Genomic DNA, 144,179 nt, shown 5'->3' with positions numbered 1-144,179 from the left:
CACACACACACACACACACACACACACACACACACACACACACACACACAGATCTTTGGTAGTTTTGAAACGATAACAGAAAAGCATTTCTGTAATTTCAGCAATAATATGATTTTAGTGAAAAAGGGGTTTAATTTAATTACTGATGTTTACCTGATAAAAAGCTAACTGTATGTCCATATACACTGTTGCATATATTAGATTCAACACTGGAATCTATCATCATCATCAGGGTCTTTCAGTTAATTAAAGTTAATGCAGACATTTCCATTGGGTTTTCAGTTATACAACATCCATGTCATTCATATAAAAGCACCTCAAACATTAAATTTTTTTTAAAAAAAACACAACAAAGAAATCAGTAAAACTTCTTTGTGTAACTTCCTGTCTCATAATTCTGATTTGTGCACATGAGCATGCAGTTTCCTTAAAACTGTTCTCCTCCTAAAGATAATGTGAATGTGACTCACCTCAGGATGGCTTCCTGTTGAGATAGTTTGTAAAATCAGCAGTCTAACGTTTCGACAGAATCTGAACGGGGAAATTGTGGTACTTTATATACCCCACCCCTCACGCATGGGCACACAAACACACTATAAACAGAATAGTCAGTAGATTTCAGTGGAGCTCTATTTAGTTGTAGTTTTAAAAATGAACAGTTCACTTCTCTGGAAAATTGTCTTTTTATTTTAGAGAATTGTGAAGTGTTGAGTGGGCCTCTGTCTGCTGGACAACACAAACTGCTGTCCTGCTGCTAAAATCTGTCAAATAATATCATAACTCAGTGTTTTTGCATAAGACACTAACATTTTTCCAACACTTCAGGAGATGCTAATGCATAAATGGCTTTCTTTGCCCTCTGAAGAACTTCCCTGTGCAGCTGAGGAGCTTTATGTGGTGAGAGGCAGATAGAAAATCTATCATGTGAAGCTGGGTCTGGTTAACATGTTGAGATTGTGAGCTGAAGAATTTCAAAGTATTAGCACAGCTCAATAAGTACAGCTCAACATTTCACATCATCTGCTGTTCACACATGATCTTTCAGGACTGTGATCAATAGTCATGCTGACAATAAGCAGGTTAACAGTTCACAGGGGCGCAGTCGCAAATGTCAAAGAAACCAGAAGCAGAGTCCAGGTCCTGATAATATATGTGGCCGGGTGCTTAGAACATGCGCTGAGCAATTATGCAATATTTTTTATTACATCTTTCTTTTATCTCTTCAGCAACAGAAGGTTCCAGAGGTATGGAAAAAATCAATTATTTCTCCAGTTGCTAAGACCACAAAACCTACATCATTAAATGATTTTAGGCCTGTCGCTCTAACATCCTTAGTGATGAAGTCCTTTGAAAAACTTGTGAGGAAGGAGATCCTGCAGCAAGTAGAGAAGCTTATCGACCCACTGCATACAGGCCTCGTAGAGGTGTTGATGATGCAGTGGTCACTCTGTTGAACTTCCTCTATCGCCATCTTGATGGCGCCAAAGCTCATGCTCGGCTCTTATTTATTGATTTTTCTTCAGCTTTTAATACTATCCAGCCACATGTTTTAGCTGATAAACTTCTTAACCAGTTTAAACTTGATTTTAATCTCGTTGCTTGGATTTTAGACTTTTTAACTGACAGATCTCAGTGTGTGAGAGTGAACGGCTGTTTCTCCAAACAGCTGAACTCTTCTACTGGCTCACCACAAGGTTGTTTCTTTGCAAATTTGCATCATAAGATTGTTTTTCGTTTTTTCTGCAGTATATAAAAATTGGTGTATCTAAAAAATAAAACTATGAAGACACTCAAAATAAATTTCCTGTTGTTGTAAACTATTTTTTGCAACTTTTTTGTATCTAAAGTTTTGAGGGATAAACCTTTTAAATTTCTCCAAGTAGAAATATGTAAAGAAAAAAAAAAGATTTTCAATTTTTTGTAGTTTATTGCACTTTTTTGCAATTTATGTCGTTACTATGGACTTAATGCATACATATTATTAAAATGTGGGCTATAACGGTTGTATTGATGTATAGCAACTTGAAATGCTCCCTAAAATGGCACTACAGCATGTAAAAATATAAAGTAAGCTCTGGCGGCCTTGGTTCTATGGTACTGTATATCCAGTCATATATAATTTGGTACATTTTGATATATTTTTGTTGGTGCTGATTTCAAATTGTTTTACTCCCTTAAAGTTGCCGTTTTACTGTTTGTAGGAAGTGAGGAGCTCTGTGTGTGTTCTCATGCTCTCATTAATCAGGCATTTCAAACATGAGTTGTAGCTCAAGCTGTGCTGTTCATTGTCTCTGCACCTCCAGATGGTACCAGGTGATTGTAACATATTCAAAATACATTATGAACAAACACAATAATGCATTTGATCGTTTATTGAAACATGTTTGACATTATTATGACATCATGGTGCATCAACTTATTAGGAGGATGAAACAAAACTCTGTTGAATGAACTTGATGTTCTTCTTCATGTAAAATGAATGTGACAAACTGAAAACCAGTTTGTGGATAATGAGTCATAGATAATGAGTGAGAAGTCACAGCAGCTTATCTCAAGTTGTCTTTTATGCTCAGGTTCAACAAAACTCTGTCCTAATGCTGTGCATTCTTCTTTTAAAACGTGCTTCAGCTAAAATGACAACCCAATATTCTCTATTGTTAGCTGGCTGCCCACCTACTATGGAGGTCAAACGTTATTAGAAAGAAAATCTGATCAGGGAGCTGTTAACAAGTCTGAATCATAATCTGCAGCGTTTGCTGTAGTTTTTTTTTTTTTTTTTTAAACTTGGTAAAATAGAAATTTGCATTGAAGTAGCAAATAACCTCATCTTTGTGGTTTCTGTCAGAGCTTATGATACTAAAACAAAACCGTTTCACTTCACACACACACACACACGCATGCACGCACGCATGCACGCACACACACACACACACACACACGCATGCACGCACACACACACACACACACACACACCTTTTCTGGGTCATCAAATTTTGCAGTTTTGTCTGATGCTCCTGACTCCTCCCTGTCATACAGGACGCGTGATTTTCCCTCATAGAAGCACAAACTACTGATGCTGACTGATGATAGATAACCATCTACTTTTAGATATTTATAGGGACTCTCTAACAGGACAGTAGAGTGTACCACTGCCATTGTTCACTTAACCATGACACCACAGTTTGCTCCACATTCTGATGAGCAGCAGCAATGTTGTAGGAGCCAAAGATGATTATGTATAAGATGGTTTCAGTGTCTAATATTACTTTGTTTGAGTCTGCTTCATCTAGTGGCTGTGTGTGAAGTGTAGAAGTAAATTTAGTAAGAGGTACTTACAAGGGTTATGGAGCTAGTTATGTACCCATTTGGTGGTTACATAATTTGATATTTACATGTTTACACATCCAAACCACACATCAAACCATCACGTTATACAGGTGATGCTACCTGAAAGATGTGACTGGAGCAAGAAAGATGATTATGTATAAGAAGGTTTCAGTGTCTTTGACCTCATGGCCTCCAATCTAGGCCTCTATGGGCTCGTGTAGGACAGGTGCAGGAGATTTACACCATAATAAATGTTGTATTTTTTTTATTTACAAATATCAACATTTTTGTTATTAACATGACACATACAAATACAGATTGTTTATAATCAAACACAATTTATTCTGTGCCTATTGATTTATTCAGTACATGTGGGTTTTGGGGGATTTTACATTTCCTGTTTTTCTTTAACTGGTTCATTTATTTTGACTAATCAACTTATTTGTTTGTAACCAAGTTAAAACTGTTATTTATTAAAATGTGTTGAAATATTAAAATGTGTTGAAATCCATGCTAAAATGTAAAACAATAATCCATATTTAGAAAACAAAAGGCATTCCTTTTAAAAGCAGCACAATGTGTTTAATAAGTCTGAAAGAGCACTTGCATTAAATATGGTTCATTTTTACAAGCATCCTGTTTTATTGGGAAGAGAAGTGAATGTGATTGTGATCAGTAGCCAGACTGTAAGCAGTTTTTGTGTATGTTTCTTTCATTTCTGCTCCACCGAGCAGCTGCTCACTTTGTTTTAGCTCAAGAGCCCGCGCCATCTTGGTGATGTCCGCTGATCACTCCGCATTCCTTCACACATTGCTGTTATGATCTAGTCCCATTTCAGAAGATGGCATTTTGTTCAAGATCATTTTAAAATAACTTCATTTGATCGGCTCAGCCACAGATGATAATTAGAGACGCATACTAAGCTGTAAATAAAGCTAAAGAAAATTGTACTTTTGGTATGCAGAAAACATGTCCTGCACCCTCTGGAGTAACACTGTTGTTGACTCTGGTGAGTAAGACTGTTAAATCTCAGGAAACAGAGGTTTCCTCCGAGGACAGTGTATTACAAGCTTCAAGTCGAGCGTCTGACTCTAGATCTTTCTCCGTTTCATCTCCAAGAAAACATGCAGAGGCAGAAAGCAGCCATCATGATCAGTATGGTAAAATATTAATTATGCTGTTCTAGCTACAATCCACAATTTAGGATTTTGTGACATCATATTTGACATCAATTTGTAATTGAAATACTCAAATGTATAAAACTAAAACATCTCTCTGATACAAACTATGCATAACTTCAATAATTTTCAAAACACTTTTCCAAATACAATATGAAACCTACTAATCAAAGTAAGTAAAGTTATTGCAAATACAAAAATTATTAATCATTAATTCACGTGAATTCAGTTTTTCAACTATAAAGTGCAAAACAGACTAAAACTAACTGAGACATACAACATGAGCTCACCAATCTTAGTGCATCACGGCCGAAGACAATGGTATGGCGTCTCTCGGTCGGAACATGCGGGGCTCTAAATAACGTAACGGGGCTTTTTTTTTCCCTCTTTAATGAGAGTAATATGATGTATCAACATGAACAAAAAAAAAACATAAGTTGTGCTTCAAGTGTAACCTTACTTCTGGAAGATAGCTAATAACCAGCAAACTTATGTGCAGCAGCCTCTCGTGAAGTAAATGTAGCAGCACATCACTCTTTTCCTCATGCCAACACACAACTACACACACAGGTAGCAGGAACACAGAGCAGGTAGGTGGGACATACAGCTGCAGGCTGCATTCCCATTAATCAAAACATACTGGAACCTTTGTTTTCTGATTGGTTGGGCTGGCCGTCCATCTTTCCTCATTTCTATGACTTCTTAAAGCTTTTATGTGGATTACAAAAGCAAAAGTGTGAACACACCACCATGAAGGTATACGTTCTATAAATGTGACATTATGGCACTAACTGATGACATGACAATTCACTCCACATGATCTTAATGATGTAAACTGGAACAGAAAATCTTTTTTTTTTTACCTTTTATTGATTTATTACTTTTGTAAAAATGACAAACGAGTCAACACAAACGATATCAAATAATCATAACAAAACGAAACCAAAGCAATAATTTCTCTTGCTGTGAGAACACAAGAAAGCTAAATGAAATTCACATACTGGTAGACTTTTATGCAGTACAATATTACTATTTATGCATAACAATTAAAACCCTTCCTCAGCAGATTAGCAGAAAAGAAAATATTGTGAGGGCACACAAACATGTCCAGAAATAAAAACTGAATATCACTGACAATATTATCTGAATATAAAAGCAAAGTAATATTGATATAAAGAAATTAATATTATAAACAATTTTAAAAACCAGAAGCTAAATCTACTGTCAGCTGACACTTATAACAATTTTCTCTTTTTAATTTATCAGCAATCTCACAAACGATTTTCTCTATTTTCCTCTCTCCAATGAACTCTGACTACATCAGCCCACCTCTCTGTGCTGCCATCAGTCACACTGATGTGGTGCTGACAGCTGCTGCAGTGCTGTCCATCCTGCAGCAGCACAGACATGCCAGCAGCTTGTCAATGCAACCTCTCTGCATGAAAACAGACAGAATCAAGTCCAGAAAAGGATGTAGCAGAAACAAACTAAACACCACAGTTTCTATGAAACAGCAGTGAAAGGGAGGTGTCCTACAGGCGTGAGAAAGGAAACACCAAACAATCCATATTTGAATCACAATCAGACAGTAGTTAAACAGCAACAGAACAAGAGTTCCTACAGTTCTCCGTTTTTCCTCTGTGGGCACTGAGGTGGCAGCACGCAGGGCTTTGATGGTTCCAGCTAAGCAGACGATGAACAGAGGAGCAGGGAGCAGAGCAAAAATAGGGGGGATTATAAACTGCTCAAAGACTGTGGCAGGAACTACAGTGATAATGCAAAAGGCCCAGACCAGAGCAGAGACCAGCAGAGAACGCTTTATTTGTCTGATGCAGGCCAGCAGTGGGCAGCCGATGAGGGAATATCTGCAACAGAAAACAGACGATTTCTCTAAATATCACAGAATATGCAGCCAGATATATGCAAGTACACAAAAACACAGTAATAAACACTGTTACCTTTCAGCAGCAAGGCACATTTGGAAGTAAACATTGGCCATCACACTGATGAAGTAAAAAGCAATGGCGATGTCATAATAGCATATTTTTGGTCTGGGCATCAAATAGACTCTTGCACAGAACTGGATTACGTTGGAGATGAGGAGGTTTGTGTAATAAATGATCTGGGCCCGATCTCTTCGCACCTGCAGAAATATTTATAAAAGTCAGAAAATACAAGAGAAGCATCTCATATTATCTCAAAGAAGTTTTGAACAAATACACAGTGATGTTAATAATAATATATTGGATTTATATAGCGCTTTTCAAGGCACCCAAAGCGCTTTACAATGCCACTATTCATTCACTCTCGCATTCACACACTGGTGGAGGCAGCTACGGTTGTAGCCACAGCTGCCCTGGGGCAGACTGACAGAAGCGAGGCTGCCATATCGCACCATCGGCCCCTCTGGCCAACAACAGTAGACGGTAGTGTAAAGTGTCTTGCCCAAGGACACAACGACCAGAACAGAGAGCCCGGGGATCGAACCGGCGACCTTCCGGTTACAGATACGCTTCCCAACCCCCTGAGCCACGGTCGCCTCATAATATCAAAGGTATCAAAGGTTTTAGTGATTAAGTACATTTGACTTGCTGTTTATTTTCAATTCAATTCAATTCTATTTATATGGCGCCAAATTACAACAGCAGTCGCTTCAACGTGCTTTATATTGTACAGCGACAGTGGGAAGGAAAAGCTCCCTTTTAACAGGAAAGGCTCAGGCTCAGGGAGGGGCGGCCATCTGCTGCGACCGGTTGGGGTGAGAGAAGGAAAACAGGATAAAGACATGCTGTGGAAGAGAGACAGAGGTTAATAACAGATATGGTCCAATGCATCATGGGAATCCCCTGGCAGCCTACGTCTATTGCAGCATAACTAAGGGAGGATTCAGGGTCACCTGGCCCAGCCCTAACTATATGCTTTAGCAAAAAGGAAAGTTTGAGGCCTAATCTTGAAAGTAGAGATAGTGTCTGTCTCCTGAATCCAAACTGGAAGCTGGTTCCACAGAAGAGGGGCCTGAAAACTGAAGGCTCTCCCTCCCATTCTACTTTTAAATACTCTAGGAACAACAAGTAGGCCTGCAGAGCGAGAGCTAAGTGCTCTAATAGGGTGATATGGTACTACAAGGTCATTAAGATAAGATGGGGCCTGATTATTTAAGACCATGTATGTGAGGAGCAGGATTTTGAATTCAATTCTGGATTTAACAGGAAGCCAATGAAGGGAAGCCAAAACAGGAGAAATCTGCTCTCTCTTTCTAGTCCCTGTCAGGACTCTTGCTGCAGCATTTTGGATTAGCTGAAGGCTTTTCAGCGAGTTTTTAGGACTTCCTGATAATAATGAATTACAGTCGTCCAGCCTGGAAGTAATAAATGCATGAACTAGTTTTTCAGCATCACTAAGAGACAGGATATTTCTAACTTTAGAGATGTTGCACAAATGGAAGAAAGCAGTCTTACATATTTGTTTAATATGTGCATTGAAGGACATGACCTGGTCAAAAATTACTCCATATTTCTAAGATTTTCAGGGCCGAGTACAATAACCTCAGTTTGATCTGAATTAAGAAGCAGAAAGTTAGTGGCCATCCAGGTCTTTATGTCTTTAAGACATTCCTGCAGTTTAACTCATTGGTGTGTGTTATCTGGCTTCATGGACAGATAGAGCTGGGTGTCATTTGCATAGCACTGAAAATGTATGCTATGTCTTCTAATGATGCTGCCTAAGGGAAGCATGTATAATGTAAACAGAACTGATCCTAGCACTGAACCCTGTGGAACTCCATAATTAACCTCAGTGTGTGAAGAGGACTCTCCATTTACATGAACAAATTGTAGTCTATTAGATAGATATGATACAAACCACTGCAGTGCAGTACCTGTAATACCTACAGCATGTTCTAGTCCCTCTAATAGGATATTATGGTCGACAGTATTGAACGCTGCACATTCGACAAGGCTAAGCATCAGGTCCTGGGTGAGGGACCAGATAAAGAGCTATTCCCATGACCCCCATGAAAAGACCATCAAGAGAACAGTTCACCCTGCCCTGGATAGGGTTACCGGGGCCCTGCCCTGGAGCCAGGCCCGGGGAGGGTGCCCGAGGGCGAGCATCTGGTGGCTGGGCCTTAGTCCATGGGGCCCGGCCGGGCACAGCCCAAAAAAGGGACATGGGCCCATCTTCCTGCAGGCCCACCACCCACAGGAGCCACCGTAGGGGTCAGGTGCAGTGTGAGTAGGGCCTGGCGGAGCAATTTCCGGCTACCAAGACTGGCAATTGGGATATGGAATTTCTCCTCTCTGGTGGGGAAGGACCCTGAGCTAGTGCGTGAGGTCGATAGGTACCGGCTAGATATAGTCGGGCTCACCTCAACGCATGGCCTGGGCTCTGGAACCAGTCTCCTGGAGAGGGGCTGGACTCTGTCTCAGTCTGGAGTTGCCCCTAGTGAGAGGCATTGGGCTGGGGTAGGTATCTTGGTATCCCCTCGGCTTGCTGCTGGGATGTTGGGGTTTCCCAGTGGACGAGAGAGTTTGTTCCCTTTGCCTTTGGGTCAGTGAACGGGTCCTGACTGTCATCTGTACTTATACACCGAGTGGCAGTTCAGAGTACCCAGCCTTCTTGGAGTCCCTGGGTGGGGCACTGAAGGGTGCTCCCCCTGGGGACTCTGTTGTCCTACTAGGAGACTTCAATGCTCATGTGGGCAACAACAGTGAGACCTGGAAGGGTGTGATTGGGAGGAATGACCACCCGGATCTGATAGGTACCGACAGGCCAAGCGAAATGCGGCACGGGCGGTGGCGGAAGCAAAAACTCGGGTGTGGGAAGAGTTCGGAGAGGCCATGGAAAAAGACTTTTGGACTGCCTCGAAGAGACTGTCAGGCAACTCAGGAGGGGAAAGCGGTGTTCTACCTGAACTGTGTATAGTGCCGGTGGAGTGCTGCTGACTTTGACTGAGAAAATTGTCAGGCGGTGGAAGGAATACTTCGAGGATCTCCTCAATCCCACTGGCACGTCTTGTTGTTGTTGTTGCCTGGAGACCAGCGGCAGTACCCCTGGACTGGCAGACCGGGGTGGTGGTTCCCATTTTTAAGAAAGGGGACCGGATGGTGTGTTCCAACTACAGGGGAATCACACTCCCCAGCCTCCCTGGGAAAGTCTATGCCAGGGTGCTGGAGAGGAGTCAAGTTAGTCAAACCTTGGATACAGGAGGGACAATGCAGTTTTTGTCCTGGTCGTGGAACATTGGACCAGCTCTTTATCCTCTCGAGGATACTCGGGGGTGCATGGGAGTTTGCCCAACCAGGCTACATGTGCTTTGTGGACTTGGAGAAGGCATTCGACTGTGTCCCTCCTGTGGGGGTTGCTCCGGGAGTAAGGGGTGTCTGGCCCATTGCTACGGGCCATTCAGTCTGTCACGGTTCTGGGTCAGTTTGACCCAGTATTTTGAGTTGTCATGTTTTTGCAGGTTTAGTTTAGTTCCATGTGTCATTCTCTCTATGTCGAGTCTGCGTCTTAGTGTGATGGTTTCTTGTTCCTGTTTTATTGTGAAGGTCTGCGTCTCATGTGAGTGTGTTCAGTTTTACCTCTGTCTCGTCTTGTTGATTATTCCCAGCTGTGTCCACCACCTGTGTGTAATTCCCCTGTGTTTCTCTGTGTATTTAAGTCTGGATAGTCATATTTTGGGGGGTTTAATAAATTTTCTAGAAATGAGAGCTGCTCCATCCAAATTGGGATGGATGCCTTCTCCCCTTAACAAGACCAGGTTTCCCTCAGAAGGTTTGCCAATTATCTATGAACACCATATCGTTTATCGCAGGTCGTTGACTCAGTGTTTTTAAGTTTCAAGTCTTTTTACTCTATTTTCCTTTATTTTTCCAGGTCTGGTATCTTAGTTTAATCTTTTCCTGGTTTCATTTTGTTCCTTGAGACCCTTTATTATTCTAACATCCCTTGTGTTTCCCTGTCTGTCATTTAGTCTCATCTGTATTTGGTCTCTCTTTGTTCCCCTATGTGGTTCCTCAGGTCAGTCGTGTCTCCATGTTTTATTTTCCCTTTTGTTCACTGTCTCAGTGTTAATTTCCTGTCTCAGTCTCTCTTTGTCTCATCCCCCCTCATTCCTTCGAGCTGTGCATCCAGTGAGTTCTGTGTTATTTACCAGTGAAAGAGTTTTTAGTTTATGTCCAGCCTACTTTCCTTGTTCTGCACCTTGATTCTCATTAAACCAGCTATTAAGCTGTTTCTGAGTTTACTAGTCCTGCATGTTGGGTCTTAACCTGCCTGCTATACGGCTGCATACTGTGTTTGTTCACCTCTTTATTTATTGTAAGTTATAGAGCAACAGGAATGTCATATCTAAAATCAAAATAATGATCAAAATCATCAAAATAGTCAAAATAATGATTAAATGTCTGCAGCACTCCAAATGTGTTCAGATGACTCTTCATATCATTCACAGTCAGACTGATATAAAAGTGATTAATGATAGTCAAAATTTACATACCACACAACAGATGACAATTATGGTCAAAAGCGGGAAGACGAAGATGTTACTGAAAATCACAAAAGTGAAAAACTCCATCTCTGGTTTCTCTCTGTGTGACGGAGCTGCTGAAATAAATTCGTTCACTTTTTCTGCAGTAAAGAAAAACAGTTGTTGAATATGCAGCATGTTAACATTGCTCTCATATCAGTTTGAAATTAAAGATGAAAACAAGGCTGAAGATAAAACGTTTGCTGAACTGAATTATTTAACAATATTGTGGCATCAGAAATGTAACCTAAAAATGCATCACAGCGCATTTCAAAGCCAACTCGGTAGAACTCAAATACATTTTTTCAGAAAAAGGATGATTTTATTGAAATGCACATGTTCATTTCCATCTCCCAGACAATATAAAATTATTTTTGAATGCAGAATTTGGTACTTAAAACAATCAGCATTGCTGCTACGAAAACCTCTCACTGCGTATCGCCAATACACAAACTGTTTTTGGTGTAAATAAATGATGTAAATAAACACTGATTTTTGCATATAAATATCTTGTATTTTGACTACCTTAAAATTGAAAACATTCAAATGATGGTTGGAGAGCAAAGGACTGCAGTACTTTATTTACAATTTGTCATTGATGTAAATTATATTAACTTTTTGTAAAGTCAACAAGAGTTTGAACAGCAGCACAATCACATGAAATATTGAGTACTGACCTGAATGAAACACACCAGTATCTGGTTCTTATTCTAACATGATATAAGCTAACCAATGTAACCTTTTGTATTTACACACACACACACACACACACACACACACACACACACACACACACACACACACACACACACACACACACACACAGAGAGAGAGAGAGAGAGAGAGATCTTTGGTAGTTTTGAAACGATAACAGAAAAGCATTTCTGTAATTTCAGCAATAATATGATTTTAGTGAAAAAGGGGTTTAATTTAATTACTGATGTTTACCTGATAAAAAGCTAACTGTATGTCCATATACACTGTTGCATATATTAGATTCAACACTGGAATCTATCATCATCATCAGGGTCTTTCAGTTAAAAAAGTTAATACAGACATTTCCATTGGGTTTTCATTTATACAACATCCATGTCATTCATATAAAAGCACCTCAAACATTAAAAAAAAAACCCAAAGAAATCAGTAAAACTTCTTTGTGTAACTTCCTGTCTCATAATTCTGATTTGTGCACATGAGCATGCAGTTTCCTTAAAACTGTTCTCCTCCTAAAGATAATGTGAATGTGACTCACCTCAGGACGGCTTCCTGTTGAGATAGTTTGTAAAATCAGCAGTCTAACGTTTCGACAGAATCTGAACGGGGAAATTGTGGTACTTTATATACCCCACCCCTCACGCATGGGCACACAAACACACTATAAACAGAATAGTCAGTAGATTTCAGTGGAGCTCTATTTAGTTGTAGTTTTAAAAATGAACAGTTCACTTCTCTGGAAAATTGTCTTTTTATTTTAGAGAATTGTGAAGTGTTGAGTGGGCCTCTGTCTGCTGGACAACACAAACTGCTGTCCTGCTGCTAAAATCTGTCAAATAATATCATAACTCAGTGTTTTTGCATAAGACACTAACATTTTTCCAACACTTCAGGAGATGCTAATGCATAAATGACTTTCTTTGCCCTCTGAAGAACTTCCCTGTGCAGCTGAGGAGCTTTATGTGGTGAGAGGCAGATAGAAAATCTATCATGTGAAGCTGGGTCTGGTTAACATGTTGAGATTGTGAGCTGAAGAATTTCAAAGTATTAGCACAGCTCAATAAGTACAGCTCAACATTTCACATCATCTGCTGTTCACACATGATCTTTCAGGACTGTGCTCAATAGTCATGCTGACAATAAGCAGGTTAACAGTTCACAGGGGCGCAGTCGCAAATGTCAAAGAAACCAGAAGCAGGCAGAAATCCACCATTCAAATCAATAACAAGCCTGAAAACCAGTCAGAGAGGCAAACAGAGCTGGTAACAAAATATATAAATAAATAACTGAATGAATGAAGTTTATCAATCTAAAATCTGTTTATTGAGAATGTTATTCAATGTTTATCCCAACTTTAATTAAAAAATACAGAAATCAGACAGTGTGAAAACAATAAGTAGGACTTGAATATAAATACTGTATATCCAGTCATATATAATTTGGTACATTTTGATATATTTTTGTTGGTGCTGATTTCAAATCGTTTTACTCCCCTTAAAGTTGCCGTTTTACTGTTTGTAGGAAGTGAGGAGCTCTGTGTGTGTTCTCATGCTCTCATTAATCAGGCATTTCAAACATGAGTTGTAGCTCAAGCTGTGCTGTTCATTGTCTCTGCACCTCCAGATGGTACCAGGTGATTGTAACATATTAGAAATACATTATGAACAAACACAATAATGCATTTGATGGTTTATTGAAATATGTTTGACATTATTATGACACCATGGTGCATCAACTTATTAGGAGGATGAAACAAAACTCTGTTGAATTAACTTGATGTTCTTCTTCTTCATGTAAAATAAATGTGACAAACTGAAAACCAGTTTGTGGATAATGAATCATAGATAATGAGTGAGAACTAACAGTAACTCATCTCGGTCCAGCAGATCTGCCTGAGAATTATTCTGCTCCAAGTGGGCTTAAGTATTGTTTTTCCCTCCCTCTGTCTCTCTTTCTCTCCCTCTGTCACCTGGGCGGAGTTCATTGTGGGTTCCCGCCTTTGCCAAACACACCTGAGAGATGGTGAACACCTGCGTCTCATTAACCAGCTTCTGCTTAAGGGAAGAAGCAAGACCGCTCTTTGCTGGATTGTTGCTTTAGTCGTGTCAGTGAAATCCTGGCTAGGACACTATAATTTCCTTGGTTTTTGCTTCTTGTGCTAACACGTTGTTTCCCTGTGTACAGACACCCTGGACCTGCTCTTGTTCCTTACGAAAAGTCCAGTGTGAGAGAGGCGTGAGACACTAATGAGACAGAAGAAAAGAGAGTGTTCACCCTCCTTTTCCCTGTGGATTCCCTGGAGACCTGATCCCTGCACCCTTGTTTATAGCACTTTTCCACTGTCACACATTTCACTTGTTGTTTTTGAATAAACCCCCATTCTTTCTTTGAGCGAAAGAGTCCTGCGCTTGAGTCCTCCAGTTACCATAGCAAATTAACTTTATGTTCTTCTTCTTCATGTAAAATAAATGTGACAAACTGAAAACCAGTTTGTGGATAATCATAATCATAAATAATGAATGAGAAGTGACAGCAGCTCATCTCAGGTTTTCTTTTATTACTTTTAAATTACTTTTAAAGACCCAAAACGTGCAAAGTTAACGAGTGCTTGATATACATGTCCAGGGCCAGGACTGTTCGCTCGCCCTTTTTTTCTCTGCACTGACAACACATAGTTTGGAGTAACTATGAATGGCCAAAACAGCTACTGCTATTGCTGTTATAGTTATCGGTGCCTTGCTTTTCTATGTTCACTTGCTTTCCATCATCTTTCAGCTGGATGCTATAAGTGCATGGTAGACATCAAACCTTTGAAGACATCCTCATAATGATGTACAATGGAGTCACCTGCTCCTCGTTGTCCAGTTGCTGCTTCTGCACAGCTGATGTGGTACACTCTTTCTACTAGATTTAATCTTTTGGATGTCACGCCACCCAGCAGCGATTCACGACCCTCTGGTACAACATTAAACAATACATCATAATCTTTGTGTTTTATTGACACTTTAAGTCTGCATTGACCACTGCTTTCAATATTCTTCCCATTGTAGTCTTTTAGAGGTACTCTTTTCTTTATTATTTTGGGCTTTGGTTTCATAGCATTGATCTCTGTCATGCTGATTAGGTTTACATGTATCAATCCTTAGTGTCACCAAAGTTTCTTGTATTGGGAGTGAAATACTCCACATGTCTTCATAATCTGAGCGTCTCTCGCTGTCTTCTGCTTCATTATGCTCAGTTTTTACATCCCCAAGTGACACTATGCCCACAAAGAAAGTCTCACTTAAGTCAGTCACTAAATGCACCGATTTGGGTTTGGTTTCAGACAGACATTGTATGGCAAAATGATTTTTTCCATTGCATTTTAAACATCTTTTGCCATAAGCAGGACACTGTCTAGGTTCATGTCTGGCACCACATCGCTTACAGGAGTACAGTGTATCCTCTTTGCTGGACTTTTGTGACATATTCTTCCTTAATTTCTTTTAACCACAGCTGTTTTTGCACTATCATGTACTGCAGTGACACTTGTCTCATTAAATGTCTTTGCATGCTGCAGGGCTAACTCACTTGCATGACACAGTCTTTCTGCTTCATCCAGAGTTAGTTGGGAATCTCTGAGCAGCCGTTCTCTAGTACCTTTATTATGGATCCCATACACAATTTGATCACAAACCATAGACTCTTTCAGCTCTCCAAACTCACACGACTGTGACTTTAGCTTCAAATCAGTCACAAAGCAATCAAAAGTCTCTTCTGGTTGCTGCATCCGAGATCAGAAAACATACCTTTCATATACTGTGTTCTTCTGTGGTGAACAGTGTGCATCAAACTTTTTAACCACTTTGTCGTACTTATTCCTGTCACCAATTTCCTCAAACTCAAACATGTTGAAGACTTCAATGGCTTGAGGAACAGCTACCGTGAGCAGCAATGCAATTTTCCTGGCATCGGGTTTAGAGTCCAGTCCCATGGCAGCCATATATACATATAAACTGCTGCTTAAAACACCGCCAGTTGCTGGCCACATTCCCCACCAGTTTCAGTCCTTCCGGTGGCTTCAAACTTTCCATCTCAAACAGAATTTTGAACGGCTATCACTTCCACTCTTTCACTTTTACTCCTGATACCATGTGTTGTCTTCGTAGCGCTTGACACAGCATCCACTTATGGTTCCACTTCTTGTGGCCGTGTCTTGATTTTCTCTACATGCATGGTTCCCACAGTAAAGCATAAAGGTGGAGGTGTGATGGTGTGGGGGTGTTTTGCAGGTGACACTGTTGGGGATTTACTCAAAACTGAAGGCACACTGAATCAGCATGACCACCAAAGCATCCTGCAGCGACGTCCCATCCCAACCAGTTTGCATTTAGTTGGACCATCATTTACTTTTCAACAGGACAATGACCCCAAACACACCTCCAGGCTGTGAAAGGGCTAAAGAAGACCAAGAAGGAGAGTGATGATGGAGTGCTGCACAAGGTGGCCTGGCCTCCACAGTCACCTGACCTAAACCCAATGGAGATGGTTTGGGATGAAATGGACCACAGAGTGAAGGCAAAAGAGCTCAGGTGGTAGAGCAGGTCATCTACTGATGGGAAGGTTGGTGATTCAATTCCTGGCTTCCTCTAGTTTGCATGCCAAAGATTGGGAAAGATACTAACCCCAAGTTGCTCTCCAGTGCATCCATCGGAGTATGTGTGTGAATGTTACTTAGAAAACACCTAGAAAAATGTGCATGGGTGAATGCACAAGTTGTGTAAAGTGCTTTGAGTGCTCAGACGAGTAGAAAAGCGCTGTACAAGAACCAGTCCATTTACCAAAAAAAATCAATTAAAATAAAAAAACATGCTGTATTTTAGCCTTACTGATTGATTAATGAATTGATTTTTCAGAGTGAAAACAAGGAACTTGTCTGTGGTACACTACATGCTCCACCCTATTTACACACACACACACACACACACACACATGTTTTTACATCATAGTGAGAACATCTGATTGACACAGTTTTTCCCCGAGCTCCTTAACGTAACTAACTTTAAACCTAAATCTGCATTTTGAGCTGCAAAAGTCCCTTCAGATTTGTGCAGACTATGGTAAATACTTTGGTTGATCTGTTAGCCAGTGCCTATTTTAAAATTCTACTCAATGCTAGTTATTAATGTATTAATTTCACTTCATATCTCTGATAAGTGGCACTTTTATTTTAGGGATTCCTGCAGCCAGTCCTTAGCAGTGCCATGTCTTCCAGCACAACAGGAAACAATGACCCTGCGTAATTGCCATTTTTATTTTAACAGACTTTATTCAATTCAGTTCTGTGTAAAAACTTGATAATAGGGCTTTGGAGCGTGATGTCACGGGGGTGGGCGTGGAAAGGATTTTGGCCCGATCCGCCATTTTGGGGGTCTAAGTAAGGAGCGAAAGCATAGCCATGGTTCGTACTTGCTGTGTGGTCGGCTGCAATCTTACGACCGGCACGGGAATAAGTTTCGATTGTCTTTTTATGCTTTCCCAACCTGGAAGCAACATGAAGGAGCTCATGTATCGGATATTACCAAACGAAGGCGTCTAGCCTGGATAGCAGCCGTGAGACGAGCTGATATCAAGTTCTGTTACGTCTCCAGATATATCAGCTGGTGTGCTCAAGACATTTTCATTCCGGTAAGTTCTAAATATGTTCACATCACACTTTATAGCTGAATAATATCATCGTTGGTGGTCTCGGAAGTTATAGAAATTGCGATCAAACATAGAATGGAGTGACTTGATTGGTTGATGTAAAGACAATAAATGAAATGAGACAGGAAGGACACAAATTGGCGTTAATAATTTACCCGATTATCAATGTGTTAATTTACATGTACTTTACAATTATGGGCATATAATATGATAACGTTATTTTAGCAGTTCAATGATAAATGTGTAACATTAATTATGGTGGGGGGTGGGAAATGGCTATTTCACTCGATGCACTCCAGCTGACTTACTTTGGTATGAATGACGACGTACTCAGAGTTTGGCGGCTTGAAAATAGCCAAATCTTGCACCCAGCCATTTGTAAATTGGATGTGCGCCTCCAGTGACTTGTAATTACGAAACTGGTTCGCTGTGTAAGCGCTTACTCCACAAACAAGATACGTGAAGATATTGGGGTAGGACAGTGGCGGTAAGTCGTCTGGGTCTTTACTCCACTGACGTATTTCATTTGGGTCCATATTTGCGATGCACTCTATGTTTTTTTCAAGTACCGCTGCTTCGCCTCTGGACGCAATCGGTCTCTATACCGTCCGTTTTCTTTTGAGCTGCTTTTAAGCATCTTTCTTGTCGTCGTCGTTCCAACACAGTGTGTTTGTTTTGATTCGTAGACCCCGAAAATGGAGCTGCGCTCCCACAATGCATTGCGGCGTGACGTCAACTCCAAAGCCCTATTACACACAAACCTTGAATAATTTCCTTTACCCTTTTCAGAACTTGTCCCTGTAGTGCAGGTGTTTCAGACAGGAAGTTGGTTTAGTGTGTGAACAAAGATCTCTCATATTAGGTTTATTTACCCTGTGAAAAATTAGATGCAAATGTCAGTACAGACTATAGCTGCAATGTAATGTACATATGATATGTAATCAACATGTTGCATGAGCATTTAATGATTGTGTCTCTCAAGGAAAAATAGTGGGACATGTGTCTGGACAAGTTGATGAAAAGAGTTAAGTTCAAATAGTCACATTTCCTTAGAATGTCCTCACTGACATAGATCATCACAGTACAATAAGTGAAAATAAGTCAGTTTGTCAGTTAACATATTCCATAAACCCATAGTTGAAGTCTCCATGAAAATAATTACTGACCCCTGAATTCTTGTGTAATGGTCATATTTGTTTAGCACACACACAGTAGACTGTGATGGTGAAGGTTTAAATGTAAGTAGTTTACTCTAACAGGTCCTGCATGCTGAGAAACAAGCAGCAGTAACCACACGGGGAAACATCTGTGGCTGAAACAAGAATCAGTATATTAACTGTGGTGACTTTCAGGTTGCACATGGTAAGAAGACATCTTTACCATCATGTACATCCCCAACATTGACATCTGAGTGTAGGTAAGATAGAGGTTTTTTTTTGTTTGTTTTTTGTTTTGTTTTGTTTTGCTTTTTTTGGGGGGGGGGGGGGGTAATCCACAATGGGTTATTACTTTTTTACTTCACCAAGCTGTTCACATTTGCATGAATGCCAAAAAACAACAGAATGAGAAGAACAATGCAAAGTGTCTGAGATCAACTGCTTGTTGCCCATCTTCAGGATAGTGATGCTGCAGACTCATGTCAGCAGCATCAGCTGTCATAGCCGTCTGCATCTCTTTGTCCTTTGAATTTGTAATACTATCTATCAGAATAAAGCCACAATCAAAGTCCAGGATAAGTGTTTGAGGAAAGACAGGTGGGATTTGGGGGGTTATTAAATTAGGATTGATTATCGCACTGCAACAATACAATAATATCTTCTGCTCTGGAGAAAAAACAGTCTGGGATATAATTTATTCATGTTTTTAATCATAATTCATTATGCTTATGTAAAATACTTGCATTTGAACCTTTACCATTGTTTCCCAGTAAAGTGTGTCTTTGCTTGACAACAGTGAGCTTTACCCACAAGCTGAAAGGTGTCACAGTAACCACGGTGACCCATATTTCAACCACAAATGTTTTCCTGTGATGTTACTGTTGATCATTTCTCCTCATACAGGAAATGGTTGAGCAATTTTTCTTTGTCTTCATTTTGGATTTATAAATTCAGTTTCCACACACTGCAGTAGACTGGTGATCCTGTCCAGGGTTTAAAATTGATGTAAAATTTAAACACACACACATTTTGAGGCTAATATAGAAAACGGAAAAATAAGTAATAACTGTGGTTCGTTCTTCATTCACACGATGACCTTCAACCTTCCTGTCATGTTCGGGTCAAATCAGTGGGGCACCATTTGTAAACTGAATCATGCTGAAATTAACGCCAATATTTTTCCACATTTAACTTAAAACCTTACAAAAACATGTTTTTTTGAGTCATTTTTTGCAACATTTAGTAAAATATTTATAACTTTTTATATTTAAAACACAATGTTAAATATTAAACGTTAAATGTTAAATCTAAATATTATATTTAAATCTAAATGTTAAATCCATTTAGCTAAAAACATGAGAAGAGCCGTTTTGTCGGCTAATCAACTGTTCAGCAGTAGAGCACCCTCAGCAGCTGCAGTCTCCACGTCGCAATTCCCGCAGCACAGCTGGCAGGCAAGAAGTGAAGCAGCTCATGGCGGCGGAAGTGACCATCAGGGAAGAGCAGACACAATCTGACCACTATCGGCACACATTAGCACCGGAGGGTTTCGTAAACCTTTTATTTTGGTATTTCTGTTGACCTGTACAATAAAAAATACATTTGCATGTTAGCTACATTTTTATTTTCCTGTAACATTTAGATTTAACATTTAACATTTACATTTAAATATAACATTTAGATTTAACATTTACATTTAAATATAATATTTAGATTTAACATTTAACATTTACATTTAAATATAATATTTAGATTTAACATTTAAAATTGTGTTTTAAATATAAAAAGTTACAAATATTTTACTAAATGTTGTAAAGAATGACTCAAAAAAACATGTTTTTGTAAGGTTTTGAGTTAAATATGGAAAAATGTTGCCGTTAATTTCAGCATGATTCAGTTTACAAATGGCACCCCTTACAAATCTGACCAATTTACAACTTAAAAGAGTCATAAATATTGAGTTTTACATCTGTTTGCTTCAACACCTTATGATATCCTCCACACTATGCACACATATAAAAGTGATGAGCACCACCTTTCACTGAATTTTGAGTGTTTTTATCAACCTTATGTGGTGTTCCTGGTCAGACTGCCATGGGAAATGAATGGGAATCAATATTAATATTAATAATAGTCCATATTAAACAGGTCAGATTAAGACTTCATCTTTAATTTGATGTCATTATGTCATGTTAATAGTTAAAATGTTGAAATTTAATCATTCTTATTAATAAGATGTATAAAGACCTGGAGAATTGTACATCTGTAGAAAGTCTTTAGAAGCAGAACAAGCTTGTTTTGTGCAAACATTGCAACAGTTAAAGTTTTACAGTCAAACTCCAGCATTCATTAATGTGAGATGAGTATCTTCCCGTCCACTTAGGCTTGCAAAAAAATGACTTCAATTTTGAATGATAAAAACTGATAAAGACTTCTTTACGTCAGATATGAGGAAGTCTCTGATTAGTTTTTGACTTCCTATCTTTAAAATGTGTTGCCATTTCAAACCCTATGTCTCCATCTAGTGACCAAAAAACTTTCTTTACATGGTCATACTCAATGAATAAGTGGCTGTAGCTTCACTAACATATCATTTGGATAACATGTGCATTTTAATTTGGTTTTTTAATTAAAAAACTAAATGTATGATATGATGATGGTACTTGGTCTTCGACCCAGCAGTCTGAGTTTGTGTTGACTTTATTGTTTATTTTTTTGGATTTAAGAGAAGATTTATAATCTGTCTCTATTTTTAGTGTCGAGTATATTATTTTTTCATGCATCTGAGTTTATTTTTTCTGAATTCTAATATTGATCCTTTGTTCCTCATGATGTTAGTTTCAATGTCAATGTCCTGTTTCCCAATAATGTCCCTGATCATGTCTGTCTGTGTTCTGTCTCCATGGCTCTCTGCATTTGTAGTGCTATGTGTTTTTCTCAAATTATGTTCCCATGTTTATGTCTCTATGTTTTGCACCTTTGCTTTATCAGGTTGTCATGTCTCAATGTCTGTTTATCCCCAGTCCCAGTGTCAAGCCCTCATGTCTTAGTCTGAGTCTCAGTGAGTGTGTGTTACTTCCTGTTTTATGTTGATAGTCTGCCAAAGCTTTCATTTTTGCTTCCCTTGTCTCGTCAGTCAGATTGTGTTCAGCTGTGTCCCCCAAGTGTGTCCCCTCTCCCCTAATCTCCTGTGTATATATTGTCTGAGTCCCTCTGTGTCACATTGTCCCCACAACCTGTGTGTTCCCATGTAGTTTCTCAGTTTGTAGTTTCATTCTTTCTTAAATATTTGTGTGTTTGTGTCATCATATACAGCAATAAACCTGCCTCCTTTTTTTATTCATCACATCTGCTGCAGCATCATAGCTGCAATGTTGTATCTGCAGCTACCTCTCCTGCAGTCTTCTCCAAACTGCAGCAACACAGAGATAACAGCAGCTTGTCGATGGAGCCTTTCCACATTAGAAATAAAACAGAATCAAATCCATGAAAGGACCGAGATCCAAATTGAAGATTTGAAGGTCAGGAAAATTAATGGGGTAATGAAGTGAAATTGTTACAATATAAAAGAAAATTATGGGAAGGAACATCAACCATTAAAGAACAAGAGAACTAAGGTTTCTAAAATTGTGTTTTTCTTCAGTGGGCACTGAGATGGCAGCAGGTGATATCAAAGTGTGCTCGTAAATCTGCACAAACTGGTGTGTTTAGTCACCAGATGGTGGCATAAAGCTGCAAATGGCACTCTGTATTAAATATATATGCTAGAGGGTGTGTTAAGCAGCTGCGCTGGTTTTAGTCTTCAGTCATGTAATAAGTACATGGCTATGTACCTAAGTATTCACCATCACTGTCTGCGTGACATGTATTCATTAATGGCTTTCACTGATATTGATTTTTATTTTTCACTGATGCTGGAATTCATCTCTTTAGGCTTCAGTCACACAGTCCTAGAAACCGGTCAGTGACCAGAGATGGGCAGTAATGCATTACTGTAATCCGATTACTTTTTTCAACGAGTAAAGTAAGGGATTACTATTGCAAAAACGGTAATTAGATTCCCGTTACTTTCCTGTAGGAACGCTGCATTACTGCGTTACTCAAACCGTGATTTTTTTTGCGAGAATGTCTCATGACAGTGACGTAAGCGAGTGCGACGTTCGTGACAACAGCTGTGTGCAGATCAACAATGGATCATATATCGAGTGCGGGAGAGAGTATGAGCGTGCAGCGTTTAAAGCATGGAAGTACTGACCTTACTTTGAGTTTGATTCCATACAAAGTGACAAAAACATTAGTGTCCGCTGTGCGTGGGAAGAAAACTTGTTTTTACAGCGAAAAAAAACCCTAAACTTCCAAGGAAGCACCGGGTGCGCTACCACATAATGGGAAATTCACAGAGAAACTCGCTGATTCTTCAACTGACCGCTGCGGCACACCTGCACCAGGGTAAACCTCCGCCTGCCCCACTCCTGCTTTACAGGTGAAAATAGAGCAACAGGACCGCTGAGTCTTTGACTTTATTTATTTTCTGCTGTGTTTTACTTGCATCTATTTGAAAGACTGCGTGTAAACACAAAAACTATTTTATTTTATGTGCTGGAATGTGCAGAAAATAGGTTTAAATGTTAAACTAATTTCTTTCAGTCAGAGAATGTTGCATATAATTTAATTTTGCTTGATGTATAAAGTTAAAAGATTAAAACTAATAAAACAAATTTTAAAAAGAGACTTTTCCATTTGATTACATTTTATATGATGGATTATGCAGAAAGTAGAATTGGGCTGAAAAATCTATTTCTTTATCACCTATTCAGGTTGTAAATCATCTTTTTAAAAAGTAACAAAGTAATTAATTACTTTTGAAAATAAGTAATCAGTAAAGTAACGGAATTACTGTTTGGGGGAAGTAATCAGTAATTAGTTACTGATTACTTTTTTCAAGTAACTTGACCAACACTGCTGCTCAGTAGACCATTTTACACTTTTAATTTCTCACAAAATTACTTCTAGAAGGGAGCTGCGTCCTGCATGACACACTGCCGCGAATCTTGAAATGGCGGTATGCGCTAACAGTTTTATCACCTACCCCATTCTAGGCTAAACAATAGTTACACAAGCATTCAGTAGTCGCGCTGCGTAGCGTACTCAGGGGTTATTGTCTATTAGCTGCAACACACCTTTTCTCAGTTCCAGCGAGGCTGCGACCTTGTCTTACTTCTCCTCTGGTCTTTTCCCGTTATCTCGACTTTTTGCAGCCAAGTGTGGGCGAGAGTCTCCTGCAAACTTACTTCTAAGAGAGTGATACGCTGTAAGAGCCTTTATTATTCAGGGCCGAGTCCATTTAATACTGCACTATACAATTAGAGGGCACTTTAGTTAATATAAAGCATATATTTAAATAATTTCATCTCAACAGTTATTCCTTTTTATTTCAACCTGAGTGATGGAGTGATTTTTTTCACCAAGCTGTCCACATTTGCATAAATGCCAAAAAACAACAGAATAAGAAGAACAATGCAAAGTGTCTGAGATCAACTGCTAGTTGCCCATCTTCAGGATAGTGATGCTGCAGACTCATGTCAGCAGCATCAGCTGTCATAGCCGTCTGCATCTATTTATCCTCTGACCTCGTAATACCATCTATCAGAATAAAGTCCAGGATAAGTGAAGACAGGTGTGATTTTTGGGGTTATTAAATTAGGATTGATTATCGCACTGCAACAATACAATAATATCTTCTGCTTTTTCCGTTATGTCTGCCCTTTTCTCCTTCTTCTTTTTTCTGGAGAAAAAACAGTCTGGGATATAATTTATTCATGTTTTTAATCATAATTCATTATGCTTATGTAAAATACTTCCATTTAAACCTTTACCATTGTTTCCCAGTAAAGTGTGTCTTTGCTTGAAAACAGTGAGCTTTAACCACAAGCTGAAAGGTGTCACAGTAACCACGGTGACCCTGTCCAGGGTTTAAAATTAATGTATAATTTAAACACACACATTTTCAGGCTTTTATAGAAAATGAAAAAACGTGTAATAATCGTGGTTCTTTCATTCACATGATGATCTTAAATATTCAACAGGTCAGATTAAGACTTCATCTTTCATTTGATGTCATTATGTCATGTTTATAGTTAACATGTTAAAATGTAATCATTCTTATCAATAAGATGTATAAAGGCCTGGAGAATTGTACATATGTAGAAAGTCTTTAGAAGCAGAACAAGCTTGTTTTGTGCAAACTTACCAACAATTAAGGTATTAGAGTTGAACTCCAGCATTCATTAATGTGACATGTGCATCTACCAGCCTCTGAGGGTGTGTTATAGTTGTCCTGTTGTTATAGTTTAGTAGTTTTTATGTTCCCTTAACATAAACAAACATAAACAAATATAAATCCATCCAAGTAAACACTGACAAAAAATGTCAGTGTTATAAAACAAAGTACAGCTCTGCAATGTCCATCAATGGAACACTTTTTGTGCAACCTGAAAAAGGGAATTTACTCATCTAAATAAAAGTGCTTATGGGATTCAACCAAAATATCAAATCTGAGATTTTACATGTTATCGTGTTTTCTCAGTGTTTATTTTTAACTTCCAAATTTTTGTGCAGGAATACAAACTGGTCGACATGCTCAGCTCTCAGGACACTTCTCTGTGCATTTACTGTCTCCTGCAAAGGAGAAAACTCTCTTTGCAGAGACACTTGTTCCAGGAATGCAAAGGAAACTCCTTGCTACTTTGGATAGCTGTTCATAGTCCTTCCACCAACGTAGAGGATTTCCTGTGAGATGCAAAGGGACCTCATCTCTATACCTCTTGATCTGCAGCAACATCATGTTCTGATTTTGATACAGTATCATCACCAGTAGAGGTAAACGTAGCTCCATCCAAGTCCACCAATGCACATGAGATCCTTGGTCTCCTTAGGGGTGGCTGAGGGATGAAGGCAAAGCTGTCTTTGATATGTGGATGATGAGCCTCCTCTTTGGCATTCTCCTCCTCCACCCGTTTGTCAGTCTTATTCTTTTGCTGCTGAAAAACATTAAATCCAACTAGTATTAATGTCACAAAGTCAAAATTCAAATCCAAGATTTACCCTGTTCTGCACTAATATTTACTACAAATGTCTTCAATACAATTTTTTTTTTACTTTATTCACTTGCTTATAACTTCAATTGAATTTTTCCAATTAAATTAATTCATTTATTTATTTACATTTTTTTTCCTTCTTTATCACAGTCACCACAGTGTCCAACAGTCTGGAATAGGTCTCACTGGTCTCTGCTTCAGACAGGAAGGTCCTTAAACCGAGGATCAACAGTTGACGCCATCAATAGTGTCGCCCTCTCATTGACATATCTCTTTCCCAGATCTTCTGTTATAGCGGTCTTAAGGTCCCTTACTGTTGGGGTATCATCATTTCTTGTGCACCCATTACAAGCACAGCATGATGAGGAGCAATGATGGACAGGGTTGGCATGCTCTCCTCTGACATCACCAGGGTGGCGTCCTTTACAGGCTTCAGCGCAATGACAACTTCTGCACATATGATGTCAGACTCACTTAATGTAAAATTTCTTTTTCACTCTTCCTAACTTCAGCAAAAAGCAGAGCCGCACAGATGGCTGGTTGCTGTTCTAAAAATCGTTCTATCACATCATAGGAGCTGTTCCATCTTGTAATTATGTCCATGATCAATGTGTGAGCTGGTACCTGAAGGAGGCGCTGTTTCTGCTTCAACTGATTGCTGGCTGTGGTGCTGCGCCTGAAAAAGGCTGTTACATGTCGGATCCTCCCGAGAAGTTGCGCCACGGATTGTATTTCCAGTGCTTTCTGTGAGGCAAGATTCAGACTGTCTGCACAACATTGTATGTGCATCATGCCTGCAAGTCTAGCAGCGACAGCCACGTTTGGTGCATTATCGGTAACAACAACAAGGTCCTTTGCGTTTAATTCCCATTCAGCCACGGCGTCAGTTAGTAACGCTGCAATGTGTTCACCTGTGTGACTGCCATGCATGGCTCAGGTTTGTAGTACATGAGACTGAAGGTTCCACTGTTCAGTAATGTGATGTGCTGTAACAGTTACGTACGATTCAGTGGCTCTCGAAGTCCAAGCGTCGCATATCAAAGCAACTGTCTCTGCCGAGCTGAGAGAGTCCGGCACTGTCGCTTTGGCATCTTGGGTCAACTTTGTCAGAGCAATGTCCGTGATGTGTTGTCAGAAGAGAACAGTGTAACGCGGCTCCAGCATTTTAATCCTATTAACAAATGCTTTATTCTCCACAACACTTAAAGGGCGCATGTCATTGCAAATAAAAACAAGTACTGACTGCGTTATTTTTGTTGCACGAGTTGAAGTTGCTCATCGTTTCGAACTTCTTCAATTGGCCATTAAGCGGGATCACCTCGTTTCGCTTTAAAATTAGCATTGGAAGCTACGTTGCTATAGTGTCTAGACACATGTGTTCATACATTTGTTGTGTTACTTGAATATTTGACTCTGGCAGTGCAGATTTTATAGACTGCATTGCTCTTGTCATAGTCTTTACTAACTTCTTTTGTCCTGAATCCAAAATAAGTCCACACATCAGCTTTGTAAGCTGCTCAGTCAGCAGTTAGCTGGCACCATTTGCCACACATCCACTGTTATACTAGTATACACTATATTTTCACAAGTATTCACTCACTCATCCAAATCACTGAATTCAAGAGTTCCAATAACTTACACAGGAACATAAGATCAAGCCCCGGGTCAGGCACACTGCTTCTACAAATATTTCTGAAAGAATAATTACAGTCCTCCAAAACTTCAAGTTGCCATCAGATTAGCTGAAGAACGGTGCGTAGAGAGCTTCATGGAATGAGGCAAAGCAGCTGCACACAAGCGTTACACCAAGTGAAATGTAATGCTTCTGATACATTACTGTGAAACATGACACCACTGAGCAGTGCAGACGCGTTCTCTGGAGAGACAAATTACGCTCCTCCGTCTGGTAATTCATGCTCTCAACTTTGTGGGAACAGTTTGCGGAAGACCCTTTCCTGTTCCAACATGACTGCGCACCAGTGCACAAAGCCAGGTCCATAAAGACATGGATGAGCAAGACTGATGTGGAAGATCTTGACTGGCCTGCACTCCTAAACCTTGTGGAAAGCCTTCTCAGAATAGTTGAAGCTCTTATACCAGCAAAGGGGGTCAGACAGTGTGAATTAAGAATGGGATGTCAATCAAGTTCATTTGAAGTCGAGTGGCTTTATTGACATTTCAACCATGTGTAGTGGTACAGTACACAGTGAAATGAGACAACGTTCCTCCAAGACCATGGTGCTACATATGACATATAACAGACAAGCAACCCAAGACTACATAAAGTTGCAAAACAAAAACAAAACAAAGACAGTGCAACACCAGACAGAACAGACACAACAGTGCAATAGAAAAGTGCAACGTAACAGTGAGTTATGCAATATGTGTGTGAAGACAGACGAATATGTAACCCAACTTACGATTTATTATCAAGAATGACCCACTAGCCAGTATCAGAAAATCTAGGATCGGCAGGAGCCCAAGGTATAAACACCAATAAGGAGGGACCACACCAGAGAGACTGTTAGCTTAGCTGCTAGCGGACTTTCCGCCTCGTTATGTCTGCCCTTTTCTCCTTATCAAATTAGGTTTTCCCCACTTTGCTTACTCACCGATGACATGATGATCAAGGTCAACAGCAAGGGTAGCTGGGAGCTCATTGCTGATTGGTTAGTTCTCTTGTTAATTAATTAACAAGAGAACTAAGGTTCCAACAATTCTTCGTTTTTCTTCTGTGGGCACTGAGGTGGCAGCAGGCAGAGCTTTGAGGGTCCAAACCAAAGTGAGGATGAACAGGAAAGAAGGGACGAGGGCAAAATAAAGGAAAAAATAAGGAAAAATAAAGAAGAATCCAACAAGAAGTAAAGAGATAATAGACAGGATCCAGACCAGAACAGAGAGCGGCACAGGACATTTAGTTTGTCTGATGCAGTTCCATTGTGGATGGGTAATGACCAAACACCTGCAACACAAAACAAACAGACATTCTGATCATTACAGGAGGACATTTATCTTTAGAGGGACGCTTGAGAATTAGATTTAATGCAATACACACAGAGATAAACAGACAGGTACCTTTCAGTAGCAATGCACATCTTGAAGCTAATACTAGCAAACACAGCACAGCAAAAAATTAGAGGAGAATACTGAAAAACGCGAAATAGTTCACTGTTTGGTTGGATGATGAAAGGGACCATCATGCTGCACTGGACTAGATTGGAGAATAATAATAATAATAATAGTAGGTGATGGGGTCCTGCTCCTTTTGTACCTGCAGAAAATATTAATGCAACAAGTCACATTGATGCAGTAATGAACATGCCTTTTTGAATTAAAGAGATTTGTTACAGCAAATGAGTTTATTTATCCTGTCTGTGGTTTATCCTGTGATTTAGACTTACGAAAAACTGAAATATGTGTAAAAGCTGCAAAATGGTTTGATGGAATTAAAAAGAGTGACAGATTGGTGACCAGGGCAGGTTTCACTCCACCTCTCACACTGTGACAAGGATAAGCTTCCACTTCAGAAGCAGAAAATGGATGACGGATGAATTCAGAACTAAACTTAATGAACTTGTAACTCATAAAATGAACTTTTAAAGTGACCAAAGTGAAAAGATTTTATAAAACTAGACTGTTTGTAAAAGTGAATTAGTTCAGCAGGAATGAGACATAGAAAGTATTAAAAGTCTTCATTTACGTACCACAAAACACACCCAACAGCTCACTGCCATGGTCAAAGGAAGGCAGGCATAGATGTTTATCAGGACGATTACATGGATTTCATCAAAGCTCTCCATCTGTAGCAGACTTTCTGTATGATGGAGCTGCTATAGAAAAATCCACCCACTCTCTTCTCTTGGCCAAAAGACTTGCCTGTTTGAAACAGGAGGTGTTAAAATAGTGAGCAGATCAACATTGTTGTTATTTTGATATGAAATTATAGCTAAAGATATTAGAGAAAAAAACAAAGTCTGCTAAAATAAAAACAAAAGTGGAAAAACAAAAGAATGGTTGCTTTTTTATTTTTAATATAGCGCCAAATAACAGCAACTATAATGTAAGGTAAAGACTCCACAATAACAAACCCCTGCAATCATGTGACCCCCTCTGAGCAAGTGTAGCAGCGTTTAAAAAAAGACTTGACACCTTTTGGAGCCACAGCACATATTTCACATTAGAAAATCACACAGCACACGACCAAACAAAAATATCACAAAAAGCATTAATTCTCCGTGCACCAGTTTTGTCAGAATTGGCTCGGTTTGTCTCCACAATACCTTTTTTGCTTTCTTCTGACAAATAATCATGCTGGGCCTTCATCTGGGTCGGCATTTCTCCAGGTTCCAAGTCAGAGCACTGCTTTTCCTTTTCAAATATTTATCTACTGCTATTACGCTCTGCGCCGTCTCACAGCATGACTACTATTCAATTTCTTCTTCGTCTTCTTCTGTTCTACTAGCAGTTGGCGACCCATTTAATTAGAGCAGGTATTTGTACTGCCCTCTAGTGGAAGAGAAGGTAATTGTTCTACCCATTTCTCCGATCGCTTAGAGCAGTGTTTCTCAAAATGTGGTACGCATACCACTAGTGGTACTTTGGCTCACTCTGGTGATACGCAGGAAATCCCCCCAAACATTTTTTAAGATTAGATAATATACCATTTTTGAGGTATGCAAAGACGACACAAGAGTTCCCAAGGCTCTTCTTGGGGCCGGAGTCAACCAGAAAACATCTCCCCAAGCATGAGTCCTTTATGAAGTGCAGCCTTTCCTTATCGCCAGCAGTCTCGGCCACTACGGAGCACTGGCGGACACCGGCATTAAAACTGCAAGGGCGGCAGACAGCGCCGTCTGCACCGCTGTGGCTCATCGCCACAGCAAAAATTAAAATGTACAACTCCGCTATCAATATCGACATAAATGACGACAGAAAACTAAACAGCAGTGGCATGTGTAGGGTTACTGAAGTTGGGCTAGCTGGTATATAATTATGTGCTGTGTGGTGGCAAGTGACACAGCTATGGTTAGCATAAAATAAACACAGTGAAGCTGGAGGATGAACAGTAACTTTTTTTCACTCGATAAATTTAACGTGACGGTTCCCGATAGTTAGGGACAATGCAATTGCATGGCATGATGCTGTAAATGGACCAAACTTCAGTCAGGAGAACAACTGTAATATAAGGTTAGTCATTAATATACTGATGCATGTGCTGGGCTGTAGTTACATCGTGAGGTTTTAAAAACCTCAGCAGGAACACAGGGGAGGCACAGAAACTAGGAAATTTTAAATACAAGTTATAAAGAATATAGCTTAAACTAAAATTACAAACACTACCTCGAACTGTGACCTTAATAATGGAGTGGATTTATATAGCGCCTTTCAAGGCACCCAAAGCACTTTTTACAATGCCACTATTCATTCACTCTCACATTCACACACTGGTGGAGGCAGCTACAGTTGTAGCCACAGCTGCCCTGGGGCAGACTGACAGAAGCGAGGCTGCCATATCGCACCATCGGCCCCTCTGGCCAACACCAGTAGGTGGTAGGGTAAAGTGTCTTGCCCAAGGACACAACGACCAGGACAGAGAGCCCGGGGATCGAACCGGCGACCTTCCGGTTACAGATACGCTTCCCAACCCCCTGAGTCACGATCGCACCTTGTCAATACCTAAGTAGGTGCCTCTGGAGCATGTTATGTTATTGTCCTGGAAGATCATATGGAGCATTGAGCACACAGTGCAGATAGTATGAAGTGTTTAAAGACCATCTAAAGTCTTTGTCGTTCACAGATGAACATCAATATATGAATCATTTTATTCCTATATTGTGTTTTGTTAGGTGTAAGAAACCTTTACATTTTTTTGGTCTTATATAACTTATTATAGTGAAGGAATCCAAAAATAACGCACACATTTTCTTTTTATTTGCAGGCCCTATATAAAATGATATAAAGTGGACTTAAAAAGTCTGCATACATCTAGCACTTCCCAGACACACACACACACACACACACCTCTTTCAGATGAACACACTCCTCCACGCTCAGCACAGCCACAGTGTGTCTGACACACTCTGCTACCTGTGATTGCTAAATGGAGATCTGCAGCAGCTGATGGAAGTTTGTTGCTTTCATTTTTGCTTCTAAGTAATCTAACTTTAGCTCATGCTTTTGTAATTGTTTGAGCTTTTTATATTTATGTTTCAGAGCACTAGCTTTATATTTGCGCTGGATTTGTTATATTACTATGTTTAAATAAACTGTAGTCAAAGGGAGGAAACAGCTGTGACAAACCTGATGGAACCAAGCACAAAACACTTGTGGCTGAAACACGAGTGAGTATTATCTGTACAAACTTCGAACAGCTGGCAAAAAGATCTGCATCATGTATGTTAGTGCAACAGGTTTCTGCTTCACTCTGCTGTAACAGGCCGGCCCAAATAAACTCCTCGACTTTGCCTTGTGTTGTATTTTTACTAATACAAAACTCTGGAGCGGAGGTGTCATCAAGTACACCCCCATTCCAATTGTAGAAGGAACGAGCTGCATTCTCGGGAAGTCCGGACTTCCGTGTGAACTTAAGAAGTCAGGACTAGCGAGAACACGAGTACCCAGGGGCGGTCCAACCCCCCCCAACACGAACACAGACACATATAACATATTAAGGATTGTACATTAACATATTTTATTGTAAACACTGTTGTCATAACCAAACTGAATTTAACCAGAGAAACACATAGATAGAGAGAGGGATACAGTACTGTCAGGGCTGTAGACTTTCTGCCACGGTTGCACTGGTGCTCCTAACTTTTGTGTGTGTGCGCCAAAGAAAAAAATTTAGGCGCACCTACAAAACACAACAAACGTTAGCCCGCAAAGCCACAGTGAACAAAGCAGCATAGCGCAACAAATTCAATTCAAATCAATATAAGACTTATTTGTAACCTACATCAACAATCATGTTATGATAAATTACGTAATTACAACTACAACAGAAGACTCACCTTTGTGGAAATGCTTGGAGCAGACTAACATGTGAGCTGGAGTGTTCTGGAACGTTGTATTCGGTCTCCGTCGGCTCTTTGTTACTTTGGAAACATGGCTTGAACAATTTCTGTCATGCGACCGGCTAATGCAGTTAATAATACAACAGCTTCTTGCCATTTTTTGTGTTTCTTTTTATCGCTGTGTGACTGTTTTCATGTGAAAGCCTGCGTGCGCCAGTACCGCTTGCCACGCGTTCCCAGAATCCTTTGCGGTTTTACCTCGTAATGACGTCACATTATCAATCTCCTTTTGTTCCTGGAGAAAGTATTTAACTGAGAGCCATGTTAGGCTCAGGGAGACTCTCCACCAAGCTTGGTTTTCTGTTCTTTGTTTTTGATTAAACAATGTTAGCTACCGCTCACCACTTGTCTGCAGGTTTTATTTAATGGAAAACTTCCACAACATGAAGATCATACAACCCTCCAAAAATTGAAAACCACCAGACCAAATATTTAGTTATTTACATTGGTCTTGATTATTCAATACAACATAATATCATAGGGGCTTATCCCATCTGTCTATCCCCTCTGGCAGGCGGCAGGGGACACCCTGTCACCAGTTTATCACAGACCCAATATAATAAAGCATTATAATCTGATGAGACTTTAGGTTTTTTGCTATATTTTGTACATAACTTGGAGTATGATAAAATGGCCTTGCATACCGGAGCAGAAGGTGAACAACTTATGAAACAATTTATTTTCATGGTGTTGAAATCTCCCAATTCTTTGAATCTTTGGGCTGAAGGAGGGACAATACTCGGTGTATCAATGCTCAATCAACAATCATTTATTTCCATACAATTCAACAGTCAGAGCATTACAACGTCCGGACGGGAGAGATGCTACCAGAGGGTCAGGCACATGTCTCAAAATGGTGACGGGTTGCTCAGCTTTTTATAGTCTCTAGTGGCCCCCAGCTAGTCGTAAAAGCCAAAACCTCACACTTTTTCTCTGTTACAGCGCCTAAGTTATGACCTCGGCAGTTGTTTCTCTGCTTTCTGTAAGGTGGGGGTGTGGAATGTGGTCTATCTATCTCCCCTGTCTTTAGACACAGAGTCTCCTGCTTACAACCTTCTCTTCATGATTCAACAATTAAGCATGTCAAGAAAACAGTGTAACACATTCCCAGCAGATCAAGGATACAGAGTGATGCACATTTATCTAATGAACTAATATGTGAATATGTTCTGTTAACTCAAAAGTATAATGAGAACTACACTACATACAGCTCACACACTCTATATTAAAGGGTATAATGTGATCTACAGCAGTATTCTAATTCAACTACTTTGATTACATATATAAGGTAACATATAATAACAGAATAATCTAATAATGGCTAAAAATAAAGTTACTTTATTAAACCCCAAATCCTGCTTCACTGTACAGGCCTCTGGCAAATCTAATGAGGCTTTATCAAGCGCAGATAATTCTTAGTCAAACTACTGTTACAGAAGTTTTCCATTTAATAAAGCCTGCAAACAAACGGTGAGCAGTGGCCAACATCCTTTAATCAAAAAAGAACAAACACCCAAGCTTAGTGAGAGAAGCCATTATCGCGGGGCCTCGACCGGCAGGGTTTCACCTGAACCTGGCAGGTTTAAATACCTTCAGGAACACAGCTGTTGGCAAGGGAGGCTTAGCACTCCCTTGCTAACTCTTACAGTCCTTGAAAAGACAAAAGGCTCTTCTCCCCACTCTGGGTTCTTTGTGGGTTCTATGCTTAGCATCTGTTAACAGCATGAATGTGAGAGACATTGAGAGATATTAAAAACCCAGAGGCACCGAGGCATTTTACAATAAAATAATGTAAATAATACATAAATTCCTCTACACTACAGATGCAAATGAGCCTTTGTGCCATCTTCCATTATGTGAAGAAATATATAAATACTTTCCTATTTTTGAGCAACATTTGAGTCTAGTATTCATTATTATTCATTATGCTTTTGTATGTTGCTTGACAAAAGTGAGCTTTTACCCACAAGCTGAAAGGTGTCACAGTAACCACGGTGACTCATATTTCAGCCACAAATGTTTCCCTGTGATGTTGCTGTTGCTCATTTCTCATCTCATTTCATACAGGAAACGGGTGAACAATTCTTTGTCTCCATTTTGTTTTTATATTATCAAAAAATTAGTTTGTGTTATTATTAGGTTAAGTTGTAAGCTTTACCACAACAATTGTGAACACAAGCCACAATTGCTCTTCCTGGTATCTGACTGCAGTTGATGCCTGAATTAGTGAATAACATCAAATGTAAACTCTCATCAGTATCATAGTTCTAGAGAAGATCTAACATATTATCACATTTTGTACACTTTAACATAAATATGATGTGTAAGAGAAATTTAGCTGATTAAGGTAAAGACCCTACAACAATGCAAGAAAACAGAGAAAACGACAACAATCATATAACCCCCATATGAGCAAGCCTGGGAAAACTGTGAGAGCACGTACTCTCCTCTTTGAAATAGACTGAGGGTTTCAAAAGAAACAAAAAAAACTGAATATTAAATAGGAAACCCTTAAATATATAAAATGCACCTAGTAGTATAGACCAGCGGTCCCCAACCCCCGTCCATGAGCCGTTTGGTACCGGGCCGCAAGAGTTAAGGCTCGGGTGTGAAATCAATGGTTTTCAGGGTTTTTATCAGTTTTAATTGTTATCTTTTAATCGTTTTTATCGTTAACTCCGCTTCCCTGGGTCTTTTCCCATGTGCTATGAATAATCTTCTTTTTTTGGTATCGGTACTGGTTTTATTTTGTTGTATTTGTTGTATTTTAACCTTATAGGGCGGTCCGTGATAATACTGTTGGACATAAACCGGTCCGTGGTGCAAAAATGGTTGGGGACCACTGGTATATACTCCTTGTTGTGGGTAGTATTCTAATTTCACATTTTTAGGAAGACACTATAAGGTGACTTCTGCTGTTCAGCCTTGTCTCACATTTCCAGAGAAATCGTCCCAGCCACAAACACCTTAACACTGGCCTAATAGACTTTATTTGTATAGCTGCAAGGCTAAAATAGAGCTCGATAAAACACTGGCCTCTGAGGTTAAGAGGACAGGACTGGAAATGATTTTAAAATAACCCAGCAAACAATAGGCTAAATGAAAAACTGACTTTTCTTAACCTCCAGGTTAAGTTTACAATGAATATAAAATTTAAAAAGTTTTTGTGATATAAGCATATTTGCATCCACAACCAAATCATGCAGATATGATGAAGGAAAACGGAAGCTGTCCAGAAAATAAACATGTGACCTTTAAGGCAAGGAATTGTTTAATAAAAAAGGGCCAAATTTACAAAGGGACATCACATAATGCATATTGAATATAAAAATACTATATTATTTGCAGATAAAAAAACAATGTGGATATGAAGTATCAAACACTATTAACAAGAGCAGAGCTCCCACTGAGAGCACCACCACTAAAACCTAGACCTGAATTTCATTTCATGGATTATTAAAGGATGGTTTTTGTTTGTTTCTTCATCATTTCTAATCTCTCCCACTGTTTCCTGCACGTTTCTCTCCTTTTATGTCAGTCAGATTATCACACTGGTGTTGTCACTGTTGGTGTCACACTGAGATCTCCTGCAATGTTGTCCATACCGCAGAAACACAGACGTGCCAGCAATCTATCAATGGGCCCTTTACGCATGAAAACAAACAGAACCAAGTCCATAAAAGGACTGAGCAGAAATAAGCTGATAACACTATACGGAAAGTCCATGCGATATCTAAATGTTGAAGTACAACAAACGGCCATGGGAAAGATCATGAGAAAGTGGTTAAGCAGCAATACAACTAAAGTTCCTAAAACTCTTCGTTTTTCGTCTGTGGGCACTGAGGTGGCAGAAGGAAGAGCTCTGAGGGTCCAAGCAAAACTGAGGATAAACATAGGTGAGAGGTTGAAGACCAAAATAGTGATGGAAAATTGATGGTTCAAAACTATGCAAAGAGGTGCAGTGATAACACAAAGGATCCAGACCAGAACAGAGACCAGCAAAGAACCTTTAGTTTGTCTGATACAGTTCATCTGTGGGCAGGTGATGAGGAAACACCTGAAACACAAAACAGACAGACATGCATTCATATCACAGGGAACATTTCTCTGTTTAAGGACTCTTTAGAGTATAATGTAATGCTCAGAGACATGTAAATGCACAAAGAGACAGACAGATACCTTTCAGCAGCAATGCACATCTTGAACTCAAGATTAGCCATCAAACCAAAGAGGTAAATACCGATAAAAATAGTTTCAGTGGTGTAATATTCATGGCCTTTGTTTGACTTCCAGAAGATCATTGCACTGAACTGGATTAGATTGGAGAATAAGAGATTTGTGTAGTAGGTGACCAGAACCTGCTCCCTTCGTACCTGTAGGGAAAATTAAATTATTAATTAGTTTATTAGTTAATTAGTTAATAATTTAATTAATTAATTAATAAGTTAATAATTAATTATTAAGTCACTTTAACGCAATGAAACATAGAGTGAGGCACAGAAAGAAAGCAATCCCAATAATGTCTTACATACCACAAAACAAAGCCAAAGGATGAGCAATATAGTCAAAAAAAGGCAGACAGTAATGTCCATCCACATCACCACATCGAAACTCTCCATCTTTATCTAACTTTGTGTGTGGTGGAGTTGCTGTAAAAGAAATATCCGTCCTTTTCTTCAGAAAATAACCTGTTGAATGGAATAGCATGCTTGAAAAGTTGGAAGGTTAAAAATGTTCTTTTGTAGCCATTAAATTCTGGACAGAAGCATTGGAAAAGATGGAAAGTCTATATGCTTGACTGATAAAAACAAAAATAAGTGATAAAAATGTAATGGTCCTTCAAAACTTGTTTACTCAAATTAAACTGAATGGAAAGGCAGGCCTTAAAGAAGAAATTTACTGGCTCACGCGACGTCAAACCTCAATTTTACACCTATTTAAATTCACTGTCCAAAAATACTTCAGTAGTACATTCACAAGCAAAACATATATTATCCAAGTATTTTTTTCTGTAATGTAACTGTAATACTTAATAATGTAACATGAACATTTTATCCATTAGGTGCTAAAAAGTATAAACTTGTAAGTATAAATTTTTATCCTATTGTATATTTTATTCTATTTATTCTACTTTATATAGTATTTTATTCTTATTGTATTCTAATTTTGCTATATAACTTTTGCACTGTCCACTTCCTTTCCTTTCCCACGTGTGGGACTAATAAAGTTTATCTTATCTTATCTTATCTATTCGACTGGTAACTGAATATAGACAAATATATTGGAGTTACCACTATATAAAAAGCGCTTTGTGATAACATTATAAAAACAGAATATAAGGTTTGTATCTACTTACTTGCTTCAGGGCCACTTTCAGCTCAGCTAGTTGGTAAAATGAAGGCTATGAAGATTCGATTCACAGACTTAATTTTCCGAGTGAATCTGAACAAGGAAACTGCCTGGGGTGTATCATATGCTCCACCCCATTGACACCCCTACGCGCGCACACACACACACACACACACACACACACACACACACACACACACACACACACACACACACACACACACACACACTCTCTCTCTCTCTCTCTCTCTCTCTCTCTCTCTATCTCTCTATAATCTGTTACCCAGTGCCTAGTTTGAAGTTTTACTTAATTCTAATTTTAAATATAATAATTCCACTTAATATGTCAAATAAACAACACTTGCACCCACCCCTGAGCAGGCTCCCTTTCTTCCAGCAAAATGGGAAACAAGACATGAATATGAGGACTCACTCAAACAACTAACTTACCATGAAGTTTTTTTTTAATTCAGTTTATTCAGTAGTTCAGCATGAATTCATGATTATATACAGACCTTGTTAGAGTTTGTATTGTTGATTGTCATTTATGCTTACAAATATTCAACCATGTATACTTAGAGGCATATAATTAATTGTGTGTGATCTTTAACAGGCTGCAAAGGCTTGGTGTGTATTCCACACTAGAATGCACACCCACATCCTGGGAGCACGAGAGAGGTCATACCTTCTCTTATTGTTTTATGGTAGGATTAACGTAGTTACGTCTGTTCTAGTCTAAGTGATTTTTGTGTATAAATGAACTGCTGGACTTCCTCACGGTGTTATCTAGGATGAGGGGGGGTCTACCCTCTTCCTGACCAAGGATGTTTGCTTGTGTGCTTTTATGATCCTTTGATCAGCAGTACCCACACACACACACACACACACATCCAACACACACATCCACCACACACACACATCCACCACATACGCCAACACACACACAGGCAAGGTACTCTTTGTTTGTATGTAGACGTCATATGTTAATGAACCTATGCATATTCATGTAACCTCAATAAAAGGGCAGTGGTACGGGAGAACGGACGAGAGCAACTGGGGTCAAGCGAAGGAACGGCGCCTGTCCGGTTCTCTCCCGTGCATGAGAAACATGAAGAACTTTGCCTACTTGTGTCTTGCTTTGCAGTGTAATTATATTGCCTTCAACGTTCCAGCGGATGGGTTCAAGCTACAAACCTATCAGACCTAGATTCATTTCATTTGCTCTTTGAACTTATCCATGTTTCAGTGTGAGGATGTAAATGACAGACAGGAAGTTGGTTTAGTGTTTGAATAAAAACCTCACATATTTATATAATTTATGCTGTTGAACATTAGATGTAAAAGCCAGAATAAATTATAGGTTCAATGTTTAAATCAGTGTCTAATCAAAATGTGAAATGTTCACTCTTGATCAGCACATACACAGTAGACTGGGATGGTAAAGCATTTCATGATTATCGGCGTGACGGCCACGGGGCGGTAATCGTTCAGGCTGGTGACGGGAGACTTCTTCTGCACTGGGAAGATTGTGGCTGATTTTAGACAGGATGGGATCCAGTGAGAGGTTGAAGAGTCTGGTGTAGATGAGATAATAAGAAAAGATGAAAAAAACTATTAATTAACTACTAATAACTTTTTTTGTCAAGTTAAGGCCTGATCCGTCTGAAATCCATAGCCAGTGCTCTGACACGGTGCCATCAATCTTTGAATGCTGAAAAAGCACAGTGTATCCAGAAAACACATTATATGCTGCAATAAATGCACTGCCCAACTGTCCCCTCTAACACTGCCTTTCAGCAGCATGCAACAGCAAACAGGTCGTCAGAGGAGCCGAGATGATGATTAAGTTTAACATTTTCTAAAATATTGACAAAGCACTTTAAGCACAAGAGTGTTAGTTAATAATTTAAAAATGAATATTGTCTGTATGGACTGCAACTCCCCCCCCCCCCAAAAGGTGCACATGTAAAACTGCGGTGTTAAGCGATGCGGTTGAAAAATTTGAGTGCGCCTAACTTTTGTGCGCCCATGGCAAAAAGTTAGTCTAGAGTCCTGGATTGAATGAAGAATTATAAATGTCTCCTGAATCGGGATTTCTCTGTTCTATCATGGGGATCAAAGACTCGGGTTTAATAGTTGGCATTGAAGATGCCAAATCTCTGATAAATTCAACTTTAACTTCTGGTGGTCCTGCAGGCTGAGCAGACGTTTGTCTTCCAGCACAACACAAAACAGTGACTTGACTATGATGATTAACTCTGATGGTGCAAAACACTGCCTGACTACTGAATTTGTAAAATCACTGAAACACTTTGCAGAAACCCCAAAAATAATTACAGATATTTGAAATTATAGTTTATTTAACAGTTTACCGTGATCTGGATCATACAGAAACCTACTTTCACTTCCTTTGCTTTTTGCAGCTCTCTGCAGCTGCTTCAATGTGGGGAGGTGAGGGGCAGGAAGTTGGTGTAGCGTGCGAATAAGACCTGGGAGGGAGGGGGACCTGAAACTGTAATTGGAAGATTAAATGAAACACAATAAAGAGGAAATATCTTTAGTTTTGGTATTTATTAATTTGGCAACATTTGTTATCACAAAGGGCCTGACAGGCTTTTATGGATGTGTTTGTAGGGGCTTTTGGATGTCAGCTGCTTTCAAAATGTTGTGCTTATTTCGTAATATCTCTACTGATTTTGCTCAATGTCAATTTTGACAAAAAAATCAAAGTTACACTCGCATTAGCACAGGAACAGAGCGGGAGGGAGAGACAGAGAAAGAGCCAGGGACAACAACGTCACATTAGAAAGGTATAGTAATCATCCACAACTATTTTCAGTTGCAGATGATAAAGGATTCAGAAAGTTTATTCATGCAGGTCCATATGACAGAGAATATGCATCTTCTTTTCGTTTTCATATTTTAATTTATATTTAATTGTGTTGTGGTTTGCAGTGTTTTGTGTTGTTTCATTTTAAATTTGTTTAAAAGGAAAATCTGAAAATTTAAATAGTTCAAAGTTGAACTGTGACTAGTTGGTTTTTGTATTATATGATTTATTTATTACATTTTATGTGGAGTGAATAAATAAAAGTATATTTACGGTGGTCCCTACAGACAAAACACGTACAAAACACAACAGAAGTGCTCCAGGATGCTGGGCGCAGTGTTGAGCTTTTGTTCATAGAGGCTACACTAGCCAGCAAGTACCAACGACCGATTTGGTGTGTGGTAGTAATAGGTAAACAAAGATTTTTTTAATTATTTGAATATATATGAGTGCTTGTGTATAAATACACAAACAATACACATATGCTTTCATGCTTTCAGTTGTGTAATTTAAGTGATCTAGGTAGCTCTGTTTAGGAAGTTCAGTTAACGCTAGAAATGTGTTTTGGAGTTTGTACGTATTTTGTCTCTAGGGGCCACCACGTGTATTTATATATAAGCATATATAAATAAAACCACTTTTTTTTACATTAATAATTCCTTTTGTGTATAATTTTATATTATTGTTTATAATAAATTAATTAAAGCAACAAAACAACCTGAAGAGCCGGTTCGGAGCCGAAAGAGCCGGAAATCCCATCACTACTATACTAAGTACAGGCCATTGACCATTTTACATTTGAATCCAAGGACTGGAAAGAAAGTCAACATACCTGACAACTGACACAGTTATCATATGTGTATATCTGTACACATATGATAACTGTGGTGAGTACATATTACTGGTTAATACATACATTTTAACTGTCAGGGTCCTGGGTCAGTGACCTAGTGTTTTGAGTTTTGCATTTTGCATTATTTTTGTCAGTATTTATCATTGCTAGTCTTTTGGTTTCAATGTTAGCGTTCGTAGTATTCTGGTTTCTGTCTCTGTGTTCCATGGTTGCTCTGTCTCCCCTGTCAGCCGTATTCCCTTGTCAAGTCCGCGACTATGTGTTATGTTTCCTGTTTTACTTTGTAAGTCTGTGTCTCAGTGTGTCTTTTGCTTCCCCAGGTCTTGTTGCGCTTGATTACTCCCAGGTGTACTCTCCTCCTGTGTCCCATTCTCTCGTTATCCCTCCGTGTATTTTAGCCCTGTGTTTTCCTTGCTCTGTGTCACATCGTGTGTGAAAGGCTCTCCGTGGTCCCTGTCCCAGGTTTCCTTGAGTTTTTAGTTTTAGTTTCTCAGTAATCTTTTGCTAGTTTTCAATTAAAGGATTTTGAGTTCACTTTTTGTGTGTGAGTCCTGCATTTGGGTCCGCCTGCTGCCTACCACGGCCTCACATGACATTAACTAACGTCAAAGTCAAATGCTTAGTGCGAACCACTCATGTACTCCAAGGCCAATCAGTTGTTACGATCCATGAAAAGTTGTTGGTAATATTAAGTTTGGGGGTGGCGTCATATTTGGTGTGAACTTGAGCCAAGCTTGAGCTTCTTTTTTTTTTTTAAACTTGAGCTGTTATTAATATCTACTATGATTCAAAACTTTAAAACTATATCCTCATAACTATGGACAGCTAATAAACAGACAGACAGAACAGATTACATTCTCCCTCTGAACAAAACATAAACATGATTATATAAATACAAAATGGAGGCGATGAGGAATTGAAAAACCATCTCCTGTAGGAGCAAAAGTAACCACACATCACTGTGACAGTGTTCATCTTGTTAATAAAAGTTTGTGTTTGTCCAGCGTAGACACACAGTTGAAACTCGGATTGTGCAGAAATGTTTGATGATGATGATGCCATACATGTGAAAGTACACATTGTCCTCCTGTCTGAAAGTGTTTGTGTCTTTCTGCAAAGCAAAAGGTGTAACTGTGTGCCCCCAGTGTTGTAAAGCAGCGGTCCCCAACCCCCGGGCCTCGGACCGGTACCGGTCCGTGAGTCGTTTGGTACCGGGCCGCGAGAGTTGAGGCTCAGGTGTGAAATGTCTGGTTTTCAGGGTTTTTATCGGTTTTCAGCGTTATTTTGTTATCGTTTTTATCATTAACTCGGTTTTCCTGGGTCTTTTCACGTGTGTTATGAATAAATCTTTTTTTCGGTACCGATACTAGTTTTATTTTGTTGTATTTATCCGCGACACCTTAAAGGCCGGTCCGTGAAAATATTGTCGGGCATAAACTGGTCCGTGGCGCAAAAAGGTTGGAGACCGCTGTTGTAAAGCATCGTAATTCTAAGAGAATGACTTGTTCTACATTTACGGTGTATGTGATGAAAATATCCATACATATTTTGTTTTTAAAAAGCAAATCCAATTTTCAGTATAAGATAACATATGAGGGCTCTTTTTCATTAATGTATTTTCATTGAGGTTTGTCAGTCCTTAAGTAGGCGCCTCTGGAGCATGTCACGTTATTGTCCTGGAAGATCATATGGAACGTTAAGCACACCGTGCACATAGTGTTTAAAGACCATCTAAAGTCTTTGTCTTTTCCTGATGAACATCTATGGAGTCATTTTATTCCTACATTTTGTCTCATTAGGTGTAAGAAACATTAAAATGTTTTGTCTTATATAACGTATTATAGTGAAGGAATCCTAAAATAAGGCACCTCATTTTTTTATTTGATAGTCTTATATACAATGTTTTAAAGTTGACTTTAAAAGTCTGCATTCATTTAGCACTTACTGTAAAATGTCTGTATGCTTAAAGTACTGCCTGATATTTCACTTCCAGATGTGGATAATCTTAGCTGTCTGATTGTAATTCTAGAATTGACATTGATGGCAGCAAAAGTTGGGAAAGAGTCACGTTTACTTTGGTGAACAGAGGAGACGATTTAAAATATACAGTCAAGAAACAAAATAGTAAAAACATTGCAGCTGTTTTAAAAAGATAATTGACAACAGGTGCAAAACATATAAACGTAAGTGACACCTCATTCTTAATAAGTAGTGTTTAATATGATCCCCCGTCCCTGCTACTATAGGAGCTTCAACTCTTCTTGGAAGGCTTTCTACAAGGTTTAGGAGTGTTTATGGAAATTTATGGCCATTCTTCCAGAAGCACATTTTTTTAATACAGTTAATATTTGTGAGGGTTGATTTGCTGGATTTCTCTGTGTTTCTAACAGTGTGCTTGTAATTTGTTTTCCCCCTTTTGTCTGTGTTACATAAGTCATCACATCAACAACCAGCATTTTATCTGCAGCTCTTTCTGCTGCAGTGTTCTCCGCAGCACAGAGATGACAGCAGCTTGTGAATGGAGCCTTTCCACGTGAGAAAAAGAAAATTCATGAAAGGACCAAACAGAAACAAACTCAGGTAGAGTTGATGGAAAGGAAAATAAATGGCATAATCAGGTGAAATTCTTCCAATTGTTACAGTGATGAATATAGCAATATAGCAGAAAGCTGCATATATGCACCTCAGTATATGATTTTATTTGGCGTACCACTTCATGACTAAGCTGTTGTCGTTCCCAATCGCTTCCACTTTGTTATAACACCACTAATAGTCCTTTTCCACTAGTGCCTACTCAGCGCGACTCGGTTTTTTGGTTTCCATTAGCTAGTACTATTAGGTACCAGGTACTTTTTTTAGTACTCGCTCCGTGATATGAAGTAAGCTGAGCCGATCTGAAAACCTGAGCCTGCATGCCACCAAGCATTTAGTCGTGAAGAAGTTTCGTGGCTGGACTTGTTGCATAGGTGGCATCCTATCATGGTACCATGCTGGAATTCATTGAGCACCTCAGAGCGACCTATTCTTTCACAGATGTTTGTAGAAGCGGTCTGCAGGCAGAGGTGTTTGATTTTGCACACCTGCGGCCATGGAGGTAATTGGAACACCTGAATGCAATGATTTGAATGTGTGAGTGAATATGTTTAGAACTGTACTGTACATCGTGTGATGAGAGCTCTTCTACGCATTTTGTTTGGGCTAAGGTGCTTAGCCCACATTAAATTTAGCTGTAGGCCTTTTACAGTGACTCAAGAATTGAGGATTAGTAAGTAAACTTCCAGCAACTCTGGATTTTCAGCATTACAAAGAGGTTCATTTCCTGTTGGGGTACACAATCATGTGAAACTTAGACTGATCAAGCCTAACATTATGACCACTAACAGGTCTCTTAAAACTAGGTCCCTTTTGTGACATAGAGTTTTTGTTTACAGATTACGAACATCGTGAATCCCGTATTTCACTAAGCCCAAGCACAACAGATGGTTAAATTCACTTTTGTCCTCTTATTTTACCATCTACCAAAAATTAACTCTTCATCACGTCATTTAATCCTGAACTAGCGAGATTTTGATGTATTTTGGTTTTAATGACTCTAAATTAAATGTTTTGTTTAGATAAGCTAATTTAACAATTTAATTGTTTACTTTGTATTATAACAACTCATGTGATAACTGGTTGATAACAGCCTGATAACAGACGCTTTGTAGAGATCTCCGCTGGTTTATTTACGAGTTCTAATATCCGCCTGTACGCCTTACATGTGAACGCAACACAAAGCACGCATGTGCAGTTTCTTGTCGAAGCCGATTGGTTCGTTTCAAACTCAGAGCGCCGTCCTGTTATTTTGTTTAGCTCTACGTTGGTTAGCATAGAAAAGAATATTCTTCTGTTTTAGCGCCCGATGTTCCAGATATAACAGCAACGTGAGTATGTTTGTCGAGTAGTATCCCAATGTAACGGTTACTGTCCGACTCCTGTTTCGGAAAAGATACCGGACATTTGTTAAAAAGTGTTGTGATTGTTAACTGACAGGTGCGGCTCCTTGTCAAGTGAAGAGTGGCACTAATCAGAAATTTGTGATACATCAATGAAAAGTGCACGAGTGTCTGGAATAGACGTCGATGATACAGTGATGACGTTTGGCTGTGACTTGGCAAAAACGCTCACAAATCTATTGTTACGGTGTTTTCCCCTGCAGTGCTAACCATTGTTGTTAGCTGGCTAACTTAGCAGTTAAATCGTAGCAATGAGCTAATCAGTCGTTGGCTAACGAAGCTGACTCACTTCTTTTGTTTATTTATTTGTTTGCCGAATTCACAGCGACCCTCTGAAACGCCTGCTTTTTGAAGGGCGGGATTTGCACCAACTTGATGACCATACTAAATTGATAAATGTCATGTTTTTGTACAGCGAGGTGTGTATGTGTGATCATTTAGCCCTGTGGGCTGTTTTGACAGTTAATTTTTAAATCTACAGTTGCTTTCTCATTTTGTTGTTGTTGTTGCAGGATGATGGAATCATGCCCTGACAAGGCTGATAAGCAGGAACAGGTAGCAGCTGACGTTTTGAAAGGGGCGCACTTATCAGAAGTTGGCACCTTACCAGACTCACAGGTAAACCAGGTCTTTTATACAGTGCTGACATAAACGCTTGTGTTGACCATACGGGTGACTGTGTGACAGAAATAACGTGATACGGGGTACCTACTATGTTTAAAACATTATGAAGTGTTTACAGCAGCATGCGCACACTTGGCTGTACACCTGGGGGTTTCGTGCCTAAGAATCGGTCCAAGCACACTCTATTAAACAGAAATGTGTACAGATTCAGCCTATTTTGGGCCATTTTCTAAACATTTCTATCCACAATTCTTCAATAACTGCACCCCAAATGTCTCCATGCAGTCAAAACCTTGTACATAAAAAAACATAAATCACAATCACAGTCAGAAAGACTGTCCCCAAGGGGCAATTAAGATACAACAGAGCAGCATGATGTTGAAGATAAAGACGGGGCATAAACAGGCAATAAGAGTGAGATAATAAATACACAGAATGTACATCATATACACAGTTTTAAAATTAAAGTGACTGAATATAACTGACTGAAAATAGATAATTTATTAAATATGTTACAAATAAAACTAGGATTTCATTGATGTAACTTTTCCTGGACTGATACTGACTTGTTATTAGTAGTAATGAAGGAGCTGATATATATTTGCTGTCAAATAAATAATAATTTAATGTTGGTGTCCAAATTTAGACTAAAACAGTTCACCAGTCATTCAGTGTGTTATTTGTTAACACAGGGAACACTGCTATTCAGAAGCAGTGTTAAATGGGACTAATAACCAAAACAAGTAAGTATGTCAGGGGATTTGAATGGCCAGCTAAAGTTTGCTTGTGAAGCAAAGTGGTGGATTGTTTTCACAGTAACCGAAGCGTATGAGGTAACTGAAGGAAAGTCTGCTCAGAGGTGTGGAAAGTTCAGCAGGAGGACAATGCTGGTGGTGAAGGACTCAACGGGGCAAATACATCAATTAGTTTTTCAGCTATAAATAGATGACTCTAGCACTTTAAAAAAAAAAAAGTATTCGCAGATTTAGTCCCAGCTGTCTCCATTTTTGATTTCACAACAGCAGTGAAAGTTACTGCTGTAGATTATGTTGAAGCCACAGTCTTGGTTGTTAGAGACCCGCAGGGAGTGACGGAGATGTTGAGTAGATGAAGCCGGGTGGAGTTTGAGAATAAAGTTTTCTAAAGTGGACGAGAGCAGCGCTTTTTTACTGTGATTGCAATTAAAAAGCCATCAAGAGTCTTTTATCAAACCACCTGATCAACAAGCATCCTTTCACTGGTCCCATCCCCCGGCTCTTGGTTCCACATGTGCCCGAAGAAAGACAACGTTAAAACCAAAGCTGTCAGAATGCAGACGAACTAGTTTAGTTTAGTTGAGCCATCTTTCAATTTGGCTGAATTCCTTTTAAACTTTGCTGCAGACTGATGGGAGACATCCGCTCTCTCCTCTTTCAGAGGTATTTGTACAGATACCAGAAAAGTGTCTAAAATATTGGTAAAAATGGCAGCGCTGCTGTCACTGTTTCCTAGAAAGCAAGAAATGTTGTCCCAGTGTTGCATTTAATGACATTAAATGCATCATTTGATTGGCAGCATATTTGAGATAAATGGTTTTTATCTGACAGCCAAACAACTTGCATTACATGTGAACAGACTGATATAACTGGACACAAACACTAATAACATGTTTCAGCCTGGTTAGTATTATTTATGTGTAAATAATCTTGTTTGCACTGTCACAGCTCTGCCTTTCTGCTGCTTCCTAATTTCAGTTCATTCTTGTATATGTCGCATAAATTCACAGCAAGTCGCCTCAACATGCTTAATGTGGTTAAGGTAAAGAGCAAATCACATGACCCCATATAAGCCAGCGTTTATCACAACATTGCAGCATTTACCTAGTGGTTTACTTATCTTCATGTGTGCAGTCTGAGGCTGTCATTGTTCTCCAGTTTAGCCATGCAAATGCCCCTTTGTGTGCTTTCTTGTTCTTTTATGTTGTTTTAAGTCTATCTTTCCTGTTTCTATTTATTTATTTATTTATTTATTTATTTTTATATAAAGGCTGTACCTTCCAGGAACAATAAGGGCAAAAAACATGCCACTTTTATATGATGCACTCACATGTACATGTTAAACATTGTTCACTGGCCCTTCTTAAATGAAACAAATAATAGAAATGATGTGTTTTTCTGTCGGCCACAGAGCAGCCAGTGCAGAAAGGGGAAGAAATAATGCTGAATATTGTTAAATAATCGGATGGATTCTAAATCAGATCCAAGAGTTCAAGTTCTTATGGCTTCATACTTTTAGTGTGAAAGGGAGGAAAAAACCACTCGGTGGCAGATGGAACCAATAAAAGACAAAAAAATATTCAATTAAGGATACAAAAAAGTGGAAATTATAATACTAAATGAATAACATAGTAACAGTAAATTATATTAAGACTAAGACATTAAACTGAATGGATTGAAACTTTATAAGTAACATAGTCCACTGTTCCACAGACGATTGTTCAGCGACTGTTGGTGGGAGGCTGGGAGACCTGGAGGCAGAATGTGGTGTTAATATGCAACAAAATTATGTCAGGATTTTTCAAGAAAGTTTACTGAACAGTGATTTGTTGACGTTTGCAGACAGTAGGAAACGTAAATGATGTAAACGTTCTATCCTTACACACTCCCAAATTTGACGTGTCAGTTTACTGAATATGTAACCCCACTTGTTTACTTTTCCTGTCATATGAAGTGTAACTAGTGTGATTTGTTTACATCTGGGTCTCACATCACCAGCTTCTTCAGCGTGTTTGAAGTAGCTCCTTTTTAGGTACAAAATCATCATCCGAGGCTGACATGTGGCTCTCAGACATCCGGGCTTGTCTCATTGCACCAAGGAATATAAATGCATGACGTTTGTAATATAATGTATTGTGGAGCTGATGCATGGAATGCGATGTTTTGGCTTTGTACAAGAGAGCTGGTGTGTTTAAAACAAAAAACAAAAAAAAACAACATTTTAATGTGCAGCCCAGCTCTGCTGCGACATTTGTGTCGGTGCCTCTGACCAGTGTCTGGGAAGGTTTGGGACTGCAGTGCATGTGGAAATGGGATTAGGTGTTTTAGTCTGGCAGGGACCGCTAGAACCTTCAACCTGCCAGGCTGCCACATTTTTGTAATGTTTTTACATTTTAGGTAAGATTAAAACATTAAACTGGAAACAGTGGAGCTTTTTTGCACCCAAGTCAAATTCAAGCTTTCATTTACTCTGTTTCTTCAGTGTGTTGAGTTGGGTAAGATGCATATATTTGACTATTAAGATATTTAGGTACTTGGTTATACATTTTGGGATTTGGCAAGCAGCAAACTCCCGATGTGAAGAATTAAGCCAAAAACTGCAGTTCCTCTAAGAGCCACTAGAGGCTCCAGAAGTGGTCCGGTCCCTGTAGGCTCCCATGTTGAAAACTTTACAGCACAAATGAACATGTTAACCTTTCAGCCTTGGTGTTGGTGCAGGCCTCAGGTTCAGACTTGGAGGTAATGAAACTGTTTTGCTGATGTTAAAAACATGTGCAGGCCCCCAATTTCCCACAGAGGAAACTGATTATGAACCAATAATGAAGTGTTAATGGAACCTTATGTATAAACACCGACATATCCATCCATGGCCTGTTGTGCAAACTGAACGTAACACCAAAAATCTCATCGTTCACTTTGTGATTTTTCACTGAAATCCGATGTTTCCTGCAGGATTCCTGCACTGAGGAGAAAGAACACCTTCAGGTCTACCTCCGAGTCCGACCTTTCACCTCAGCAGAGACAAACAGTGGAGAGTCTCAGGTAAAAAAAGAATGAAGTCATGGACGTGAGAGTAATTAATATGCTGGATATTGATTGGAACTGAATTTGTGTTCAAAGTGCAGACACCGAATTCAAAGGCCATCGAATAAACAGAACAGGCTTTGTTTTGTGGTGGAGAACTTCTTCCACAGTGTCAGAATGATGAGGTTCTGCTGATGCTTCTGCAGATCATGTTAAGTGAATGTAAACTGAACCAGAATAACCCCCGTCTGTGTTCCTCCTGTTACTTATTCATTCACTAACAGGACTGTGTTACCATCAAGCTCCCTGACACAGTTCTGCTCAAGCCTCCCAGTTCGTCCCTCTCAGCAAGACTGAGCACCGACAAAGCTTTTCCACAGACTGGACAGCACTTCCAGTTCTCTCAGGTTGGTGTTTCCTGGTGTCACAAAGTGTTTTTATCATCAACGCCCACAGAAAGATTCTGATGTTCCTTATAAATGATCCATACCCTGTCTTTTTTGCTCAGTCTCAGGCCAGAATGTTGGAGAATTCCTCATATTTAAATATGAGACGATAAGTTTACCGTCAGTACAGATGTGCCTTTTTCCTTCCTTGGACAGGTGTATGGCCCTGAGACAACACAGAGGGAGCTGTTCGCAGGCACGGTGAAGGATTTGGTGAAAGATGTTCTCGAAGGCAGAAACTCTCTGGTTTTCACTTATGGAGTCACAAATGCTGGGAAGACCTTTACATTCCTCGGTATGTGGCAGTCCCTCATGTCCTGAAGTGCATCACTTTTTATGTCAGGCAAAGTTGCTTTGCAGTTTTGTATGAAAACCATCTGACTGATGCCATCTTGTGGTGGATCAGTGTAACAGCAACAAACACTCATGATTGTGAGTCCACTGTCTTCAACACTGGATCTCGTCCAGCTGCTGTCTTGAACCTGTTTTGATGAACTCTATACTCTAACATGGAAAGACATTTAAAAAAAAAGAAATAACAGTTGAGCTGTTTAACTCATCTAAAATTGATGTGCAAGTGTTAAAGCTTACTAGCTTTACCTATCAAGTCGCAATTCAAACTTTAGCTAGCTTCACTTTTATATACGACTGCCAGGACTATTCGACAGAGTCGCTGAGTTTTCCTTTTAAAAAATAATTTCTTTTCTTTTCCTTTGGAGGTATTTGATCTCATTAAACAGCCTGTATGGCTTTCATGCTCAGGCTTGTGGAGCAGCCTGTAGAAGTGAGATCAGAATCAGTGTTTTGAGTTTTTATTGTAAAGGCTAACAAACGTGTGTGGGCTGGCTGGTTGATGATGATGGATTTGACTGTAAGAAATTAATTGTACATTCATTCCCTTGATTAGCGATGAGAATCGATAAGAATTTAGCTGGTTTCTGATTCATTATCGATTTTTGTTTTCACCATGTTAAAAGTCGCCACCGTCTCTCAGCAGGATTTCAAAGACATCGATGCTGTGTGGTCGCCTGTTTGTGCTCTTTGTTGTGATCAGTGTTGGAGTTGTTACTTAAAGTATTGCACAGGATACTTTTTGCTAAAGTGATGCAGCAAGTTACTTAATTACTCCCAGGCGAAAGTCATTCATTATACTACTCCACGAAATCAGCCAATCACAGTGCAAGCAGATCGCCAGTTCCAAGGAATTGAACTACTGGGAACCAGTTCTTGATTCTCATCCCTTGATGTGTTTCTCACGTCACGATTTAACACTTCATACTTTTATGACTTTTATTCTATGTTAATAACTGACTGACTTTGAAAGTTAATAAAACTCGACTGCCTGTCGATGTGTCACAGTCCATCATCATGCTTGTGTCACTCAAGGTCCGGATTCTGACGCTGGCATCCTGCCCAGGTCTCTCGATGTCATCTTCAGCAGCATCAATGAAAAGGTTTTCCCTGGAATGAGCATCAAGCCGCATCGCTGCCGAGAGTTCACAAGGCTCACTGTGGAGCAGCAGACGGAGGAAGCATTGTTCAAGCGAAGCCTCCTCAGACAGCTAAAAGAGGTAATGTGTGTGTGTGTGTGTGTGTGTGTGTGTGTGTGTGAGCAGACACACACACTGTGTTTTCATATCTTTGTGGGGACACCTAAGTAACCTAATACTTTCCCCAACCTTAACCATCAAAAATGAACTAAACCTAACCACAACCTAACTGTGACCCTGACACCAAAACCACATTTTGAGTCCTTCACATGCGGCATGTTCGAGCGGCACAAAGTTCTGCTGTGTGTGTGTGTGTGTGTGTGTGAGACTGCAGTCATAAACATGTTGTAGGAAGTATTTCCTGACAGTGAAGAAAGACTCTGCTGTGGGAACACCCGACACCCACCCTGTGGGGCCAATCAGTGATAGTCTGTTCTGGAAGGTTTTGAACGTTGTTCTGTTGTGTTTTAAAGAATTGAAGCTGTGTTTTACCTTTGTTTGTTTGTTTTTGTTTTTTTGGAGCTTGTCGGCAATATTTTCATACACATATTTGCAGTCAAATATAGAAATGTATCAGCTACGCCTCACACAGCACATGATCATCAGAGGACCATTAAAAACCTTCTATAGAGCAGTGTCTGCTGCACAGTTTCATCACATTAGGGGGAAGTGAGGCCAGAATAACAAACAAACAAGGGACATTTTAAACAGTAGGATGTGAGGAAGAGCCAGGTGCTAGCAGAACCATTCAACATGCACACCAATGAGCCCTGCAGACGGACACTCAAAGATCCTCGTGAGCAGAGAGGGAGAAAACAAACAGGTGCACAAGAACGCAGGATTGCAATTAGACTCAAATATCAGCAGGGCTCTAACAGGGTGTTAATATACGGCTCAAAGAAAGCATTGCACAGCACTGCAAGATTGAATATTTGCTCTGAACCCACAAAGTGGTTTTCAGAATTGCAGGAGTGGTTTTATTTTACTGTTGCATCCTGTAAACCATTTTAAAGCTTGTGATGAGTCTTTGGTGAATCTCAATCATGTGGTGAACTCTTCTCTAAAGGTTTTTGTCTGCTCTTGCTTATCAGCCACACATGGTTTTATGTATTTATAATATTTTATTATTTTTGCTTTAGAGTGCAAAGAGCAACATCAGTCTGAACTCGACCAACAGGACTGTCATTGAAGGCAAGTTTTACATTTTAATGTAGCGCATGCAACACTGAACATGTCTGTGCTGTTAATATTAATGTTGTAGTTATGACAAACATTACAGATCAAGCTCCAAGACACGAATGTATTTTACAAAAGCAGTGGGGATGGTACAGTGTGTGTGTAAATGTGTGTGTCTGCTGCAGGCACCTCCATGCTGTGGACCAATGCAGAGGATGAAATCTCACTGGAGGTGGAAGCTAACACCAAGTTCTCTGTTTGGGTTTCTTTCTGTGAAATTTACAATGAGAACATTCACGACCTCCTGGAAGTGGCGCCTGGTGGGGCCCTGAGGAGGACCGCACTGCGCCTCTCGCAGGATGTCAAGGGAAACGCGTTCGTCAAAGGTCAAATCTAAAATTATAAGTAAAAGCAGAACTAAATGTCAGCTTTATCGTAAGTTTTCTTATGAGAATGTAGGAGAGCCTTCTCAGTGACTCGTACGCTGTGTTTGTGTATTTCCATCTAGATCTGCGCTGGGTTCAGGTCAACAGTGCCGAAGAGGCGTACATGGTGATGAAGTTGGGAAAGAAGAACCAGAGCTTCTCCTCCACTCGACTCAATCACCTGTCCAGCAGGAGGTGAGGACGACAGGCTGCAGCATTTAAACCCAGGCTGAGGCTGCGTCCACATGTACACGGGTGTTTTTTATAAACAGTGGATGTCAACAAATCCCGTCACACGTGCAGTTTTGGAAATATATTAGGGCTGAACGATTATGGAAAATAATCTAATTGCGATTTTTTTGCCCCAATATTGCGATTGCGATGCGATATGCGATTATTTTTTAAGGTCTTTGTCTTCTGTATTATTAAACAAAGACAAGCAATACATCATATAGTATGGCCAATACTATATTACATTAATTTTAAACTGTTCTTTCCTGGAAGACAGACCTCTGTTATGATGACATGAGGTGATGCATGAATTGATGACTGACATTTTTATTTAACTTCTTCAATCACAACAGTATATTTGAACATACACAATAGTTTATTTTTAGCTTACAAACATCTGAGCATAAAGTGCTGACAAGGAACCCTGGTGTAAACATTAAAATGAAAGTCAGTACAATGTGCAGATTGCAGAAATATACATAAAAAAAATCAGTGGCTTTACCACACTCAGTTTTTCGACATCTGTGAACTACTAGACAGTCATTCAATTAAAAAATAATATTAAATAAATAAAACTAATAAATAAAAAATACACACATCTTACTGATCTCTGCAGTCAGTAACATTACACATAAAGTGCAAACATAATAGCAATTGTATAAACACACACACAAACACGCCTTTAAAATTTAAAGGCTGAAATTGGACGGTCTAGTTCTGATTAGCGTCACCGCTGTCTCGGTGGAGTTTAATAAACTCGGCCGTCTGCTTCTTGCTATCTAAAATATAACCAGACACTGGTGTAAATTCTCGACTGTCTCATACTTCTGTTTAATAAGTTTTCTGTTTGACGTTTAGTCAGCTGTGTGAAAACCAAGGAGGAACCCACCCGGGGGATTAATAAAGTTTTATTTTATCTAATCTAATAACTTTAATCTCAGCCAAACCGATTTACTCACGAACAAACAAAACACTGAAAAAAGCCCAACAATAACATTTTTAGGTTGTCTAAGTGACTTATATATTACGTTTAACCCGAGCAGCGAAACTCCGCGGTGATCTGAAAATGATGTGCCGGGAGTTGTGCCGTTCTCGGCCGCATCAGTAACCCTCGAGCTCCCGGCTAGCTGTCGAGCTGGTGGGTAGCAGACGCCTCTGAAAACGTCGAAGCACTTTTGCAAATATGGGATATCTTGATAAACCGAGCAGATATTTGATGTTTACACAACTACTTTCTCGCCTGAAAATATGTTAAAAGTTTATTTTGTGACCCAGAAAGATTAGTATGAGTAATTTTAAAACTTAGTAGCGGCCGCCATTGCTGGAAACTGGAGTTTGGCTGGGCCGCGCTATGAATTCTGGGATATGGTAGTAATTTGGACAGCCTTCGGCGCGTCGCTGTGACGTAATCGGTCTACAAATGCGGCCTCAGGAGGATGCAGCCCATGAATTTGGACATGTCCAGAGTATAATCGCAGCCTTTGCGGTTAGAAAATTGCACTTGATCATGTCGCGATATTATCGCAAATGCGATATATCGTTCAGCCCTAAAATATATCTCCATCTGCTTGTACACGAAGTCAAAGACTGTCAAGAACACGCCAAAGCAGCAGGTGACCAAATAATCCTGACTGTGTAGAAATGTTGGCCAATCAGAAGTGTAGAAGCCTGGGAGGGGAAGCGTAAACAAAGATGGCGCATAGAAGCAGTCTGTCTAAATACAGGCACAGTGACTGTGTGTGAAAACAGCATCATTGTAGAAATTCGTCTCATGTAAACAATAACATGGCGCACAGCTTTGACGTCGGGTGAATAAATCTGTTTTCTACACGTAAACGCAAAAACTACGTTTTAAAAAATCTCAGTTTTCAGTGATTTTAAACGGCGTTTATATGTGGACGAAAGGCCCAAACGCATGGAAAAAGCTGCGTTTTCAAAAACACCCGAGGACGTGTGAAATGAACTGTGGTTCGTTTGTGTGAACGCAGTGATCCCACTCAGGTGTGGACCAACCGCACTGAGACTCTTTGGAGTAGGTGCTCTAAGAATGTGAATGAATGTGTTATGGAGAAAGTCCTGGCAGCCCAGTGCTCAGACTTTGGGTTTAGGTGTGGACGAGGAAACGTCAAAGGTGTGCGTCGTTTTTGATGCCACGCTTTACGCCACATTATTGTTTAAATGACATAAATTTCTACAGTGGCAGAGACAAAATACTGATGCTGTTGATCTGACCATCTGCAGTTTTACACGCTTACATGTCCCTCCATTGAGAAAAGCAGAGGTGTCAGATTCTACGTTCAACACAGACACACTCACGACCCAAATCCCAACATCGGTTTTGAATAAATTAATTTTTTTAAAATTAAATTTATGTGTTTTATTCATTTCTAAGATGTGAGTCTACACCAACCAAAATACTGTCTTTAGTTATTAACATTTGAAATGATGAAGGCACTTGAAAAGTAACAAAGTTATCTGCCTGTTCAGAAAAAGGTTTTGTGAGGGTACAAAACCCTGTTTACTGTTTCCCTCCCAGGCTTCTAGGCTTCTGATTGGCCAGCATTTCGTTTTTAGCGTTTACATGTGGACGGAGATTTTTTTTTTTTTTTTTTCAGAACTGCACGTGTGGACAGGTTTTTTTTTTTTTTTTTTTTTTTTTTTTTAAAGGAAAAATCTTGTTTTCAAAAATACCCGTGCACGTGTGGATGTAGCCTAAAGGTTTCATCAGTGGTGAATAGTTGAGTCATTTAAGGAGGCAGCACTAATACTTTAGTCTGTCTGACATCATTTCAGCCCTTTGACCAACAAGGTTTTTCAAAAGTGACAGAACTGAATGCAAAGTTAAAATGAGGAATGATCAGTTTTGTCCAGTGAACTTGTGTTTGTACAGTGTTTTCCTGCATGCAACATGCAATGAACGTTTCTCGGTGTCATACGTGTTTGCAGCAGTGAATTTCCACAGTTTAAGACTCTGCACACTGAACTCCACGTTTGTTTTACTTCAGACTTTTAAACAGCACGAGATTGATCAGGTTCTGACATCATTAAACATGACAAAGTCAGTCATAGTGGTCAGTATCAGGCAATATATACTAGTGAGAAAGAGAAGAGCTTTTATAGACCTCACTACAATTATGTATTTAATATGAAGCAACGCCTGCTCTGGGCCGTCACCCCATGAACTGCACGAGAGGGCGGATCTGTTACCGAGAAATTGTTCTGCTTTTTTTCTTTTTTCATTGAAATGTGTGCTGTGATTCTTCTTCGTGCAGCCACAGCATTTTCTCCATTCGAATTTTGAGGATTGAGGACGTCGGGACACCGAGGGTCCAAACTGTCAGCGAGTGAGTAAAACCAGTGTTTGAGCACATAAACGAGTGTTTGATGTGTTCTCAGATAGTTAAAAATAACTGTGTGAGGTGGGATTTAAGCTTCTTCGTCAAATCTATATCATATGTATGTTGTAACAACAAATCCTTCTGGGAAGGGTAAGCCGTAAGCTGATATGCACTTTCCTAAAAATGTAACTGCGTGTCAGTACTGTCATTTCCTCCAATGCATTTGTGGTTACTACATATGAAACTGTTTTTTTGCAAAAGGCTGGCATAGAAAGAATCAACTGGAAGACAGAAACCCAGCAGAAATTCCAAAGCAACACAAGCCCACTGTGCACACGTGTAAATGCTGCTGTGGCTGCTAGCATAGACTACCTTATTGGCTTTATCTAGATTCAGCACAAAGTATGCTCTGTGTTGTTTGTGTCTTCAGGTTGTGTCTGTGTGACCTGGCTGGCTCTGAGCGTTGTGCGAAGACTCACAACAAAGGAGAGCGTCTGAAAGAAGCAGGAAACATCAACACGTCGCTGCTCATTCTGGGAAAATGCATCAATGCTCTGAGACACAATCAGCAGGCCAAGTGAGAGTTTTATCCATCCTTCGTTCCCTCTCTGTCTTTGGTTGATATTGAGTTTTATTTATATCATAAATCACAACACTTATCACCACACTTTGTCACGGGCTAAATATCCCTACAATATTAGAGGGGAAACCCCAACAATCATGCGAGGGAGCACTTGGTAACAGTGGGAAAGAAACGCTCCCTCTGAACAGGAAGAAAGCTCGATCCGAACTTTGCTCAGAGAGGAGCAGCTGCTGCTGAGGGTGAAGGGAGGAGCAGAGAGCAGAGTAAACTAATGTTTAAATGCAGATGGTGCATGAACGCTGTACGTAAAAGGTGGACTTTTGTTTTTATCTCAGGAAAGTGAAGCCAGGACACTGGCTGCTTTGGACCTGCATTTTTTTCAAAGTGTGACAAACAAAAGCATCAGATGCCTTTAAAGATCTTTTTCAAATGTTGCAGGATTAATGATCCAGTCTGCTGTACGGTTAAAAATGACAGAATTACTGCAGACATCCGCAACTCGTCTCGTTTTAGCCTGATTTTAAATCTTCTTGCAGTCTGGTTTAATGCTTACTATAGCTTCTCTGGAGAATGCTGGAGGCCACTGCTTAAAGGAGTGTGAACAATGCATTGGTAGTGGACACAAACACAAGTGCTAATGCTGATGCATGTGTTATAAAAATGCATTACTGTTTCACAGTGAAGCTGCTCTATACTCTTTGCCCGTTCCCTCCAGGCTGCTGCAGCACGTTCCCTTCAGAGAAAGCAAGCTGACCCACTACCTGCAGAGCTTCTTCTGTGGTCGGGGTAAAGCCTGCATGATCATCAACATCAACCAGTGCGCCTCCATGTACGACGAGACGCTCAACGTCCTCAAGTTCTCTGCTGTGGCGCAGAAGGTTCATACATGTTTCATTGTGTTTGTTCGTGGGCTCCGGGCTGCATTAAGTCTGCAAGTCATCCCTCTGTTTGGAAACTGTGCCAACACACACCCACCCACCCACCCACCCAGAAGTGGAAAAGTACAGTCCACAGGCTGAACGGTTAAAAATCTTCCACGTGGCAATCTGTGACAATCTGTGCAGCAAGAGAACCATGCAGTCGTTGTATTCCTCTGTGTGTCACTGTAACCTATTCATATTACATTCATATCTAACCTACCATGTCAGATTATGGCACTTGGTAAAATTCCCAAATGTTCTCACATGTATTAAACATCATATATTTAGTTTACCTTTTTCTTCTTGTGTGTTTTCAGGTTGTAGTTCTGTCCTCCAAACCCGTTCCCTTCATGCCACAGAGGTCTGTCGGTGAGGTGTCCTTCATCATGAACAGCACGGAGAGTAAAGCTCTCCGGAGCAGCAGGACGAGCTCCCTGATGGGCTTTGAAAGCAGTCTGGAGGACGTACAGGTAGGACGAAGAGATCACTTCCTCACCGCGGTTTACAAAGTATTTCATGTCGTTTACATCTTTAATTGGCTTGACTTATTGTCAAATAAATCTCCATTAAATGTTTTTATCCAGGAGGATGAGGATGATGAGTGTGAGGAAGAGGAGAGCATGATGATGGACACCACGGATCAGGCCGAAGCCGACGGTGAAGATAAAATTCTCGTCTGTAAGAAGACGCATCAGGTGAGCACATTTTTATTTCATCAATGATCTGGAAGCATTCGCTGCCCTCAAGGTGTAGCTGTGCTGTGTGGGTGGAGCCAAACTGGTGGCAGAGAGTATCACCTTCCCTCACTGTGGAAAAACCCGGGGGGGTGTGTCAAACGTCAAGCCCTGGGGCTAAAGTAGACCACTGAGCTCTGCATAGTTCGAATCACTGTGAGACTGTAGAGTCAGATGTTAGTGGTGTTATAGCAAAGTGGAAGCGACACAGAGCAGAGTCAGCAGTTGCTGAGCTACGTGATTCAATTCCATTTTATTTACACAGCGCCACATCACAGCAACAGTCGCCTCAAGGTGCTTTATACTGTAAGCTAGACCCTACAATAACACATGCAGAGAAAAACCCCCCTATGAGCAGCACTTTGGCGACAGTGGGAAGGAAAAACTCCCTTTTAACAGGAAGAAACCTCCAGCAGAACCAGGCTCAGGGAGGGGCGGGGCTATCTGCTGTGATTGGTTGGTGTGAGAGAAGGAAGACAGGATAAAGACATGCTGTGGAAGTGCGCATCTAGTGCTCAGATGTTGCCACCTTTTCTGCAGTCAGTGACTACAGCCCTCCAAACTTTACGTGGCCTTCAGATTAGCTCAATGCAGGTGCAATGCAGTGCTGTGAAGCACGCCGCCACTGGACAAATCGCCATTCTCCATCTAACAGTCCAGTGGACGAGTCTGTGTTGGTGGTTGCCAGGAGAACAGTACTTGACTACATCGTGCCAAGTGGAAAGTTTGGTGGAGAGGGGATTGCAGTGTGGGGGTGGAAAGAACTCTTAATGCTTCAGCATACACAGACATTCTGGACATTTTCATGCTCCCAACTTTGTGGGAACAGTTTGGGGATGGCTCCTTCCTCTTCCAAAATGACTGCACCGGTGCTCAAAGCCAGAAAAGACATGGATGAGTGAGTTTTGCTGTGAAAGAACTTGACTGACCTGAGCAGAGTCCTGACCCCAACCCAACAGAACACCTTTGGGATGAGTTAGATCGGAGACTGCGAGCCAGGCCTTCTCGTCCAACATCAGTGTCTGACCTCACAAATGTGCTCCTGGGAGAATGCTCAAAACTTCCCATTAAAACTCCTAAACCTTGTGGAAAGGCTTCCCAGAAGAGCTGGAACTCTCATAGTGGCAAAGAGTGAGCCGACATCAAATTAAACGGTGTGGATTAAGAATGAGATGCGTCCCATATGTGTGTGAATGCATTTGATACAGTTTATGTTCACACCCCCTACCTGAGTCCACAGCAGGGATGGACACCAGCCTTTTTTTTTCTCAGGGCCACAGTGATTTGGATGAAACATGTGAACGGGTGCTGAACAGTTGTATGAAGATTTTACACCCATAGCTTTGTAGACATAACCGATAAGAAAAGGTCCTGGAATTACCTGGTAGAAGATACCAACTTGTTTCTGTCAGTATGGATAACTGAGACATAAAACTTGATTTTTACCATCAGAGAAAAGAACAGCAGTGCAGCGCTCTGTTTAAACAGTTACTGTGCAGTGCAGATTTATCGGCCTGTTCTGCTCCTCATGTGGTGACTGAGCTGCAGGTGTTTTTCTAAAATGGAAAGGTAACATCAGAGTCTGTGGTGACACAGGTGTGTGTGTGTGCGCGCGTGTGTGTGTGTGTGTGTGTGTGTGTGTGTGTGTGTGTGTGTGTGTGTGAGAAATTGTGAGAAACATGTGGGTAACAGAATGTTTGAACATTCATAGGATGCTTTATGTGTGTTGACAGATGTGGAAGTATGAGTCAGTGTGAGTGCATGTGTGCGACTGTTTCATGGCAGTTTGGGGTACATGCTGTATGAGAAACGTGCTGACTTCAGTAGCTTTGCTCGTACTTGCTCTCGAACGTGACTCTGCAGCCTCAAATTAATTTGTCTATCACGTGCAGAAGGACACGGAACATTTTTGATATGAACGCTCTGCAAAAATGTTGCTTCATAATTTGACAAAGTTCTCATTTTTAATTTAACTGTGAAACTTGGGCAGTCTGTACCTAAACCTCATCAGACTCCTTTAAATGGTTTGTTGCAGAGGTCTAAAGGCAGAAAGCTCTGATCGCAGCTGTAGCCTTCTTCTGTCTGAGAGGGGCAGCCAATCACACCAAAGGGTGAATGAACGGAAGCCCAGTATGAGAGAAATAAGGGTTTTTTGAACAGTGACTGGGTTATCCTATTACACCTCATGTGCATGTCTGCAGTGGACGACTGAATATAATTATGCTCTTCAGTCAAATGCAATAAGAAGTCATCAGCGTGTGTCCACAGAGGATTATCAAACTGTGTGAAAAGGTTTTGTCTAAAGAAGTAAAAAAGTACAAAAGCTCATGTTATGTTTTGCTGTTTTGTCCCTCAGAGGCAGGCGGTGCTGTTAAACCACCTGCAGGTGCAGCTGAAGAAAGCCAGAGCTGAAAGTCTGCTGATGGAGTCCCGAGTCCGAGAGGACATCGGCAGAGAGTTCTCGGAGCTTTTCTCCGAGATGCAGAACGATTACAAGTGAGACCCTTGTAGAGCTGTCCTAACAATGATCCAGGGGGGGATTTTATTTTGACATCTGAACTCAAAGTCACGCGAATGTGTTTGTGTTCGGCTCAGTGAGCGTCTGGCCAGGGAGAGAGAAATCCTGGAGGAGCGAGCTGAAAGGAGGCTGGAGATTTTCAAGAATCTCATCAACAAAATGGCTGCTGGACCCAGTGGAGAGGCAGAAGCCGTGGTAACACAAACCTTCATTTACGTTCTTCAAAGTCCTTCAGTTATTGTTGTCTTTACCAGTTTGTTCTGTGCCTGCTGATTCACTTTTGATTTAAACATAAATGAGATAAAAAGAAATCGCAGACTACAGGTGGGTAATCCTCTCCGACGTCACATCGTCCTCATGTGAAACACCAATAACAGATACATCGCTGCTGGATAAGATAAGATGACCTTTATTAGTCCCACAAGTGGGAAATTTGTTTTGTTACAGCAAAAGTACAAAGTTATGTAGCAGAAATTAGAAAATACTGAAATGCAATGCAATAAAATAAAATACTATATACAATAGAATAGAATAGAAATACAACTGCTATATACAACTGAGTAAGAAAATACAAAAGTACAACTTCGTCAGAAGAAGGATTGTACAAGAATTGCACATATAGCAGTCTTATTGCACATGTGTGGGTTTGATCAGTTGCAAAAGTCTTTGTTGTGGAGTCTGACAGCAGTGGGGAGGAAAGACCTGCGAAATCTGTCAGCTAAATACCTGAAATAATGCTACACAGTGCCATCTTTGTTTGCTTCCTGCCTGCAGCTGTTTGTTCAGTCTGTTTTCATCACCACGTGTACAGCTCAGTATTGTAATGAAAAACATGCACGCCCTGACGGGGTCGCTCAAAGCCCAAATTCATCACGTTTCAAGCACATTTGTGATGATCATATTTAGAATAAAAGATGAACATAAGGCAAATATAAGCACTGAAGTAGCCTCAGTGGTGGTCTGTTGTAAATGAGTGAAAATCTAACACAACTCGATAGTTTTTGTTTGTTTGTTTTTTCCTCGAGTGTTGAAAACGAGTTTGTGGTTTCCAGCTGCAGGGGGCGGCTTTCTTTCATGTTTTGATAAATGTTGTGCTCAGAGGTCCGACCTCGAGTTTCTTTAAATCTAAATCGTCACAAATTTCTGTGCAGTCGCCTGAAGTGTTTGGAGGATTCTCCCTGTTGGAGTTTAAATCAAAAAGCTGTGGACCTCACCCTGTTACTGCAGGCATAACATGCATAAGGGATGCTATATGTTGTTAGAGGTATATGTATACATGTGCATGTGTGGGGTTATTACCTCTACATTAAATAGGATTTCCAGGATGCGCCCACTAAACTGTTTCTTTCTTCCTGCAGGACAAATTTCTGAACTCCTGCTCCTCTGAACTGGTGGGAGGAAAGAAATCCACTGATGCCGCTCAGAGAAGTGCAGATCCAGGCCGAGCAGGGCCTCGGGCAGGTGCTGAGCTGGAACCGAATGAAGGGCAGCAGGAAGCCCCGGAACCGCTGGCTCACAAGTGCAATGGTAAAAACAAGACGGCGAACACAAATCTATTAGTTTATTCGTCTAATTAAGCAGATGGTTTGCAGATAAACACCCAACAGCGTGAGCACATGGCCTGCAGAAATATTTTCTGTTGGATGAAGAATGCATTTGTAGCTCTGTTCAGCCGTAGCATAAAAATGTTCTCTGATAAATTTGTGTTTGCATATTTGAAATTAGTTTTGAGTGGCCAAAATGAAGTATTACTGGTGCCCTACTTTTGTTCCTTTTCTCTCTTACTTAAATGGTGTAGCCAGAGGAAATGAGAATGAGGAGAAGAGGACAGTCCTCTTCGAGCTCCAAGAAATGTCATCAGAGGTTTCCCGGCTGGAGAAACAAGTGGGAGACCTGCAGAGGACGGCAGAGCTGGCCCAAGAGAAGAGCTCACGTGAGAAAGAGCAGCTGCAGGTGGGGAGCACATGAACAGGAGGTGCTGTGTGGTCTCATCTGTTTCTTGTCTTCACAGCTGTAACCGTCCATGTACAGTTAAAAGTAGCTGTTCATCAGTATTTATTACCCAGCCTGGTTTGTCTTGGTGGCAGTACAGACACTATAAATTACACCTGTTTACTTTTGTCTGCATTACATGAATATCTCTTTTCACATTTCATTTCACGCCTGTTTATATGTTAAACTGGGAGTAATCCATCATTTCAATCACTCAGGGGGCTTTGACAGCTCTCCAGAAAGAGCTCCGAGCCAGAGAAGAGGCCCTTGCTGTGTTGGAGGGCCAGACTTTGGGAAAAGAGGAGGCACTAGCATCTTTAAAGGAGGAGAGGAAAAAAAGGGATGAGGCCGTTGCAGCAGTTGGAGATCTAAAGCAAAGTAACGAGAAGATGCTGGAGTCCCTTGAAGAAGAGAGAAAAGGCAAAGAGAAAGCAATGGCAGCCCTGGAAACTGAGAGGAGAGCCAAGGAGGAGGCCAAGGAGGAGGCCATGGCGGCGCTCGCTGCTCTTCATGAAGAGAAGAGTAGCAGGGAGGAGGAGGAGAGGAAGGAGATAAGCAGGCTGGCAGAGCAGAGGAGGCACGAGGAGGCGGACGCACTCCGACAAGAACTGGGAGAGCTGACTGTGAAACTGGAAACTGCAGAACACCAGGTATGATTTTTACCCAGAAATGTGACCAAAAATGTTAAATCGATCACCCCGAATACGGTGACGGCCCTGGAAACAGTTTACAGCGCTCTCACGCATCAGTCGAGATGTAGTGATTTTAATGTTTTTCTATGTATCAAACTTGTGTATAAAATTGTGGCGTCAGGAAGAAGATCCAACTCAAATATCTGTAGAGTTAAAGTTGTGGGAGCTTCCAGCTGTGGTGGGAATAAGAGGGCAGCCAAGAGTTTGATGCTTTTGTTTGTTTAAACTCCAGAAAATGCCCAAATTTTGTGTGTGTGTGTGTGTGTGTGTGTGTGTGTGTGTGTGTGTGTGTTTTCAGCTACATGTCGTTTATATCATGTGGAATTTTGTCTCTTGTGTTTGATTAAAACTCCCTGTGCTTACCATGAAACTGCCACAGGTGACCAGCAACGCAGAGAGAGCTGAAAAAGCCTTTGTCCAACTACAAGCTGCTCAAGCACAAGTGGATGAACAAGCCAAGGCGATTCAGGAGAAGTGTTCCCAGATCCAAACTCTGACACAGGAAGCTGACAGGCTAAAGCAGGAAGTGCACACCTCTGCAGTGTCACAAGGTGCGAATGAGAAACTGCAAGAGGAAGTGTCTCAGTTTCAGAAGAGCCTGGCTGAGGAAAGACAGAAAACTGAGGCCAAGCACAAAGAAGTGCTGGATCTGGAGCACGAGCTGGCTGAGGTCAAACAACAGCTGGCACACAAACAGCTGGTCCTGGACCAGCAGCTGGAGCTGTCGAGTCAGAAGGAGGCATCTTCAAAACAGGAAGTTGAAGAACTGCAAAATAAACTTAAGCAGCAGGGAGAGATGTCACAGGCACCACTGGATGATCTCCAAACTCAGCTCGAGTGCCAAAAACAGGATTCCAGAGAAGAAGCAGAGGAGCTGAGAGGAAAACTCGAGCAGCAGACGGCGGCCTCAGAAAGGCAGGTCGAGCAGCTCAAAGAGAGGCTGCGAGAACAAGAAGCATCATCGCTGCAGCAGCTGGAAGAGTTGAAACGCAGACTGAGTGAACAAAAATCCAATTCCAGCAAGCTCGTGGATGACCTCAGACAGAAGCTCAGCGAGCAGGAGCGAGCTGCAGAGCGCCTCAAGACAGAGGTGGAAGACGCCAGGATTCACTCAGAGGCTAAAGAGCTCAAGAGGATGAACTCTGACCTCCAGGCTGAGGCTGCGTCACTCAGGGAAAAAGTTTCCAATATGGAGAAACAAAAGGAGTCCTGCAAAACCGAAGCTCAGCCGTCGTCCTCAGAGACCGAGAGGATGCTGGAGGAAAAGGACAGTCAGATGGAGGAGAAGCTAGCAGAGCTGCAGAAAGAGCTGCTGGAAAAGGATGCACAGGTGACATCCCTGAAGAAGAGTTTGCAGGAGGCTCAGGAGCAGCGTGAGGAGGATGAGTGCCAAGCTGTTCAGGAGGCCCGGCGCAAGGAGGTCGAAAGGAGACGGGAGCTGCTGGCGGTGGCGCACGAGGCCATCGCTCAGAAGGAAGTCGAGCTGAAGAAGAGAGACGAGGACATCAGCAGGTAACTCGTCATTGTGTTTAGATCTGAGGCAAGTTGGAAAGTTGGGCCTGTAGCTGCTACATCATCGTTGTTAAGCCCAGTGAAACTGATCAAAGCCTTTTCATGTTACATTTAGCTCAGGATTACAGACGCGTCGGTTCCCGCTACAGCCGGAGTGTAAAATATCTCCGCTCTCAGCCCGGCTCTCTAAAATCCCGCCTCCGCCTCCCTCACGTATCTGCTCTTCCAAATCACTGTGAAACACATGCTTTCAATCATTCTGATGAGTTTTATCTACAAGAGTTGCTATTATGGGAAACTCATCAGCCCAGAGCTGAGCCTGCCTTTGTAATGACTGCATTAGTGCGCAGCTGCTCTCAGAGCCAGCGCAGAGCTCACAATGTTACTGATGGTAAATGAGAATTCTTGCTGTTTGAGTCTAATTATAACTTCTAAAGTAACAACAAAAAATCAGGAAAGATGAAGCCGGGTTCATACTGCAGGTCACAAACATTGTTCCTCTTCACCTGAACAAAACTATTAAATGTTTTTATTTACCTACATCTGTGATGATTTCATGACTGTATCAGGTGAACATCGAAGAATATTTATCCCTAATTAAAACCTTGACTCGATCAGGATGAAATTAATTGTTATAGACCGCCTGTATTGATAAAGGTGTTCGTTCATAAATTTCTGCCCCTCTCTTATAATCTGGGATTTAGAGATGGTTCCCTGGAACATAAAGGTGGTTGAGTTGCTAATTAACAATGAAAAATGACAGTAAAATGTTGTTCTTATATAAACGGTGTTAAAGGGAATACTAACTAATGAGAAATGTATCGCTGTAGAACAGACTGAATTCTCTCTGTAGGTGTGTCGCTCTCCCAAACTGCTGTTTATATCCTCTCAAGGAGAAAAGTAACAGAGAGTGGGAAGCACTGACTGTGTTGTTCATCATTTTTTTTAGCACTTATTAGGCTGCTTTGGTTTGTTCGTACCTTTGAGTCTGGTGGACGTTGTAAAAATCCAGCCATGAAAGAGTCTGAACATCGTGTCTTTCCCTCTCAGGCTAAAGGAAAACGCCAAGCAGGACTCAGAGAAGGTGAAGAGCCTCAGCGTGGACCTTCAGAGGAAGGAGGAGGACTCTTCAGACCTCAGAGAGAAGCTGGCTGACTACAAGAAGCAGATGCAGCAGGTCCAGAAGGAGGTGCACGCATTATTGGATGTTTCAGTCTGTCGCTCACACTCCTCACTGCTGATGCAGTTTACTGCAGCACATCAGCTGCTTCCAGCAGAGTTCTTACAGTTTTTTCCTAATTTGGTTTATTTTATTTAGATTTTTAAATTGAGTTTAGTTTTGGTTGGTTTCCAGTGTGAGTTTGACTGTTTAGTTCGGTTTTATTTACTTTAAAATGTTTAGTGTCAGTTTAGTTTTGCGTGAATATTAGAACTCCAGTGCAAAGATGGCTTTAGTGCCAGTGAGAGGTCAGGATTGCTGCTAATTCTTAAATAAAGTAGATCCAGTGATCTACATCAGTGACAGCAGGTCCTTAAAAGAACAAACTTGGCTTAAATGGGCTTAAATTATGTTTCGATGTGTCTTAAATGTTTTTAGCCGTGTCCTCACAAACATTTCAGACATGCACCACATTTGTGCCTGTACACATTTATCCTCACGGTGCTATCAGGAGTGAGCTGGACCCCGTTCATGCTCCAGTTAGGCTGGTACAGCCCTGAGCAGCAGAGCTCTGAATCACAGTTAACCTGCAGAGCTGCATGCTGGGAAAAAGTCGAACCTTTTACTTTCAGAAACCTTTAATGCTGATTTGTGTTTGTAAAAATAGTAATGACTGCTCTGTGGTCTAGTAAGATAGATTACTGTGACTGAGTAAAGTCAGCTTCAGATCCTTACTTTTTGTCCAGATTTCAGCCATGAGAGACGAGGAGAAGGTTCTGAAGCAGAAACTGTCCGACGCTGAGAAAGCAAAGAAGCAGCTTCAGTCTGACCTCGCCGGCAGAGACCGAACCATCCAGCAGCTCAAAGTGGTGAGGTCATCTGTTCCTCCACCAGACACTACTCACTGTGTGGGAGCAAGATCATCATGCTGCTGATAATAATATATTGTGTAATGTACATGTGATGATGATAACTAGTAAATGTGAGACAGTCGTTCTCTTTGTGGGGAGCGTCTCATGTTGTTGATGCCTTCTGCCTGCCTCTGTAGGAGCAGTCATCTCATGCAAAGTCTGACCAGACGCTGCAGCGCTACCAGCAGGCCTGTAAAGGTCAGAGTTTCTCTGTGCTTTATTCACTTATACATGTTGTTTTTTCCCCAAACACATTTATCTTAACGTTTAAGCCGTCCGTCCACTTTCTCCTACTTACCTTTATTGCAAAGGCAGCGCTAAGCTCCCCTTTCTCCGCCACCTACTCTTTCTTACTGAGTGAAGAAGGAAGAGTAAAAATCTGTCCTCACCAACTGTCTTTACCTGTGAAAGGTCCTTCAGTAAAGACGTTGGTGCTCTTCCCATGTTCATGTGTCCTGCTCTTAACTTCACACAATATGGACTCTTCAAATATCGCCAAACTGTTGAACAGGAAAAATGTTCACTCAAGCTTTCCCAGTAGTGTCTAACTGGTTTTTATGTTAGTAACCAGCAGAGGTTACTAACTTGTTCATCGTGGTGGATGTGAACCTGAACTTTTGCTGCGTGTGTTTTTGGTCGTTCGTAGAGCTGGAGGCCAAGGAGCGGGTGATGGAGGGCATGCGTTTGGCTCTGTCGGAGCAGGAGGATACTCAGGAGCAGATGGAGCAGGTCCTGGAGGAGAAACTTAACCTCATCCAGGAGCTCTCCAGTGGTAAGAAACAGGAGGTGAAAAGAAGGCAGGTTTTAGTAGTTAGAGGAAGTCGAAGGCTCTCGTACGGACACTGGCTCAGGTTCAGTCTTTTATAGTTCAAAGCAACAGTTGATCGACTTTGACCTTTGACATGCTCTACTTCTAGTTTTCATAGTTTTAATTATGCAGTAAATAGAGATGTTCTCTGCCCATTTTCTTTCTCTTTTTTTTACGGTACTTCTTGCACTCTCATGTCTTACTAGTTATTGTAAAGCTATACTTAAAGTTGCATTTAACTTTACATATGCTGTGTCGTCAGTCTTCGTTCTGTGCTGTAAACCTTTTCAGAGGTGGAAAAATTGAAAGAGATGCTGCTGCAGCAGCAGGGAAGTGGAAACAACACACACCAGCAGCTCAGCAACAGCCAATCAGATGACTTAAAAAGGGCCAAACAGGAAGCAGCTGAAGCTCAGGACAGCGTGAAGGTACGGAAGCAGATTCATTATTAGCATTTGTGTTGATGTCCCAGAACAGAAATGTTACCAAACAGTGTGTCTGCAAGTGGACTTTGAGCCCAGGACTTAAGATTACATGTATATTATATTCTGTACGATCATGTGTTCAGTCTTTTCAGTCCTGATTACAGTTCACGTGTCTTTGGCTGGTCCGATATGCGTGTTAAACAGCTGTGTGCGTCATCGTCAGGATGATGGGGATCATTTTGTTATGCTGAGGTCTGACTGCACCAGATCTTCATCTGCGATTGTCGAGCCTGATCTCAACAAACCGAGAAATAGTCTAAAAAACAATCAGCTTGTCTTCATGGACGTTAGTTACGATTTTGTGGCAGTCAGCACAATATCGCGTCACCTTGGCAACCAAATAAATCAAGCTTTTTTTTTTTTTTTTTTTTTTTAAAAAGAAAGAAAAGAAAAAAAAGAAGAAGAAACAGAAACTGTTGTTTTCAACCTAAACATTGATCTTTGTCTAAGTTTAACACCCAACTTCAACCTAATACTTTGTGTTCTGACTCTAACCAAGTACATTTTTGTTAAAAGAAAAAGTGTGACATATAAAACTCCGACCTGCTGCGTGGAGGAAGTGACTCGCTCGAAGAAGAATAAACCTTAATAATAGCCGGGGTCACATTGGTTCTTTTTAGGACTGAGGGAACTGCTGTAGGAGACCCGTGAGAGCGTCAGATTCCTCCACACATGCAGTCAGTGGGGTGAGGTTAGTTCAGGGGATTCTAAATGGCCCATAGATGTGACTGGTTGTGTGTGTCTCTCTGTGTTAGCACTGGGACAGCCCAGGGTGTACCCCCCCTCTCGCCCCATGTCAGCTGTGTGATATGTTTCATTCCCACATGACCCTGATTGGATAAGTGGAAGAAAATAGACAAATTTATTAAATATGTTTTTTCTTTAGACAGAAGGTGTAATTCAGTCTGCTAACTACACACAAGGGTTCATGGTTGAGTTTGGAGGAATTCCTGTTAGCAGGCCTTTGATTTTGAGTCAGGTTTGCAATAACATAGTTCAGCACCTTTTTTTTTTTTTTTTTTTTTTTAGTTAATTTGAATACATGTTTGCAATTTTACCTTTTACTATTTTTAGTTTTATTACGTACTATTTTTGTTCCGTAGATTTCTGCAGAGAAGCACCAGGCGGACCGCAGGAAATGGCTGGAGGAAAAAGTCTCCCTGATCGGCCAAGCTAAAGAGGCCGAGGACAAGAGGAACCAAGAAATGAGGAAGTTTGCCGAAGACAGAGAGCGCTGCACTCGGCTGCAGAGCGAGCTGGTAAGAGGAGGACGATGCTAAAAACTGTCTGACACCCACCATCGACCAATGAGGGTTTGAACCGAGTTAGATTGTGATGGCCATTCAACCACTTTCTTATTATCAAAGGACCCACCTTACAATAAATTCAGCACAGACATACGTATTAATAACAAACCTGATTAGTTAAAATGTGGCTTTTGCTTTCAGATATGAGCTTCACAAAGTTGCTTGTGATGCTTACAGCGGAGGATGATTTTTACTGATGGAGTTACTTTTGGAGCGCAGCTTTAATTGGCGAGAATGTTGGTCGGGCATATACAGTATGATGCTGTTTCTCCTTTTCCGTCAGGAGTCCCAGCTGGCTGAAAAGGAGAAAACCATGGAGAATTGGAGGCAGGAGCGAGACACTCTGGTCGCAGCTTTGGAGGTCCAGCTAAAAAGGCTTCTTTCCAGCCAAGCAGAGAAAGACAAGCTCATCCAGCAGCTGCAGCAAAATAACACACAGCCGCCACAAGAGGTCAGTATAACATAACGAGGATCACAGGCCCCGGAGGCAGAGTCTTAAATCGGGCTCCTGTTATAAAAGAAAGATGGGAAAGGTTAAGCATGGTGGTTTAAGGCATGATCGTCTGTTTCTTGTGCAAGATACGGGGTGATATTTGCAATGTGTGTCTCAAACACCGTCAGGTAATGTCCTTCAGTATAAAGTATATTTAGTATATAATAAAATAAGCCTACAGCCCTGCTGTGTTTCACCTCAGTCTATTTACAGCCCATCAGTTTAAAACCTGCTGTGATGTGATGGATCACCGTTTAGTCAGAGGTGGACGTTTGAACTTCCTGCCATGTTTTATTTCTTTATTTAAATCTTTAAACAGGATTTATTGAAGAGGACTGAATAATGCCTCGTAGAGCGAACAGGTTATCTGTTCCACGTTTTCTGCATCCCTTTTTTGTTTTTTTTAAACCTCACATACACCTTTGTGAATGTGGAACTATATCTGTTTTAGCTTTTAGGCTTTTTATCATAGTATCATCACTCAATGTGACCGGGCAGTCCACCTAAAGCATAAAAGAGTCAGTTGGGGGAGGGGTGTTATAATTATGCACAAACCGTATTGATTTAAAAAAAAAATTGGTGGAGATCTGCAGCCAGTTTGCTGCAGGCGTCTCTGTATCGGAAAAGCCACTAAGTGACGTAAAGGAAAGTCAATAAGTGTGAATGTGGGAAAAACAGCTACAGCATTGAAATATTGACACTGCAGTGCTGATTGCACACAGATATATGAAGTCACTACAGGGAATCACTGGACTTGTATTATGAGTGGATACAGTTTCAAATAAAATAGCGTCGAGCCCTCAGATAGCACATCCTCTGGTCCTCTCCATGCCTCTCTAAGGATGACTTTATGGGTTGAAACCCTACGCTGTAACGTACGCCGGGACCTGCTGTGCATTTCTGCAGATATTTAAGTATGCGTCTTTTTTTTTTTTTTTCCAAAAAAAAGAAAGAGGAAAAAAAAGTATCTGTCAAATTTCTGCCGCCGGTTTTCAAATTTATTTCAAGAAAATGGATCAAAACAAAAAGAGAAGCTCATCCAATGCAGAAGGAGCTGCTACCAGCTGATGGTTAGTCACTAATGGACAGTCCACACTAGCGTTGTCTAGGTAACCGTCTAATACATAACCCTCCTCCCCCCCGTCATATGTCAGCCAGCAGTATCTTTTGGTCTTATTTATAGTTTAATTCAGTTTGAATTCTACCGAAATCGCTGAATGTCATTGGCTTTCTATGATATCGCTGCTGGTCACTTCCTGCGTGGCCGCCCTTTAGCCCCTCCCACCAGCTACGTGAGTGCAAGAGGTGAGGAAGAAAGGAGAGATGAGTCGAAGCGAGTAAAATGTGACACCCTTGTGTCTGGATCTCTTCAGATATGATGTTTGATAGAACTGCAGCGCGAGTTGTTCTGCCTTAAGTTGTTGAACAGCCACTGCTGTTTTTTGACCTCAGGTGTGACAGGACAGAAAGTTTGATCATGTTTGTTAAAAACTTGTTCTTCCAGTGTTGTTTTCATGCTCCTGCTGTTTGCCATGACTTTTGTGCAGTGAAGGTAAAAATGCTTCAGGAGGTTTGCAGCTTACCTCCTGTGCACGCTTCAACATGGAGTACTGAGATGGATGTCTGAGTTGCAGACAACTTGTTGGAGATTTTAAAGGGGAATGTAATAAAATGTTAGTCATATTTTTACACAACTCAATTTTATCATTTGGTATCGTCTGCATCAAATATATCTTTAATAAATAAAATAAGAGTTTCCTTCGCTGTGTCCATGTTTTGATCAAGTGCAGAAACCTCAATAACCTAATACTGAAATGTTGGCATCAATTTGGTGATGGAATGAAAAGAGTTCCTGCCTGTTGCCTCGGTCGTTTAAAAACGTCTCCGCACAGCAGTGATAATGAACGACGGGGATCCGCCGCACCGGCCTGCTTTTGATTGTTAGCTCATTTATGTTGCCGGTTCCTCTGCCGTTTGTCCAAACGTAGTTCTTCATTTTCCCACTTTGATGGAAGTCAAAGCGGCGTAAACGCTTCCAGGTTTTAATGGAGCCATAAATATAAAAAGTGTGTTTTATATCCATTTATTTTAGTCTCCAGAAAACAGTTATTCTTCTTTATCAGCTTGTTTCTGTTTGAATGGTTGCAAACTCGCCAGGAAATACTAAACTGTGCCCGCTGATCTGATTATTTTCCACAACAATAACAAATAAAAGGAAACCAAAGAGAAAACACTTCACAGCCATTCGTAACAAGGAAAACACGAAGCCTTTATATCTGAGCGATGCACAGAAAATGAGTTTCAATTATATTTTTTATTTTTTTGTGCTGTTTATCTTTCTAGTCATACAGAACTTTAAATTGAAGCCACTGTATATGTTCCAGGATGATTCAAAGTCAGAGACCTCAGTTCCGATGTATTGGAAGCAATTTTGTTGGTTTCTTAAGAGTTCAACCTTTTCAGAGTGTTCCTTTTATTCTGTGGTGAGGGGAATGGATTCTACATCTGCAGGCAAACAGGGCTCCCCCCCCCCCGTCTCTCCCTGTGTATAGGAGGTGTACTACTCTTAAGCTTTATGTAGTGCGAGCTATTGTGTTCAGTGCGACTTCCTTAGAAAGTATTAAACTTTCCACTTTGACCTTTCGAAGTTCTTCTTCTGGCATTGATTTAAAAAATGAAAAGCTCATCTCTGTTCGTCAACGTTGCATGCTGTTTTCCATAAAGTAATCCCTTCACGCCTCAGAGTGGCTCAGATCCAACTCGACACCTTTTGCTTCCTTCGGTCTCCTCCATCTATGAATATGCAAATTAGTCCCAGTTTCTATTTCCACCCACCGGCCTGCAGCTCAAACATACCTGCTCACCTTCGACTTCTGCTCAGATAGCATAAACTAGTCTAGGCTGGGCTAGTAGTTGTAGCGTTGGGGTAATTCAGGCGAAGACGTTCAAGCCAGAAACCAATTCTGATGGAGGGTGAATGGGTCGGCAGCAAGCTGATGAATCAGGAATGTGCCGGGAGGTGTGAGAGCGAACCGTATCGGTGTATCAATACAAAGGAAAATGAATTGATATGTGTTGAAAGTCTATATTGTCAGCCATCTCTGGCATGTTTCAAGGGTCTCTCAAAAGCATGAAATTGAAGGTGAGATGCAGAAAACATGCTCAGTGTCCATGAACTTCCTGTTTCAGGGCAGCGACGGTGGTCCCAGCGTGGCGACGCTGCAGGCTGCTCTGTCTGAAAAGGAGGCAGAGATCCTGAGGCTGACGGAGCAGCTCAAGGCCTCCACAGTGAAACAGGAGGACACAGTGACACAGGTCAGTGTTTTAAGCCTTACTCGAGTCAAACAAGAACTTTTCAAAATCAGATATCCACCCATGGTCGCATTTGAAAGGTGGCTTTAAAGATTTGTGGTTTTAATCCTCCACACTGGACGGCAGTGGTGCTTATCTTTGATTTATAGCCCCGTTCAGACGTGCACTCTTTTCATCGTAAGCCGACAACATCTGAACCTGTCGGCTTCATGTCTGGATGAACGTTCTGCTAACTTTTACTTAAAAGTTGTTCTGGTAAAACCTTTTATGCCCTTAATGACCACCAGGAGGAAACTCCTGTGGTTTCCAAAGCACTGCAGGTCCTGTAGAAGTCTATCAGGAAACAGCCCTTGGACGTGACCTCTGTAAAGCCTGAGACCATCCAAATCTGACTTTATCAGGCAGGGAGCAGAACGCATCCTGTGTCTGAGCAGGAACCGAGACGCTTAAAAATGTTCAAGCATGCTTCGACATCTTTGCGCCCTCAGATTACTCCTATGGTTTAAAAGTATGTTAGGAGCGCCTTTAGCTTAAAGCTCAATGTTTTTATGTAGCATCTGTCAAAACTGAGGAGTCTTTAAACAAAGGGCCGTATTTTTAGTTTTACATGGAAAAAGAGAGCAGATGTAAATGAGTGCATAGCTCTGTAGTTGTTTTATGTTTGAAGGTGAAGATGGCGGGCAGCAGGAACATTTTTTTTCTCTTATGTTCAAACAGATGTTCGTTTTCATTTCTCAGCGAGCAGGTCAGAGGATAACGGGACGAGAAAAGAGCTTCAGGCGTGCAGATTTGCTTTCGTTGGTTTGCTTAGCGCTTCAGCTTAAATGTAAGAAGTGTAAATATAATGAAAAAGGCAGAGGACGCCCGGATTAGACACATCTGATCTCCATCTATAAACAGAGGCAGAAGATGAGCAGAGAACACGGACAAACTGGGCTGTTTGTAACAAGGAAACGTCTGGTATAGTTTACCTGATATAATATAAAACAATCCCATCAAGAAAGTACAACAATACATACCAAATTGAAGTGCAGTGGTCAGTTATGTGCTAAAAATAACTCGCGATAGGTGAAATCTGCCAGCTTTATTTCTCAGACAGGCATGAACATTTTCACACTTTTCTCTCTTGCTTAAACACTCAAAGTTCAAACCCTCATAGAAAAATAAGTCCAGCATTGTAGAATGAAACCAAAGACCCGCGGCTGCCTGCAAAACGTCTCGTCGACATTGTTGTTTGTTGGGGAGAAAACCTACAAACACACAGTACAGCGCTTCAGTGCTAGAGATCGAAGACTTATGTAAATTAAATAAATTTGACAAGCTGAGCACATTCTGTACTGTACAGGAGACACGGCACGAGATTGATCTACAGCCAATCAGGACGCAGAACACAATGAGACGTAAAAAAAGTGAACCGCATTAAAGCGAGGGACCACTGTACTCTTATTTTATTTCCCCTCATACACAGCATCTCATGGAAGTAGAAAAATTGTATCATCGGAGCAGCAAATGAAAAAATCCCACTAAAATTGGTGACAAATTGTTAAGTAAAACAAATAAAACGAATGAAACTGTGTACTTCTCTTTGGTCCACCCATTCCTGGGACGTGTGGGTGAAAATCCCCTGATGTCCCAGGATGAGTGAATGTTTCCTTTTAGTGTTAAACACCAGCTGTGAGTAACCACAAAGATGAGTGTGAATGACAGCACTGAAGGAAACAAACTAAGATCTAAACCCTGACCCGATATATGAATAAAATCATTTCAATGGTGTGTGTGTGTGTGTGTGTGTGTGTGTGTGTGTGTGTGTGTGTGTGTTGGAATGTGAACATATAGAAGTAAGATAGCAAAGCTGTACCTGTACAAAAATATGTAGTGTCCAACTTGTTTGTGACTTTTATCACTTTTTATGTCTTTTTTTCTGCAATTTGTAGCTTTGGGACCAAAAGACGTTAATAATAACATGAGATGTTTTCTCGTTCTGGCAGCAGCAGGCTGGAAACAAAGAGAGCTCTGCTGCTCTCATGGAGAAACCCAGGAGTGAAACCATCGTCAGGAAGTCTGGAAGGAAAGATACCAGAGCATCTGTCAGCAGCCAGGTAAGCTGCTGAGATGACACGAGTGCAGGAACAACAGCTGTGTACTGAACCTCCTCCTCCTGTGGTCTGTAGATATCCCCTCACACACAGTCCTTATTAGAGTCACAAACCAGTGTGTGGGATACGTGACAGAGCCTTTGTGGTGCTAGAGCTGGGGAGTGGCGAGAGGCGATTTTTCTTTATGAACCGATAACGTACGCTCGAGTTGGCGCGTGTGCTTGAGCCACGGCTCTTTTGAGTGGCTGTGACCACAGTGGTGAGTTTCCGTGTGCTCAGTTACAGCTGCATTAGTCAGCCGACTTTATTCCCTCTACTTCACCTTTTTCTCCAGAGTAATAGTGACACACAATAGTAGCCACAGAGTTAACGTTATAGCCATAAATAACACATTACAGATAACATAAAACTAAGGCAGATTTGGCAATTTGAATTAAAACATAATGCAAAAACCAGACTGAGAGAGATAACAATACTGTGTATTAAATTAATGATACAGATCAAACAGAGGGAACGGGAAAAGGTCAGATACAGTCTGCAGCTGAGGTCATGTGACTGGAGTCATCAGAGCGTTCTTCCAGTGCAGTCCAGCAGCTCTGCGAATAATCCAAACACATTCAAAGACGATTGATCTGACACATTGATTCAAAGACGAGCCAGCAGTGAGTTCTGCCTGCAGCTCAGACCACCCCCCCCCCTTTGCCTTTTTGTTGAACCGTGCCTTTGGGCGACAGAATTTCTGTATCGATTAAGTTTAAACTTTGAAGTTTGAACTCACCACAGTTCTTCCTGTGGTGGCTGTACCCTCTGTGGCATCTTTGCTCTTTGTGTGAGTTCATAATGTTCTTTATGGCTCTGGGTGCTTTGGTGCACGAGTTTTAGATCTAACAGACCCCTGACAGTGTTGTCCAATACATACTCTCAACTTAGTTTGCGGATATGCTCCCTCGAACCTGCGACGGATCTCCAGCAGGCGTCACTGTTTCCCCTCTCTCCAGCCTGCAGTAAACAGAAGAAAAACCAAAGAGGCTTCTGTTGGAGTCCTCATTATCAGGCACTCAGAGTACCAGCTCTCAGACTTTAGACTGTAGGTGGTTGCACTAGAAGCCAATTGGTTTCTGCCAGTTCTGGACTTTGTCCAAATTCAATTTCAAAGAGAAGACAGCTTGATGAGTTTTTAATCTGCTGTGTTTGGCCAAACACTAATTCCTGTCTGCAGCCTTTACAACACCTGAGATTTTACTACATCCAAAATGAATAAACCAAGAAATCCAAAGTATTTTGCGTAAACACTAACAGCACATATAAAATAATAATCTAAGATTCACGTGTGAAGTCAGTTTTAAAGCGTTCGTGCTCGAGGTTCCAGCGGACTGAGGCCTTTCACAGCATGTCTGAACCTCCTGGAATGCAGATATGTGATAAACTGCCTTTAGAGGTCAACAAGTTGCAGGACTGCATGCAGCAACTTTTCCCGTATCTTTCACTCTCAGAAAAAACTAATTTCTACACAAGTGTAAGGGCCGCCCTGTTACAACAAGCTTCTTTCATTTCTGCCGACTTTTATGCTCAGTGTCAATTTTTGCACGGCCTTTGTTTTTTCCTCGTCAGCGAGTCTTTTCGCGGCGTGCAGATGAGCACTTCAGAAGTTGTCGTGATGTGCTTTTCATAACCGGAACTGTTTTGAGTCGCTGTCTGCTTCAGTGTGGGTCGTGTGCTACAAAGCAGGATTTGGGGCTCAGCGAGGTGACTTCAGGGTTAACCCTGAGTTTTCAGGGTCACAAAGTTTTTTTTTGACTTCCTGCTGGGGTGTATCGCCATGGTAACTTAAGCCACACACCAAATGTTCACCTGAGCAGATTATCATTAAAAGCCAAAATCAACACACATAAAAACCATCACATAGCGACTAATCTGTTAGCGTCACGTTTCCTGGACGATCCATCAAACCTCGACTCTGTGGGACGACAACAGTAAGGTGTTCAGTTTATAGAAACGTCTTTCCTTCATGAGCATCACTGAGAAATGTGCTTATGTAGCTGTCTTATTCCTTGTTTTTCCACTTAGCTGAGAGTCATTTTAAAACCATTAACCTGCACACTATTACATCTTGTACAAAGCCTTGGTACCAGGTTGAATTTGACTGTTGTTTTAATTGTTCCTCACTCGCTCTCAGACTGTTTAACGCTGCGGGGCTTCAGCTGAATGACATCTAAACAACATGGAAACTTAACTACATGTCACATGTTTAAATGATGGTGCTGTGAGAGTCGTCTCACTTACAGCAGAGATTTTTATTACGATACAGCTGTGACGTGCTTTTGCTCTCGCTGCTGGCGTGGCTCTGTGCCTTTTGTGATGTCGCTCCTTATTTTAACCCACATCACTTCTGATTGGCCTGTTCATGGTCACCTTTCATGTGAGGTGATTTACAGCTGATGGCTCGGCTTTTTGATTTGATAACACTCAGCAGTTGTGCCAACTGGCCTCGACACCTTTATTGTAACAGGCGGAGAAGCCTCGATCGCCAGACCTTGTGACATTTCTCTCTGGAGTGATGATGAAGTGACCCTTGACCTTAAGCCCACATGTGGTCCCGCAGGTTTCGAGCGGCTGTCCGTCAGTCCTGGAGTCCTCTGAGATTTCCACAGAGGAGGGCAGAATGAGTCGCTTCCCTCGGCCTGAGCTGGAGATCTCCTTCAGCCCGCTGCAGCCCAACCGCATGGCTCTGCGCCGGCAGGGAGAGGAGGGCGCCGTCACCGTCAAAATCACCCGCTCAGCACGCAAGAGGAAGAGCGGCGAGATGGAGAAGGTAAGAACCTGTAAAATGAAAGCTGCTCGTCATCAGGATTATCGAGGAAGTAAAAATCATAAATTAGGAGGTTTGTTTTTGTTATTGGCTGAACTTTGCATTTAATATTTCCCACATTTCCAAACAGGTGCAAAATAGTGCGCACGCAAACATCACACTTTAAATGAACCCACACTCGTAACAGTGCGTCCCTCTAGGTTTCCCAGAAATAAATCAAATGGGGGGAAAAACCCAACTGCACACAGAAGCCTGAGCCGTGATCCAGTTACAGTTTCCAGGTACAATCAGGGGTGAGGGTTGTTTATTTCTCCACCATGTTGTGTTCAGAAAATCTTCTCTCAGCTCCATTAATCCAGCCGGTGCAGGCTGAGCATGGTTGTCCTAACACGTACCTTTTGCAGCAGCAGCTGTAAACAGTGTTAGATTTGTTGCTTTCTCTCCAGCAAAGAGAAAACGAACAGCTGTGACGTGAAAGTCAATTTATGCTTCTAGGAATTTCTGCACTTCATAGTCTAACAGTAAAGCAGGCAGCAGCACAGTTATTCAAGTTTTGTTTTTTCTAGTTGGTTTGTAGTTTTATTTCATTTCAAGTTTTTATTTTGCATTTAATTTCACTTCAGTTCATTTCCAGATTTGCTGGTTTCAGTTTTTGTTGTGTTACTGTCATGCACGGTGTTTGTCAGGCAAGACTTCAGTTCACAGCTTTGTGGAAGGCAGTTGGCTCAGTCCTGCAGACGAGCTCCATAAAAAATGTCTGTAGTTTCTACACAGATGCACAGAAGCCCTTAAATTAAAGCTAAAAGTCTGCGCTTCGGTCGGGTTTGACTGGTTGCTAATTTAAAAGCTTCCTGGTGTTTTTAATGCTCTGCTGGATCTTTGAGTGGTTGGTTGGTGACGAAGACGTTTTGCTGATGTTTTTCAGAATCACTCTGACGTAAATGTTTCCTGAAACATCTGCAACAGAGCACCGCCGCAAATGACCACACACAACACAGATGCACATAAAATGTGTCCAGTAGAAAACATTTTTCAAGGACCAAAAAAAAAGTACTTTTTATTTAACATATTTCCCACAACGGTCCCACAAAGAGCTCCATGTAACTGCCAGGAGCTCAACGTGTAGTCTGCATACTGTGTAGGCAATGTGTGACTCACACAAGTAACAAAGTCGATCCATTCCCATCTGTGCCATCTGGAAACGGATCACATAAGTTTTCATCCTGTGAAATGGTCAGCGCCGCGGATGCTCTGTGATGCTCTTGGAAACCAGTCCCAGAGTGGGCTGAAGGGGCTTCGTAGAAACGGCTCTCAGACGGAGGCATGTATAGAAAAGTGAAACTGCACTGGAAGCTGAGCAGAACTGTGGACCTGCGCTTGGGTCGCTCAGTTGGCTTTGACCAATCCGAAGGAAGCACATGTAAATATTAAAGGGAACATGAATACGTGCACACACCTCTGGTGGTGCATTAAATTGTACAACTTCAGTTTGTTGCAGAGAGGAAGCAAAACCAATGTGTGTGCATCTAAAGAAAACATAACAATCATTCAGAGCGAAATATGGAAATAGAATATTTTAAACATCGAGTACGGTTCATTTTTAGCGCCAATAACATTATCCAAGTGATTCCTTCAGATGTAACACATTCAGTGCAGATGATAAACACCAACACATGTAGCAGCCACATATGACACTCATTCATCATAAATACCAGGAGAAACACTCAAACTTCCTCCCTGAGAACACGTTAAACGACCCCACACTCACAAGCAGACGAGGTCGAGTGCAGTTTATTCGCTTCATTCGACGTATCGCTCTTCCTGTCTTTGGCACAAAAGATTAATGCTTGTTGCAGACCTGTGTGTTACAGATCATTCACTCCTTCTGTCACGCTGACAGACTATTTTGAAAACTTAACATGGCTGTGTTCAAGAAAATAATTTTTTAAAAATATGTTGATGTAAAGTGGAAAAATAACACACTGCAAATAGTTCTTTGTTTTGTTTTTAATTGATGGCGACTCAGCCCAAAGTCGGCGTTTCCTTTCTCTGTCAGAATCAGAATCAGAATCAGAATGGGTTTATTGCCAGATGTTGAGGTTTACAACATTAGGAAATTGCTGCGGTGCTTCAGTGCAGACAATAAGAATTAAAGTGCTATGTAGAAAGAAAGATATGTGCATGAGATATACATGAGATATATACATGAGAATAAGAATTATGAGTGCTACGTAGAAAGATATATACATGAGTGCAGGTGGTGATCAGTGCCAAACATGAAATGATGCAGTTACACAGCGTAGGGTCATGTGTTAGTGGCGGGGACAATCATGTGGTTATTGTTCATGTGTCCAACAGCAGAGGGGAAGAAACTGTTCTTGTGGCGAGAGGTTCTGGTGCGAATGGACTGGAGCCTCCTGCCTGAGGGGAGCAGGTCAAACAGACTGTGTCCAGGGTGAGAAGGGTCAGCTGAGATCCGGGCTGCACGCCGCAGTGTCCTGGAGGTGTACAGGTCCTGCAGAGATGGGAGTCTGCAGCCAATCACCTTCTCAGCAGAGCGCACAACACGCTGCAGTCTCTGTTTGTCCCTGATAGTGGCTCCAGCGTACCACACGGTGATGGAGGAGGTGAGGATGGACTCGATGATTGCAGTGTAGAATTGCATCATCGTCCGTGTTGGCAGGTTGAATTTCTTCAGCTGCCTCAGGAAGTACATCCTCTGCTGGGCTTTCTTGATGACGGAGGTGATGGTGGGCTCCCACTTCAGGTCCTGAGTGATGGTGGTACCCAGGAAGCGGAATGAGTCCACAGAGGTGATGGGGGTGTCAGTCAGGATGATGGGGGGGAGTGGGGCTGTGTGCTTCCTGAAGTCCACAATAATCTCCACTGTCTTCTGGGCATTCAGCACCAGGTTGTTGTGGCTGCACCAAGACACCAGACGTTCAACCTCTCTCCTGTAGGCAGACTCGTCCCCGTCTGAGATGAGCCCAATGACGGTGGTGTCATCTGCGAACTTGATTAGCTTGACAGACTGGTGGGTGGAGGTGCAGCAGTTGGTGTACAGGGAGAAGAGCAGAGGAGAAAGAACACAGCCCTGAGGGGAGCCGGTGCTGATGGTCCGGGAGTCCGAGACATTCTTTCCCAGCCTCACGTGCTGCTTCCTGTCCGTCAGGAAGTCAGTGATCCACCGGCAGATGGGATCAGGCACATTCATCTGGGAAAGCTTGTCTCGGAGATGGTCTGGAAGGATGGTGTTGAAGGCAGAGCTGAAGTCCACAAACAGGATCCTGGCGTAGGTTCCTGGGGAGTCCAGATGCTGCAGGATGAAGTGTAGGGCCATGTTGATGGCGTCGTCTACAGACCTGTTGGCTCTATATGCAAACTGCAGGGGGTCCAGGAGGGGGGCCGTGAGGGTCTTGAGATGGGAGAGAACTAGGCGCTCAAATGACTTCATGACCACAGATGTCAGAGCCACGGGTCTGTAGTCATTTAGTCCAGTGATCCTAGGTTTCTTGGGGACAGGGATTATGGTAGAGGACTTGAAGCAGGCAGGCACATCGGGGGTATCCTAAATGATTTTTATATGTGCTTCCAAATATTGCCACACTGAAGTGTTCTGGTTTTCTCAATAACATTAGACGCAATTTTCCAGACCTGTCACCGTGTTGCTCCTATAAACGCCACGTTGTCCTTATTTCCATATAATCACAAGAGGCAATGTGTTTGGGAGGCGCTGATAAATCCAGAGTGCTGAGGCATGAAAGTGCCTTATGGCAGTAATTCATACTCACACGTGCTCAGTGTTTTTAAGTTTACTACTGACAAAGTTAGTTTAAAAGCAGCTTTGTTAAGACCCAACAGTAAAGTTTCCCATTTAGAGCATGCCAAACTTTGGGGTCGGGTCAGGTTAGCTCTAAGCCGTGTCTGGGTTAAGAAATGTCGTCTTCTTTGGTCATTACCCAGAGCTCGTGGTTGTAGGTGGTGGTAAGAACGTAGGATGAGTGTAGGTCGACATCTTTGCCTTTACACTCAGATCTCTCTTCTCTATACAGGAAGTCCTGAAAATGCACAAGAACCTTTTAAAGCAGCAGCATCGCTCGAACCCTTTAGTAGGATTTGGTTTTTAGTTCAGTCCAGCAAATCACACTGACGCTTTGCAGCAACGAGGAGCTGTTTATGAAGGCGATTTCATTGTGAGAATTCTGGTGTGTTTTGCACTTTTCTGTTAAAATGCACGACTCTGATCAGTCCACAACAAAAACTAGTTTGGGGGTTCCTGTGATGTAGAACTGTGGACTATATTTAACATCTCGACCTTATCCTGGCACGTCCACACATTCAGGTTTTGTCACAGTGACAACAGCAGCATGCAGCTCGTATAAAAGCTGACTATCCTACATGACTGCACTGCTGTTACACGTTCCTCTCCTGCTGTGAAAACAACTCACTTTTGTGGTCATCATATCTTTCAGTTTGACATCCTTGCTCATGGACTCGTTGGCACTATTTGACAGCAGATTTCACAGGTTCAGGCAACAATAGGAACTGTTTGTGACCAAGAGCAAGGGCATGAAGGATGATGTAAACAAGCAGGATCAAATTTGGGCTTTGACCATACAGAGAAAAGTAAAACCAAATGTTAAAGGAAATTTGGTTTACAGAGATTTCTCAAACATTGAAACAACAATAGGACGATGAGCTTTCACAGATGAAAACTCATTACCTCTATAGTAAGGGAACATGGTGATGGTAGAAGGCAGCTTTCATTTGTGGGAGAAGTGCATTTCTCAAAAATAAAGTGTACAAAGACGTGCATTTTAATGACAGCAGTCACCTCAGGTTGTTGTCGTAGTTTTGTAACTGAATCTAACTAAAAAATGAATTAATACGTTTTATGTAAATGCTCTTCAGACTCCATTTGCCTGATCCGTCATGGCACTCGAGCCCTCTTCACTCCACAAAAAGCGCACCTTGTTGAATAAAAGATGAAGATCATATTGAGTTGGTACCAGGAGGAAAGCTATTTAGAAACTAAATGATTCAATGTTGTGATGAAGCAACTTAAGATGTTCCTCACTCATGTGTTCTTCACTCAAACTTTTAAAAATTGGGGTTAAAAAAGGGCAGACGAGTAGGGCAGAGGATTATTTGCAATAGTAGTGCCAAGGAGGTACTCGAGTGTTCGGCGCTGAGACCGCGTAATGGTCTGTGTGAGCTAGAGCTCCGGTCGTGTCGTCCGACCACGTCTGTTGGACAATACTATTAATGCCGTTCAATGGAAAACAGACAATAGAACTTATTTTGAGGTGACTGCTGTGACACCAGTGCTGCTGGTTTGGCCCCATACTCCTCTCTCATCTCCTGACAGTGCGGCAGTTAGTTAAATCTGATTTTATAACATCAAGCAAATTATATGGAAACCGAGACCTTCAACAGCTGTACTCACGTGGAAAAATGCCCTTTTAAAGAGGGAGAGCGCTCCAGTAGAACCAGATGTTTGGGAACGCAGACCACAAACAAAGAACACACACATTATTATAAAATGGATTGCAATAGAGTTAGTGGTTACTATAATGTGTTTGAATTTGTTCAGCACTTTGTTATAATGTTACAATATTAAGCATTATTAAGGTTGGTAAGGGTTCATACCCCTGGGAAGGTATTAGCAAGTGTTTCATTCATCATTTATGTAGCATTACTACTTCTTAGTGTGCCTTTTGTAATTATACATGTATTATTATGACAATGATCATGATTACTCCTTACATATTTACAGCATGTTCAGCAGTGATAGCTGTACATGCTGTAACAGTAACAGCAGGATAGATGTATCTGTGTTCATACATGACATACTAAAGAAGAGTCATGATATAGAAATGATGAGTCATTTACAGCAGGTATAAATACTCCTGCTGCTGTTTTGGTACCAGCAGCAGGAGTATTTACACCGGGGTAAGAGCCGTGCGATGGAACCCAAAGTAATTCCACTAATGACTGTTGTTCTGCTGACTGGGCTCAGTTCAAGAGAGAAAACTGGAACAAAAACAGAAGGCAGGGAAGTAATGAAAAAAAAGATGAATGGCTTTGTGTTGGGAAGGGGCTGAACCGATGTGACGTTACATCAGATTTTATTCTCGGTATCTGGGGCGCTTCAGTCAACATTTATGAACATGAACACCGGTTTTAAAAGGCAGTCTAAAAAAACCCTCACAGAGACGCTGAGACAAATTCTGCACTAGATTTATTTGTTTGTTTGTTCTAAACAATGAGACGGTCTAATAAAAATCCTCAGTTAAAGCCCAAATGTTTCATGGAGTAGAAAACATCAACGGAGGCATCCTCATCTGTGCAAACAGAAAAATAAGGCGGGAGGTTGTGGAAGAAGAAGGTATACAGGAAACAAATGAGGGGGAGGAAAGTTTTAAAATCAGAGTGAACTGGGCCAGTATAAATTTGAGGAAAAGTGCAGAGGGAGGCAGAGGCAGCGCAGAAAATTGAGAGATTGGTTGAGGGTAAGGAAGGAGAATGTCAGCCAGGAAGGAAGAGAAGAAACAAGGCAGACGGGAATCACAGAAAAGAGACAGCAGAAGGAACACAACAGCACAGTCGAGAGGATGGTAGGAGGAAACGAGGGGAGGCAGGGAGGAAAGAGGAGAAGAGGAAGATAAAAGTAGCAGGCGAGCAGAGACGAGGGGTGGAGGGAGTTTGGATGGCAAGATGAAAGAGGAGGGATTGTGGGTAGGGCTGTCGGATAGGAACACAGACTAAGAAGCAACGAGGGAGGGTAAAAAGCGCAGCATCTGACACGGCGGTGACAGTTACTGCTAACCTCACTGTGCTCGTAATGTTGGCTTCCATTAGAACAACTCTTATTAGCTTCATCGGGCATCTTTTAAAGTGTGTACACTTACTGCACCGTGCTCATCCACCGCTGTGTTTTATTGTCTTTGCACAATAAAGCCTTGCATTACCTCTGACATGTAGGACGTACTAACTAACAGGGATATGCTCACAGTGGATTTGTTATGCTAATTTCCAGCTCCATAGTTGTCCTTAGACTGCACTCCAGTAAAATCTTGACTCATCTTATATTTGACCTAATGCAGACCAAAAACACATTGTGGCATCTGAACTTGCAGGTAAGGAGATCAGGTCATGGTTCTGCCACTAAAGCAACATGTTGTCTGCTATCAAGCTGGAAATGTTGCAGATCGTAACACCTTCAGGTGTTTCCCTTTGAGCCTTTTTCCATTAAAGCTGTGATGTTTCGCCCCATAGTCAGATATGCATTTTTATTGTCTTTTTTTCCTCTGGCTGGGAAAGTCTGCAAATACCACGGGAGGGATGTTTACGTCCTCCTGTCTCTCCCCACATCATAGGTGGATGCACACTTCCTTATGTGAAGCAGTGATGTGGTTGGTGGGTTTAGATTGGTAGAAAGATAACAGTTTTAATTTGAAACAGTGAGGTTTGCAGATTCATGTTTTATGTATTTGTTTTGATGATTTCTGGAAAGTGACATTGCTTCTGAATTTTATATCTTTGTGGTATTTTGAGCGCCAGCAGTTTTATTAGTTTGATTATATCAAAGGAGACGGAATCTCTCTGATGTGTCCCAAACTGGGCAGCGCACACCAATGCAGTGTGGACAAAGTGTGTACATTTAGATACTAGCGCAGAACAATTTGTTCAGTTTCTGTCGTCACCGTAACATCATGTCTAAAACTTTGCAGAGTGAGTAAAGACGAGTCGTCTTGATGCATTGGCTGCTGTGATTGCAGCCATTCCCCAACTGTGTGAATGCTACTCGCGGTCTTTGATCAGTGGGCTTTGGTCAGTGGATGTTGATCAATGGTCATGAGAATTTGCATAATTAAGATTAAGGAACTGACCTCCCAGCCCATTGTTCCTTCAGTGGGCTGGTTTCAGTCATTATGCAAATGTACTGTTTATAAGATTGAAACCTGCAGTCAGCTAAGACTAAAGAAGTTACCTGGATGAGCGACCAAACGTTTCTCCCACTGAAAACGTCCAGATGAACAGAATCAACTTTTGGAGGTAAAGATGAGTCATTTTCTGAGATGAAGGCCGTGTGAGGCCTTTGTGCTCCCACATGTAGGTTTGTTTCCTCCATCATTTTAATTATTACAACCTGCCATCAGTTACTGACATTTACTCTTCTTTTTTTTTTTTTTTTTTTTTTTTTTTTGGCCTGTCCCGTTTGGCTCTTTTGCATCAGAATTGTTGTCTAAAGGCAAAGAAAGATGCCCAACGGATTTACTTTACCATCCTTGCCATAATGGTCCATTTGATTCACCTTTTATTGTTTATTTTATTTTCACTTACTGAATACGGGACAGACTGGACTGGGGGAAAGAAGGGGAGAAAGAAAGAGGGAAAGAGAAACAGCTGAGAAGAGGGACGGGGGAGAAGGGCAAAAGACAAAAACCAACAGAATGAGCAGAGAAAAAAAATGCATATATCAATCACCTGGATCACCTGCTGAGAAAGAAAAAAAGAAAACAAGCAGAAGAGAACAAGAGTAATAGAATAAACAACATCACAATGATATATGGGAATATGACAGTAAATACTAAATATTAAACATTATTGTGCAGCACATAAGATCAACAGAACACAGTGTGCTTTGAGGTAGGAGCCAAAAAGGGTGTAGTTTGTGGGTGTGATCACCCGTGTGTACACCTGTGAGCATGGACGCGCTTGTTTGTTTTTTTTTTAAAGGTTCCTTCATGTAATAATCTGCTAGAGGGTGTGGGGGGGCCACAGCCCCGTCCTCCAGGGTATGAAGCAGGTATGGAGGAGATCAAAACTCCAGACATCCAGAGGCCCCCAGAACACAAGAGACCAAGGAAGACCAACAGAGGGGCAGCCGCGCCACTGTCCCAGAAAGAGCTGAGGAGAGTCCCAGATGAGGGCTCACTCAGCAGCCGCGGAGCAGAAGCCAGGGGGAGTTGCAGTGACGCGCCCGTGAGCTCCGCCGGCAGCCAGCCGTGCCTGAGTGACCGAGCCCCACGCCGAGAGGCCGGGGGCACCCCACCTCCGAAGTGGCCCGAGCGAGCCCCAGGCTCCAGGCCCCGATAAGCGGCCGCCAAGGAGTGAGCCGGTGTGTACCTGGACGCCCATCCCCGGACACAAAGAACCACCAACGCACCGATGTCTGAGGGGGTCCGCCACTGGCAGGGGAAGTGGTGGTAGGGGGAGATAGGCCTCCAAACCTTGGAGGGCCTGAGATGTCCCCAGAGAGGTGGCGCCTGACACCCAACCTGACATATAGACACAGACATACAGGCACACACAGACACAAACATCCATTCCCACCCTCATGCTCTCATATGCACTTACTCCACACTCAACCAACGTGGAGACAGACATAAAGAGACGCTGTACACACGATCACACTCCCCAAGCGTACTCTACAAACCGGGTCTAGGTACCCTTGCCCCTGGAGGGGGGAACTGCACCCAGACCCAGGTGGTGTTACCCTTTTCCCTGCGGTGGGGGGAGGCAGACCACCCCGACTCCGCAGCAGCAGGGAGGCCCCACACTCCAGACCGCAGTCGGACGGCCAACTCCTCCTCCTAGCCCCCCCGCTCCAGCAGGTCGCAGAGAATGGGGGTGAGAGAAGACTCCAAACCTCCCTCCACCCGCTCATTGTAGTGTTGATGCATGTGTGTTCTAAGGTGCAATTAAAACCCAGGAGGGCTTGGAGCTACCTGCCAGAGAGCAGCAGGTAAGCGCATAGTCCCTCCTGCTAGCCCTCAATGACTAAGTGTATTTAAAATTGAGAGGTGGGCAACGACGCCAGGGGTGAGGTGTACACCCTGATGGTAATTTGGACTCCGTGTATCGTGCCCACCCCCAAGATCCTATATGTATGTGTAATGAGAGTGTGAGTAATGTGAATGTCTAAGTTGTGGGATAAAATTGAGGCAGAGGCAGCCAGAAGGGGACAGAGGGGGGGGTAGCCATTTACTCTTCCTATGCATCCAGTGTGGAGTGGATTACAGTGTACTGTGGCTGCATTGGCTTTGTTATTTTTATTTTTTTGTGACACTCTGTGTCAAAAACAACTCATGTTCGTGGTAGCAAAATCCTTTCTCCCACCATTTAACATATAACTACATGCATTGAAACAATGCGGTGCTTGTTCTTTTAACCACAATAGGGTGTGTATGTTTTTGTATTGCTTAAAGTGACTCACAGCCAATGTTCTCCTGGGGTAGGGAATAAGTAGCGGATATTCGCTGGATCTTGTAGAGGCTCTGTAATTGACTAGTCGTGTATCGGCCCTTCAATCTGTCTCTCTGCGGGTCTGTGTGCCGGCAGGATCTTGGCCTATCTTTGATCCAGCTGAGAGCACAGGCAGAGAGCAGGTTCGTCACTGATTAATGGGATCACTCTTAATAGAGCCTCACAGAGGTCAAGGAGAGACTGAGAGTCGGGAACAAACAGACATATGAAGCCCTCACAGTGTCAGCTATTTTATTTTATTAAGCTCAGTTTCCTGAAGGAAAACCTTCATGTTCAACACAAATGTAGTAGATTAGTCAGAGGTGGAATTTGAGGTTTGATTTAGTGCTTATCTGCCACATTATTAATAGATTAGCAATTATTTCTCTTCCCTCTTGATCTGAAAGCCGACGTGAGCGTGGCGAGTAAAAATGAAACTTAGCAAGGGTCATTCATAGAGGAGCTCTTTTCAGCTTTAAACTGGTTAGTAAATAATAAATTAAATATTAGCGGTGGTAGGCTCTAGGAAATATTTGAGCAAAATAGAATTTTAATTATAGCCTGTTTAAAAAGATCAGTGCGAAGTTCAGTTTTGCAACAGCCTGCAAATGATGCCGTACAGTGTCGGAGCTGGGTGATGTGGAGAAAAGTGGCAGCAGTATGAATACACAGTATGCATCTTTTTACAAACAAACACGTTACAATCACTGTTGTTAACAATGAATGTGTCATTTCGAAGCTCACAGTATAAACCATGTTGTTAGGTGGGGTTTTACCATAGATGGTATAAAGATGGACGCGGCCACTGATGTTACCCGTGGGCGACTTATTTTAGAACTTAAATGCCACTGACAGCTATCTTAGTGAGGACCTTCATTGACATAATGGTTTCCCTAGCCCCTTACCCTAACCATTAAAAATGATTGCCTAACCCTAACCATAACCTAATTGTAACCCTGACACTAGAACCACATTTTGAGGCTCAAAAATGCCTTTAAATGCCTTCAAATTTGTGAGGACCGGGTTGTGTGTCCTCACAAGTGACTGTTGGTTCTCACAAGTATAGCAGAATGCAGATTTCGGTCCTCCTCACAAAGATGGCTAGACAGGAACACACACACACACACACACTATGTACAGGTGTGTGTGTGTGTGTGTGTGTGTGTGTGTGTGTGTGTGTGTGCGCGTGCGTGCGTGCGTGCGTGATCAGCATCCCCGTTATCATCAACCTCAGGCTCAGCTTTTCTTTGTGTGGTGCTACACACCCCAACACCCATAACACATCAACATAAAACAAGCTCATTCTGTTCATACAGATAGCAGCATTAATCAAAATGAACAATAATCACGTAAATACAGTAAAAGAAGCGTTTTTAATAAACATTATTTATCCTCAAGTATAATTTCTGATTGACTCTTTTACGTCACGTCTCATTTACATTCATTTACTTCAGTTCCAAGATCGGGGTTCTAAGATTTCACCCATATTCACGCAGCACATACACACCCTGCCATCAGCTGTCTCTGTTTCTGTTCTTACTGGTTTTTATATTAGTGTCTTAAATATCTTTTTCTGTGTATATAACATTGGTATATTGCTATTTTATCTAAATGTCACCAAACCTCCCCCCCACCACACTGCAATAAACTGAGCAAAAACATATTAATGCAATATTTTTTTCCTCTAACAAACTATATCAATAATAATTCCAAATAGAAGACTTCCTGATATGACTACCTGATCATAACTGCAATAACTTTTCAGTACAGACACGCCTTTCAGCTCTAATGGAGCAGAACGAAAAAAAAGTCTCTTGGCTGCAGAAGACACCGACCTTATTGCTCCCTGAGCCACACAAGCCTTTAAATCTTTAGCCGTGTTTCTGCTGCATCCAGGTTGTTTTCTCCTTGGCTAAATTCAATGGTCGAGGCTTTCCAACAGAATGTGCTGAACATTGAGGTGCAATGGCATGCACATACTGCACACAGTGTTAATATTAACATCCTCAGGCCTGTGTGAGTAATGTTTATAATAGTGAGAGTGTGCATCTCCAGGCACACATGAGAGAAACTATTTGTTTTGAGCATAAAACATGACTGCAGCGGGGAGATGGGGACCCTTTGGGGTGCTGGGTCTTGAAGAGACTCTGCATAGCGTCATAGGCCACCTGTAACTGAAGTGTAAAAAATGTTTGTTTCTTTTTAAAATGCCAGGAAGCATTAAACCGTGTCAGTGCATCCTCCTCTGATAACCTGCCCACAAAGATAAAAGTTAAGTGTTTATATTTCGTGTGTCCTCTCCTCGCTGTGCAGAGAACCTCAAATTAGCAGGTGAATTTTAAGAAGACAGACGTGTCGGGTGGATAACCTGTGGACTCGAACACGTTTACCAGAAACGCCACAGCTGACATTTTCTGCACAGTCTCTTTGTTTTCTGTACCACTGCCATCCTTTCAGTAAATATCAGGCTAAAGGCAGGAGCCACACTCATTAGTATTGGTTAACACACTGTTAGTTTAGTCAGTTAACAAACAGTCCTGGAAGTCCAGGAATATAAAGGGATTAGTTGTGGTCCTTCTACAGCAGCAAACCTCGGATTGTGCTGGGAAGGTTTTGCAGCCGAGTGAGAAGTGCCGCTGAAGAAAATAAGCCAAATGAAAGTCTGAAGCCACGATCCTCAGCTGGAAAAGAGTGGATGGCCCACTCCAGATGGAAAATGAGTTGGTGCCTGTGGAAGAGTTCAAGCATCTCTGAGTCTGTTCACGAGTGAGGGGAGAGCATAGCAGGTGATGCAGACACTTCACCTCGCTGCTGTAGCTGAGAGAGCTGAGCATGAAAACAAAGCTGATCTACGTTCCTACCCTCACCTATAGCCATGAGCTGTGGGTGCTAATCCAAAGAATGAGATTGTGGAGTAAAGATCTTTTCCACATCAAAAGAAGGGAGGTGAGGTGTTTCTGGCAGCTGACTGGGACGCCTCCTGGAAGCCTATTAGAGGAGATGTTTTTGGCAGGTCCAGCTGGAGGAGATCCCGGGTCAGACCCAGGGCAGGCTGGGTATCTTGGCTTGGGAACGCCTCAGTGTCCCTGGGGAGGAGGTGTGAAGTTTGTACCTTTGTTTCCAGTCAGACACGTTTGTGCTGTTTATCCGCTTTAGAAATTGGAGCCTTTTCTGAAACCCCAGTGTTATAAGACCTCGCCATCAGAATCGCAGTTTAATGTTTCCAGCATTTCTCTCGTTATTTATTTTCTTGTTTATTATTTAAATTGCATTTGCACCTAAATATCATTTTTTCAATTTTCAGAGTAATTTTCAGTTTACAGAATTTAAAAAAAAAACATTCTCAAACATGCACAAGAAGCTACCACAGAACACAAAAAGAATTCAGTAATAATTCTAAATGAGCTTTTATTAAGGTTCAAGGTTCAAGGTTCTTTATTTGTCACATGCATAGTTATACAAGTATAACACACAGTGAAATGTAGCCTGACACGCTCCTCGACATGTGCAAAAATGGGGGGGGGTGGGGGTGTGGAGGAAGAACATTATATATATCTACATATAGTATATACACTGGGTGAATGTGCAGTAGTAGTATTACTCAGCTGAATAAACAGTAAAGGGTGCAATACTGATGTTTTTACTACAAGAACACAGTTAAAGGAAATGTACTCAGTGTTTTATCCAAATTATATTCTAAACGTTGAATACTCTGTAGAATACTCGACATGTTACATTGTAACATTTTAACACCTTTTCCCCTGTTTTTCAAAGTCTTGTGTTTTCAGGAGGAGTAAGCGGCGAACAAAAACTGAGGTACCTGATTATTTCTATATCATAAGCCCAGAAACATCCACTCTCATGTTTTTCATCATCATTCGCCTCATTAGTGTATATTTCACTCCTGGATCTAATACAGTTCTAACTCACCATTTTCCCATTATGAACACGTTACATCATTTAGTAAATCCACTTTGCAGAATCACATCTAAGCATTAAGTGTGTTGAGTGACCTGAAGGCTGCATAAATGCGAGGTGTGATCAGAAACGTCTGCCACACGGCCGTCTCTGCAAAGACCGTCTTTGATTTCATTAACAAGGTCGTGCAGCTCAGGAGCGTTCCAGCGCTGCCCGAGTTTCTGTTCAGGCCACTGCTGTATGTGCACATCTGCTCTTTCACTATGGAGCCCCGGCAGAGAGCAAACATCAGCATCTGTGAAATGAACCCAAACTATGGCGTCTTTAGAGGAGTTTCGCTGGAATCCCCTGCCATATCGAAGCCCACAGGGGGGCACATGTTTGTGACCCTCACAGGGTCTGAGTGGCTCTCACACTCAAGATGATGATGATTCCACCAGATTCAAATACTGCTTGGTGTATTTATTTATTTATTTATTTATGTAAGGCTGAATACGTGACAGAGTATAGAACCTGATCAGTTTAAAGGCTTCACTCCAGATGTGAATTGAAAGTGCAAAACTGTGAAACATGGGTGATGGATGAGCACTCCACATGTTTCTGGGTCACTCAACAGATCTGGATCACCTTGTCTTCTCTGCTAATTTAGGATTGAAAATGAAGGATTGCGGTTTGACACTGTAACAGGTCCAATCACGTCCCAGACACACAAGTGGGACAGACAGACAGAGCCGGGACTTCAGGGCAGCAGTCTGGAAGTAGCAGCTTTGCTGAAGGTGGTGTAGCACTGTCCAAGGATATGTTGAAGGGGAGACTGGGGCATGTTTAAACTGCATGTTTTTTGGTGACACAGAACCTGATAAAAACGCCTCGTGTAGGAGCCGTAAATCAGGAAACCTTTTTTACTGTGAACGAGTTTTAGTTTCTTCTTTGGCTCCAGGCCGACAGATGTTGGACTGAAAACCGTTAAAATGCAGTGCAGGAAACCACCCTTTCATCCAACATGCCGTGCATCAGTAAGATACGTTACGGATGGTGTAGCCCACCGAGGGTGTATCTGCATGCACATAATGTGATCGTTCCCAACAAGCGGAGTAAAGCATCACACCAAATGAGGTGTTTACATGGGCTGCCTGTTGAGGTGTTTCATTGATTTACTGGTTTCCATCCTACAGAGTAAAGTGTGACTAATGATCGGAGGCGCCACCTTCAGCATGATGCTGTAGTGTCACAGATTCCCTCCTCTATTTGACCTCTGAAACACATTTGTTCCATGATACAAACGGGCACACAGCTGCTTGGCTCGGATGAGGTTTTGCTCATACTTGATGTGATTTGTGCGGTCGGGAGAAAAGCAGATTAAGTTTTTATGTGTCATATGTAAAAATGTGGCTCATTAGGCACCGCTGGTGTACATGTTTCTAAACTCACAAAGGTGGGGCCTATTCCCTGCTCTGTTAGTTACAATAATGTTCAGTTACTGACGCAACTTCATGGCTGCAGGATGTGCTGTTGAACTGTATTGCATCATATCCAGGAAGTTGTCTCTGTTAGCCTACCTACCCTCATTTAAACAGCAGTAGACAGTAGCACACCTGCTCATTAATAATTTACTGCAACAGAGTTCATCTGTCCGCTTAAAGGATTTCTTCTTTTTTCCCTTTGTAATCTGAATATGTGTCCGATTATTGTCTCCCCCGTGTTTTTTGCTACATAAAGATGTGCGGCAGCAGTAGATGCTGAAATTAATAAATGTTTACGACATTAAGACATTAGCAGGAACTACTTATCATAAAAATGCTTTGTAATTGTCTTTATTGAGGGGACATGGGGGCGTTTAGATGAAACACATGACAGTAAATGGAAACCGGTCAGTAAACCAACAATAAGTGATAAGCAAAGAAAAATATAACACTGGAAACCAGAGCAAAACAAATCTATTGTTTATAAATATGTAATTAGAGTTGTATTAAGCAGAGATCACACTCCTGAAGACTTCCCCCTCTCCTTGGTCTTAACTGCCAAAAAATGGCCTAAATTTGTTTGTTTTCAACCCGTTAATTTACACTGTTCTTGGTAGATTGTGTTGATCATTATTTAAGTGAACCGGAGGTCTCTGTGTTTATAAATGAGCACACTTCTACATTATGATATTTTCACCCCCTTCGGCAACTTTTGCAACTCCAGCTTCAAGCTCGTTTGGCCTAACTAGTAGATGTAGCTTGAGCCAGAGTCGTGACAGGTCTTTCCACAGCTTGCTGATTCTCATTTTAGCTGCAGGATAGATGGAGTTCAAATCATTCTTCTTCTTTTTTTCTGGGTGTTTAAAAAAGAAAAGTTTGTTTTTCAACATAAATTTTCTCTGTGAATGTTTTTAGTGTTTCAGTGCAAGAACATCACAGTAAGTACAGCGTTGCTCTGTGTTTGGTTTCCACAAACACTGCACGTGTATTTGTGGAGCTGTGCTGTTGTCCTCCGTCCTGCAGGGAGGTCAGCGTCGATGTGGAGCTACAGAGCGGTGCTCCTGGAACCTGCCGGGGCTCAGTTCAGTTCAAGGACACTTGAGCAAATAACTCAGGGTCAAAGTGTAAAATTATTATCACCGGGTCGCATGTACGACCACAGGCTTAAACTGACCCCTGACTTCTTCTTGTACTGCTGAACTTTCAAAATATAAGTCGGCACGATCCACTCAGCTTAGTATCTGCTGAGAAACTTCAGCTATGCTCATGGAGGTGGAACACTGGATATTCTTCAAGTAGCCCCATAAAGTAATAAATACCAATGCTGCTGGATCGGTAAATAAGCAGTTTCCTTATAAAATATATGGAATCTAATGGTGATATGTCAGTGTTGGGCTTCGAAGGGTTTTTATGAGAGAGAAGACAAATATGCTCCAGTTATGAGTTTTGACAATTTATTATTAAACTAGTAGAATTTCCGATTAGTTTTACATGCTGCCATGTTGGGCTGTTCGATATAACGATATATATTAGATGATGATATGAAAACGTCTTGTTTCATTTTAAGCTATCGTTTGTTTCATGGTGTCGCAAAAGAAACTGTTTATGGCAATATTTGTTTTCATCGCTTTGATGGTCGCTGTAGAAGTTCTTAAAGTTCTCTCTTTCTCTTATATTTAATATAACCACACTACCGACGGATAAACCTTAGAACACGCCGTGTACTAAATACAAAGGATATTGCGGCCGTTTCTACTTATGTAACACTCGACTCCAGGTACACGATGCCCAGCTGAAGACGCTTCACGCAAGTAGAGTTGCCTGAGATTCACAGAATATACAGAAAATGTAAAATTTTTGTGACGTATGTTGTTGTCGGGACGATAAACGTCTTATATTGGGATATGAGATTTTGGTCGTATCGCACAGCCCTACTGCCGTGGACCTCCTCTCTCTGGCTCAGAGACAAAAGGCTTCCACACCCAGACACTAAACGCTTTTATTGCACGTCACAGAAAAGTAATATTGACGTGATTGAAACAGTTTAGCGTGGCCTCCTCGGGTCTCATCTCGGGGCGTCTCTTATTTGGAGACGACCCTTTTGCAGGCAAAACTCCCGTTACCATGACAGCCACCTCTTGTGCACCGGTCAGGCCTGTAGATTTAAAGATGGAGGAAGAGTGCATTCCATAGGAGCAGATTTATGAGCGAGGCTACATCCCTGCGAGGGGGTCTGCCAGTATCAGAGTGTGCCGTGGAAGACAAAACACAACTACTGTGAGAAGAATGAGATGTTAGCCTGAGATTAGGTTTATGGTTAATTTCAGAAGCATCTGTTCTTGTTTTTCCATAGATTTTTCAGGATCAGTCAACATCCCAAACCTTGTTGAAGCAGTGACACTAATATTAATATCTTTGTTTGAATGGGGAGAAAGACGGCTCTCATGACGTGGTGACGGCCATGAATCGATTTTCCAAGAAAGCCGTTATGTTTGAAGTGCTCAGTGATTAGTTATAGGTGGAATCCTTCATCGCCACATTCTGGTATTTTCTTTTATCTATTCTAATGAAACACGGGCTGCATTTATATCTGCATCCTGTGTTTCATGGCTAAGTGTTGTTTTTATTATAAAAACATTAAATTATCATTATGGTGATGATTGCGCTCTTGTCTTGTTTTAGAATCAGATCTCAGTGCTAACGGCAAAGTGAAACCCTATTTTCAGAAAAGTTTCCATGCTGTGTAAAATGTTGGGATATATTTATCTGGAAACAGTAAACACAGTTAAATGCTGAAACAAATTGGTTTAATATGTTTGCATTTTGATTTTACATTTTTTGTGCTTCATCAGTAATCTACCCGGGGAAACCAAACGTTTCTTTAGTTTTACTCCTGGGAGATGAACTGAGCATGTATTTAAAATCACATGTATTCCATTCTTTGCGTGGTATAAAAGGTAAATTGCAATCACTCCATTTTTGGAAACGGGGTTGTTGTGTTCCTGCCATTCGTCTTGTTCTTCAGAGCAATTATGCTCTGGAATCATTTACATTAAATTGCTACTTCTTAAACGGAGTGCTCATATTTCATCGCTGACACCAGGCAGGCAGTTGCATGGTGAAGTGGCTTCTTCTCTGATGGGTTTGACATCTGCAGGCAGTGACCCAGCAGAGATTCGGCTCCCGATTTCATCAGCCTTCCAGACTTCTGCACCAATTCAATTTTTCTCTGAGATAATGGAGCATTGGCAGCTGATGCATGTATGCTGACACGCCACGTTCACGCACGAGCAAATAAACCGCTTCTCCTTTTACTCTTAGCACGCAACCCTTTTTCCTTCTGCCTTCCCCGATTTTTCTCCTTTCAGTTTTTTTTCTTTTTTCTGTTAACCTCGGACCCCTTTCTCCACATACCCATCCCCCCCCCCCCCCCCCCCCCCCCCCCCTCCATCTCATCTCTCCCAGCCAGCCATGTCTCTGTTCAGCAATGATTTATTGATGATGGTGCTTTCTGTAGTGGAAACATCAGTGCTAGCCCAGAAAGTCTTTACCTGAGTTTTTTGGTTGTATAATGTTGGCGTTGGTGAGGAGTCACTCTGATCCACACACTGATGCACTGTCCTATTTTAACTACGGCTCAAAAGTTACAGAAACCTTCATCTGACTCCATGAAAACACAAGTAATTGGAATATTAATGTCTTTATCACTTCAAATGTTATCAAACAGATTGACAGGCTTGAGATCCTGTGAGAGAGAGAGAACCACCTAACTGCTTCCTCTCTGCGTGCGGCGCTTGGAGCTCTGATTTGGCTCGCTGTTCTGTGGTAGGAGTAAACTGGCACCAGTGGAGCAGCGTCTACTGGATATGGCACGGTGCTAATCTAAATCTCTCTTGTCCTGCACAAACCTCCCACTTTGATACCAAAGCTCCCAAAACATCTCATTTCCTCCATCGCGTGTGACGGTTGTCATTAAGTGCTCCCACAGCTTTTATTCTACGTCTCACAAAGATTTCTCATCCTGTTCATGACATTTTGCTTTTTTACTCTTACGCTTTCTGACGTCTGCAGATTTGTCTTTTCCTGTTTATAACGTGGTTGGAGATATTGGTGTTCCTCTGCACTTCTGGCCAGAGGCCAGCTTCCTGTAAATATTCCCTGTGTTTTGTGGGTCCCATTTATTGAAGCTGCCAGTTGAAGGCCTGTTTATCAAACACGAGTCTGATGTACTGTCCTCTTTCAGCTCTCCACCAGGACCTCCCACTTCTTCTTCTGCTTCTGCTTCAGGAAAGTTTGTAATTATCCAACAAAATGTGAGCAAAATGTCTCTTTTGTTGGCAGTTTCCCACTTCATCACTCCGAACACAAACACTGACAGACTTCAGAAGAGAGACGTTTTGTTCCCATTAAACTGCCCGTCACATGTTGATGCTCCAAAACTAGCCAAATGTATTGATTCCCCCCCCCCCCCTTTTTTTTTTTTAAATTTAACAATTTAACAATTTTTCGCTGTGCCAGTTTTACTTTAAAAAGACTCGTCCATTAAGTGTTAAGCCTCTCAACAAGATGAACTTGCATTGTGTAAAATGACTGAATCTGATGAGCTACAGTTTCTCTTCAATTAATTCTTCGGGTGAAAGAAGCAAACTTTGACGTTTGAGCGTCTCCTGTTCAGACCAGGCTGTGTCTGACGCCTGTGCTGTGCTTCTCCATAAAGAAACAGCTGTAGTAATAAAGCATGTTTGAGTCCAGAATGGGAAATAAACTGGAAATTTCAGCTTAACTTTGTTGCGTAGGTTGCCTGTGAAATTTCCCAGCTACTAATATACGTTTAGAATGAATCATGTTAATTCACAGTGAATATATGGAAGATTAATGCTCCTGTTCCTGTTCTGTAGGTGGATACAGGCCAGCACAAGTACATTGTGCTGTTGAGATAAATGTTGTAACAGTTATGACATCAAAGAGGTTTCTGAGGTGTATCAACCGCTTAGTGTCCTGTTTTTATAGTGAGTGAGTACACGGTCTGAACGTGGCGCTCTGGTGTACATTCATGTGTACGACATGTAGCAATGACCACATCTCTGCGTCTCGCCATCTGATCTGCTTCTCTTGGCGCTTGATTCATTGTCTCTGGTACATTTTTGTTCTCCACACGTTCCCTCTATCGTCTCATCTCTGCGCCTCTACTTCTCTTGCACACATTTCATCTCGCTGACTTTCTCCACACATTCCAATTACACGTTCGTTCTGTCGCTTATCGCGGCTCCTCTGCTCGTCTCCTCTTCTTTCACGCTTTCCTCCTCGCTCTCTCTTACACTCGCTCCAGCTTCATCGTCTGCGTTCTTCACATATTTTATCTCTGCTTTCGTACTTGGCGGTCTGCGTTCCCTTCCTCCTTCCTTCCTTCAATTTATTAAAAAAAAAAAAAGTCCAGTGAGTCACTGGTGACTCCATGTTGTGACCTTCTTTCTGCTTTCAAAATGGAGCGTTTTCATCTCATCCGCCACGCACACTCCTCCTCTCAGGTCAGCCTCATCCCAAACGAGAGTGAGTCAGAATTGATTCACTAAAAAAAAGTATATGTTCAGGGATTTGTTGTGCTGGAGCTAATGCAGGCGCATCATATCTGAGAACGCTGTTTTTAGAAACGCACAGCACACATTTGTCTGTTTTCTGTTCCTTTGTGGGCTCCAATGAAGCACAGCGTGGAACCCGTTATAGCCACCCCGACCATGAATACTACACGGACATGATCCCTCATTGACTTCCCAGCCTCGTAATGGGTGTAGTTGGTTTTGCTTGTAGCCACAAAGGCCCTTTGAAATAAAGCAGCCAGTACAGATGTTCCTTCCTTCACTCTGCCAGAACTGAGGTTTGTGCTGCAGTACACATCAGGCAGTTGGTCTCATTCGGTAAGGCTGGAGTTGTTTGTGATAAGATACAAAATATGCTGATTATTAAGTTATTAATTGTAAAATATGGCCAAGTATTTGCAATTTATAAAGATGACAATTAGTATAACACCGGTTTAAGGTTGGCGCATAAACGTTACATAAACGTCTAACTGTCTGCATTTTGGTCTGTGAAGAGAATCAAATGGGCATTTTTCATTAAACTCTACAACATTCAGTTTGTACGGCTTGTGTTGATATGGAGACAAAATTAATTTCAGGTTGAGTCAAGGCTGCCTCACGAAAATGCTCTGAAAAAACAGGAAATTTCAGGTTTGAATCGGTGGATACAGCTCGTGTAAAATCACACTTTGGTTTGTGAAGTTTGATTAGAAAACCTGAGATGACTCGTTGGCTAACAACTTGGCAATCACCAATCATTCGCTAATGAGTATGACCTACATGGGGTGATGTAGCTCAGAGGTGGAGCAGGTCATCTGCTAACTGGAAGGTTGGTGGTTTGATCCCTGGCTGCTCCAGTCTGCATGCCAAATATCCTCGGGGAACATGCTAACCCCAACTTAAATGTCTGTTAGATCTTACATAAAAAAAGCACAGCGAAAAGTGCTGGTGTGAATCATTGAATGGGGGAAGTTTTGTTAAGAACTACATAAGAACCAAAGTTTACAAAATGGATTTAATGTTCTGTTCAGCATGATTCAAAAAACTGAACTCATAAGTTCGATCACCAGGAAAGTGTTTACTGAGGTCGGGGCTGTTTTCCTTGTGTTCACTACGAACCCGCGAGATTCTAAAGCCACGGAAATGAGAAATTCTTCAATGGCCAAGTGAATCACCTGATGTCAGCTTTTATAGCACGCTTTTCATTTACTGAATACAAAACTGAAGGCACAAAGAGCCACAAACACACAGGTGCAGTAAAGGTCTGGCCGAGCATCTCAAGGGAAGAAAACGGTGTTTGGTGATGTCCTTGGATTCTAAAGATTTATCCGGTTTGTCCAAGTTCAGCTTAAAGTTTAAAGTTCGCTCACATTTTGTTTGTGGTGTCTGTTTCCAAAAGCCTTTGGCGCCACGAACATTTGGCTGATCTCACATTCATATTCTTGTGCACCTGTGGACGTTTTCAGCTGTTCTGCTAGCTTAAGTCAAAGGCTGATGGCGTCCACTCGTTGGGTCTCCTTCAGCATCGAAACGATCGTCACTTAGTTTGATTTTTATTTCAGAGAAGTGGGCAGAGTGCAGATTGGGCCATTAGTCGAATCACTTGGACGTGCCTGAAAGGATAAAAGTAATCACTTAATTTGAAGTTAGGAAAGTTTTTTTTGTTTTTATCTTTACTCATTTTTAATGAACGTGTTCAAGACTTCTTTGTCATTGTTGTTTTTTCTTCTTGCCTCTAATTGGTGGCTGTATCAATGAAACACAGACTCTGTTCTCATACTCACCTTTATTTGATTGACCCAGTGGGAATTTGCATCAGTTTACATTCTGTATGTTACTCGTGTACACTTTGCACAGGCTGTAACCTGGTATTACGGCTATTTGGAACTGAAAGCGTTTCCAGCTTTTCAAAAGGTCCAAAGTTTCTTTTACAGGTGGAAAGAAACTTTAGCAAAAGTGGTTCAGACGAAACATTTGTGAATTTTGAATTTCAAACTGCAACTTACCAGATTTAGAAGTTGCAAATTGAATGCATCCATTCACCATTTACTCACAGCTCCATGCAATCATGTCATTCCACTCATCATCCTGTCATTAATACGCTGAAATCTGAGATGCTTCCTTTAATGAAACATTCTTGCAGGATAGTTGATTCATAGACTGATCCCTGGTAAAGTTGGGAACGACGGAGGAAAACAAACCCAGCTGTTATTCACACATTAGCAGAGGCTTCCCTCAAAAAGCGTATCGATCCAGAACTGAAGCAAACGTCCAGGCGCTCATTTTTCTTTGTTTGCCGTAATGAAAGCTTTTCCACACACTGTTGACAGAAACTCATTGCTGACATCAGAATCTTGTTTGAAAGCGAACATTGAAGCTTAATTGGGTGTTTGGGAAACACCCAGGCATTATATTTTGACTGGTAGTAGTTGAGCTTGTCAGCTCTTTGAGTCCCTCTGCAAAGTAAATACGGCTAAATTGGAGCGTGTTTTCGCTTCTCGAGAAATATTCAGGCTGGTAAAAGTGTCATTTACCTCCTACCGAGGCCACCGGACAAAGCGTGTGAACATCTCGCTCTCGTCTGCATCGTATTAATGACCAAACCCATCTCGTCCATAGCGTCCTGTCATTATGAAACATTTTGGTGGTTATTTCTCCTCTGGTACGGATGACTCAGTGCACACTCAGTATTTTAACACTTTGTACGTGCCTTCATGTTGCTTGTGTGTGTGTTTGTGTTTAGGAGGAAGTGGAGGCAGAGAACAGGCGGAACACGAGAACCAAACTGACGCCAAAGCTGACCCCACACCGGGAAGAGGTGAGAACCACAGAGAGACAAACACACCCATGTGATGTGCAGACACACACTGAACATCACTAATTCATCATTTCACTTGAACAAAGCCTTGTACAGTGCAGTGTTTCTGCTGCTCGCCGAAGTTCACATGATGATATTTTATGGTTAATCGCAGAAATATAGGGGATTGAATTTACCTGTTTGTCGTCAGCTCCACCTCATGTTTAGTTTTAATGCAGACTCTCAGCGATGCTGACAAAAAGCAGCTTTTGAATTTTGATTACGTGCACATCAGCACTATGGTGAATTTAAACATGTCCACCAGCCAAGGTCTTCAAACAGGACACAGCTCACCTCCACATGCAAAAAGCCCCGTCATCGCTGTGCTTGCATCTTTAATGCAATTCTCTTACATGAGAGAATACTTCCATCCAGGATCAATTTACTAATGGTCTCTGACTGACGGCCAGTTAGCGGCGCCCCTTAGCTTCTCCCGTCCGGTGGTCAGGCCACAGTTGTGTGATCCACGCCACCATCAGCTGCAGCTGTAGAGCCTGTAACACGTGAAGAGCTGCTTCATGTGCTGCTGCAGTCCAAGACGGTGGAGTTGGTCAGAGACAGCTGATTGTGCTGCTCAGTTGTTTTTCTTTTATTTGAAGAGGAGCGACTGTTAAACAGGATTGTTAAATAATGAAATTAAAAAGCAGAGCGCAGATGTACCCACACACCGTGACATCAGTCTTACTCTGTGGAAAACACCTCAACTGTCAGACAGTTTTCCCATTTAAACGTCATTATCTGCACTCACCCAGAACTCTGACGCAGCCCTAACGAGAAGCTGTTTCGTACGTGCTAACTGTGCTTCGCTGTTCTTTGATCAGAGCTCCTCCCCAGCGGGTCGTCACGACTCCCAGATCAGCGTCCGCAGCAGGAAGGAAGGAACGCTGCAGAAGATCGGAGACTTCCTGCAGAGCTCCCCCACGCTGCTCGGCACTAAAGGTCAGCACGCGACTCGTTATTGTTGGTGACGTTAAACTCGAACTATCTTTGTTGAAGACGATCGTGGGACTGAAAAATGTTCTTTATTTCGAACATAAGACGGAGCAGCAGAAACCGATGCTGCGATTGACGAAAAGTGCGCTTAATGAGTTTTCTGTGCTGCACAAAAGTCACGTTTACAGAAAGTGCAGAAATCTGAAATGTTCAGGGCCTTTTTTGCAAAGAGGAAAGTTAAGATCACAGCAAAGTAAGTCTGTATAGAAAACTACAAAGCAAAGTGACTGCATTAAAGAGGGTTGGTATTCACATGATCCCACTTCCTCCCTTTACAGTCTGGGATAGATTTTGCTAGTTTGTCTCCTTCACTCTGTTCTGTGGTGCACTGCAGTCACTCCAGCAGTCAGACAGGCCCCAGGCACGCTGTCTTGCTCCTGACGCAGCCTTCTGGCTGTTTTTAATTGCCTGCGTGTAAGAACCCAGATGTGGCGGCGCTTGTCTGTGGAACAACTGAAAAGGTCAGCGTGTGGAATTGAGGCATTTTTAAAGGAGCCTGGTTCACTTACAGAACAGCCCAACCTGAAGTTTCTGGCAGTCGCCGGTGCTTTTATGCATTTTAATTTGTAATTCATCAGGATGCGAAAACATGAACGTGAGGACTGCAGTGGCCGAGCCTGCATCAGTCCATCAGGAGCTGTCCTTCGCTGATGCAATGTTTCAGAAATATAAAAGTGATGGTCTGAATGTCAAATATGATGGAGAAAAAAGGAACACTTTTAATTTCAGACCTTGCTGGATCTCACCACACACACACACACACACACACACACACACACACCAGAACTTTCCCCACAGATACAGTAGATCCCCTCTGCTGTATTTTATTCATTCATCTGCAGTTATTTTTACTGAGAGTCCAGGAGGCAATCTTATCGGTCCAGATGGGTTTTAGGAATCTTCAAATTTAACTGTGAGTGTTGGGGGGGAGAAACGCAGGGCACACAAGGACAAACCTCAGAGCTCCTGCCGGAGTTATTTGGAAAAGCATTGCGCAGGTTTGACAGAGTAAAAGGGCAAGGGCAGTGAGTTTGGGACACTAATGATGGCTTAAAGGAGAGAGTTAAGACAGCCAACATATTGGAATCAACCAGAGTCTTCTCTGTTTTATCCTCAGGGACCCACAGTTTCACTCGGTCAATTAATTGTGGCCTCAGGGCTCCAAGGCAAGGTTGCTGTCATCTGCAGCCATCTGACCCACCCTTCATCTCTCTTCTCACCTTCACTCGTCTTTTATCGTCCTTATTTTAATTCCTCCACTACTTCGCTCTAGCTTTCAGTCTCCTATTTCACCCTGCTCATCCTCGAATCGTGAATCCGTCTTCCTGCAGGAAGAGCTTCCTATTTAACCTGGAGAGTAACTCTAAGAGCCAGCGTTGGTTTACTGAGGCAAACAAGTTTTCATAATGGACCTAGCTTGTTTGTTTCAGCTGGATAAACACGCCGTCAGCTTTGGATTAATTTGTCTCCCAGTGAATTATCAGTGAAGACGACTCGTCTTCACTGATAATTCCTGTTTAAAGTTTTTAGGCTTTAAATCTGCGATTAAAATGATTTATACACGCACTCTAAGCATTGTGATTAACGGGATGTAGTTAAGGATGCTGTTCAGCATGCTTCTGCTTTCCTCTAAAACTGTGTCTGCAGCCAAGAAGATGATGAGCCTGGTGAGCGGACGGGCCGGCACAGATGCAGCAGCCTCCTCTTCCTCCCTCAGTCTGAGAGCAAAGAAGAACAAAAGGAAACTCTACAGGCCCGAAATCTCCTCCCCCATCGACATGCCCGCGCACCCAGTGAGTCTCACAGCGTTTAGTGCAAACATGTCCGTATCAGCGCAGACTTACTTTTTATTCACACAAAGCTCCGAGGAACGTTTATTTTCCTTAACAAGTGCTGATCCCGGCCTTTTTCCTGGCTCGGAATGAGCTTTATATTCGTTTGAATATTCCGAATACTTTTGGCTCCAAAAGTTATTTTGCACTCTTTGAAATACGAGCACAGATGTGATGGAAATGCAGACCCTCAGCTTTAATTCAGAGGGTGCTACATTAACTGTTTAGTAGGGATGGGTATCGTTTAGGTTTTATCCGATACCGGTGCCAAATCGGTACTTTTGAAACGGTGCCGGTGCTCAAACGGTGCTCAAACCGGTGCTTAAAGAATGGAGAACACAAAATTGGTCCAAAAACCTCTCATGTTCAGCTGTTTTTTTGTAAAAAGATAACAATGTTAGCCTTTTCTGCAGCTATGGGGCATATATGGTATCACTCTTGGCTGGAAGCTTAATCAATGGAAAAAACACAAACTTTGTCCAAAAACCTCTCATGTTTAACTGTTTTCCACTTTTTCTTTGGTCATTTTAGCCTTTTTAGCCAGGGTGAAGGGAGTATCTGCCATCACACAAGAAGACAGCTGCATGTAGCTATGATGATGTTTGCTAGTTCACCTTACATGCATTAATGTAATAACGTGGTTAGCCTACTCAACGTAAATCACACAAGAACAACATTAAGCTACTCACGCAGAGAAGAACGGCTGCTGCTGCCATCAAATACGGCGCATTTCTCGGCTTTAAAAAAAAACGCTATGCGTCTCCAGGTGTTTCATGAGATTCTTGGTGTTACCTCCTTTGACAGTGTCACAGTATCAGCTTAAAGCACTTGTTGCTGCTGAGTTTGCATATTTTGCTGTGAAGTACAGCCAGACTTTTGACCGCTTCGCCTTGGACATTTTTAATCTGTAGCTCTGCGCTAACAGAACGTACGTACCTGGCCCCGCCTACTATCCTCGGAAATGTAAAATGATTGGCTAGAAGTGTATCACAGCTCAGGAAAAAAAAAGCACCGAAATGTGCGCTGCTTTTCGGTCTGGTTACTACCGTTTATGTCAGAACCGGTGCCATCATGGCACCGGACACCAGTACCCATCCCTACTGTTTAGTTATTGTTCATTTTTATACACAGCCCGTCATTTTCACAGGTCACAGGTAACCAACTGGACAATGGAGTCCAGTTGGTTACGGTCATGTGAGGCCTGTGTCATACTGGCATTTTCCAGCTGTTCACTGGAACTCTCAATATGAGGTTTAAAGAGACGGACCGACATCATCCTGAAAAAATAAACCAGCTCAGCAACAACTAAATGCCTGAAAGACCACAGGAGACATTTATAGAGTGATCACAGAATGATGTCTTTAGTATAAAACCATTGGTTCCACTCAGGAGGAGGAGGGGCAGATTAGACTTCACCCTTTCATCTGAGGGCTCTAATGTTTGGTCTCATTTCAGATCATCAGCAGAGAGCCGGAGGAGAAAGAGAGCGACCATCAGATCATCAAGAGGCGCCTTCGATCCAGGAAGGCCAAATAATTTAGTCCATTTGGAGGCGTGGCCCGCGCCCATGACCATTTCCAGGCTAAGCTAACAGCCTGCTGCTACTTAACCCAGACATGGTGGTGATTTCAGTATTTTCCTGACCGATTCAAGTATTTCAGCGTTAACTTAACGTAAACTTAAGTTTGAGTTTTTCTCAGTAAATACTTCACTTGTTAGATTTCTTTTGTGATTCTTAAGAATCAGAGATGGGGAGAAAAATACAGGCTAGCCAGTTAGCAGTTAGCAGGGAGGCTCAGCTGCAGGTGAGGGGGCAGCATCTGAAAACAAACTCAAAAATCATCAAATGTAAATAAATCTGTGTGACGCACTCAAGACTGACATTCCAATTTATTCTCTCAGCTGTTCGTTGTCTAAATGTTGACATTTACTATCAAGTGATTCTTTTCTGATAACTGTAAGCACTCTGACTTTTTTTAAAACCTTTACGTGCAATCTTTTGATACTGATGTGCTGGAGGTCCAGGTGCATTGATTTTTACTTTCTTTTACTTCTTTTTCTAGGACAGTTAAAGTTGACATAGTTGAGACATATTTAAATGTTACAAGTGGTTTTGTATTGACTTCATGTGCACGTTTGAAAGCTTCTGCACTTTATCTGAGACGAGGAGCAAATTGTGACCAAGTGTGAGAAAAAGTCCGTCTGGTGCTGCTGTGGTAGCCAATCGCCTTCCTGCAGTTAAAGTCATGACTGAGTGTTTTCCCCAGGATAAGTTTTCGGGACTTGTGCCTACCTTTAGTTCTCTTTAGATCACTACACTGAACACCCGACTTTTCTTCTTTTCTACACTACATTAAAAGTTTGTTTCAATCATAATATTCTGAGTTTTCTTTTTTATAACATCTCCTGTTTTGATATTATGTTGAAGATATTGTGGGGTCTTAACTTGAAGTGTAAAGCATCTAAAATAGTGCAATCTAAATAAACAGACAGAATAATGATACTGTTGGGATTATGGGAAGACTAGTGCATGTTTGTGATCTGTGCATGTTTGTGGTCGGATTAGGTTTAAAGTTAAAGTTTTCCAAACAGCAGCTTTTCAATCATCCAGGTAAGCTTTCCTTACCTGGATGATCGAACATGCATCAAGAAGCCATTTTCGGTCCAACTGCTGGTGATCATAGAGAATAAAGTTTGAGCAGATGTGACGGAGGAACCAAAGCCTGGACTTCACTGAACCAGATGGATGGACAGTGAAGGTTTGTCTATTACAGGCATTCATGTTTTTGAAATCGCACCACCTCTACACCAACAAGAAGCTCCTACAGTCCAAATACACCTTTTCTTTGCTTTTCTCTCCTCTGTGGTTTCACGGTTGATGACTTCGTTTTGGTGTGCAGTGGTTTTTTTCCTCTAAACAGCATTTTCTCTTCCAGACACTTTTCAGCTCACAGACTGCTGTCCTGCCAAAATCCTTCAGCTCCGTTTTCAATGTCTTCATTAAAGACGTCTTTGTGAATTTATGGTCTGGTTTGGTATTTTCATCTTTATTTTTTGGTACCGATTGGAGCCAGAAAAGAAGGCAGGCAGAGAATCCCAACTACATCTCGACAGCACCTCTCAGCCTGTAGGTTTCACTCCACATTTTTGGAGGACAAAAAGCAAAGTCCAGGCACACTTCCAGTCTCATCTCCTTAACTGAGACACCTGATTCAACAGCAGTCTGTTTTCAGTCTGTTCTACATTTATTAGATTTCGTATGTTCCATTTTGTTTGTAGTCTTTTGTAAACTTGTTCTAAGTGACCTTTTAAAGTGGCGCCGTAGTCCAAAACCCACAGTCGTGCCTCCACAGGACTCCATTACTCTGCAACATGCCGACAGTAATCACTCAGTGCACAAAAAATTAAGCAATAGACCAATCACCCACATAATTACAGACATTACAGAACCGCACCGAGGCACTCGAGCAACAAGAAGCAGTTCTGATTTTTGTCATTAATGTCACTTGGGGTGCGGAGGTGGGAGAACGAGCTCCACAGTTGTTGGTGTGTAGGCGACTGAGCTAAGAAGAAAATACTGCAAATAATTTCTCTTCTGTTCACTTTGACGCTCATTTGAAGACTTGGGATCAAATATGAACGTCAGTTTCAGTGGCCATCGTCTCCACGTTTACAACTTACACTGAATATAACAGTAAATCTGCTTCTTGTTTGCTGCTATAAACATTTTTAAGTATTTAAAAATTGATTTTTGTTTAGTTCAGCTTTTCCACATGATGCAGTTTGTCACTCAGATTGTTTCAGTTGTATAAATGTGAACATCAGAATATATTCAGTGCTGATGCAGCATGTTAGAAGACTACAGAGACAAAAGAAAATTCTTCATTATACTTGTGCAATTTAAGTTTTGGGAAAATAAGTTTCAGAGATTTTTGTGACTTTTGAGAAATAAAGGCTTGTGTGGAGCGCTCTCGCTCTCTGAAGACTAAAGGGGAGAGGGAGAATCTACAAAATCTGACTATATTTAAATACATTTGTTGCAAAGATGTTAATAGAAATGTCAAGTAAACAGCCAGGACATTTGAAAGCCTGCGGGCAGACTACTGCAGAGATTTCTACAGTACACTCACCCAGAATGTCACTTTAAGGTTCAGGTTCACTTTGAAATGTTTGCCTGGTGATTGAAGTGGAGAAAGCTTTGCAGGGTAACTCTCAGTGAGTGGACATCTTCAGGGGACATGATGTTTTTCCAGAGGCTGGACAATCATCAGTGCCTCTCTGCTCAAGGACCTCCTCCAGGATACATACAGGGCAAAAACAAAAATAATTGTGATGTAAACAACAGACACACAAAAGGAAAGAGAGAGAAAGGAGTTTCAGAAGTGGCTTCTTTCCTCTCTCTTCCACACTAAGCCTGTCCGGAGAGAGAATAGCCCAGGTTATTTTTGAGCAGCGACAGCGTATTGATTTCCCTTAAGCGTGTCACGTGCAGGTAATCAAAAAGTGACTGTGGTGAAATGAGGACTCCCTCCCTGAAAGCTTTGAGCTTTTTAAACGTGGCTGTGCAGAATGAGCAGAGGGGTTGTAATTTTGTTTGGATCTGCTCATGTGATGAAAAAAAAAATTGACATCTCCACAATAATAAAGTCCTCTTATGTAGCCTGAAGCTGAGTGTTGCCATAGACACTGCCTTAGCTTTTTAACACCAGACATCACGAGTGGATCCGACTGTGAAACTGAGGGAGCCAGCGTCCACGTCACGCACAAGTCTTTGACTATTTTACCTGAATTTGAATTTTTAAGTCATACTCTCACTTCTGTATATCACTGAGCTTACTGTAAGTATTACAGCGTCACTGTAAAAGGGTTCAAGTTCCAGCACTGGCAGCTTCACGTTCCAGGAACACAAGCTGAACCGTTGCACAAACACTCCTCACTGAGGTGATGATTTAAGATTTTATAGATTTAGCTTTGGAGCTCCGACATGCTTATTTACACAGTGTTAAATATTGAGGGGGTGAGGGGGGGCTGTGAAATGAATTTGGAAGCAAAGAGAGGTGTTGCTCACACACACACACACACTGTAAGTGTGTGTTTTCCAGATCTGCTCCTGCTGACGTCAGAGATGTTCGGGCCATTCGTCCAAACACTGACAGTGTTACTAGCTCACAGCGGTGAGGTGGTAGGGGGCAGATTATCTGTGGGTGTGTTATTGTGTGTTTGTAATGGCTTTGCACCCACAAGCTTTCACGCAGAGAGCTTTCCAACAACACGAGTGGTTCAAGCAGCAGGCAGCGACGGACAAGTTAGACTCCAAAACCGAGCGCGATTCCGTCTTCTTTCTTCCTCAGTTGTGCGAGCTCGGGGACGGGAGTTTGGAGGAGCGTCAGCCTCTTGAGTTTCATTTCTGTCAAACCTGAGTGGCCTCCATCTTTGCCTCCAACATACAGAGGCTGGAGCACCTCCACCTCCAACACAGAAATCAATAAGAAAGAAAAGTTACTGTAAGAACAGATGGATTTGCAATCTAAACTGCAGCTGAATTTAAATGTGAAATTCACTCGATGCCATGTTGGATATTATCCAGTGACAGTCTGTGAACATGCACCAGAAACATGGATGTGAGGATGATTTGACCAACATGTTTTTGGAGTTTGTGCTCTGACTACAGCTGAAAGGGAAAAAATTAAGGTTAAAATCTAAATCATGCACACATTTAATCAGAATTAAAATTTCTTTAAAATATCTGACTGAGAAAGTTTGGAAAAGAACATCTCACTTAAGACAGTAAGGGCATCATATCAGAGTTCATGTTTCTATCCTGTTCAGAGAGTTCACAGTATAAAGTCAATGCAGGCATGACGTGAAAATCTCCCACAGGACCAGAAGTTTAGAGTGAATGAAGCTAAAGAAGAGTGATTCAGTGTTTGGCAGAAAGAATGAAACATTTTGGGAAAAGAAAAGATTTTCCCTCAAGTAATTTTATTAGCCGGCTAATTGTTTCTACTTGGTTTGTATCCAGGGAGACAAATAATAAGAACAAAAAGCATAAAAGCTTTCCAAAACAAACAGTTCCAGAATAAAAACTTCAAATTTGAATTTTATTCAATCTGCATTGGAGAAAAGAATTGCTTTAAGAAACAAAGAAACAAACAGTCTAAAGTTTTTATGGTAGTTTAATTTTAACGGAGCCGCAGAATATCAACCAAAGGTCCAGAAAAATAGAAACACATTACACAAAAGTCCCAAATTGATTTGGAGGTCTGGAGAAATCTCTGTGCACAAGCAGTAAGGCCAAAAATCACTAGTGCATGCCCTCAAGTGACACTGCATTAAATACAGATGTGATTCTGTGCTGGAGATCAGTGCATGGGAACACGTCCAGAAATCACCATATTGTAAAGAAGCAGCCATATATGAACACGATCCAGAAACACTTCTCCAGACCGAAGCTCGTTTAAAATGGGCTGAGGCAAAGTGGAAAACTGCTCTGTGATCACATGAATGGAAATTTGAAATTCGCTTAGGAGGAGAGGCTCTGGTACTAAGTTCAAAAGCCTGCATCTGTAATGGTAGGGGAGTGTCAGCGTGCACATCTGGAAAGACTCCATCAGTGCTGAAAGGTTCAATTCAGTTTCTTTCTTTCTTTTTGTTATACAGTTTATCAAATTTGTGTTTTGCATTGTTATTCTTATTAATGCCACACTGCTGAGCCTTTGATACTGGCTGACTGCTAGTATACTTAAATATGTAAATACGTCAGGTGTTCATCTGTCAGATGAATCCTATTAGTCCTTTGCTTGAATGTTGGGATGATTGAGGTATTTTCTCTGTGCATAAACAAAGACATCTCAAGGAGCTGATGAAGGTTGAATCCACCAAAATGTTGTAATATGATAAGAAAATAGCAACAATGAATGAAACAGTGTGCAGCTGATTTATAGCCATAATATATATAAAATCAACTGATTAGTCAAAATAATTCACAAGATTGAGATTGAATCTGTTTCTGACAGAAACACATATTTAAAACAAAACAAAGTATTATGCTGGCAGATATTTTGTTACCACTTGTGGTTTCATTGTCAGTGGATGGCAGATTAATTTAGCCCAATAATCACAGCTGCAGTGGGAGATTCTGCACAAACACATTAAGATAATCATCAAGTCTTTCACTGCATGAAAAGTGGCGTTTCCGTCAGTAAGAGCACATTAAATTGCTGTACAAGGTCAGGCTAACAACTGCTAACAAGCAGAACTGTGGAAATGGTCACTGTGGTTACTTTAATCAGTTTTGCTATGCAGACAGAGGAGTCGCCCCCTGCTGGACACGAGAAAGAAAGAACATTTAATTCAAATTCAAATTCAAATTTTATTTGTCACACACACAACCATACACAGTATGACATGAGGTGAAATGCTTGTAGCTGTGCAATGCAATGCCCGACCATTAAATGACAGTGGTTTTACAGTATTTACAATTTACAGGTTATTACAAAATTTACAGATTTAACTTAGAAATTTACAGTAAAAATGTGCAAATAGCAGAAAGAGATTAAAAATTATAGGAAGTGTGCATGAAGAAAAACCAGAGTGCGTGTGGTGATGTGTGTGGGAGAGTCCAGTCCTACACCTGGTTCAGGGCCCGAATAGCCTGGGGGAAGAAGCTCCTCCTCATTCTCTCTGTTTTGGCCTTAAGGGAGCGGAAGCGCTTCCCAGACCTCAACAGTGAGAAGAGTCCATTGTTGGGATGGGATTTAAGGTCATTTCAAAAAGCAGTCAGTTTCCACAGATTAAGAATGGCATAAAATACAATTCTTGTGAGATAGAAACTCACTGTTTGTTAGGTACACCTGCTCAACTGTTTGTTAATGCACACATCTAATCAGCCACACACATTAGCAACTCAGTGTATATAAGCATGTAGACATGGTCAAGACTGCCTGCTAAAGTTCAAACTGCATGAGAAAATGGAAGTGAGGTGATTTACGTGACTGGATGGGCTGGCCTGAGTATTTTAGGCTGGGATTTTCCCATCTCTAGGATTTACAGAGGACGGTCTGAAGAAGAGAAATCATCCAGCAAGCAGCAGTTCACTGGGCAAAGTGCCTCGTTGATGCCAGAAGTCAGAGGAGAATGGCCATACTAATTCCAGCTGGAAGGCAACAGTAACTCAACAGCTAGAAACAGGAAACTGAGGCTACACTTTGCATGGACTCACCAAATCTTGACGAGAGGCGACTGGATAAACACTGCGTGGCCTGATGAGTCTCGATTTCAACATTCAGATGGTAGGGTCACAATTTGGTATGACGTGAAAGCACAAATCTATCCTGCCTAGGATCAAAGATTCACGCTGTGAGTGGTGGTTTAATAGTGTGGGTGATATCTTTCTGGCACACTGGGCCTGTTAGCACCAACTGAGCATAGTTTAAACACTGTGTACACAGTGTACCCATCATCTGATGGCTGCTCCCAGCAGACTAATGAGCCATGCCACAAAACTCAAATCATCTCCAACTGGTTTCTTAAACATGACAGTGGGTTCACTGTACTCTAATGCAGTTGTCAGTCATCAGATCTCAGTTCAACAGAGGATGTTTGGGAGGTGGTGGAATGGGAGATTCACATCATGGATGTGACCAACAAATCTGCAGCAACTGTTTGATGTCATCAGGTCAGCATGGGCCTAAATCTCAGAGGATTGTGTGCTCATGCAAGAATTAAGACAGCTAAAGAGGGTAAAAGGTTGTCCAGACCATTGCTAACATGGTGTGATTAATGAAGTGGGCAGTGGAAAAGTGGAGAGACAAACTTTAATCAAGATAATGTTGAGGACAAATGTTTTCAAATGTCTACAAAAGTTTGATTCTAAATCTTTATAAAAATGACATCAACAATCCATTTAACCTGGGGTTTTAATATGATATGATTTGTATAAAAGTGAACCAAATGCATTCTCTTGTTTTAAACTTGTTGATTTTAATGGGTTTTTTTTATTTATAAGCTATAATATTACCCTAACCGATGCAGTGGTTTCTTCCTAAATCATCCAGCTCAGCTTCCTATTAATCATCTTTATATCCAACCAAATATCAATTCAGTTCATGTGCTGGTGGAGGAAAATAGCGATGCAGTCTACAGCGGCGATATGAACATTACTGTCATTTTTATAAGAGCACAAGAGTGCAACGGTACAGTGCAAACTGTGTCCAGAACAGAAACAACTGCCTTATTCTGCTAACATCCTCCACAACTTCAGCGCTTTGCAAGCATGCTAATGCATGTTAGCAATAAGCTAGCCAAACTTTCCTTGAAGGATGGCGGGCCTCTTCCTTAGACATAGGGTGAGGAGCTTGGCCATCCAGGAGTGGCTCAGAGTAGAGCCACTACCTGCTCCACATCAAAAGGAGCCAGTTGAGGTGGTTCATGCAACTGATAAGGATGCCTCCTGGGGGGCTCCTGGGTGAGCTGTTCTATGCATGTCCTACTGGGGGGAGGCCCTAGGGCAGATCCAGGACACGCTGGAGAAATTATATCGTTTGGCTGGCCTGAAAACGCTTTGGTGTTCCCTCAGACAAGCTGGAGGAAGTGGCCTGGGAAAGGAGGTCTGGGCTTCTCTGCTTAGACTGCTGCCCCCATGACCAGTTTTAAGAAGTGTTCTGTGTAATGTGTACAACACGTTACTTATTTTGAGTAGTGCCACCAACAGAGATCACAACAAGGACAGGAAATACATGCACAGACATCTGACCAAACAGGATCCAATTAATCTGCATAAATGGGCTGTCTTTGATATGCTGCCTAGCGATAGTTTGAGAATCGATAATGGAATTGGAGTCATTCAGTTCCCATCCCTACTAATATGCTCACTAAAATCATCCCCAACCAATCACAGCACATGGCCCCGCCCCTCCCTGAGCCTGGTTCTGCCGGAGGTTTCTTCCCGTTAAAAGGGAGTTTTTCCTTCCCACTGTCGCCAAAGTGCTTGTTCATAGGGGGTCATATGATAGTTGGGTTTTTCTCTTTATGTATTATTGTAGGGTCTACCTTACAATATGAAGCTCCTTTAGTCAACTGTTCTGATTTGTTGCTGTATAAATAAAACTGAATTGAATTGTTTTATTGTCCCATCTCTATTAGGAATAAGTTCACACACAAAACAGTGCCGGCACGCAGTTGCACAAATAATTTTCACATGCAAAACACAGATAAACTTGTCTTTTCTTTCCTCACCGATGCGTCTCAATTGTGGCGCTTCTGTTACTGAGTTAAAAGAGGATCTTCTTGTTTGTGATCTGCCAAATGAACTGAACATATTAAGGTTTAACCATGGATGCAGTATGCATTTCTATGCTTCAGTGTCACATTAGTGGTGGCAGAAACCCAGCAGAGTGCTTTGCTTTGTGTGCATCAGAAAGACTTCAATCCAAAGACATCATTAGGAGGAAGAATCATAATGACAGTACAATAGAAAGACAGAGAGAAAATGATAGCCGCACAGGGTAAATGGAGATGAAAAAAGAAAAAAAGAACCAGGCAGAGCAGGGTAACAGAGAACTTACAGAACAAAGAAAAAATGAGACAAGAAGATGAGTGAAGGTGAGAATTCAAATAAGGACTTCCATCTCTAACTTGTTTTTTCCCCGCCTGAGAAGTCTTTGAGTGAACTGAGAGAAAGGGGAAGAAGTCATGTGTTCTGTGAATGATGGAGAGGGCGCCATGATGCAATTTTAGCACTCACTTCCCACACAGCTGGGCCCTTTTGTGCTGTCTGTACAGCTCTGCCTTCCTGTTCCCGCTTCGCATATACACAACAACATGGATGCGTGTGTGTCTTTCATAACTTTAGAACAAGCCGGATCATTATTCAGAGCCATACTTATTGATCAAATGTCCAAAGGCATGGGGATTCGCTTAAGTCATTTTCAGTGGTAAATTATCCTCAGACAACTGGGGGATTAAAACATCAATTCAGGATTTAGATGGACTTTAATTTTATATCAGAGTGACAGGAATTCAGTGACAAGAACTCAGACTACTGTCTTATATTTTAAGCCTATTTGTCATGATGGCATTTTATAGGTCTAACCTTTGTTGTAGAAACGTTAGAGAGAAAAGAACACACAACGACTCTCTGATAAATAACTGCATCAATGGAATTGCAAGCCAGTCTACAAAAAAAAAATCTAAGTTTTTCCAGCATGCATATATACCTTTTTTTTGTTAAGTTCATGTTACTGAAATAGGCTAACTGTAACAAATGTAACATAGTTTTAAAAAAAAAGATTTTCTATGGGTATATTTGAATTCTCGGGCAGCACGGTGGCATGGTGGTCAGCACTGTTGCCTCACAGCAAGAAGGTCCTGAGTTCAATTGGCCATCAGGGTCTTTCTGAGTGGAGTTTTCATGTTCTCCCCGTGTTTGCGTGGGTTCTCCCCGGGTACTCTGGCTTCCTCCCACCATCCAAATACATGCACTTTGTGGAGATAGGTAAATTGAAAAATCTAAATTGCCCATAGGTGTGAATGCAAGTGTGAATGGTTGTCTGTCCCTGTGTGTTAGACTGGCGACCTGTCCAGTGTGTACCTCGCCTCTCGCCCTATGACAGCTGGGATAGGCTCCAGCACCCACCGCGACCCTGAAAAGGATAAGCAGATGGATATATTTGAATTCAACTGAACTGAAAAATTCTTGTTTTTCTTTATACACTTTTTGCAGGTGCACACTTCTTTTTCTAAGACAATGAGCATTCGATGTGATCAGTTTGCTGTATATAAACACACAGTTTTGGCTCGGTGTGAGTAATTATATCAGCACAAACAAACCAAACAATACTATGGCATGGGCATGTACCCGTATGGAGAACTCACTGGGTGGCTGGTTTGTTCCAGAGATTGATGAGGAAGGACACAATAAGCAAAAACATCACTGACTGCACTCAACCAGGCTGATGGTGAATAATCAGCGTGATGGTGATGACACCTTTGTGGGCCAAATATGGGAAACAACAAAGAGAAGTTTTTGGATGGCCAGTCATTGAGTTTAGTGTTTTACAGGTTTGGATGATGTGTTAAAATCTCCCAAACAGCCAGCACCAGTCCAGCATGTGGCATTTCGCTGCATTCACACTCACTCAAGAAATTTGTTTAAAAAAACAAAACAAAAAATGGCAAGCTGACAGCTGAGGATCAGATAAGTTATTAAATAAATAAAAGCATGCATGGTGTATTCAATGAGACTTGGAATTAGTGACCAAAACCCTAAATAAGCTATCTCACAGACTTCTGTAGTATCAGATATAAGAGTAGAGTCGCCCCCTGCTGGCCACTAGAATACAATAACGGTTTAATGGACTTTGGCACTTGAGTCTATGTTGTATATGTGGCTCTGAGACAGCTTTTGAAATGTTGTTAGACATGTGGATGAAGACTTCCACACAGATGCTTTGGTCCACAGTATGCAACATCAATCCATTTACAATGGCAGGTCTCCAGTGCACACAGCAGCATACAACTCTCAACTAAAGCTCAACATAACGAAAGCAAGGAACCAAAATCAGGTCTGAAGGCGTCATCAGTTCAAGGTTTAAGTTTGATGCTGATGCCTGTTCAGCGCCAGCACGTCAGCAGATTTACATTTATCTCAAAGCACTGCAGTCACTACGTATACAAGCAAAAAAACAATGGTTTGGCTTTTCTGTTTTTGTTATAAAAATGGGCTCGATTCAAAATGAACACAAAAATTGACATTAGCTTGAAGCTTCAGTCCAAAGGACCAACGGAAAGTGATTTTCCAGCCGCTGACAGAGAAGATTCCTGTGATTTCAGACACGCCATCTCAGATCTGAGACCTGATGTGAATCCATAAATTACCGGGAACCACGAGGTCAGTGAAGACCACTTCTTCCTGTCATCTTTTAACACTAACACGACACCGTGGCTCACTTTGGTTTGTGAGGTGGAAAAACATGGAGATTGCTTCGAGTATTTCACAGGGACTACTTTCCATATCAAGGAAAATTCTCCCACTGCAGGATTATAGTTTGTAGTTTACAGAACAGAGTGAAAATGTAATGTCCTAGATGAGGGACCCTCATCTGGGACTCTCCTCAGCTCTTACTGGAACAGTGGCGCGGCTGCCCCTCTGTTGGTCTTCCATGGTCTCTTGTGTTCTGGGGGCCTCTGGATGTCTGGAGTTTTGATCTCCTCCATACCTGCTTCACACCCTGGAGGATGGGGCTGTGGCCCCCCCCCCCACACTCCCTAGCAGATCGTTACATGGAGAAACCTTTGGAATACAAGCGCGCTGATCCACACAGGTATGCACACGGGTGTTCACTGCTCGTAGACCCAAATTACACCTTTCTTGGCTGCTACTTCGAAGCACATCTGTCCTGCGTGCTGCACAACAACATTGAATATTTAGTATTTACTGCTGTTTACACTTAGCTAGATTAATGCGATGGTGTTGTGTTTAGTATGTTGCTTTGTTTTTTTTTTTTGTCTTTTTTTGCTTGTTTTCTATTCTTCTCTCAACAGGTGATCCAGGAGATTTTTATTTTTTTTCTCCCCCCCTTTCTCACTGTCCCTCTCCCCTTCTGTTTTTCCTTTCCTTCCTCTTTCTTTCTCCCTTTCCTATCCCTCACTCATGTCTGTCCCGTCTGTAACATCTGAAAATAAAATATAATAAATAATAAAAACAAAGATCGACCAAATGGACCAATACGGCAATGCCACGATGATCCATTTGGCAAAGTAAATCCATTGGGTATCCTTGTTGGTCTTCAGACAACAATTCTGACGGCTAAAGAACCAAATGGGACAGGCGAGAAAAAAAAAAAGAAAGAAAAAAAAGAAAAAAAAAAAGAAAAAAAGAAAAAGAAAATGTAATGTCCTTACGGAGCAATCGGCTTCGCAGGCAGCAGCCCAACACAAACACATATACAGCATGATGGAAAAGGACTCTGCGAGCCACTGAGGGAAAAAAACATGAGTATACTGGTAACTTTGAGAAAATCAAAGCTTTGACTTAGAAGTCAATTCAATTCAATTTTATTTATACAGCACCAAATCAGAACAGTTGACTAAAGGAGCTTTATACTGTAAGGTCGACCCTTCAATAATACATACAGAGAAAAACCCAACAATCATATCACACCCTATGAGCAAGCACTTTGGCGACAGTGGGAAGGAAAAACTCCCTTTTAACAGGAAGAAACCTCCGGCAGAACCAGGCTCAGGGAGGGGCGGGGCCATGTGCTGTGATTGGTTGGGGTGAGAGAAGGAAGACAGGATACAGACATGCTGTGGAAGAGAGATTAATAGTCAACGTCTAACAGATGCTGAACAACATCCTTGAGATGTCCCACGTACCATAAAGAGATCTCCTGGGGCGACATGAGTTTGTTTCCATTTTTGAGACTGAAACCCCCCAAATTGACAAATCATAGAAAGAACACTGCAATCACTTCTGTTTTTAACAATAAAACACAGAAACAACTTTGAAGACAAGAACAGCTGCTTTGCCTTTTTTACACAGAGCATTAGTATTTACCAAACTGCACCTGCTGCATCACCTGTAATCAGACACGCAGAGATGGATTTCAGCTTTTTTGCCCTCGCTGTGGTTGATGCCAGATTTTGTGTGATTCATAAACTCTGGGAGGTATAATATAAGCAGCCCACACAGACTATTGTAATTTTTATTCTACAACATTAAAATATATAAAATTTGTTCTGGTTTTGAGCCTTAAATCCATAAAGTTATAATTAAAAATTAGCTGCGGCTTTGTGTATCATTGTTTTCTGCTTCAGGCAACTTACAGCTATTTTTTTCCTGTTAACAAACGATTGTTCTCATGATGACCGGTGCTTCTGAAAGGGATAATAAATTAAAGAAAAAGATGTCACGTCTCACCTCAACCACAGCTGATAGCACCAAATATGAGCCTGCGGGGTAATTATTTGCACAGTGCCGGATGTTATATTGTAAAACCTTTAAATAAACCAAACATGGTGACTCATTCGTATCTTTATACCCCACCGTGTCCTCTGCTCCTCTCGTCTTGCCCTGTCAAGAATTTATTTGCTGCATGTTTGAAACATGATATGGGATTTACAACATGTGCAGAGGAAGTGGAAGTAGGAGGCATGTTTTTATATATACAGAGGCATGATGTCAAAGGCTTAAAGAGAGTGTCACCCAAGGTTTTTAAAGGTACATTTGATACACTAAAAGCCTGTGTCAAAGAATATTTTTCCCCTCAAGTTGTTTCTACAGAGACCAAAGACATAAAATAAGAAAAGGCACTGGCTCTGACGTGGTCCTCTTCAAATGTAACCCACATTTTCAAACAGCAGGAGCAGAAAGATCACTTTATTTATCGGATTTTCAGTGAGTGACTTTGCTCCTGGAGTGTATCCAGCTCACCTCGATCCCTCACACAATAAACTCACTAAATAACTGGGAAAAAAGCCCCACGTCTTTACAAGAAGAATTTCAGGAAACACTTTCTTGCCAGCAGGTGCATGAGGGGATATACTGTTAGCTCGCTAACAAAGCAGAAGGAGCAAAGCGCAGCCTGGCTAAGTTCTCAGGCAACATTGAGAAGGAGGACGCTTTATTTCTGGCCCAGTACACATAAAAGGAATAACAGGAGTAGAAAAAAAAGACGAATCAATCATCCTAACCAGCCGCACCTCATACCTTCATCCACAGATATATTCAGTAGGAAACCACCTAAACATCCATATTACTGCCTGATCCTTTGGCCCATGAATCTTTTTCTACTCCTGTTTAATGACGGGAGCAGTCTAAGCAGACCCAGCAAACATGGTTAACACAGCAGCGTCATCTGTGCTACCAAGCATCATCTCATCTGGGTAACTTTGGGGTCAAACCTGGGTTTTCTGTAGTACGAGGGTGGATCACTTCTCCTTGGTAACTTATGCTGTGACCCTAACCTTCTCCGGACCAGGCGTGATCCAGATTAGAGATCGGCATGTGTGAAATCATTGATCGACCTACTGACCGACCAAGTCTGCAGAAAAATAAAGCCACCATTCCTCGAAGATCCATCGACCTTTGTGCATCCATAGCCGGAGGGTGGGAATGTTTTTTGTTTCCCAAATGAGCGTCAGGAAAAATATAGATTGTTTGAGGCAACTCGGTTCGTTTGTTCTACAAACAGCTTTTTGCACTTGTGCACTTTATATTAGTCGCACGCAGACTACATTTGTATTTATTATTTGCTTACTCTCAGACCATTAAACTCCATCAGTGCAGCAGCATAAAAATAAAATCTAAAACTATCTGAACATCCATTTAATGAAATACTTGATTAACACTCGATTAAACTAAAATGAATATAGTAGCTCTTTTCCAGTCTTACTGACCAAAACATTTAAAGCGAGCACACATTCATACAGCACCTTTAACACTAAACTGTAAAGTCCTTTCCTCTCACATCGATGATTCATCTGCAGCTGCTGTGTTACTTGAATTCTTTATTATGTTTAGAACCCCTTCATATTTTTCCAACTATCGTTCCCAATCAGCGACTGGTACAATAAATGTGCACATCACTGTATGATCCTTACAACACATTATTATTGGTCAGATGTTGCCAATGTCACACCTTTCATGTGAACATGCTCATGACTGGATCAGCCGACAGATCGGACCTAGCTCCGGGTGACCACTTACCCACTAAGACACCCTGGGTCTGTTCAGCTTGCTTAGTAGTACAAGACCTCGACAAAACTGGTTGAGTTATGACAGCAACAACTGCAGCAGAGTGTTTTTATAATACATACAGAAAGAAAAGAAAGAAAGGAATATTTTTCACATTTGTGATGCAGCATGCAAACAGGCCCAGGTCTATTCATATGAATTTATTTTATGCATCAGAAACTGTTCAATAAACAATATTTGCTTTGATATCATGAACACTGAACTTTTGCTGCTTCGCACTTTTGCAGAATATAAGTTGACAACATGAGCAAGAATATTTGACTGACCACAAAGTTGGTTAATTAAAATACTCTTGACATACACAGACCAGTATCACAGGAGCCTGTTTACTGTCATCATCATTGTCACCTGTGTGTAAGCTCAGTAGGATAAGGAGTGGGTAAGAATAATAAGAAATCAGGAGTTCGATAAGCCTTCATGCCAGGCATTTTTTCTGTTGGTGATCATAACAAAAGGGTCTCAAACTATTCGAATAAAATTTTATTTAAATATAAAACAATTCTTGAAGACAAAGCCTTGCAAAGCCCAACAGGATGTTCAGGACACACTGAAAAGTCACTTCCAGCAGTTGTGGACTTGTATTTTTGATGCCGTTACAGCTTCCATGTTGGAACTGTTGTTCAGCCAAGACATCAAGATTACGCTGAAATGTTTGCTTTCTTCAGCTTGATACATGACCGCTTCTGCCGATAAACACAATCGCCTGCGTCTACCTTGAGTTCCCCTGTTAGAAAAGTACCTCACCTAGACATCCAAAATGAAGCATCCCATAGAGATGCCCAAATGGCCTCAGTGAGGGATGGGAAAGAATCACTGCAGACTCTGAACCAATCAGCCATCAGTCTCCAACTCCTTTGTTTCCTCACTGATACATGAAACACCGAAGCTACAAAAGGATCTCAGCTTGGAGTTGTTCCCTTTTCATTTTTGGGATAATCGCCCCTATTCCCACAGCACCAAATCACAGCAACAATCGCCTCAAGGTGCTTTACACTGTAAGGTAGAGCCTACAATAACACATACAGAGAAAAACCCACCAATCATATGACCCCCTATGAGCAAGCACTTTGGCGACAGTGGGAAGGAAAAACTCCCTTTTAACAGGAAAACTGGTTAACTGATTCTCAGCCTGGCAGCACCAGACGCAGGGAGGGGCGGGGCCATTTGCTGCGACCAGTTGGGGTGAGAGAAGGAGGACAGGGTAGAAGACATGCTGTGGAAGAGAGACAGAGATTAATTTCTTTAAGCAAAATTAATTTGCAGATGTACGAAGATTTCTGCAAACACAATTAACAAGTTAAATTTAATTACTCTCACATCGATTTCTATTTAAAACTTGGGTATTTAGCCTTTTTATAACAGATAAAGCCTCAGTTAATGAAGTTTATGAGCTGATGACAGAAATATTTGCACAATTTTAAACCCAGGCTGCCCAAACTTGGTCCACCTGGCAACAAACCCGTTTAAAGCAAATCATGAGCAGGTTTTACAAACACACCATACACACAATGGATGTATTAAAGGCTGGAGACAAGCAGGCAAATCTTCCATCTGGACCAGATTACCCCCAAATTCCAACTCCTGCAAATAGCTCTCATCTTCAGACAGGACAGAGTCAGAAGAAATGACTGCATAACAACATGAGTGCAGCTTGAGGAACGCTTCAGGTGTGTAAGTCCCCATCATACTGCTTAAAAAAGCAATATTTCCCAATTACGTTCTGTCCACAGAAGAAAGTCGACAGAGGCTGTTGTTCCTGCAGCGATGGCCGCCCAGTAAACGCAGAGTGCCACAACTTTATAAAAGAGTCACTGTTTCATTTGAAATGTACTGGAGTGAAGAAACGCCGCAAGAGAAATCATGTCAGTGGCCTAATAAGCTCTGACTACACTACATCGTCTTGGTAGGAGCTATTTTCTTCTAAGCAACAAGCAGTAAATGATGTGTCCATTCCCTCTGGGTTATGTTTAGCCAATACAAGCAGACACTTACAAACAGCCCTTTAGTTTTAAAGGGGACCAGCTGTTATTCTTTTCCTCATTTCTGTATTTTAATACTTATGATGGTGGATGTTTACTTTATAAATACGTTTGTTGCAAATTATTATAAATGTATATTTCTAATATTGCACTTTTTCCCCATTATCAATACATTTGATTAATGAAAAGAAAATGTAAAAACTGAGGGAAACATCATAGCAGAGGTTTGGGAGAGCTGCAGATGAACAGGAGGTGATGTGAAATGAGGAGGTCTTATACTGTATCCTGGAAGTTCTTGGTGAATCATGTAGGTTATAATGAACTTTGGCTGTAAATTCTCTCATTTGTTTAATGACAATGGCGAGTCAGGACTAGAGAAAAAAACATGCACTCAGTGTGCAAAGTTTCCAGTAACGAGTTCGTTGCTTGCGCAGGGAATCCCTGGGAGTCAAAAGTGCTCTGTGCTCAATGATCTGCAGTTCAAAGCAGCTTGAGGTGACCGTTGTCTGAATGAGCTGGGTGCAGGGCGCTCGTGAAAACTATGTTATTTCTTACACTAACTGCTTGGATCAGACGGTGTCCCAGACAAAGCTTTCGTACAGAACAGCTCAGGATGAGCACGTAGTTACACAACATTTAACCTTCAAGGTAAGGCCCCGATACAGCCTGAGAAACACAGATTTTCCATTTAGGGGATCAAACATGGCAAAGGCTAACATTTCATTTTGTCAGACACATTAGTAACTGTGGTCATAATTGTTATTGGCGTCCGTCCTACTTGCAGTATGTCCCTGGCCCTTACAGCTTAATCACTTTGAGCATGATCTCTCCTCACAATACTGATGCCCCACATTCATACTATATTCTATTTTCTCACAGTACAAATTTTCCTTTCACTGTCCTGATGCATGCTCAATCATTCAGGTAAGTAGATCCTAATGTTTCGTCACTCATCCAGGTGACTTCTTCAGTCTCAGCTGACTTATAAACAGGACATTTGCACAATGACTGAAACCAGCCCACTGAAGGAACAATGGGCTGGGAGGTCAGTTCCTTGATCATTAATATGCAAGTTGTCATGACCACTGATCAACAACCACTGATCAAAGCCCACTGCTCTCTCTTACAGAGATTTGGGGAATGGCTGCAATCACAGCATTGTAAGATGGTGACAGATGATCCTTAGGCCCCCTCCTTCATTCAGAGATGGTCTTTCCCTTTTCACATAAATGGCCTCCTTGACTCCGCGCTCAAACCAGCGTTCCTCCCAGTCCAGGATGTGTACATGGTCTTTGGTCAAAAGTTTCAGTCATTATGCAAATGTACTGTTTACAAGGTCAGCTGAGACTGAAGCAGTCATTTGGATGAGTGACAAAACGTTTCTCCCACTGAAAACTGTACGTCCAGAAGAACAGAATCAACTTTTTGGTACTTTCATTTCACTGTTTTGGCAACTTCTTTAATAAACGCACTGACAGTGCTCTGGGCTCTTATCTTCCGATTGTCAGCCAAATGGAAAAAAGACGTTCCTTTAAGCTGTGTAAGCCGGTGAGTGCAGAAGTCCAATCCAGCTGTTTCACCTGAGAGAGCTAGCCAAGGTAAAGCCACACCTTCCAGCTGAGGTCCAGGTCAAAACTAACCTTAACTATTCCACGGTCTAAACTTAAATCTCGTGACCACAGAGCCTTCTCTGTGGCAGGTCCTAGACTCTTAGATCTGCACCAATGCTGGAACATTTTAAATTGTTATGGTCTGGCTTTTAACACACATTGACCAAAACTTTTGGTTTCAACAGCCTTATTTGTCATTTTAGTGTTTTTTATTGACTTATTTTATTTATTTTTCTATATTTTACTGCATCACTGTTGTGCATTTTATTTATTTTAGTTCACATTGCTAAGGACTTTATGCAGCACTGTTGGTAATGTGCTATATAAGTAAACTTGACCTTGACTTGACCTCATACAACCCCCCACCCCCTTTAACAGAAGCTTTAACAGCTAAACTGGCTTTAATGCCAAAATACATGTTTTTGAAGTTTGGACAGAGAGAAACAAAACTGGAGACGTGTCCTCCAAATCGCTCCGTTCTCTCTCTGACCCTCTGAAATGAGTCGTGGGAAAATCTGCTATCACTGAACGCGCCGCGCTCTCTCTCTCATGTTCTCTAATTTGCTGCGTGTCTGATGAGATGACAGGAGAGGTCCTTGACAATCACAATAAGGATCCAATTATTTTTGATATTTTTCAAAAACAATGTTGCTGGTCTGTTTCCTCTCAGTGGACTGTTATCAGCTGTCACTCAAGTGGTCATACACCTTTGATAGCCCACCCCCTCAGAAACACAATACAAATTGGATATCAATCACACGCAGCGATGTGTCACTGCTACCTTTGTCACAATAATATAGGAGACATTCTACCTGAAGACACTTCCTTGAATGCCTGCATGCAGTTTTCATGAGAGACCTCTCTGCTGTGTATTTGTTATTTTTGTACAGAGGGAGCGATCGCTTCAGCTACAACATTTACAGCCGTGCATTATTTACACACTCTGACTGGAGGCAGGAGCTGAGTATAAGTCAGCCCTGAATGAAGGCCCACACAGTTGTATCCCTTCCAGCATGCAGATCTGGGTTTTGGCTGCGGCCGACGGGTCACCGGAGTGAGTGCATTAGCATCATTATTCCACCTCTGCAGTCTTTGGGTACTGACAAGCCGTCCGGAGTAAAATGGTTTATTGATAAAATATGTGTGGCTGTCTGCCCGAGTCTTTTGATTTGAATCTGTCATGGTCTACGGTGGGTGGCTGGAGTTTCCATTAGGCTCCTGAACTGACCTGGGATCCGCCCCTGGGCAGGGCCAACTCCAGCTCCTGCACACCTGGAGCCTATTGCAGGCTATCAAGCCAGAGGGATTTAAACCACACATCGATGTTCACTCACTGCCAGTTCGTCATCAACCCATGTTGGTAACAGGTCTTGTGTTTCAAATTCTCGCTGTGATTTATCTTACTAACAAAGACTCTTTTGTACTACAGTTGCTGTACCCACCCTGGCTCACTCCACCTCCGGACTCGGGATACCTAGTGATCATTTTGGAAATCCCTCTGTGCCTCACCTGCCTGCCCTCCTGCCATCACACTCCATCTGGAGCCCCGGATCTCAGGTCAGCCTTTCCACGCCACTCAGCCTCCCCTGGATCTTCATCATCCCCCTCTCAAACACTCCAGGTCCCTAACTGCAAGTAAGAATTGCTGCTCTTATACTGGCCACTTCTGAGCTGCCTTCACTAACTGCCTAACTCCTATATCCTCTCCCCTCAGTGTGACTGTTCCCCACTCAGCTCCGTTCCACTTCTCAGGCCTCGTTCCCTCGCCCTAGCCACGTTCCCCTGGGCACGCCACACCAAGGCTCCACGTCTCGTCATTTTCTGTCTTTGCCACGTTTCCCTTTTTTTCCCCCTTGCACTTAACCGTAATAAACTGTTAAATCATCTACTGTCTCCGCTCTGGGTTTCTGCACCTGAGTCCTATTCAGTACCGGCCATCCGTCGCCGTGACAGAATCAGTACATCTGAACATGCGATGGAGAACTATTATTAACATATTTATAATCCCGGAGAGCTGACACACAACCAGGGGCCTGTTCTTCGTACCTCGCTAAGTAAGTTAGCTGGATTAGATTGTTGACGATTTCGCGTGATCTTGGATCGTTCGGTTCCCCGAAGCTCATCCGGGACTTGCTGTCATAGCAACAGAGCCGTAAGCGTAAACCTGCTCGGGAGCAGGTTTACTTTATGTAAACAGGATTAGATCGCGGCCACGCAGGTATGTCCGCTTCATTTATACGAAAGCAACAGCGATATTCCACCACTGTTTCACCATAAATAAATATTATCAATGTAACTAAAGATAATGCAGCACTTGATCCTTTTATTGATTTCACACAGATACATACAGGTCATTTCCTAAAAAAGGGAAATGTACTATTAACATTCTATTACATGTATGTGATTATTACAGATGTAATTCATATTTCACAGTAGTAATTGCAAATTACTTTGTGTAATCAAGATGAGAGACCACGGCTATAAAAGCGAAGGTGGATTTGGGAAGCCTGTCGCAGCCATGTCCTGTCCGTATACGCGAGCAGCCCATTGCGGAAGGTGCAAGATTGATAAGGAGAGTTTTCAGAATTCAGCGTATATTGCGGGACAGACAGGATCCTTTAGCTCAGCGCGACAGTGTGCTCATTGAGAGATATCGATATTCCCGTGAGGGTATTATTTACTTAACCAACTTGTTGACGAGGGGGTGCAGGACCACCACCTGTCTTTTTTTTGCTCTGCCCTTTTCTTGGTTGCTGTTATGAACAAACAAACAGATTATTTCAGGGTCTCTTTCCTAGAGACGAAAAGCAATATAAGTGATAAATATTACCATTCTGTAGAATATTCTTATATTCCACTTTTACTTGTTCCCATGTTCTAGTGGGTCCTGTTGTGGCTCTAATGTGTAAGGGGATATAATATAACATAATATAATGTAATATAATATTGGATAATATAGTGTAATACAATAAATTTACCCTACCGCCTACTGGTGTTGGCCAGAGGGGCCGATGGCGCGATATGGCAGCCTGGCTTCTGTCAGTCTGCCCCAGGGCAGCTGTGGCTACAACTGTAGCTGCCTCCACCAGTGTGTGAATGTGAGAGTGATTGAATAGTGGCATTGTAAAGCGCTTTGGGTGCCTTGAAAAGCGCTATATCAATCCAGTCCATTATTATTGTTATTATTAAATTACTTATGAGTTTAATTTGTCAGCAACTTTCTGCCAGCCCTCTCTCCTTGCTTTTGCAGCCTTTGCAGTGTTCCCTTGCGTTCTGATTAAACTCTGAAACTCCTGAAATCCCTCAATCAAGAGTTCTTGCTCTGCTGCCGAAAAATACCGAGCGCGCTCCTTCGACATTTTCGCCGACCAATCAGAGGGTTGCCGATCAATGTTTCTACTATCGATGCGTAGCCCCTTTTACGACACCCAGTGATCTCACATTACTTCATCCAGCTGTACTAATCGTCAACAGCAGGTGTGTTCGGAGAACCGGATTAGCGAGCTCACGGTTAGCGCGATGATTTGGTCTTGGATGTGTCATTTGATCTTGGATGTAGTGAGCGACGTACGAAGAACGGGCCCCAGGACACACTAAATTGGTTTATTGATAAACTATCAGTCCTCTAAATCTGCAGGAGCAGTCAGCCGCGGGAAATGTTTCAGCGTGTGTGTGAACTCCTCTTTCAAATCCATTAAAAATTGTCTGCCTTCCTCAATAGGTGTTGACCTTACACAGGTTAGCCATTTTTATTTGTCAGTTTACAGGTTACTTATTTATTTATTTTCCCTCCTGGGACATTTGCTAAGCTGACTGTGGTTACTATGGTAACAGCAAACGGGTATATTTGAAACATGAAATTACAAAATTACCAGTTCATGGCTTGACATTATTTTGATCGTCCTCGACTGCATTTCATTTACGTTGACACATTTTTATTAACGAATTAAAGTGTAAACAGATGGATGTAGCCAGCATTGGTTTTGGAGCGAGCCTACCCGAGGGGTGTATTATTTTTTCCCATCTTCCCTCTCTCACCCCAACTGGTCGTGGCAATTGGCCGTCCTTCCCTGAGTCTGGTTCTGCCAGAAGTCTCTTCCTGTTAAAAGGGAGTTTTTCCTTCCCACTGTCGCCAAAGTGCTTGCTCACAGGGGGTCATTTAATTGTCGACTTTGGACACAAAAGAGAGCCACTTTATGACACTGAATATTCTTTTGACTTTCAGCTCGCCGCAGCTTCCTAACCTAATTATTTCTAAGTGCTAAGTTTACAACTAAGGCTTGTTAGCCCTGTATCAAAGCTGCATCCATAAACTGAATACGTTTATGGTAAGCTAATCAGAGGAAAGTAATATAAAAATAATCTCAAGCACAAGCTTCCTGGAATGGCTTTTAGTGCAATGAGTTTTATTATTGGTCAGAAACACACTCAGACAAAAACTGGTTCATCCCAAAGAAAAAACTCCTAAACACAAACTTAACAATGTAGTGTATGCTGCACAGTGCAGTGAGGAATGCCCAGACCTCTACATTGGAGACAGCCAAACAGACCAACGCATGGCACAACATAGAAGAGCCACCTCCACGGGACAAGACTCGGCTGTCCATCTGCATCTAAATGACTAACTACACACTAAAAGTGTGAATCTTTACTTTTCTGCTGTAAATTTTAACACAAGTCTGTGGAGATTTGGTCTGTTTTAGAGAAACTCTCAAACGACCATCAGAGAAACTGTTTGAGGCGCTTTTATCAGCCTCAGAGGTTTCTGCTTGGATTACAACATTAACAAGACAATTTGAGTCCAGCATGGGGAAAATCACTAACAGTCAAAGTGGCTATGTAAAGATGGACACACACTGTCAATAAATTGAATTGGAGAAAAAGTGCAGACTGTGTGGGAGGTAATTATATCAACGATGCTGATGCTTTATGTCATGTTAACACACACCTGACCTAAGCTGGGCAGGCAGAGACTACACACACCACGAGGGAGAGCGCGACAACGAACAGAGGAAGACACAGACAATTTATACACAGGAGAGTGATTAAGGGAGATGGAGACACATGGGAACACAGCTGAACTAAATCATAACTAATGAGACGGGGGAAGCAAAACTGAACATCACTCCCACAAGACAGGAGTCTGTCAACACACACACACACACACACACACACACAGAATAAGACATGTGAACTTGACACTGGGACTGGGGATAAACAGACATGGAGACATGACAGACCGGGAAGACAAAGCGGCAAAAGACAAAGAGATAAACATGGGAACAGGAGGGGAGACACGTGTCGCGACCACAAACGTATTCACGGAGACAGAACACAGAGACACCAGACAGACTCGGGGACATGACTAAGGAGATTGCAGGGAAACCCGGGGACACTGATGACAGAACACAGAGACGAGACAGAGATGGACTGAAGGAGAATAAAACAACCAAGCCAGAAATCAAAGACCCAGAAAATGACACAAAATGTCTGGAAAGTAAGGGTTATTCAAGAAAACGCACACCTTTGCTACACAAGGGCTGCCCACCACCAGTGTTGGGTGTAACACATTACAAAGAAATCTAAACTGTAATCACACTACATTTTTTTCAGTAACTCGTTAATGTAATAGTGTACAACATTCAGTAATCACATTACAGTTGCAATTATCTTCTTACTAGCGTTACAGACGTTCATTAGATATCTGCATGCTGGGTGGAATCAAGCAAACATGCTTTTTTCTTCCTGCCTTGCTACAATCAGCTGTAGGAGTGGCGATGTGGACATCACCCAAAACAGAAACAACTGCAATATGTTGCTAACACAACTTCTGCTCTTTGCAAGAACCTGCACAGAAAGCATGCTAATGCTACGCTAGCCAAGAACCCAGAATAATGATAAAGGTCTTGTTATCTGTTGAAGTTCAGGGCAGCAGCATGTCATCACTCTGGGTTCTTGGTAAGCTTAGCGTTAGCATGCTGTCTGTGCACGTTCTTACAAAGGACAGAAGTTGTGTTAGCATTGTGCTCTTGTTCGTTTGTGCAATAAAAATAAAAGTAATCTTCATATCACCACTGGGAAAGGGAATTGACAAGAATTTAGCAATTCCTGTTCCATTATCAATATCACTTATCAATTCTCACTGGCTCCACTTTCCCCATCACAACAATCACTGAGCAGCATTTCACTAGCAGGGACCACATCCTTGGTAAAGGGATGAGGAGTGTGAATAGTGCTACGGTTTGGGGAAGGCTTGAAGGGGACTGGGGACGGCTCTCAGGCCAGGCAGAACCCCATGTACTAACGAGAAATAAAGGGAGGAAAGGAAGAGAGGAGAGGAGAAGAGAGGAAAGAAAAAGGGGGGGCATGAAAATGAGAACAGCAGGTATTGGAGAAGGGGGGTTTTTATAGCCTGAGGCTGGAGGGTGCGTGAAGGAGGAGTGGTCCCGCTCCTGAAATTCAGATGATATCTCCACATCAAAGATGTTACATTCATGCAAATAGAGACAATCTTCCTCTAGTGTGTGGCACTATAGTCTCAGGTTTACATGGTTAACTGTAATTATGAGGTAATGCACTTGGCCATTTTACAAATAAATGATAATGTAATGAGTAGTGTAATACTATAAGTCACTCTCTCTGGCAAGTAATTAGGTAAATGTGCTATATTACTTTACTTTGTGCTGTCTCCAGCCCTTCCCATCTTGCATTTCTATACAAGCTTAGTGGGCACTAGCAGTTCCTCGATAATGACCACCCGTCTCTCCTCAGTAAGTCCAGTTCCATTGTCTTGGACTGCGTCGATGAATATAGTCCTTGCTCTACTCTAAGAGTTGGAGGGGCTACAACGAGAACCTGTGGCAGTGGTTAGGAGGGGGACAGGGATTATCACTGCCTGCTGCCACAATTAGAATCTAATTCAGTGGGACGCACCGAACAGACTCAGCAGAGAAATCAACAGTGCAATCTGCATCTTGCAGTCCCTTCCTCAACAGTTATTTTCCTCTAACAGAGCACCTTGTGTATTCTTTCTCACACAGACCTCGCTAATGTGTTCAGCAGTAACAAACTGAATGAGCCGCAGTCATCTGTTCACACGTGACGCAGCAGAATCTCATGCTGATGAATCATCCATCTTAGCTGTGCGCTCGCCACACTGTTGTTGTTAAAAGAGTTCAAACATCACAATCAGCAACCGAATCTTCTACATGCACAATGAGAGGTCATATAAGGTAGTAATATTCTGACACTGAAGAAGTCCAAATCCAGCCTGAAGCCCATGTAATGAAACCCAAACATGGAACTTTAACCCCTCTCAGCAGCTGTTTGATTTGGGTTTTTGAACCAAAGCTGTAATCCTACGCACACTTTGACCCTGAAATCATAGATCGCAACTTTTAACCGATTTTAACCAGACTGTCGATCCTCAAGAATTTACATCCCAGACCATCTCATTCATTTTCACTGCAGCCTCCCTTTTTACAGTGCTGGCACGTGAAGGTTCTGTAAAACAAAGGATTTCTTATGGAAACAAAACAAAACAGAAAAAACTCATTACTGTGTTGTCACACACGACTGGATTAACCTTCGAGGAGGCCTGGGGTAAATAAAATAAGCTGCTGGTCCCTACTGATTCCCCCATTTCTCTCTCCAAGCGCTGCATATATGGTAGTAATTAGCAATTACTTTGTGTTCATTGGATTAAGTGAAATTTCATTTAGTAAAATGCACCGTGGAAGCACGAGATAAAATGAAATAATCACGGCCTTGAAACCACATCTAAACTCTGTAACCTTCTACATGGAAATTTTGAAAACAGGAGACTACTCGGGGCCCCTGGGGGTGTTAGTCCAAGGTGCAGCCGCCCTGTTGGTATTCCAGCCTGAACTCTCCTTCACACCGGACTATAATATCAGATGGTCTGGTCTTGTAATTGGTGAAAGTGGACCTGTTATACTTTCCCTTGTCTTCTGTTAGCTGTGGATGGTTATATTGAACATGGACAGTTATAAATAATGAGCAGGCCAAAAGCTCAGGGTTAAGCATGTTTTTAGAGCAGAGTCTACATTTTAATCCAGTGGACCGAGGAACAACAAACCACAGTCAGTGTGGAAGCAGGTTGTTCATCTAAAACAAAAAAAAAGGAGCGAAGAAGAATCATGTTATTCAGGTTGGTCCACTCTGTTATCATCACAGACAGAATAAAAGTTTTATAAATATATAAAGTTTTTATATTGTCTGTTAGATGAATGTGCAATAATTGTACATTTGATTTTTAAATGTAATTATTCAGCCTTAGATCATTTAACCGGACAGGGACAAAATGTAGGAGACAGGAACTGAGTACAAGCGTAACAGTTTACTGATGGAACAGTGAGATTAGTGATGCATCCAAAATGAAGGTGGATGGAATGATCTAGAAAATGTCTGGAGCTGAACTGAATCTCTGACCCTTCTCTGTCTGACCTGACAGCTGGGATAGGCTTCAGCCCCCCCGCGATCCTAAACAGGATGAACAGAAGAGCATGGAAAGTTATTTCAGCCTCATCGTCATTCTAATATCCACATAATCTAACTGTGACAGACATTTATTGATCAACGTGACCGATTAGAACGCAACAAATATTGAAACACTGATTCTACAGTAAAGTTCAGAGTCTGTTAACTGCTGATTGTCCACCTGAAGAGGTGTGGATAAAGTTATGCCTGAAGTCAGTTTGTAAGGAAGATGCATACTTCTTGCCTGACGTCGTCATGAGCTCTTGTCTGTCATTTTTAGCTGAGATTATTAAGCAAAAATAAAACCAGGTTTTCTAAAAACTTTGGGCTCACTCTCCTCATTATGTAGCAGCTGTCGAGCTGTTGGCCATCACATAAAGTCAGAATTTAATACTATATATCTGAGGTAAGAAGAAGAAGTGTTATTTTGAAATGTAGATCATGCAAAGTCACTCTGGTAGAATCTGACTACAGAAACATGGAGCTGGGAATCGGCTCAACAGGTCCAACTTTAAGAACTAAAGATTAAGGTTTAAACCCAAAGAGCCCCTATCTTCATAAAGGAAGAGCTCCTCAAGGTTAACACTTCTTAGGTGGAACTGCAAAAATCTGATCTGCAGCTCTAAACGCTAATATAACTTTAAAATTGTTTTGATCTAAATTTAGATTGAGCTACTTTTTGATATGTAAAGCTTTACAGACTTTTGTCGTCAAACCAATACTGTGCTTTACACATTCTTTTTGTCCAACAAGTGCACTTCATTAAGTACCATTACAGTCACAAGATGACTTACTTCCTCGTGCATACATAGAAAGCCGAAGATGTTCCCCATCTGAGCAGGTCTCAGTGAAAACTTGGATGACCACTGGTTGGGTCAGATAGAGCTGGGGTCGAGGAGGGCTTGTTTAGAAGTGTAAACTCAGATCAGCTGATCAGGATCAGAAGCTTGATTTTGTCCTCAACATTTAACCATCACTGCGTAAACAGCATCAAGGTGATTTCAAGACCAATGCACTCAAATTGAATCCACAAAAAGAATTACCATGTCATAGCATTTCATGAATTTTGTGTTTTCCTCTTATGATACATCCTGTGTTTTATTCTCTCTCACTCACTCACTCACTCACTCACTCACTCACTCACTCACTCACTCACACACACACACACACGTTTTCAGATCTGAATGAAGACATCTAATTGACATTATGCTTTCCCTGGCCGCTTACCCTAACCCTCCACCAGAACCTCCACCATGAGCTAACTGTAACCCTGACACTAAAACCACAGAGTCTCAAAAATTCCTTCAAACTTGTGGGGACGGGAAATTTGTCCTCACAACTGACTGTTGGTCCCCACAAGTACAGTAGCAAGCCAATGTTTTGTCCTTACAAAGACATCTTTGTAAGGACAAAAAAAAAAAAAAAACCACACGCGCAGACACACACACACACACACACTGTGAACTATCTATCTAATCTAATCTAATCTAACTGTCTTTTTGCCTTTTTGAAAACATGTTCTATAATTTAAAAGGTGTACATTTCTGAGTTGTCTTCAAGTGTAAAAGAATACAGTGGCTTGCAAAAGTATTCGGCCCCCTTGAACTTTCCCACATTTTGTCACATTACAGCCACAAACATCAATCAATTTTATTGGAATTCCACGTGAAAGACCAACACAAAGTGGTGCACACGTGAGAAGTGGAACGAAAAACGCTGTCCATCTAATCTGACTGGGCTGGAGCTGTTTTGCAAAGAAGAATGGGCAAAGATTTCAGTCTCTAGATGTGCAAAGCTCCCATATGGAAAAGAAATAGTAAAAACATATATGATTTACTCATGAAAGTGGCCACTTTCTCATTACTTTCATATATTTTTTTAGTAAGTATACAAAACATACAAGTTTCATTATATAATTTTTCAAGGGATCTTATATGTGTTTTCACTCTTGTATGCTTTTCATACAAGTTTCATACAAGACAGATACAAACTTTATAAGATTTATATATATCTTTTCCATATGGGCTAGTAGAGACAGACCCTCAAAGACTGGCAGCTGGAATTGCAGCAAAAGGTGGTTCTACAAAGTATTGACTCAGGGGGCTGAATAATTACGCACACCCCACTTTGCAGTTATTTATTTGTAAAAAATGTTCCACTTCTCACGTGTGCACCACTTTGTGTTGGTCTTTCACGTGGAATTCCAATAAAATTGATTCATGTTTGTGGCTGTAATGTGACAAAATGTGGAAAGTTCAAGGGGGCCGAATGCTTTTGCAAGCCACTGTAAATAGCTATTCCCCTTCTTAAATAATTCTCCTCATTCCAACAAAACCCTGCTGGTACTGAGAATGTGTAGTTGGCACCTCAGATTACTTTCTTTGACTGCTCCAAACTTCTGTCGTTCTGTCAGTGCTAATCAGGAAACGCTGGAGAGTGTGGACTCCACATGAAGCTCTGTCAGTCTGAACCTGATCTGAACTGTAGATAGTCCATCTGGACTGGTTAATCTACCTTAGCACTTTAGGACAGAAGATAAAGAGAGAGAGAGAGTCCCTGTCACTTTCTATTTCCCCCCTGGCTTCATCCGACTCTCCCTCCCTCCTCCCCTCAGTCAGATCTCTTCTCCAAAAAGGTTCCCCAGTAACTACATTCAGCATTCACCAGAAGTGCTCCAGCGCTCGGTGGAAAGTGTGAGACTGTGGCTTTTACTCATGTACCTGCATTAAACGCAGCGACTCGAGGTCAGTAAATATTTTCACATCTCCAGGGATCGGAGGTCCTCCGGGTCAGTGAGGACTCTCTGTTGGGCTGAACACTGATGTTAATATCCGGTGGAGCTGTGAAAATGTTGTGTCTGGAAATGGACTATGTGAATGTACAACCGAACATGAGAGGGAAAACGAACTGAGCATAGTTTCAGTTTTTCTACTTTCCAGTCAAATGAATCAAATAGACAGAAAATATTAAAACGTATTAATGCAGTGAAAATGATAATGAGAAAAGTTCAGGAAAAAAAGTGAACAGACCTGAGGTAGAACAAGTTACACATGTCAAATACTCCAAAATGCTCACATCGCCTCAAAAGTCCATCTGAATTCACATTGAAAGTAAATGAAGCAAATTAAGATTCATTCATGCGTTTGTGCCATTCTGATGGAAAATAAATCTTTCCTGCAAAGTTTGCAGAGGAAACACATTTGAAATTCGATTCCAGGCTCTTTTTGTGTTATCTCGACATCTTTGGTATTGAATATGAGGATCTCCAAGTATATGAGACTTATTCTTATTCACTGCTATCAGGAATGTTTCCAAGTCTCTCTCCATCCTCAACAGTTTGATCGCAAGATTGTAATTTAGATATGGATACGTCTACTCATGTATGTAAATATATTACACTGACAGTCGAGCGCTCTGCTTTCAGAGTGGGGGCTGTTTTTAATTCACTAGAGACGGAAAAGAGGAAATTAGAAAAAAAATGCAAAGTAGAGGCAACTAATGGCATACAAGTGAAGTGGTCTGAAAGCATCTCTCTACTGTAAATTCTCTACACACATATTACTCATAATACTAATTAAACTTGAAACAATGATCAGCAACTTTGTAACTGGAGAAATGACAGATGTGAGAGTGCAACGTTTTCACCCTAACAAGAGATTCTCTTTGAAAGACGTCAATATTTCACCATGATGCTTGACCCTGAAGGTGATATCACAAGAGCAGCAAAAACAACAAAGAAAAAATGCATTAAAAGTTAAACACATTAAGCTGTGAAGGTTTACAGTAGGTGACATTCCATGTCCCTATTGCCAGTCTTGGCAGCTGGGGGTCAGTCCGCCAGGGCCTCCACTCCTGGCCGCCACCCGACACACAATGCACCCGACCCCTATGGCGCCTCCTGCGGGTGGTGGGCCTGTGGGAGGATGGGCCCATGTCTCCTCTTCGGGCTGTGCCCGGCCTGGCCCCATGAACTAAGGCCCGGCCACCAGACGCTCGCCCTCGGGCACCCTCCCCGGGCCTGGCTCCAGGGCGGGGCCCCGGTAACTCTATCCCGGGCAGGGTAAACTGTTCCCTCGATGTTCTTTTCATAAGGGTCTTCTGAATCGCTCTTTGTCTGGTCCCTCACCCAGGACCAATTTGCCATGGGAGACCCTACCAGGGAGCAAAAGCCCCCAGACAACATAGCCCCTGGGATCCCTGGGACACACAAACCCCTCCACCACAATAAGGTAGCGATTCAAGGAGGAGAATCGCTAGGAGGAGTTCAAGTATCTCGGGGTCTTGTTCGCGAGTGATGGGAGAAGGGAGCCGGAGATCGACAGACGGATTGGGGCTGCAGCTACAGTAATGCAGACGCTGCACCGGTCCGTCGTGGTGAAGAGGGAGCTGAGTGTAAAAGTGAAGCTCTCAATTTACCGGTCGTTCTACGTCCCTACCCTCACCTATGGCCACGAGCTGTGGGTAGTGACCTGAAAGAACGAGATCGCGGATACAAGCGGCAGAAATGAGCTTCCTCCGAAGGGTGGCTGGCCTCTCCCTTAGAGATAGGGTGAGAAGTTCGGCCATCCGGGAGGGGCTCAGAGTAGAGCAGCTGCTGCTCCACATCGAAAGGAGCCAGCTGAGGTGGTTCGGGCATCTGACAAGGATGCCCCCTGGGCGCCTCCTGGGTGAGGTGTTCCAGGCATGTCCCACCGGGAGGAGGCCCCGGGGCAGACCCAGGACACGCTGGAGAGATTATATCTCTCGGCTGGCCTGGGAACGCCTTGGTGTTCCCCTGGATAAGCTGGAGGAGGTGGCTGGGGAGAGGGAGGTCTGGGCCTCTTTGTTTAGGCTGCTGCCCCCGCGACCCGGCCCCGGATAAAGCGGATGAAGATGGATGGATGGATGGTTTACAGTAGTACTCATTCTGAAACTCTTTACTCTTCACATATTTCTCCAGACAGCATTAAGATACTGCTCAACACAGCCGTGAAAAATAGCACAATAACACATCCCTTACTGCTACACCTCAAATACACTCAATTAATTGATTATCAACAAATGTAACCGCCGCTCTAAAAGCAGGAGTTTGGTTAGTTTGCTTTTATATTGTATGTATTCCTTAATTGCAAATGACACCTGAATTGTATTCAGAATTGAGCCTCACTTATGGAGGTCCACAATTCTAAAGTGTGTGTAAATATCTGGTTTTAACTGTGAATATACTGCTGTGTAGAAATTCCTCTTGTTTTGCATAGAAATATACTGAACATCATACAAAGCATAATATATAAAATAACATCTACCTGAGTTTTTTCTTTGAAAGAAGCTCCTTATGTCCATTGTTGTGTTCATCAGTACATAACTGAAACTGATTTATAGAGTTTGTTTAGCCGTGGAGGGAAACAACTGAAAATATGAAGTAAACACACATGTGAGCTAAGACTCTCTAAAGAAACAGCATTGTTGTTGTTCAGCTTTTCATTTCACCATTTGTTGATTCACTCGAAGAGCAAGTAACGTAATATGAGTCAAGTGATCAGTTTGATATCAATCTTTTGTGATGCACCGTCATATTTACATTATTTGTACAGTACGAATGATTTGCTTTGCTACCTGGTCAAACTTAAGCTCTCCTCTGTCTGCAGCAAATTACACTCCAAAAGACCCCGGGCTTCTGAAACAACAACCTGGGCTTAAGCCCAGTAAGACACCCCCACCACCCTCCCCCGCTCCGCCGATGCCACACAGTGAGTGTTCTTCAAGGATTTATGAATTAGTCCTCAGACTTGTAGGGAGGTGAAAAACCTGAAAAAGTTGTCAGAGTTGCTCAGGGCTCTTCTCAGTGTGAAAATCACTATGAAACGTTATCAGAGATCACATTTGCGTTAGATTTAAATGACTTCCATCATCTACATCCAAAACGCTACCTGCGCATTTCTGGCTGCAAGCCCTCAGCTACCTTTGCGTGATCATGACCACAATACTTAAGGGCAGTCACTGTTGTTTCATTTCATACGACCTCTGTTCCCCATCTGCTTTCACCCATAAAACGTTTTCATAATACTCCAGGAAGCAGAACAAAAGTATAATGGTGAAGCGAAAGGTCAATGACCAGGGGAAATGTTAAAGGACACAGAAACACCAACACAAAACTGTCTGCAGACGTCACAAACTCATACAAGTTTGCAGCCATTACTGAAGCTCTAAACTTTAACTTTAAATTAAATGTCAGTGGTCAGAACACGAAACATATTTTTGGAAACATATCAACATGGCCGTCGTTTGGAACTAAAGGCCATCCTCAGGCCTCTGGTCAAGCTAAGTTTAGCTTTTGGTAAAACATACAGCTCTGGTTGTTTACCCAAGCCAGACGGATGCCAGCTGTTGCACAAATTGCAGTATACTTCAGAAAGACAAGCGCACAATCAAATCATTTCCAAATGTGAATCCCCATGTTCACTTGGAAGGTTGCCCCAAATGATGGAATAAACGTGTTGTGCATCTTTCAAGGCCATGAAGGATATCCTCTATGCAGGTCTCTGAAATGTTCAAATCTTTGCATCCAAAGTTTATGTTACCTCAACAAAAGACTAGCTGCAGCCGCTCAGTCTGTAGTCTTTACTTTATAATATAAAGCTCCTTGAGGCAACTGCTGTTGTGATTTGGTGTATAGAAAAACTGCATTGAACTGATATTAAAGCTGACATCAGTGCCTGTCCACAGAACAAAGCTGTACTGCCAAATAAATCATCGTGGATGGAAACAACAATGTTCTTCCCCCAAAACAAGTCTTTTTGGCAGCACCAATAATTATTGTGCACAGGATGGTCATACTGGTGGACATGGTCTCTCCACCTTCAGTTTCTCCCAGGCTCCAACTTCTGATACATAAAGATACGAAACATTTGGTCCTCAATCACGTTGAGGTTTGGGTTGATCCTAAAAAAAGGCACCAAACAGAATTTGCTCTTGCATTAGAGTTTATTTCAGCTCAGCCACTTAATGGCTATTTTTGGAAATTACCTCAAAGAGCTCCTGTTCTTATTTTAGAGACTCTTCATGTTCTAAATCTTAATCCTTAGTATTTAAATTTGGACCTATTCTGCACATTTCTAATTTATGTAATAACTGTTTTTCAAAGTGAAGACTGACACCTGAATTTTTAGAAATGCTGATTTTATTTTAAATGAATAAATAATATCAGCTAGAAATGACGTCCAGGAGAGCATGGCTGCTCCAGGAATGCTGTTCTATCAACAGTCAACACAGTTTTGTTTCAACCATGGCACTAATACTTCTCTTTCAGTGTAGTTATATTTTGTGGTGCGATTTGGAAAAGAACAAAACCAAGATTTCAAAGTGTCCATGTCCCTGAGCCCCTCTGTGACTGCAGGGTCCCACGAAACTGCTCAGATTTTATTTCATCAGCAAATTCAGTGAGTTGAGAACATGTGTTGACCTACTGTGTGAACAGTTTCACCCTTTTCCACTTGATGTTGCATGATCTAATGAGGCAAGTAACATCTTTATGCGTGATTTCCCTTTACACTAGGTCAAGCTTCATCCCCGTCTGCCTCCAGCTAGTTTTCCCCCAGGAAAGTTGACTGTTTCCATCCAACCACAAAGCTAAAAAATACTGCTTCTTTTTGTCATCTGAACTCCAAGTAGGTCCTTCTGAGTAATGTGAGGTTCTGAACACGCTCAACAAAAGTCCTTAGCTGAAAAAAATAAATGTTAATGTAATTCAGTGCACTCAATCACAGCAATTTTCATTTGATCTCTGGGCCTGACCTGTTCTTTCTTTCCTTTTACTGACTCTGAACACTCCAGGCGGCTGGTGGGAATTAATAGGTGTTAAATGCAGGTTCAATAGCATTAGACTGTGACAGTCCACGCTATGCATGGAACCAAACTATATTATTACTGGCATAAAGAGCAGGACGGCAATCTGTTCAATGATGAAGAGCACATATTACATTTAGAAGCATGCAGCTGAGGCAGCAGGACACACAGATACAAACCATAATCATGAGATGGAAATAGGTCAACATGCTCAGATAAACACGCACAGCAGGGCTGCAGGCTGCAACAGTCTGGTGGCATTTAAACTGGGCACAGTGAAGCAGTCACTGGTCAGCAGATCTGAGAGGTCTCTATTTGGGCTATCAAATGAGCAGTCCACAGATATAACCTGGTGCTGATGCAAAACAAAAACATTTAGGTTTTAGCTACGTGTCTTGGGTAATCCAGGAAGATAAGCCAGGACAGGACAGATATGGTCCCTCTTTTTTGTACCGAGCTTCACTCCTACACTTTGATCAAGCTGCCGACAAGATAAAACTGACTAAGCAAGTCCTACCAGGAGAGAATGACAATTAACAAGTCAAGGAGAAATAAAAGGTTGAAGTATAGTTTGCAATTTTTGCTCAGTTTTTGAGCTAATCTATAAAATGAAAGAAGCTGGTGCTGATAACTGAGGTGGATTTGCTGCAAAGGGTTCAATATTGGCGCCGAGCCCCATTTTAATTTGGAAAACAAAATTAAGTGTACAACCAATAGACTTTCAGTCTATTCTTTTTTTGTTATTTAAAATGAAACAGATTTATGGCTTAGTGCGGGTCTCTCATTATCTTTAACACTTAAATTGATTCTACAGTTGGGAGACTCAGATTCAGTCAAACGCAACAAAGTTGGCTGGATTATATGAAAGCGACTCAAGACGTTTTGAAAGCAGAGCAGTGAAATATTCTGCCCAGGCAGTTTGATCTCATCTCATTCGGTCCACATTTCACTCACGCAATATAAAACAATTCAATTCAATTTTATTTATATAGCA

General features: G+C 41.6%; 3 protein-coding genes, 1 long non-coding RNA gene and 2 pseudogenes across 7 annotated transcripts; 2 read left to right on the top strand and 4 right to left on the bottom strand.

Moving 5' to 3' along the window:
* LOC146655213 (uncharacterized) overlaps positions 1-1,492 on the bottom strand; it is a 3,959-nt pseudogene extending 2,467 nt beyond the window's left edge.
* A 4,361-nt stretch (positions 1,493-5,853) lies between these two features.
* Positions 5,854-15,721, bottom strand: LOC146655212 (uncharacterized). The gene is made up of 3 exons (XM_085428837.1): positions 15,548-15,721; positions 6,464-6,648; positions 5,854-6,370 (listed from the first exon to the last, which is right to left on the bottom strand). The coding sequence occupies exons 1-3, from the start codon at positions 15,719-15,721 to the stop codon at positions 5,854-5,856; spliced, it is 876 nt and encodes a 291-aa protein (XP_085284963.1).
* Positions 15,722-25,405: 9,684 nt separating this feature from the next.
* On the bottom strand, positions 25,406-27,054 carry LOC146655211 (E3 SUMO-protein ligase ZBED1-like; annotated as a pseudogene).
* Positions 27,055-35,999: 8,945 nt separating this feature from the next.
* Positions 36,000-38,234, bottom strand: LOC146655210 (uncharacterized). The gene is made up of 4 exons (XM_085427613.1): positions 38,117-38,234; positions 37,293-37,448; positions 36,940-37,133; positions 36,000-36,817 (listed from the first exon to the last, which is right to left on the bottom strand). Exons 2-4 carry the CDS (start codon positions 37,377-37,379, stop codon positions 36,307-36,309), a joined length of 792 nt encoding a protein of 263 aa, XP_085283739.1. The 5' UTR covers positions 37,380-37,448; positions 38,117-38,234; the 3' UTR covers positions 36,000-36,306.
* Positions 38,235-45,588: 7,354 nt separating this feature from the next.
* Positions 45,589-108,893, top strand: LOC146655209 (kinesin-like protein KIF20B). Of its 4 annotated transcripts, none has more exons than XM_085427376.1 (36): positions 45,595-45,715; positions 46,113-46,206; positions 46,300-46,405; positions 50,119-50,208; positions 50,475-50,597; positions 50,793-50,931; positions 52,023-52,207; positions 53,266-53,317; positions 53,488-53,688; positions 53,811-53,922; positions 57,231-57,302; positions 57,727-57,873; positions 58,595-58,757; positions 59,117-59,269; positions 59,384-59,494; positions 61,890-62,029; positions 62,129-62,246; positions 63,410-63,578; positions 63,850-64,004; positions 64,262-64,693; positions 65,115-66,247; positions 67,298-67,436; positions 68,153-68,275; positions 68,455-68,515; positions 68,964-69,089; positions 69,417-69,553; positions 70,714-70,869; positions 71,201-71,368; positions 74,600-74,725; positions 76,714-76,821; positions 79,421-79,630; positions 93,653-93,694; positions 103,579-103,653; positions 104,514-104,631; positions 106,333-106,478; positions 107,973-108,893. In XM_085427376.1, exons 2-36 carry the CDS (start codon positions 46,184-46,186, stop codon positions 108,051-108,053), a joined length of 5,640 nt encoding a protein of 1,879 aa, XP_085283502.1. In that variant the 5' UTR covers positions 45,595-45,715; positions 46,113-46,183; the 3' UTR covers positions 108,054-108,893. The 4 variants fall into 4 exon arrangements, with proteins under 4 accessions (XP_085283504.1, XP_085283502.1, XP_085283501.1 ...); XM_085427375.1 differs by having other exon boundaries at positions 76,711-76,821; XM_085427378.1 differs by lacking the exon at positions 46,113-46,206 and having other exon boundaries at positions 45,589-45,715; positions 76,711-76,821.
* Positions 108,894-125,034: 16,141 nt separating this feature from the next.
* LOC146655208 (uncharacterized) lies at positions 125,035-128,886 on the top strand. The gene is made up of 3 exons (XR_014914324.1): positions 125,035-128,218; positions 128,292-128,497; positions 128,577-128,886. It is a non-coding gene; the product is annotated as an uncharacterized LOC146655208 (long non-coding RNA).
* Positions 128,887-144,179: the final 15,293 nt, after the last annotated feature.

This window comes from Rhamphochromis longiceps, linkage group LG13 (genome assembly GCF_057381845.1).
Source record: "Rhamphochromis longiceps isolate RC_006_pf linkage group LG13, R_longiceps_female_GT1.1, whole genome shotgun sequence".
NCBI lineage: Eukaryota > Metazoa > Chordata > Actinopteri > Cichliformes > Cichlidae > Rhamphochromis > Rhamphochromis longiceps.
This window is presented reverse-complemented; position numbering and strand designations above follow the sequence as displayed.

What these genes read in the sequence shown, in the direction of transcription:
- LOC146655212 (XM_085428837.1), bottom strand. Translation starts at nt 15,721, where the DNA reads ATGGGACTGGACTCTAAACCCGATGCCAGGAAAATTGCATTGCTGCTC. An exon ending in GTTCACCACAGAAGAACACA is followed by an intron (nt 6,649 to 15,547) that starts GTATATGAAAGG and finishes ATATTTCTGCAG; the next exon opens with GTGCGAAGAGATCGGGCCCA. An exon ending in ATGTGCCTTGCTGCTGAAAG is followed by an intron (nt 6,371 to 6,463) that starts GTAACAGTGTTT and finishes TTTCTGTTGCAG; the next exon opens with ATATTCCCTCATCGGCTGCC.
- LOC146655210 (XM_085427613.1), bottom strand. Translation starts at nt 37,379, where the DNA reads ATGGAGAGTTTCGATGTGGTGATGTGGATGGACATTACTGTCTGCCTT. An exon ending in TCCTTTGGCTTTGTTTTGTG is followed by an intron (nt 37,134 to 37,292) that starts GTATGTAAGACA and finishes TTTTCCCTACAG; the next exon opens with GTACGAAGGGAGCAGGTTCT. An exon ending in ATGTGCATTGCTGCTGAAAG is followed by an intron (nt 36,818 to 36,939) that starts GTATCTGTCTGT and finishes TTTGTGTTTCAG; the next exon opens with GTGTTTCCTCATCACCTGCC.
- LOC146655209 (XM_085427375.1), top strand. Translation starts at nt 46,184, where the DNA reads ATGTCATGTTTTTGTACAGCGAG. An exon ending in TCATGTTTTTGTACAGCGAG is followed by an intron (nt 46,207 to 46,299) that starts GTGTGTATGTGT and finishes TTGTTGTTGCAG; the next exon opens with GATGATGGAATCATGCCCTG. An exon ending in TCTCTGCTGTGGCGCAGAAG is followed by an intron (nt 58,758 to 59,116) that starts GTTCATACATGT and finishes GTGTGTTTTCAG; the next exon opens with GTTGTAGTTCTGTCCTCCAA.